General features: G+C 40.4%; 1 pseudogene; it reads right to left on the bottom strand.

Moving 5' to 3' along the window:
* Positions 1–35,682: 35,682 nt before the first annotated feature.
* Positions 35,683–84,760, bottom strand: LOC115844957 (nitric oxide synthase-interacting protein pseudogene; annotated as a pseudogene).
* Positions 84,761–141,351: the final 56,591 nt, after the last annotated feature.

A 141,351-nucleotide genomic window follows, 5' to 3' on the forward strand; every position in this document is an offset into this window, starting at 1 on the left:
TCAGGACCTCCTCTCTAAGTCTTCCTCCACCTCCACCCCTAGGGGTCTTTCCCTCAGCCGGACTCTTGCTGTTCTCACTGCTGTTTCACCCACTGGCACTGAGGTTTGATGTTGCTGGCAGTCAGTATCATTAGTGGGGAGCTTCCATGTCTCTCCGGTTAGATCAAGGAGACCACGGTCCATTTCCTGCCACTGTGTTGGTCACCTCAGGGCATGCTACTGAGACGGATGCTACGTAGCTCTAACAGCTGAAAAAACAGTCTTGCGTCCAAGTCACACATGTAGAAATCCCTGGGTCCATCCTACTGATGTTTCCTGATATCTTTTAGTCTTAATGCTGACCTCCCAACAGAAGAGCTCTGTATTTTCAAGCCCGGCTGCTTGTCGCAGATCCCCTCTGATAGAACATCAAAGAAACTGTAGCATGTCTCTCTTTGAGTCAACTACAATAGTGGAATTTTCTTTTTTTTTCTTCTCTCAGTGCTACAGTTGTTCAAACAAACACTGGTTATTGACGATGCAGGTGCTCCAGCTTCATTCCCTTCTGTGTGCTTTAATTTGCCTCCTTTCTGGGTCATGTTGTTGGTCTCCTTCTGGGTGTCACTGGACACAGGACCATGTGGGTGGTCTTGTGTTTCCTTCCTGGATTCTGCAAAGATTATTGTTTTTAGTTGTTTTGCTCTTGCTGCTCTCTGAATACATCCATAATCATGTCTACTCTATTATCCTCTGATTTAAGAACTTAGGTGCAGGATCTGGAGCCAAGATGAAGTGGGAAGAGAAACCAGATTCTTTTCCTATTTTTTTAGCTAAAAACTTTGCAGGAGAAAAGCATGGTGTCTTCAATTTCAGCTGTTAGGTAGGATAACAGAGTGGAAGATGGATTAGAATAGATTTTATTCTGTGCTTTGCTACCACCTCGCCAAATGACCTTGAACCAGTCATCTCAACTTTTGTGGACACTATTTTTTTCATCTAAAAAATAGAACGATTTCATAAAGTGGACCAATTCTAAGGCCCTTTCTGGCTCTAACATTCTGGAGAGACATGGTACACAAACCTCAAAGGCTTAAGGAATGTATCTGTTCTAGTCCAGTGGGGGATTTGAACATGACTAATATACGGATCATTAGAAACTGGAAAGTCACAAGGTGATGCCTTTCATTTTCCCCTCTGAAAATGACTCTCATCCATGGGGTTCCTATGTGCAATGATGTTACATAAGGCAAGTAAAAGAGGTAACAGCAGGAGAGACAAAAAGTACTTCATAGAGTAAGCAAAAATCATTAAAATTTTCACAATGTTAGGTAGACATTATTATTTTTGGAGAACAACACTCGAATGACCTTTAGCGTGCTTAAAATGAATCACTTTACAAAAAGCACAAACACTTTTTAAAATGTAACTTTGGACAGAGTACACAAATTAAAATAACGGTATCAAAAACCACCGTCGCATGGTCCGATCCTCTAAAATGGACTTTAGGAATCTCTGAGCAATTTACTAGGATTCTAAATGTTCATCCAATGAGCCTAGCTATGTTTCTACAGATTCGAATGTTGCACTGAGAACAGCTGCTCAAAGATGAGTTCCCTCTGTCAGTCTCCACAGTTTTTCAAGGTCAAGTTACCTGTGAAGCTATTTGCATCCTCACTCCTTAAAAGTGTGCTATGAAATAAACCAGCAGGATGTACTGGGCGGAAACTGATTCCCAGAACACATATGGATAAGCAAGTCAAACATTAAACATTTTATTTGAAAGAGAAAAAAAGCAAAGAAAGATGTACCAATACACATCGTTCAAGGAATAGGAGTTTCTACTAAAAGACAAAAGTTGCGCAGCAGCAGTTATGACTCTTAATGGCATTTTGTCACATGGGAAGACATATCCTACCAGATATCTTGCAGGGAAAACTTTCAAGAGAGGTCATACCTAATCTATCCCATATACTTGAAAATGGCCAAATCTGAAACTCAACAAGTTGTTTTAGAGATGAGGGAACAGGGCCACAGAAGTTAGGTGCCATCGTTCATGGCCATCTGGAGTCAACATTTTATTCACTAAGCCCCTGGCTGAAGCACTCTATCCTTTACTGCAGGACTTCTTGCTAAAAACCCCATGCCATCAAATGTCCCCCTGTTCTAATCACAAAGTGGTCTGCAATGTTAGCCACCTACTCCTTAAGTTTTCCTTGAGGCCAGATTATCACCAGCCGGGACGTCTGTATAAGGACCTTCCCCACACTTGAAGTGGTGTATTAATTAAGTCAACCGCAGGCCAAGTTCTTTAACGTTTTCTCTCTTGGGATTACTTCTCTGCCCTGGATGAGCATCTGCTCTGCACCTCTCGGGCTAGGCAGTCCTGGATGTGCTATGGAGTCCTTCACCTCCATTCCTAACCCACCTGCTACCTGCCACCTAAACTACTGGAGGGAGCTGAGACAGAATACTGGTTGGTTGACTAGTCCTAAGTGTAGGATACAGCAATTTTACCCCACCTACTAGAAGTGGGGAACTTCTCTCATTGCTCACATGGCAAACCTTGTTTGCTTTTTTTTCATGTGTGCACATATCGTAATGGTACAGTCTGCTGGTTCTAGTTCAGTGTCTATAATAGATAGTTGATGCCACCTGCAAAGCCCACTTAAATCTACAAAGTAAATTACTCTTTTACTCACATTTATGCACCTAAACCAATGTGCTGGTTCTTTTTATTTTTTAAATTTATTTTATCAAAGTATAGTTGATTTACAATGTTGTGTTAATTTCTACCGTACAGCAAAGTGATTCAGTTACATATATATATATATATATATATATACACACACACACACACACACATATTCTTTTCCATTATGGTTTATCACAGGATATTGAATATAGTTCCCTGTGCTATACCGTAGGACCTTGTAAGACTCTGTCTTTTCTGTACTACATTTACTATTTTAGATCATAAAGAATGCTTCCCAATTTTTTTCATTAAAGTAATATAACACTGATTTACAAACTGAAAAAGACAATAGTTATAGGGCAACTGATTTTCTTCACACAACCACGTACCCAGCCATGAGCAGAGGGCAATGTGCTGGTTCTGGACGGAGAAAGAAAGACTTAGTGAGCGCTTACTTATCACTTATCATCAGCTGGTAGAGTGTGTACACATGGAGGTGGCTGTGCGCTGAGTTACACACTCGCTCTACGGTGGTTCCCTGTCATGGGCTCTACTTGTGGAAGTCATGGGTTCCTCACATCAGTGTGCTTATTCAGAAGCACCTTACATAGAACTTCAGAACCAGGAGAGAGCCAAGTGATAATCTGGTCCAGCACCAGACTGGCTGGGGCTGGGGCGCTGGACCATACGAGGATTGGTACATGACTTTGGTCTCAGGTACATCATGTTCTTCTGAATTAGTTGAGACTATTTGATTTCAAGTAACTGGAAACCACTTAAGCTAGTGTAAAGTAAAAATGGGAATTTACCATAAAGATAGGGGAAAGGGGACTCATAGAGGCAAAGGAAAACAGCTGAGCCTCAGGAGCTGGAACTGGGAAAGTGCAAAGTGACAGGAACCCAGGAAACCCTTGGTGCCTCTCACACCTCTGCTTTGTTCTGTTCATTTGTCTATATCTGTAGACTGGCTCTCTTAGCAGATAATCACATGGCAGAAAGGATCTGGATTAGATCCACAGGGGTAACTTCTATTCTCCATCCCCATGAAAAGGATTCTCATTAATCCACCTTGCGTTAGATGCTGTGTTAATTACATCATTGGCCCCAATTCTTTACTGCCCTTTCAAAGAATTATATTTCTACAATCACTGCATGGTCTCTTGGTGAACAGAAGGCAGTGAGAAAACTCTTATAGGATGCTGGAAGAATGGCAACCCGTGTTATGTACTGGTAAATATTTTGTGAAACTATTGCCTGTGGCAGTCTGGAAAACAGAGTATTCTTGACTTGGGTTAGTCAGTTTTAAAGCAGAATTTGAAAACGTGAGCTGGTTGCTACTAGCCTTTTTTGATAAGGTAGTACAAGAAAGGGATGGGCTCAGGGAAGAAAGTTTGCCAACAGATTCAGATAGATATAGAGAGCCCAGGGATTCTGGGACTCTCAGGGTTGAAAATGAAACTGCTTCTAACCATTTCAAGGTGTGGCCATTAAAGCACAGCCTTAGGACCGAGACCAGATCCAGAGCACAGCCACTAAGACAAAATCTCAGAGCAAACAAATGTCGCAGTCTTTGTTAACTCTTCTGAAAAGGCAGTCTTTGTTAACTCTTCTGAAACTCTTCTATTACCGAGTAGATCCTTTTACCCAGACAAAAGTGTTGTTAGAAATACTAGGGATGTGGTCCCACCTAAGCCCAGGCGGCAGATGCTCCTGGTGCCCCACCCAGACTCCCTTCACCAGGTTGATGCCCTCATCCCCCAGCTGCCGCTAGTGGCTCTCACCTGCCATCTCTTCCACATGATGACCCCTAGCTGACTAGAACTGTCCCAACCTCCTGCTGGCTTATGGCCTTTGTCTCTTCATTCAGTGGCCTTTTCACAAAGGATTTCCAATGACTGCAAACTTAAAACAAGAAGGCAGAGTTTAAAATGGAAACCCAGAGCAGCTCTAGAAGTTAACTCATCAGTGAGGGTGTGGAACAGTGACTCTGCTTTATATATTTACTTAATATGTGAGATCCCAGGAAGACAATCCCACAGCATTTAAGCAACTTTCCTCCATGTGATGTAGATAAAAATAATACCCGAGTCACAGGCAGCATCCTTTTTTTTCCATTTTCCCTGATAATTCTGCTGAAGTTTAAAAGAGAATAGGAAAATGCGGAATATTATATAGACCACATCACAAAGCCATCTCACAAAGCCTCAGTGACTGTAACAAAAGGCAACTGATATGAATAGTAAGAAAAGGGAATCATTATTACCCAGAATATCTTTTTTTTTAACATCTTCATTGGAGTATAATTGCTTTACAATGGTGTGTTAGTTTCTGCTTTATAACAAAGTGAATCAGTTATACATATACATATGTTCCCATATCTCTTCCCTCTTGCATCTCCCTCCCTCCCACCCTCCCTATCCCACCCCTCTAGGTGGTCACAAACCACCTAGCTGACCTCCCTGTGCTATGCGGCTGCTTCCCACTACCTATCTATTTTACGTTTGGTAGTGTATATATGTCCATGCCACTCTCTCACTTTGTCACAGCTTACCCTTCCCCCTCCCCATATCCTCAAGTCCATTCTCTAGTAGGTCTGTGTCTTTATTCCTGTCTTACCCCTAGGTTCTTCATGACCTTTTTTTTTTCTTCTTAGATTCCATATATATGTGTTAGCATACGGTATTTGTTTTTCTCTTTCTGACTTACTTCACACTGTATGACAGACTCTAGGTCCATCCACCTCACTACAAATAACTCAATTTCGTTTTTTTTATGGCTGAGTAATATTCCATTGTATACATGTGCCACATCTTCTTTATCCATTCATCTGTCAATGGACACTTAGGTTGCTTCCATGTCCTGGCTATTGTAAATACAGCTGCAATGAACATTTTGGTACATGACTCTTTGAATTATGGTTTTCTCAGGGTATATGCCCAGTCGTGGGATTGCTGGGTCGTATGGTAGTTCTGTTTCATCTCACACTGGTCAGAATGGCCATCATCAAAAAATCTAGAAACAGTAAATGCTGGAGAGGGTGTGGAGAAAAGGGAACTCTCTTGCACTGTTGGTGGGAATGTAAACTGATACAGCCACTATGGAGAACAGTATGGAGGTTCCTTAAAAAACTACCAGAATATCTTGACAGGTGAATGTGGTTGACCTTCTGATGCAGAGTCCTGAAAATTGCAAAAGGGGAAACAGTCTCCCGAAAAAATGTGCTGCTCTGTTCAATGTAAAGCAGTGGTTCTCTTTAGCTCTGACTGTGTCAAAGGTTCTGTGGCTCTGTCACCACTCTTCTCCTAGTATCAACTGATGTGGAGAAAAGCCACTGCTCCCAGGAACCCACTGAGCAAGGACTGTCCAGGGCCTTCTCAATCTGGCCCCCTGTCTAAGCTCTCTAGCCTCCTTTCTCACGACACTTCCTCTCCCTAGGAACCACTTTCACTCCTATCTTGGTTCACTTCTAAATGGGCAATGAATGCATATATCATGCCATTCATTCATCTCCTCTCTGGTTAAATCATTCTTTAGGTCCAAAGATACCTAATTTAGAGGAGGGAGGTGAGGGGATGAGTGAATAGCTGAGGGTAATTAAGAGGTACAAACTTCTAGTTGCAAAATAAATGAGTCATAGGGATGAAACGTACAGTGTGGGGAATACAGTCAATAATTATGTAATATCTTTGTATGGTGACGAAAGCAGCCACTTATACGATAAATAAGTACTAGGGATGTAATGTAATACAACATGATTAATATAAGTAACACTGCTATATGTTGTATATGAAAGTTGTTACGAGAATAAGTCCTAAAGTTCTCATTACAAGGAAAAAATACTTTTTCTTTTTCTTTTCTTTTGTATCTATATGAAATGACAAATGTTCATTAAACTTACTGCGGTAATCATTTGATGATGTATGTAAGTCAAATCATTATGTTGAACACCTTAAACTTATACAGTACTGTATGTCAATTATGTATCAATAAAACTGGAAGAAGGAAAACAACAGAGATACCTAACTTCATTCTTTAAGTGGAGCAGAGAGGTCCTTCCTCCAAGCTCCGTCAGAATGTTGCATACAGCTTTTTTGATGACTTTGCACTGCATATAGGATAAAATCCAAAGTCTCTTCCATGGCTTGCAGTGTCCTGAATAATCTACTTTGATTCCTTTTTATGCATCACCTCGTGTCTCACAAGTCTGTAGCCACACTGGCTTCTTCTAATTCCTCAAAAGCAGGGAAGCCATAGGGCCTTTGTCTATTCTGTTCTTTCAACCCAGAACAGGTTTCTCCCTACTGCTCATTTGTCCAATTTCTACTCGTCCCTCTGATGGCTTAATGACACTTAAAAGCAGCTTTGCAGAGTGGTTAGTAGTGTGTGCTGCACAGGCAGAATGTCTGGATTCCCATCTGATTTCTACCACTTATAATATTTGAAACTGGGAAATCTGCTTAACCTCTCCAGGTTCTGGTTGCCTCATCTGTATCATAGGAATAATAATGGTAAGTACCTCAGAGGGTTGTTAAAAGGCTTAAACAGATAACCAAGGGAGCCTGGAATAATGGCAGTGGTGGCATTCTTTTGTCATTTCGCCAAGTACACCTGTAAAATTAAGCAGAGCAATTAGGTAGGAAAAACTCCAACTCCCCCAAGTTTATAGTCAACAGCTACAAAAAAGCTAGTTGACCAAGTATCTTCATAAACAGTAAGTATGAGTAAGTGGCGCCAAACCACCACCAACTCCAAGACCTGAACTGTATTCACAACTGCGCCGGGGAAAGCAAAGGAAAGCAGTGGGGCATCTGACATATGCCACAATCTCCCAAACAAGCAGACAGGTGTTCACTGGAAGCTTGAGGGCCAACCTGAGAACAACTGGTGAGACCAGGACTTTTTCAGGCTCTGCCAGCCTGTGTGCAAGTGGTGAGCTCTCAAGGGCCTGGCATTCAGGGCCCCACGAACTCTCAAAGCTAACCAGACAGAATTCCTTCTAAGACCACACCCCACAGTGACTTACTGCCGGGAATAAGATCCAAAGTGAGCAGCACGGGGTTAACAGAGGCAAGGAGGAAAAAAGTCCAGATGCAAGGAGGGGAGACCAGAGCGCGATTTTCAGTAAGGAAGGCAACATATTGTGAACATTTCACAAAAACAGCAGAAGAGGGAGCTCTAGAGCCATGAAGTTAGGAAGGAAAACAACCAATTCCATATAAAAATGAATGACAAAAAGATTGAGATCAAATTTCATATACAGGTGTTAAAATAAAAAGGGAATAAGGAGCAGAATAAGATTCCTACAGTTAAAGCACGCCAGAGGAGTATGTTTATTACAAAGCTAATGGGAACATATTCTCAGGTGTAGAGACAAAACGGAGGAGGAGCTCATCAGTACGGCAACGGCACCTGCTAGAGAAGGCTCTGGGGAAGGGATGGTGGAGGAAGTTGTGGGCGTCTTCTAATCCTCTCCCTTGTGGAGAACCAGGCAGAGCCAGTGGGTGCCATGTCAGCCAGAGGCTTAGTTCCAAAAAGCTAACTGGGGCAGTGGTTACCAGCCGAGAGAATCCGGAGCAGAAGGCACGATCTTGCATGGATAAAGGAACCGAGAATCTAGACCAGAGCAAAGAGGGGAAGAGCCCAGCAGAGTCCCACAGGGTGAGAAATCAAGCGGAGTTACAGCAGCAGGAAGTGATGTGGGAAGGTGTTCACAAATGGCTCCGGAGCCTGCCCAGCGACCACTTAATGGTCAATGTGTAGGCAGCCTACAGGCGCATCAAGCTGGTTTAAAGTTAGAGTGGGTAACAACATCCACGGATGGACGGGTGCCGAAAAAGGAGGAAAGATATTTTGGAGCAGAGCAATACCACCAGCATAGCAGAGGCTTGGGATTTGGAACGTGTAAGGTCTCTGCCCGTTAAATCCACTCTCTGACAACCATCTTCCATGCTTCCATCTCGCCTACTTGGGATCTCCCATGTGACCAATCACATAACCTCATTGTTACTTTCAGTCCTCTTACGCTATCACGTTTGCCCTATTCTCAGCGCTCCAGGGTCCTTTTTACCCTTCTCGCTCAGTCAGGCTCCATGGTTCTACAAGCTCACTCACTTGCAAACACTGATGTCATCCCCTTCCTCCACTATCCTCAAGTAGCAACCCTGGCCCTGGTAAACCAATCTATAGATCAATAATGGCACAATATCATTTTCCAGCTCTGACCTTCCCTAGCAATTCCATGTCTAAAAGCCTTGAAATTTAACTTACCGAAACAGCATCGATTTCCCTCACTTCCCTACTCCTATCAATCTTCCTCATGTCAGTAAACAGTGCTGCATTTACTGGTTACTCAAGTCAAAAGCTAGTTTTCTTTCCCTCAAACACCACATTCAATCTATGAATACGTCGTTGGTACCTTCTTCCCAAACATACACTGAATCCATTTACACCTCTGCACCTCCACTAAATACCTCTGGTACAACTCACTATATATCCTCATCACAATAGTGTTCCAACGAATCTCCCTGCTTCTAATGTTGCCTTCTACCTCTATCCATTTCCACCCAGTGGCTGGAGTAATCATTTACAATATGAATCCACTCCACTGCCTAAAACCCACAGTGTTTTCTGAATGCCCTTAGACTAAAATCCTGAATTAAGCTTTCATGGGCCTGGTTTATTTGACTCTCTAACCTACTCAGCCCTCCTGCCCACTATACCCTAGCCACACTGGTCTTCTTTAGGTAGCCAGAAACTGTCAAGCTTGTGATCTGAGGCCTTCAGGACAAAGGAGAAATGCAGGGGTGGTGCATGGTACTGGGGAGTCTCTAGTAGGGAGGCCTGACCTTGTCTTGAGAGGCAGGGAGGATTTCCCTGAAGGAGTGACATTTGTCCTGGGATATAAAGGCTAATCTGGACTATTAACTATGTGAAGAGTGGCAGAAGAGAGCTCCATATAGAAGAGCATGTGCAAAGGCCCTGGGACTGATGAGATGGTGGTATGTTTGAGGAGAGAGACAAATATCACAAGTGGATATAAGTTGACCTGGGCAGAGGCTGGATCCTTCAGTGTCTATAGGTCACATCAAGAGTGCTTTGCCTGGGGCCCAGCCTACTCATAAGCCTGGCTATTACTAAAATCTCACTCTTAGCAATTCATTCTTTCAGACTTAGGGCTTGGTCTCAGTTAAAATGTAAAAACACAGAGGAGAAGAAATTCCACTGATATCTTGGTGGAAATGATGTCTCTGTGAGCAGGTTGTATTAGGGGAGGAGTGGATGCTTTTTCTTCTGGGAGTCCTGAACGAAAGAACAAAGAATACTGGTGGGATACTTCTCACTTCAGTCCATAAAGGTCCTTACAGTATGCCTCAGTGGGAGCAGGAGAGGGAAATATCTCCCAGCTGCTCCTATTGGCCAAAGCCTTCCTCCTCTCCAGAGGGCCTGACAGGACCTGTGTGGTCTGAAGAACCAGCTGGAGCGCAGGCCAGTGGGACATGAACGTCTGTGGAGCTGCTCTGGTGTCTGGGTTTTTCCATTTCCATAAATTACAGGGACAGGAAGCAGATACCTCTTAGAACTCCTGGGCATTTGAAAATGAGAATAACATTAGATTTGGGTCAAGTCTGCCAGACCGCTGAGCAATTCTAGGCATATTACGGTTCTAGGTTTCCACTTCCTCTTGCTCCCTGTGATTCTTTAGTGAGTAAAGAATTCACTTTCATTCTTCTTCTGTGGCGACTTCTGTCCTTCACTTGCTCTCCTGTTTTCCCTTCAGTCTCCCTCTTGCCCTTTCCTCTTATTTTGCAAGCGGATTAGATAAGCCAATGCTCATCATATGTCTCTGTATCCTCAGCTTGACCACCAGCCTTCAATCTCCAGATCTCATTTCTGGCCGCACATAGAAGACTTGATTCCTGCGTGCTTCCCCGTCACCTGCAGGAACAGCTGAGAGCTTGTCCCTTTAAGATAGATCTGATGAAGTGTAGACCCCTCTTCCTCTCCTATTTTCCCCTATATGAACCTATTTTCCAAACCCTGCCTTGTTTATAGGTCTTAAAGCCTCAGAGACAATGACAAAATTCCTGTCTGTGCCCTAAAAGCCAGTGGCAGAGAAAGGCAGTGCCAGGTGTCCTTGGCCCAGACCCTTCATTTCAGCGTGATGGACTGACAGGAGTTCGGAGATCAACGGCTCACCTGAATAGGCAGGATGTGTTTTCTAGTGATTGATCTCCTCCTCCATAAATTATGGATTTGCATCTCTGCTGAGGCCCGTGACTTACTGAGAAGCCCTTTAAGCAGTAAATCCCCTCTCTCTCCATTCTCTGGGCAGCAATGACATTGCTCAAGCCACAGAGAAATACAGGGCTGCCCTTTGCAAGGCACTTTCTTAAAAAGCAAACTTTCACTTGCTAAGGCCTCAGCAGGGAGACTTTTGGGAGAAGATCAGCAACTTTAGTCTGGGCAGCCTCACTTCCCTCAGTTCTCTTAGCAAGGAGGCCCGGCTGGGAGCAGGGCACAGATCTGTATGAATCAAAATGGATAGCTTTGGGGTTGTTGTTATTATTATCTGGGGGCAAAAGAAAATCTATTTGTGGGCTGATAGATACAGGAGAGTAGGTATCAGAGGGAAAGGAATGCCTCCCGCCTCAACCCCCCCCCCCCAGAGAAGGGACCGTGGAAGAGAAGGCCAGGAAGGTCCCCCCTGTGCCATCCACCAGAGCAATCTGCCTATTTCCCCACAAAGATCCATAGGGTCAGCCTCATTCATTTCTCTTATCAAGTCAACCTCTCCACCGGGCCAGTCCAGATTTCATACCAAAGATGTGAAGACACCCAATAATTTGATTTAAAATCTCCCATGAGTGGATGACCAGATCTCACACTGGTGCACACTCCCTCTACCGCTCTCCACGCCACACCCCTCGAAGCCCATCACTTCCTCTCTCACTATTCCAATCTTCATCCTCCACAGAGGCCACCTTCCCTTTTCTCTACCACTGGCCTTCTCTATGTTCTATCCCCGACTCACGCCTCATTTCCTTTATTCAGCTGCATAAATTTTGAAAGTGGACCCTATTTTTCCACTTCTTCCCATTCTTATCTATTCTCTATTAGTGTTCTTATACAAGTAAATGAGATTTTTCTACAGAGGAGATACGAAGATACCACTCAATGAAGTCAGGAAGTTCATGAGGAAACAGTCTTAGGTTTAAAGAATTAATTCACCACCAGGGGCTCTAGGAGTATGACTCTTTTCCAGGACAGAAGATCAACTAGAACCTTGAAGGAGATGTTCCCAGAAATTATTGTCCAAAGCAAGTGAATCCACTTAACTCAAGGGGTTAGACTGTAGTGGATGCTACGGTGCACCCCAGCCCTGTCCACTCCCACATTTAGGCCTGAGAGAGTCGTTCTCCCAGTTGCTGACGTTGTTGGCAGCCGAAGCTCTCAGCTGAGCTGCTCTCTGAGAACTGCCCTTAGCTAAAGAGAGCTACCTCACCCAAGTTCACACTCCCTCCCTGTGGGAATCAGCTGAGGACACTGTCGTGACAGTATCATGGTTCAATCCCTCCTTCTTCATAATTCTACTTGTTTTTCCCTATAGGTTATGTCTTGATAACATCCTCCAATAAATCTCCTGGATGCAAATCTGCATCTCAGAGCCTATCACCTGAGGAACCTAACCCATGACCTATAATATCTATGAAAGCATCCCTGAGTTTTCACAACATTGCTTGGTCCCTCTTATCTCCTCTGTTACTCCTTGACAAGACCTGCTTACTGCCCTCACAGCATTCTCTTATATCCTCAAAGGGCAATGTTCTTTCAGGGTTCTCCTCTTCAGTTCAATGTTAAGCTCACCTCTCACTTCTTGCTCTTTATCTTAATTATGTGACTGCTCAGTGGTTGCAAAAATAAATCACACACATCGATTACACTTTGGCTCTGCATCTGTGAAGAATGGTCACCAGTATCCCCGAGTGCCCTTGTTGGGAAACGTGATAGATCATACACTGGTCACTAGGAAATGTTACTCTGCTCTAGTTTCCTCATTATGTTGGCAGTGAGCTTATTTTCATTGGACATGTTAAAGCAGAGACAAAGAAGGAAGGGGAAAGAGAACAAATATTTATTAGCTACCTGCTGTGCGTTCACTAGCCTAGGACTTCCCCCCACACAACCTTATTTACAAAGTGCCATTAAGCCCATTTACAAGTGAAGATTTTGAGGCTCAAGGAGGTTAAGAAATTCCCGGGACCTCCCTGGTGGCACAGTGGTTGGGAATCCGCCTGCCAATGCAGGAGACACGGGTTTGATCCCTGGTCCGGGAAGATACCACATGCCACAGAGCAACTAAGCCTGTGAGCTACAACTACTGGGCCTGTGCTCCAGAGCCCGCGAGCCACAACTACTGAGCCCTTGCACCACAGCTACTGAAGCCCAAACGCCTGGAGCCCGTGCTCCACAACAAGAGAAGCCACCGCAATGAGAAGCCTGCGCACCTCAACAACGAGTAGCCCCCGCTCGCCACAACTACAGAAAGCTCACGTGCAGCAACGGAGACCCAACACAGCCAAAAAAGTAAATAAATAAATAAATAAATAGGGCTTCCCTGGTGGAGCAGTGGTTAAGAATCCACCTGCCAATGCAGGGGACACGGGTTCGAGCCCTGGTCCGGGAAGATCCCACATGCCGTGGAGCAACTAAGCCCGTGCGCCACAACTACTGAGCCTGCACTCTAGAGCCTGTGAGCCACAACTACTGAGCCCACGCACCTAGAGCCCGTGCTGTACAGGAGAATCCACCGCAGTGTGAAGCCCGCACACCAGGACGAAGAGTAGACCCCGCTCACCGGAACTAGAGAAAGCCTGCACGTAGCAACGGAGACCCAATGCAGCCAAAATAAATAAATAAAATAATAAACTAAAAAAAGAAATTCCCAAGTAACATACTAAGAAAATGGAGGATTTAAAACTCCAACTAGAATTTACTTGGCTCTAAATCCCACGCTTTTTCTCTTAAAACATACTTTTATCCAGAAGTATAAGGTGAATCGTTTGTGTGTGTCTCTTTTACAAGAAAGTGACACCTCAGTGGATGATTTATGCATGAGGGTGGCTGCATGGCTGTGTGGACAAATGATAAAGAGTGATGATTCTGGCGTCAAATTGCCTGGACTAGTTGTGTATCGCTGGGTGAATTCCTTAATTCCTTTATGTCTCACTTTCCCCAACTGTAAAAAACAAATAATGTCAATAGTAATACCTAAGTCATGGGGTTACTTTAAGCAATCTGAGATAGAGAATCAGGACAGGGGGCCTGGTACATCATTAGCAGTCAATAAATGTAAGCTGTTTTAAAAGTTATTAATAAGTGAAGATTGGACTTAATGAGTGGTTCAAAATTTGGAGTGTGCACTTACATCCCTTGGCACTAAAACAAATTATCCAGGCCCCAACTACAGAGAGTCTGAGAGAGTACATCTTAGATTCAGCCCCAGCATTTGTATTTTAAAAGAAAGAGTCTTCCCAGATGGGTCTACTACAAGTCAGTGGGTAAGGACAATTCAATCAGCAGAACAATACGTTTCCTTATATTTCTGAGATTCTGCGATTCTAAAGGTGAGTATGGGCTGTTTAGAGAAAACATGTAGATCATTCATTCTCAATAGATGTGATATTGCTCTCGTGGGGGCAAAAATTGATTCTTGCCAGAGCGGGATGGTGGAAAAAACCTTACTCTTTTACTATATATACACACACACACACACACACACACACACACACACACACATACACACACACACACACACACACACTACATAAACAGATGCATAGTATACCTATGATATTAAAATTTCATTGGAGGAGGGTGATTAGGAAAAATTGTCTAAAAGGGCTCTTTTGAGGGATAATAATAAAAAACAGTTTGAGAAACACTGTTGTAAAGGAGTGGGTTTGATTTTAAGGTTAAAGCAAAGACACAGATTTCCCACCTGCCTCTGAGTTTGACTAATTCATACAGATGCCACTACTGAGTTGTGAGTAGGAAAAACGGAGTTAACTGGTAGTTCAGAGATCAAGAAAAAGAACCTTAAGAAATCTGAAGACATCTGTGGGCTAAGGTTTAAAGCAGACCTTTCATATTTAAGAGTTGTTTGGTTTTTCTTTGTCTTGTTTGTTTTTTAAGCCTGATAATTCTTTTACTCTTTTGGTAACCTGACTGCTCTCTGTGTGACCTAGAAAGTGGTAGTGGACATAGGAGACAAACAGAAATACTATTTGAGAAATACTCAAAAGCAGAGAAAATAGTATTTCCTCTGAGGCCTTGCATTAGAGTTTGCAGAAGTAAGCTGCAGAGCAGTTGGGCATAAATGATGTAGGAAATGCTCATTAATCACGACTTGACTGCCTATTTCTCAAGCAGCTTAGTGACAATATAGTTGGAATTTTCTTTTTCCACCAAAATCTCTCACATTAAGCATCCTGAATGAGACTTTACGGGCATCTCTCCTGTCGATTTACTGCTTTTCCTGCAAGAACATCTTCCTCCTTAAATGCTGGGCGGAGGGAACTTAGGCTGTGAACAGGTGTGCCTGCTTGTCAAGGATCATAGCAAAGACAAAGACTCAAAGGCCAGATGTGCTGCTCTCTGGAAACCATTTCTGTCAGACTATGCTTCGTGTCAGCATATGAACTTTGAATTTTCATACTGCTCATATTTATTCTAGAAAGAATCGTTCCATTCCTCTCACCCCACTTCTAAAATAAATACATACACAAATAGATACATCACCTTTAATGAAGTAAAAAGTAAATAATAAATGGAAAAATACTTGCAACTTCCATAAGAGGAAATAGTTACTATTATTAATATTAATAAAAATTACAAATGTTCAAAAATATGTACTCATGTCACAAATAAAGAAATGCCAAGACCCATAAAATTGTTCTAAATGTCACTCTTCACTAATAATTTAAGATTTAAAAATTAAAATGTATTCATCTACTTATTTCCTCAGAAAATTAAAATAGAATTACTATGCAATCTAGCAATTCCACTTCTCGGAGTATACCCAAAAGAAATGAAAGCAGGGACTTAAACAGATATATGTATGCCCAAGTTCATAGCAGTGTTATTTACCACAGCCAAAATGTAAAAGCAACCAAGTGTCCCTGGTTGGATGAACGGATAAACAAAACGTGGTAAATGCTTACAACAGATTGCACACATTAAACATGTGTAGTTCTTTGTATATTAACAATACTAAATAAATACATAGGGGACTCATATAAACCAAAAGCCAAAAACCCAAATAATCCAATTAAAAATGAGCAAAGTGAATAGACACTTTCCCAAAGAAGACATACAAATGACCAATAGTTTTATGAGAAAGTGCTTAACATCACTAATCATTAGGGAAATTCAAATCAAAACCCAATGAGATATTGCCTCACACCTGTCAGAATGGTTATCACCAAAAAGACATGAAATAACAAATGCGGGAGAGGATGTGGAAAAAAAGGAACCCCTATACACTGATGGTGGGAATGTAAATTGGTGCAACCCGTATGGAAAACAGTATGGTGGTGTTTCAAAAAAGTTAAAAAAAACTACCATATGATCCAGCAATTCTACTTTTGAAAATATATCCAAAGGAATCGTAATCACATCTTGAAGAGATATCTGCACCTCCTTGTTCAGTGCAGCATTACTCAGAATAGCCAAGACACAGAGGCAACCTACATGTCCATCAATGAATGGCTGAATGGCTGAATGAATAAAGAAAATATGGTATATATGTACAATGGAATGTGCTTCAGCCTTAAAAATGAAGGAAATCTTGCCATTTGGGACAAGATGATTGAATCTGGACAGGGGTACATTATGCTAAGTGAAATAAGCTATACACAGAAGGAAAAATGCTACGGGATACCATCATGAAGATTCTAATATAGTCAAACTCATAGAAGCAGAGAACAGAATGGACTGCCAGGGGCTGGAAGACGGGGTAGGTGGGGAAGTATTAGTTAAAGGGTACAAAGTTTCAGGTATACAAGATGAATAAGTCCTAGAGAGTGATGGTACAGCATAGAGGCTACAGTTAACAATACTGTATTGTATACTTAACATTTTTCTAAGAATATGGTTCTCATGTTAAACATTCTTTTTACACACTAAAAATAATAAAGAGAACAGGAGAAAAAAAGAGAAATAGGTCTCCAACTTCAGCTATTAAATCATGAAACGTTAAAAAAAGCACACTAACCTTTTGAGTTTTCTCAAATACAGAAAAAATTTAAATCTTTTTCAGCTTGTTTCTTATGTTTTCTATCTAGCAGTGCCCAAAGGTATGGCTAACCTAAAATATAATAGTAATAAACGGAAAAGCAAAGTATATGAGGCAAACAATAAAACTTACCTTGAAAGACATTTCAGAACAGAATTTTTCAGTAAACAGTAGGGTCATCTGCTCTAAGAGAAGAAGCAACGCTAGTACACAAAGGGACAAATGCAGTTTAATAGACACCATCTAGCAATACCTGGTGTGAGAAGACTTACATCTCTGGTTAAAGAATTATGGGATGAGATAAAAAGTAAATGTGATTCTTTCATAACAACATCCATAGCCACATTTTATGAGTAACTAGCATTTGTGAAAACCTGAACCTACCTCTACAGTAAATGGAAACAACCAGATAATTCATACCTCCCCTGGAGCGCTACACTCCATGCTGTGCGTGTTAATTCCAGCAGATCCGGAATCAGGTTGAGCTGTTTTGCATGACACTGACCACTGATCAAGGCATGAAGCATGCTGATTAAGAGTGTTGCTTTGTCAAAGGAAGCTACAAACAAGACGACAAAACAACCCTCAGAATGGGAGAAAATATTTGTAAACGAATCAACAGACAAAGGATTAATCTCCAAACTATATAAACAACTCGTGCAGCTCAATATTAAAAAAACAAATAACCCAATCCAAAAATGGGCAGAAGACCTAAACAGACATTTCTCCAAAGAAGACATACAGGGCCAAGAAGCACATGAAAAGCTACTCAACACCACTAATTATTAGAGAAATGCAAATCAAAACTACAATGAGGTATCACCTCACACCAGTTAGAATGGGTATCATCAGAATATCTACAAACAACAAATGCTGGAGAGGGTGTGGAGAAAAGGGAACCCTCTTGCACTGTTGGTGGGAAAGTAAATTGATACAGCCACTATGGAGAACAGTGTGGAGGTTCTTTAAAAAACTAAAAACGAATTACCATATGACCCAGCAATCCCACTACTGGGCATATACCCATAATTCAAAAACACACATGTACCCCAATGTTCATTGCAGCACTATTTACAATAGCCAGGTCACGGAAGCAACCTAAATGCCCATCAACAGACGAATGGATAAAGAAGATGTGGTACATATATACAATGGAATATTACTCAGCCATGAAAAGGAACGAAATTGGGTCATTTGTAGAGACGTGGATGGATCTAGAGACTGTCGTACAGAGTGAAGTCAGTCAGAAAGAGAAAAACAAATATCATATATTAATGCATACATGTGGAACCCAGAAAAATGGTACAGATGAACCGGTTTACAGGGCAGAAATTGAGACACAGATGTAGAGAACAAACGTACAGACACCAAGGGGGGAAAGCGGCGGCGGGACCGGTGGTGGTGGTGTGATGAATCGGGAGATTGGGATTGACATGTAAACACTAATATGTATAAAATGGATGACTAATAAGAACCTGCTGTATAAAAAAATAAATAAAATAAAATTCAAAACTTCAAAACAACAAAAAAAAGAATAGTGTTGCTTTGTAATCCTGGGTCTGAGGAGTTTCAGGGCTGGGTGCCAGCACTCTTTACACATAACAGTGAGACTGACAACTTGCATCTGGTCTCAGTGAGACTCCTGGAGGGCTCTGCTGTTGAGGCTGGTCACTTAACAGAAGGATGCCTACATGACCAGGAAAATATAAAAATGTCCAGCTGAGACAGCATTTTGGACCCCCTGGTTCCAAGGTGTTCTCTGCACACATCAGTGGTTCCTGATCTTTTTGAGAACGTCTACTCTGCCAGGGCCTTACAGTAGGGGCAAAGGCAGCTTTCACCTGGGCGCTCCAGATCCCCTGCTGTGAGATAGCCTTTGGCTGTGATGCACAGCCTTATTTAATGCCCTTGCTATACTGAGTATGCATTATCTGTAATGAACTGTGGGTTTGTAAGCATCGTCATTTGGGGTCCTGTGAGTCTTCTTTAGCAATCCAACCCTGTGTAACTACCACCATCATGCAAAATCACACACAGTAACACACTGAAGTTTCTTAATGTAAATTTAAAAGCCTGAAAAATCTTTTACAGTTTCTTCAAATATACAAACCAGAGGTTTAGAAAAATTTATTAGTTATACTTTGGTTCAGAATTCTGTATTACTTACTAGCTATTCCAATAAATAATATGAAGAACCAGATTAAAATTATACTCTATCAAAAAAATGGAAGGAAATTCTGATATGCTATAACGTGGATGAACCTTAAAGACGTTATGCTAAGTGAAATAAGCCAGTCACAAAAAGACAAAGAAGGCTTGATTCTGTTTATATGGGGTAACTAATGTAGTCAAATTCACGGAGACAGAAAGTAGAATGGTGGTTGCTAGGGACTGAGGGGAAGGGGAATGAGGAGTTAGTGTCTCATAGGTATGAAGTTTCAGTTAGGAAGATGAAAAAAGTTCTGGACGTTGACGGTGGTTAGGTTGCAATACAATGTGAATGTCCTTAAGACCTCTGAACTGTACGCTTAAAAATAGTTGAAATGGTAAATTTTATTTTATGTATATTTTACCACAATTTAAAAAATGTTTTCACTTATATTAGCAAAGTGGCTTTTTTTCCGCCAATGATTACACACTGTGAGTTTGCTAACGTATTTAAAAAATTTTTTTAATTGAAGTATAGTTGATTTACAATGTGTCAATGTACTTTTGATAGGACAATAAGTTGGTACAATCTTTTGAGAAAGCAATTTGTTGGTATGTTTCAATGATCTTAAAAATGTATATATATCTCTTTGACCCAATTTTCCCTCCTAGGAGATTATCATGGTTATACTCAAAGACTGTTCTATTAAGAAATGCATTGAAGCATTGTTTGTATTTTTTTTTTAAAGCAAACAGTCTGAAGTTTCCAAAATTCATTAAGCAAATAATGATGCATTTCTACTATGGGACACTAAACAAGCATTAACATTACTTATGTGAATATTTAAAGGTATAGAAAAAAGTCGCTAGGACATAAATTAGTAAAAAAGTCTACATACAATTATGAAACTATAATAAACTCCATTTGTTTTGTTAAAAAGCAGCTGGTTAGCTAGCTAGAAAAAATATTACTATCTACCATTATCTATTGTTACATATGCACATATAGAAAGATTTATAAGAGAATATATTATCCTTTTGTGGCAGGATTATGGTTCATTTTTATTTTCATCTGACAGCTTTTTCCCCCATGTAGTTTCTAAACATTCTGCCCTATATATCTATTCTCTTGCTAATCATAAGCAAGTAATAAGAGTTGTTAAACATACAAAGTATTTTTCCAGGCCATTTTTCCTAGCCTGTGTTTCCTAATCTCTTTCTTTTGTCCAGGTGAAAGCAAAGCAGAGTCAAGGTTTAGTCTGGGATAAACAGAGGCATTGGAAAAAGCTTTCGAGGATACTCTGGACCAACCACTGACTGTTCTTGGCAGAACAGAAATGTGGCTCTTGTAAGGTACTCGGATGGGAAGCAAGATGGTGGAGGGAAACACTACTGCCTGGGGCACTGGAAAACTTCTCTCCCTCTAATTTTATCAGTGACTCAAGAGGGACCCTTGAAAGTCACTTCACAATTTGGGACCTCATGGTTCTCATTATAAAACAAATTTGGGTCTTTTAGGCCTTCAAGCTTAATTGCTTTGCAATTTAATGTTGTGTATTGTTCGAGGTTGATTTGTGTCCAGACTGTGAAAGGATTAAGCCCTGCCTTTTGCAAGCAGTTTGGAATGTTGTTGCTTCTTTTTTCTTAAACATATTTATCTAAAATATTATAACTGTTATATATCATTACATAGATAAAGAACCAAAAATATATACGTGGTCAGACAGAGGAGCAAGTCTGGCCAGCTTTTAGGAAGAGAAACATTAGAGACTGTCATCACGGAAAAAGTAACAGAGGAGTGTTTCATGTAAGGAAGGGTCAAAACGTCAAATGCCACTAAAATGTCAAGTAAGGTAAGGATAAAGATCTATCCACTGATCTTGATGACAAGGTAATGAGGCAAGTCAGACTCTTCTATTAATCTATTTAAATTATTTAAAAATAATCCTCACACTTTGTTTAAAATTATGACAGTCAGCCATCTCCTGAGAATTAGGGAACACTTTTTCCCCTTCTGAGTAGGAAGACTTTTCATGATTTCAGAATCAAAGATTCCTGAGATGTGGCTTCAAGTAAGTACAACATATTTATCAATTAACTCTACAATGGAGAAACCTAGCCAGCGCCAGACCAAGTGACAAAAGTTCACATCTCTCGTTACAGGGCTCATGGATATGATGTCCCTGATATGTGACTCTTGATATGATGCACTGAGACGAGCACAGCATCATTTCGGTGTGATTCCTGCTTAAAATGCAAAAATCACGACGGAACAGTAGAAAAAACTGAAGGACCTTCTACAAAGTAATTAGCTTCAACTCAAAAAATATTGAGGTCATGTAAGGCAAGGAAAGACTGAGGAACTCTTACACACTGAGACACCAAAGGATATGACATGACATTTAAATGCAATGCATGATCCTAGTTTATACACCAAGCCTCTGAATTATATTATCGTAATTATTTATAAATCTTGACTAGGAATACATAATTATTTTCTGATATAAAGAGAAAATATACTCTCAGCAGCAAATACCCACATTGCTTTTCATATTGAAATTTTGCCCACCCTTCCCTAAAAGATGCATCCTACAGATTCTACCAACGTTATGCTGGTTTATATTGGTTTACCTCCTATAAACATGTAGTTTGGGAAGAGTGGGCTGTTTTAAAAGGCTTTGATTATTATGTAATCATGGGAATTAAGATTTTGGGAGTCCTTTTCCCCCTTTATTTGTATACTGGGGACAGAAACCGATTTTAAAAATGATTAAAGTCCATTGGAAGAAATATAATAGTAGTGTTATTATTTACAGTGGTAATAGCGACTATTGACTTGCTTAATATAAACTAGGCACTGTACAAAGTACTTTGCATACATTATCTTATACAGTTTTCAAAATTCCATCAGTTAGTTATTAGGCCCTAGATTTATATATGAAGATTATAAACTCAGAGTGGTTGAATGATTCTTAAAATCACAAAACTATTAAGGTGACAGAGCTGAGACTGAACTCCAGCCCTTCTGTTACAGATGAATCAGGGGAAGGCCATGGAACTGACACCATGCTCTGTTCCCTGAGCATCAACATCATTGAAGGCCCCTCTGTAGCTCCTCATATATTAGCACTTGCCATAAAAATCCAAATTCTGATGGTAGCGCAAAGAATGGCCAAGCAAACCATCATCTCTTCCTTCTATTACACTTGTTTGGCTGCACTCACCCTTGCCTTTTCCATTGTCTCTCTGCTTATGTAGTTTACGGAACTATTTCAGACTATATTTCATTGGTAAGAAAGATCTGAACGACTCCACTGGTGCTGGATAGTAAGAAGCACAGTGAGAACAAAAGGTAAGATTCCGAGCACATTTCTGTCCTGATGTTTCTAGACGGTAAAACCACAACATGACATTTATGAATCTCATCTCACACTGAATTTTATTCTCATATAGAGGAGAGAGAAAGAGGTGATCTAAAAGTCAAGAACAGGACTCTAAATAAGATGCCAGTGTCAGCAATTTGGGCAGAGATGTAATTGGCACTGCTGCCTCCTAATTCATGGCCAAGCAGCCAGACACTGAGAACCCTCGAGGAGGCCACCAAACTGAGAAAGCAAGCTAAGGCTGATGAATGGTCTAGTAGAATAACGGCAAATAATCTTCTTGGCTCTTTGCTGAGTGAGCCAATGGAGACGTATTTTGTCATCACAGTAGTTTGCAGCTGTAATGTGGATATCTTCACAGTTTTCTGTACCCCTAGAAATATCCTTGTACTTTTTGGACACCTTTGCAGTGGGGCGTGTCAAGGGAGAAGAGGGGATCTAGATGTCATTCCCAAGGATGACTTATGCTTAAAAGTTTAATTTCCAATGCTAGGTTTCTCTAACATAAATCATACTGTTCTGGGGAGAGAACTAGTTATATACTCTTTTCAAATATGTTTTCCCAACTAATGATCTTACGTGGCTTAAAGTTATACTGACAGAAAAACAACTGCAGTTGTTTTTAAACTAATGATGCAATTCATGGATAATTTCCTCTAAATACCTCAGAGATGTGAATGAACGAATCATATATCATTGCAGGAAGCAATTTCTGTCAATGGATTCTACCTGATGGAACCTCAATGCATATCAGATTGGGTAAAAACTTTCAATTGAAATAAGATTCTGAAACTGGCTCTGGAGCAAAACCCAAACCCTGAGAGGAAACAGCTGTGAATATATTTAGAACTTTCCACTTTCCAGGAGCTCTTGTGTTACCAACATCTATTTTCTGTGCACAGCAACATATTTTGTGAAGGAATCTAATGACATAGGTGGCTTCAACAATTCTTTCCAAGTTGAAAGAATGTGGGTTGGCTTTCTTACTGGGTCACCATCCTGCAATGTCTTAACTATATTCCCCCAGAGGTTTCTTTCTTTCTGATCTATGTATGTCACAGACATACGCATGTTCATCAGGAAACTAAGGCACCTTGACAAACCCAACAGCAGCTCCTGGGAAGTTGTAATCAGAAGGGATGCCTCCCAGGCCTAGAAAGGTTTAAAAATAATGTAATACCTTTTGCTTTTTGCTTCTAGTTCTATCATGCTAATACTCTTGGGGGGGGGTGTGTGTGCGAGAGAGAGAGAGAGAGAGAGAGAGAGAGAGAGAGAGAGAGAGAGAGAGAGAGAGAGAGAGAGAGAGAGAGAGAGGACTTTTTCTGCCAACCTGGGGCAGATCTTCAGGGGAAATCCTATTCATCTTTGTTTGCCCAAGTGTTCCTTGTGCTTTTCTTGTTTCTAGGTCTCTTCTAGGAGAGGAATAACCAAAAAACCTTTTGTGAGTATCTTGCTACTCAAGGAATACAAATGAATTACGCAAAATCAAGCACCTAATCTACATGGATTGGGCTCTAGTACAAGTCTTCTAATGCTCCCTAATGTAGTGGCTACAGAATTGTACGTGGCCTCATGCTGCTGTCATCATCACAGTTACTCTGTCCCTCCAAAGAGACCACAGGCACCTTATGGACACAGAGGTGCTTCAGGGTCACCCCGTCCCCTACACAGCATTGAGTACACTAATGGTTTATGTTTGATGCCCTGCAGAATGGCTTTGTTCAATACAGACTTATGACAGATGAAAGGGGTTACAGATGACATAGTAACTTAATTCTCTGATTCAGGTTTTGGGGAGATTTGGAACATAGACTCAGCCTGTAACATGGAACCATAGCTTGTGGTGAGAAATCATAAAATCTGGGCTCTGGTCTCTTCTCTGACACTTAACTGGTTAGACGCTCTTTGATGACCTCATCGACTGAAAGGGGGACAATGCCTGTTCAAATGCCCCAACTGGCTGTTGTAAGGATGTAAGAGATGAGGATGTAAACACTGTTCAGTGCCACACAAATGCCTAAGCATCACTGTTGACATGATGCTGTGTTTTCTGGGGCTCCAGAAAACCACAGGGAATAATTACATGGTACAGGAAAGCAAAGAAAAGAGACAGTAAAGGTAGGAGGCAGTGAAAGGATTGATGGGCACCTGCTTTTCCATAAATCTGTAAGGAGATTTTTTTTAAAAAGGCCTTGAAATAACCAAAATCCTTCTACAAATACCTGTTTGTCAACTACTATAATTCAGGCACTTTCACATGTTCCATCAATCAGGATAATAAAGATAAGATCCACCATTTACTAAAATCTCATTATGTACCAGTGCCCCACAGCAAGAAATGTATTAGGTGTAATCACCACTGAGTAAGGTTGGTATTGTTATTCCCATCTTTCAAATGATGAAATTAAGGCTCAAAGAAGTTAAGTAACTGTCCTATGGCCATCCAGCTAATGAGGGATAAAAAGAGAAAAAGTCACAAGGGATCAGCACGTGCTTCTGTTACATCTTGGCTGTCGTCCTGTTCTGGTGGCTTTATGTTCTATGTGAGCAGGGGTCATTTCCACATTGCACCGTTTGGTTCTTTACAGCATGTGGCGCTATGGGTATCAGTTCAGAGGTCCTGCTGGTGCAGCTGATGGTGTGTCAGATCAGGGCAGGGTCTGACCCTGTAGCTAGTTCTCTGAAAGACACATGGCTTGTGATGGTGCTAACCCTGGTAAAAATAGTAAGTTCAAGATCAACATCACATTTCATCCAATTCCCAGAGACTGTAAACCACAGATGGCAAGGTGACTGGGTCCAGGAGAACCAAGACAAACACAGGCGGATCTTAGCAATCCAGACAGGAGAATCTGAAGTCTGGAGATCAGTGCATTGGGAAAATAAGTACGGCTTGGTCAACAGGGGGCACTCAAGCTAAATCCAGAGCCATCTTGAGAGGCTGCTGAACCAGCCCTATGATTACCTCTTGCTGGGTAGAATGAGGCAGTCAGGGGCCTCTAGGTGACCGCCTATCCCTGATTGGGACAAAGCTGGACCCACAAAAGGCCCTCACACGGAGGAGAAGTCGAGTTAGGTACACAGGTGGCAGGCATTTCTATGACTGCGTGGGGTCTCTCGGACTCCAGAGAGTTTTATACTCCAGAGCAATTCAGACATCAGTACCAGTGCTCAGGCCTAAAGGAACCAATGGAAGGATAAATGAAAGACTTGTTTCCAATGTGAGTGATGGGATGCCAGGGCTTTTATGGTGACACCAAAGATTGCCTATAGACATATGGTCCAGGCCCAGGAAAGATCTTTTATCTTCTTTCCTCCTATCGTTAAAAATAAACAAATGAACAAACCAACCCAAGCTGCACTCCAGTGATTCATTCCACCTTACATTTCAAGGCAAGTTAAAGCCCTTGCTTTTGTATTCTGTGCTTGATACGTTTCATGTTTCTTGCACTCACTGCTCTGATTTCTTTGCAGAACAGATGTCACCTTGACAGAGGATAGACATCATCTTTATAAAGTATTTCTGAACAAGGGAGACTCACGGCTAATGACTCCTGCATACAGCAGGCAGCTATGCCCCTCTCATCCTGCTCAGAAGGGAAAACACCAATCCTCATTTTTTATGGCCGCTGGCTGCCCATGAATGAAAGGCCAACTGATTTCAGAATCATCCCTAAACTTCAAACCCAAATGAAAGTTTGAGAGCCACTGCCTCTGTGAGCTACTGTCAATGACTTAGCACTGCTATGTACGCTGACGCTGACGGGAGATTGGAAGCTCTGTGCTGGGGGAATAAGGGGAGCCAGTTTCCTGCTCCAGCTCTTTCACAAACTGTGGGATGTTGCTGTTTAACCCATCTGGGTTTCTGTGTCCTCATCTGCACGATGTGAGGCTTAGAGTTAATCCTCCTGCAACAGGCTGTAAAGCTATAAAGTATAAATTAACACACATGTGCATATTTTCAAAGCATTCAGAATCACAGATGTTGAAAATATTAGTAATGTTTAGCCACCATTTTTTTGTTCCAGATGTCTAAGAGGTATTTAATGAAAGAGTCATATTTTTTCTACCATAAACTACTTCTGGGCTTTCCACATGCCATTTAATGACAATGGACATCTTTGGAATTATGACTCAATATGTACGTATATCATTCCTTATTTAGTTTACTGGTATTACTGTCATCAGCGTCACACAGGTTGTAAGAAAAAAACACTGCAGGTTATTTTTCTTTCCTTGGAATTGACAGAACACTGCCCCATCTTCCCGCCTTGCTCGGTTTCTGGTATCGTGTAATGTCTGGTACACCCCCCACCCAGTTCCCCACAAATGGTTGTAACAAGGACAATGCATTCCTTGGTTCTTTTGTGAGCGAGAGCACAGAAGAGGGCTGTAGTCTGAACCAATATGTTCTGATATTAAGTAGTCTTGGGGAAAAATAGCTTCAAACTGCTCTTCAAACACAAGGCATTAGAATGACTGATGAATGTACCCCTATCATTGTTACACTTCTACGCCAAGAATCATGACACTTATGTTGAAAGAGAAGCACAACACAGCACAAATCACCCTTAGTGCAGAATTTGTTTGAAACAGCTCAGGCGCCTGAGTGGGACCACTTGCCAGGATGATGGCTATCACTGCATCCTGGGAAGAAGAGCCAGGAGTCCAATGTGAGCTTTGTGTCCTGTGACCATGGAGCTAGGTTTGCTTTCCTCTCATGATCACCCTCATCTTTAGCCACATGCCTGGGAGGCAGGTTCTGTGTGTACTTTTGGCCCAAGGCGTATCTTCCTTTTCGACTCAGACTCCTTCACTGTAAAAGGAAGGAGTCTCACACTGTGGTCTAAGTTTCTCTGTGTGTCTCTTTATCCTGACGAGACCTTTGAGGTCAGTGACTATCCTTTTTACTTTTCTCATTTTCCTCTTTGACTTTAAAGGGGTGCCTGGCACAAAGTAGATGCTCATAAATACATACTGAATGAATGAACATACGGATGGAAGGATGAGTGAGTAAATCTTACTCTTACTTTTTCAATTAAAATTTTTAAAAACTGCATAAAAGATTGGATATACAAAAAAGTATAAAGACTAATACGATGAACTGTATTATCATAGTGATTCACCTATGAATGTCTCATGCTTCTACCTATTCGAATCTTCCCCTCATCCCCCATCTCTTCTCAGGGAGGTTACTGAACTTGTTCATCATTCCTGTTTTTACTCTTTATATCTTTAATACATATATATGGATGCCTAACAAAAAACTACAGTATTTTTTTGTCTGCTTTGAAAATTTATAAAATATTGTCATACTGTATTCTTCTGAAACTTGCATTTATAATCAAAAGTATATTCGTGAGACAAATGCATGTTGATACATACCCTTCTGGTCCAGGCATCTTCTCTGTTGTGCAAATGTATCATAAGTTAGGTATCCATTCTCGTGTTGATGGAATTACAAACAATGCTGCTAGCAACAACCTTACCCGTGTGCTGTGGGCACCTGTGGGCAGGATTCTATACTGCACAAGCCGAGGAGAGGAACTGCTGGGTCACAAGGGATGCATATCCTCAACTTTACCAGGACTGCTGGATAATGATCCAAAGCAGTTGTACCAATTTACATTCTCATAAATCCGCATTTATAAGACATCAGTTTTCTAACACTAATGCTTGTCTTTTTAGGCGCTGACTTCTGCTGGAGAATATGCTTTGTTGCCAAGCCTGCCTGAGGGCCACCTCTGAAATAGGCTGATTCAAGGGCTGGTATTCTGTCCCACAGTGGTCAGAGTGATTCCCATTCCTCTGCTGTTGTTTCATAAGCTGAGGCCGCTGTGCTGCCTCAGTGTCTGAAGTATCGGAGTTCCTTCCTCCTAACCCTCAACTGTGTACACCCTATATTCATTGGAAACTCAGGTTACATGAAAATAAAAGGTTGCTTTTAATGGTAAAGAAAAGGTTACCTTCATCTAAATGTGATCTGTGTTCACAGGACTGATGGCCATCCCTTTTCCACACTCCTGGCGTCCCCAAGTCCTGACACCCTTTAAGTCTCATTACATTGCGTTGTGGGATCATAGAACCATAGGGTAACAATGTTGCTGCTGGAATTCCGTGGTTTTGGTAACAGTAGGTTTCACCTTAATGCCTCCTACTTCAACTTATTAAATATAATGCTTCAGAATAGGGGGTGTTAAAACAAATCAGACTATGTAGTATTCAGATCATATTTCAAAAGGAAAATCTGTGATAGGTGACCATGTAAATGATGATTTGCTGTCCAAACTATCCTATCATGATTTGGAGCCGAGGTTTTTTTTTTTTCCTTTCTAATAGTCACTTATCTCTTCAAATGAGAAGAAGACTCATAGGGGGTTTAAACACTTTAAAAAACATTTTTCTATGTTTATACTTGACCTTTTCTTCCAATTAGGATTTAAAGTGCCTAGTGTATTTTTTGGTTTGTTGGTTTCTAATGTAAGCTTTCTTCTTGAAGGATAAAGTACATATAGAAAGTGCACCAAGAGTAAGCTTACAGACTGATGATGTTTCACGAAGTAAACGCTTTCTTGGAACAGCAGTCAGGTCAAGATTACCAGAACCTCAAACCTCCCCCCCTCATGCTCTCTTTCAGTCATTACACCTCCTACTCCCAGGGTAATCACTATTCATTTATTTTTTTTCTCCAATAGACGTAACATATCCCCTAAACCAAACTGCTCCGTTTACCGATGAGTTCAGCGAGAGCCAGAGAGATAAAATGACTCACCCGAGGTCACACAAAGAGGAAGTGAAGAACTGGGGCTGGAACTCTTGGCCCGATCCACTATCCATTCTGTCATGATTCGCTCTGACTGTTCTTATTTTCTCTTTTACTGAAATGTGGCAAGAAATACTGGGACCCACGTTCTCTGTGCACTGCAGAGGCTGTAGGTCCTCTACCCACATTGTGTTCCCTCCTCTACTAGCATCTTTCTACTCCTAAGGCTTTTTGCTTTTCAGCAAAAATAAACAAACGGGACTTAATCGAACTTATAAGCTTTTGCGCAGCAAAGGAAACCATAAACGAAACGAAAAGATAACCTACAGACTAGAAGAAAACATTTGCAAATGATGCAATGGACAGGAAAAGGGCTTAATTTCCAAGATATACAAACGGCTCCTACAATTTAATAACAAGAAACTAAACAACCCAATAGAAAAATGGGCAGAAGACCTAAACAGACATTTTTCCAAAGAAGACATACAGATGGACAATAGGCACATGAAAAGATGTTCATCATTGCTGATTATTAGAGAAATGCAAACCAAAACCACAATGTACCACCTCACACCTGTCAGAATGGCCATTAAAAAGTCTACAAATAATAAATGCTGGAGAGGGTGTGGAGAAAAGGGAACCTTCTTATGCTGTTGGTGGGCATGTAAATTGGTACAGCCACTATGGAAAACAGTATGGAGGTTCCTCAAAAAACCAAAAATAGAGTTACCATATGATCCTGCAATCCCACTCCTGAGCATATATCCAGACAAAACTATAATTTGAAAAGATACATGCACCCCCATGTTCATAGTAACACTATTTACAATAGCCAAGACATGGAAACAACCTAAATGTCCATCGACAGAGGAATGGATAAAGAAGGTGTGAGATATATATATATATATATATATATATATATATATATATACACACACACAATGGAATATCACTCAGCCATTAAAAAGAATTAAATAATGCCATTTGTAGCAACATGAATGGACCTAGAGATTATCATACTAAGCGAAGTCAGGAAGAGAAAGACAAATACCATATGATATCACTTATATGTGGAATCTAAAATATGACACAAATGAACATATCTACAGAACAAAAACAGACTCACAGATATAGAAAACAGACTTGTGGTTGCCAAGGGGGAGGGTGTCTGGGGCAGGGAAGTATTGGGAGTTTGGGATTAGCAGATGCAAACTATTTTACATAGGATGGATAAACAACAAGGTCCTATTGTATAGCACAGGGAAATATATTCAATATGCTATAATAAACAATAATGGAAAAGAATATGAAAAAGAACATATATCTATAACTGAGTCACTTCACTATACAGCAGAAAGTGAACACAACATTGTAAATCAACTATAATTCAATAAAATTTTTTAAAAGACTTTTTGTTTCTCACACAAGGGGAGTGGACCCTTGTACACATGTGTAAGTTTCAGGACTCTATGAATGAAGGTAGGATTTGAAAAACAATGCAAGTAGTGTTTACTAGCCAGCACTCTTCTGATAGAAACAACCAATTATTCAGCGTATTAGCTACCTTTGTCCTCTTTCTAAGGGAGAAAGCAATGACAACAGACAGGTTCACATCAGTAATGTAACCCAACACTTAAAAACTGGTCACCTTCAACACACACTAATTTCTACATCCAAACTGAAAGCCCTTTCCATCACAACATTCCCTGAACATTCTGATTAACTGAGGTTTCTGAGTGGTGTGGAGCAGCAGATAAACTGTGCAATGTGCAGACAGATATTCAGTCTTATTCCCGGTTTGCCTGTGTACGAGCAGTGTGGCCTTGGCCAAGTCACCTTGGCTCTCTAAGCCTGTTTCTCTTTTGTAAAACAGAGAATAAGATTACCATAGCGTTTGTGATAATGTATACAAATCATTTAGCACAGTGTCTGGCACCCAAAGAGCTCTTAACAGATGGTAACTGACTCCTACTCTAATCTTAACTAGGGGTCAGCATTCTCCATTTTAGCATCTATCTCGCTGATGACAGTATTATTTGGTGTTGGGTTGACAATAATGGTCCTTCAAAAGTGTATGGCAAGGACTTACCAGGTGGCGCAGTGGTTAAGAACCCGCCTGCAGGGGTTCAGAGGTTCGAGCCCTGGTCTGGGAAGATCCCACATGCCGCGGAGCAACTAAGCCCGTGCGCCACAACTACTAAGCCTGCGCTCTAGAGCTTGCGAGCCACAACTACTGAGCCTGCGTGCCACAACTACTGAAGCCTAAGTGCCTAGATCCTGTGCTCCACAACAAGAGAAGCCACTGCAATGAGAAGCCCGCTCACTGCAACGAGCACAACTAAAGTCCACGCGCAGCTACAAAGACCCAACGCAGCCAAAAAATAAATACATAAATAAAATTTATAAAAATAAAAAATTATATGGCAAGGACCATTTCTCATATTCAGGAGAAGCCTCAGCTGAACTTTCACATAAAGAAGAAAGATTATGTGTGGCTTCCTAAAAAGGTTCTGCACTCAATTCCAATTGGAATTCTCTGAACACCAGCTGGGTGTCCTACAGTCCAACTCAATTCTGACACTGTCTACCAGAAGATAGTAACAGATTCCACAATTTGAAGATTCAGTCCTATAAGACTGCTCTCCGACCCTACCCCATTTCAGATGCCAATCCCATCTGAAGATAATTACCAGATAAAATAATAAATATGATAAAGGGAGAACAGAGGATGGTGCCTAATGTAATTTGGGGAGTGGGAGACTGAAGAGGTGGTTGTGGGAGACTTTTCAGAAAAAAATGATATAAATCTGAGGCTTGAGGATAAGTAAGAGTAAGGCAAGAGAAAATGGATGCGATATGTAAATAAACAAGGTGAAGGCAGGAAGGGAGAAGAGAAAAAGGGAGAGAGAAGGAGAAAGAGAGAAAGACAGAGAGAGAGGGAGGGAGAGAAGGAGAGAGAGATCTTGAGGTGGCATAGGAGGGAGGGAGGGAGGGGGAGAGAGAGAGAGACAGAGAGACAGAGAGACAGAGAGACAGAGAGGCAGAGAGAGAGAGAGAGAGACAGAGAGACAGAGAGACAGAGAGACAGAGAGACAGAGAGAGAGAGAGAGAGAGAGAGAGAGAGAGAGAGAGGCAGAGAGAGAGAGAGAGAGGCAGAATCTCTACCCAGGGCTTTTCTCTTGTATCCTAATTAGTCTGGGGGAGGTAGTAGGGTATCCCAAGGGGACATAGGGGTTTGAAGATTATTTGCAAATCTTCTAAAGAATGTCAAGCCTGTTCCTACTAGGGAAGATAGCCCTGGGTCTGACTCTGCCTGAGCCATAAGAAAGAAAAATTCTAGAGTGGTGAGGAGTGTCAAGCTAAGCCTTGAAGACTGTCCACAGGACCAAAAATCACGTCGAATTTTAATGCATGATTTAGGAGACAGAATGGGTCCCCAGAAATTTGCGGAGTCGACCAGTTAACCAAGTGGACCTTTGGTTACCTGTACCAGAGTGTGAACTAAGAATGCCGCCTGCCACATCAGTAAACAATGGATGTGGCAGCCATCAAGCCACCACATTACAGCCGCCCTGAAGGGGAGCCCTGAGGGAACTCAGGATGGAAACGGAATGCCTGCCATCAAGCAGCCAACTGATGCAGCCACTCCCAACAGTGCACCCTGAGGAGACTCAGGATGTGAAAACACAGGCTACTGCCCCCAGATAGCTGAGGTGCATATCAAAGGAATGATTTCCATGAGTCCAGACTTTGCAGTTTCCCATGCATAGAAAAGCACTAATTTCATTAATTTGAGATGTCTGGTTTTCTTTAATTAGCAGTAATCTTCCGATGTTCCGACTACCTGGTCTTTGTTGCAAAAACTCCTATATATCCTGGCCCGCCCCTTGCCTCTTCAGAGCAGTCCCTCAGAGGGATCTGAGAGTCCTGTCTCCTCAGAATGTCCACTGAATAAAACATAGCTCTCAACTTTTAGGTTGCGCATTTTTTTTTTTCAGTCTACAAGAGTTGCTACCTAATTAGTGCCCAGGGCACTGTTCATAAGGTGCCCTGGAAAGCCCAGGTCCCAATTCATGATTCCAGCACGTCCTCCAGCAAAGCTCTCATTACCCATGGAAGCCAGTTGCGGGAGAATACAGAGTATTTGATAATCAGACTTTCACTGAATCAGTAGTGGCTGACTAAAACATCCTATACCTGTCTAGCGAGTTAGCTACAAAACATACATTTCAGGTGTTGCCCTAGAGAGGCAGAGGGAAATCTTTCAGCGGGGGTGGGTGGGGATTTGCCACACAGGCACTTACTTCAACTCCCAGCCACTGGGACTGAAAATGAGCCTCTTGTTTAGAGACACCTATTCTTTAATGATCATCCATCGGTACACAGATATGCACGTGCACACGCAGTGCACTTATGTGAAACACACACACACGTGCACATGCACATGCACACACACCCTCCACAGGAAACCAGGGCCTCACTCACAGATGCTCATTAATCCTTCTCATTTCATAGTGACAAATTCTCTCGATTTCTGTCAGGGAGATCAGGTCTAAAGTTACATACTTGAGCTTTTCAGCCCAATTTGTTTTCTTTCCAACCCTTAGATAATTATTTGAAAGAAAATTATAACACACATTAGGTAAATAATTGATTTTCTAGGCAAATTTCAGACCTGAAGCATTTTTTTGAAGCATTTTTAAGTTGGGAAGTTTAAGAAAGTAACTGTGGTATTAGGGAAACATTCTCACTAGTCATTAATCATTTTTTCTTAGAACACATAAAATTGATTTAAAAAGAGGAACATAAAAAAGAGGTTATTAAGAATTTTACTGGGTCAAATGAACGTTTCAAGTTTTCTTTGAGAAGAATAAAGAGACCCTAATAGGACTTGTTTCATGTGCCTTCATGTTCATTTTAAACAGGGGCAGATAATGAATTTGGGGAAAAGCCTCATCTGGTTGGAATCTCACTAACACCCCTTGTGCTTGGACTGCCTTGCAACAATAAACAGGTGACTTGTATTCACATCAAAGTGTGAGAAGCAGTGTTTTCTATCAGGATGACTTGGCTCACACCGTTCCCACTAGCTGCAGGTGACCCCCACCCATCCCTGCCTGTGGAGTTCTACACGCTTCATAACAAAATGAAGCCTTCTTTGATTAACCATGTCCCTTTTCTGAAGCACGTATTTGCAAACCATTTGGGTAGCACTGAGCGAAGGGTGATCATGCCTGTGCCTGTCGTATCCCCTCTCCCACAGGAGAGGTGGTAGAGTGCAGCGGTTGGTCTCCTGAGCACTGAATCCAGATTGCTGGGGTTCAAAGCGCAGCAACTCCAATCACTACGTAGTGACCTTGAGCAAGTTACTTAAACTCTCTGTGTCTCAGTTTCCTCATATGTATAGTGATGATAATAATAGCATTCTCCTCTTTTTTTTTAAATTGAAGTAGAGTTGATTTACAATGTTGTGTTAGTTTCAGGTGTACAGCAAAGTGGTTCAGTTAGATATATACTTTTTCAGATTTTTTTTCCATTATAGGTTATCATAAGATGTTGAATATAGTTCCCTGTGCTATACAGTAAATCCATGTTGCTTATCTACTTTAGGTATAATAGTTTGCATCTGTTAACTCCATACTCCTAATTGATCCCTTGACCCCTCCCTTTCCCTTCTGAACCATAAGTTTGTTTCCTATGTCTGTGAGTCTGTTTCTAAGTAAGTTCATTGGCATTATTTTTTAGATTCCACATATAAGTGATATCATGTATTTGTCTTCTTCTGACTTACTTCACTTACTATGATAATCTCTAGGTCCATCCATGTTGGTGCAAATGACAATATTTCATTCTTTTTTTATGGCTGAGTAATATTGCACTATCTATCTATCTATCTATCATCTATCTATTCCACATCTTCTTAAACTAATTGTCTGTTGATGGGCACTTGGGTTGTTTCTACTTCTTGGCTATTGTAAACAGCGCTGCTGTGAATACTGGGGTGCATATATCTTTTTGAGCAAGAGTTTTCAGCTTTTCTGGATATATGCCCAGGAGTTGAATTGCTGGATCATACGGTAGTTCTACTTTTAGTTTTCTGAGGAACCTCCATACTGTTCTCCATAGTGGCTGCACCAATTTACAGTGTAGGAGGGTTCCCGTTTCTCCACACTCTCTCCAGCATTTATTATTTGTAAACTTTTTGAATAGCATCCACCTCTTGGGCTGCTAATGAGGATCTATTAACAAATACATACAGGATACTTACAACAGTGCCCAGCAACCCTGGCACTCAAGAAATGGCAGTTTGGTATTATTGAGGGCAGAAAGTACGTTATTCCCCTTAAAATCCCAGCTAGCACCCGATACAGTACCTGGCATACAACATGTGCTCAGCTAACAAAATGGAGGATGTGCTCACCAGCTACCGTAGTGGCCTGGACTTCTCCACCTGCAGCTTCACTCCGGAGCCGCTGCAGCACGATGATGCCGCGGTCCGGGAGCTTCTCCGGTTCACGGGGTCCACGTGGTCCTTGCGAACCGGCTTCTCCACGCGTTCCAGAGTGCCCACGGCTCCAGGGGACCGCAGCCCGGCGCTCGGCGAAGCGCTCCTCAGGCTCGCGGGTCCTGGCGCACAGGCAGTGCTTGCTGCACGTGACGAGCCGCACGCGGTTCACCGAGCTGTGGAGCGGCCTGAAGCACACGGGCATCAGGAGGGACGTGCAGACATGCGCAGCGCTTCCCGAACGCGGGCCAGGTCACGACGCGCGACGGCTTCTCCTGATTCGTGGCCGTCTCCTCAGGGGTCAGCGGCGGGATCCAGACGCTAGGCAGCGCTTTGTCCTTGTCCTTGCGTGCAGGGCCCGTACTGGGCCCCGTGGGGCATCGCTTGGGTCGTTCCCCGAGGCGGCCTTGGGCGTGAAGGGGTCGAGGGGCCGGCTCTCCGTGGCCGCCTACTTCTCCAGGAAGCCCCCCGCCGGGTCCTGCGCTGCCGCCCTCTGCAGCTCCTTGTGTTTCTCACGCCCGGCGCCCCGCTGCTTCTCGTAGGCCTTCACCTGCGGCGCAGTCTCCTTCTTCTTTTAGTTCTTACGTTATCTTCACCAATGATCGACAAGACCGCGCATTCTATTGGCCCCAGCTGGGCCCCATCCCTTTTGGAAGTTGTTAGTGGGTGTCTGTGTTGGAGAAACTTCCACTTATTACACGGTAGATGTTATCTTCTGGGGAAAGAAAACTAAGACAACAACAACAAAGTGGGTTTATTTAGCTCCTGCGCCTGGGAGCCAACATTTTAAATCTTCTACATGTGGGCACATCAGTTCAGCAGTAGTTGAACAAAGCCATTCAATCCTCTGGTTCTTTAACTAACTGGCATGTTATTACCGTCTTGTCTCCTGATCAACCCTGAGGTCCTTTGAAATACCCACACATGGAATGAAATGTGCATTTTAAGTTATCTTTTCATCCATGGGGTTTACGACTGCACCCAACACCATAATCCTGACATGGGGAATTATATCAGAAGGAGAGCAAATAATTTCACTCTCTTCCCCTTTCCCTGTGGGAAAGACTATTTTTCCATCTGCTGAACTGAGGACTTCGGGTCAGGAGCCAATCACTCAAGGCGCTGTAGGGGTAGAACAGTCTGCACAGATTTTCCTACAGATCACATGGCCCAGCAACTCTTCTACTTCCTGTCCTGGAATTGAGACACAGCTGTGCCTGGAGACGGCTGAAAAGTGCTGATGCCCTGCTTGAAAATTGTGAACATCCATATGGATAAATCTTTATTAAACTTACTCTATTATTATTACTAGTCAATAGTGTTTATTTTATGTAAAGTGCTTAGAACAGTGTCTGGCACAAGATAAAGACTTATGTATTGGCTAGTCTCTCTCTATATTATACAACTACTTGGTATGTACTTCATTCTTTTTAAACATTCCATGTTTATGATAACTTTTCTTTTGCTCTTTATTTTCTTCTCAAAACCCTTTCTGAGGAGGGGAGAAAGAAGATACTGGCTCCATGTGTTTAAGGAGAAAACTGAGGCTCAGGTATTTGTGGAATGTGGAGCATAATTGCAGAAACTGGTTTTCTGACTTTGAGGCTAGCACTTTCCATCAATCAATCCTCTCCCAAGGGCTGGATGGATAGGGGACTGGATGGATCCAATGATTAATGTTCCTATTTTTCCGAGAATGGTGTTTTCCTGAACTGAGGAAATAGCATGTCCATAACAGAGCAGGGAATCAACCACTTGGAGGCAAAACCTTCCCTCTCAAAAATGCTAATGCTAATTCCATGCTAATAATGATGCTAATGATAATAAATCCAATGCATTAGAGCAACAAACATGAACGCTGAAAGTCAGTTTGCTCCAAATCAGAGTCTCAGGTGGGAGGTCTAACTACACATTTATGGCACATGGGGGAGTCCTCGGTGGGTCACATTCGTGATGGAAGTGGTGGCAGAGGCCCTACGTGGCTGAGCTGCTGATCTGACAACATCCACTTATGTTTTGTACACAAGTCTTCATATCAGTTGTTCCTAGAATATTTCAGAAACCTTCAGAGGTATAATCTAGTTTTACAAAACATTATTTTGTGGACACCAGAGGCAGTTTGGTTGCCACACATTTAATGGACAAAAATCCTGATGGGCTCGGGTGAAGTTTATCTTTCATGATTTACTATGGCTATTACTACTGCTACCATTTCCACAACAGTGATTCCAGTGGTTTGCAAGGATGTAGCACTGTTGTGTTTAAAAGCTTCTTTGTCTGACCACTGACCTGCGTTCTGTTTGCACAACAGCATTATGCACTAAGACATCTGGCCTCTTGCAGCTGTGGCGGTGAGGCTACTGGGGTTAAGTGATTTGGCTGCACGGTGGATTGGTGAGACAGCACGGACTCCCAGTTCACTCTTTTCCCCCTAGACTATGAGGATCAAGTGACCAGGATGTGGGAACACTGTGGCAGCATGCTGGGTTCAGGAGGGGCATGCCACTGCAAGCCTGGCGGTGTACATCTTGGCCCCAGACTGATTCCTTTTTGCTGTGGGATCTTAATCAAGTTACTTTGCCCCCTGGATTTTAGATTAGTTCTCTGAAAAGTGATCAGGACGGATAAAGCATCTTTAAGTTGCACCCCCTCCTCTTGTCTTATCACTCTTAGGCTCAGAAGAAACACGCTGAGAGTGCCGGCGCATGCATCTTCCTTTGCCTAGCCAGTACAGAGCAGAGATTTAGAAAAATGAAGGAAGAATGGAAAGAAAGCCAGAATGCCTAGTGAAACCACCCCCAATGACGTAGCTTCACCCACTTCCAAGTCCCCCGGAGGTGTTTCTTAGGAATCCAGATGTATCTGTGTTGCAGAGAAGCATGGCTGCCGATCAGCCAGTCATGTTTGGTTGGAGGCCACAAGAAACAATGGTACAGATCTTGGAGAGCATCTGGTCGAAAGCCCAGATAACGAACCTGAGGCTCAGAGGGCAAGAGAGTTTCCCAAGGTCACATGGTAAAACAGAGACAGAGCTGGTGACTATCCCCTGCCCTTCTAGGATGGATGACATGTTTCCAATGAAGTTCAGTCTTGGTCTACTACCAGGTCTTACCTTCATGAGAGCAGGACCCGGGCTGTCTTTCTCACTCCCATATCCCCAGTCTCCAGCACAGGGCCCAGCACAGGTGGGTGCTCAAGAAATAGCTGTTGAATTGTTGAATAGATGAATGAACTGATGAAAAAAATGGCTGAACAGAAGGAGGAAAAATTTAGATCATTCTTCTCATTACATGGGCACAGACGGCCTACACTTCAGTCCCTGTCCCAGCCTCTTTACATAGACTTGGATGTTGAAGTGATCCAAGCAAAAGAGTCTGGCTAGGTCTATACAGGTCCATTCTTGTCATTTAAAAACAAGCTCACAAGACTGTGAATGTTCCACACTATTAGAAACCTCGTTCTCATAACATAAAGACAATCAACTTCTGAGTGAAGTAAGTCAGACAGAGAAAGAGAAATATCATATGCTATCGCTTATATGCAGAATCTAAAAAGAAATGATACAAATGAACGTATTTACAAAACAGAAACGGACTCCCAGACCTAGAGAATGAACTTATGGTTAAGGGTGGAGGGAAGGGATAGTTAGGGAGTTTGGGATTGACATGTACACACTGCTATATTTAAAAAGGATAATCAACAAGGACCTAGTATATAGCACAGGGAACTCTGCTCAATGTTATGTGGCAGCCTGGATGGGAGGGGAGTCTGGGGGAGAATGTATACAAGTATATGTATGGCTGAGTTGCTTTGCTGTGCGCCTGCTGTGCACAACATTGTTAACTGGCTATACTCCAATATAAACTAAAAAGTTAAAAAAAAAAGACAATCACCTTCTGGGGTACTGGGCCAGGCCAAGACAAGCCTGTCCAAGTGGGCAGAAATAAAGCCCAACTTTAATATATGATTTGGTTAGGAGTCAGGGCTGGCCTCGGAAATGTTGTAAAATTGAAAATCTGGTCTTTGGTTACTGTTTCCCCAACCAACAGCATAGTAGTGCCCAGCATTCTAGATATTTCCATCGTGGTGCCTGGAAGTGCAATTTATGATTTGAACATATCCTTCATCAAAACTCCCATGGCCTCAATGCTTTATTCTCAGCTATTGGAGAAGATATGTATGTTTCCACTGAGTCATTAATAGCTGATCAAAGTTCCCTATTTCATCTCTCTGAGGGGTATTTGCCTTTAACATTTAGAAGTTTCAGGCTCTTTTCTGACATAGAAATTTCAGAGGAATATTTTAGTCATGCAGGTGGGAGAAGGTTCATATCACATAGACATTTCTTATCTTTCATGGCAAACTGCTCTGTATACACACACATATGCACACGTATACATAAACATGCATATACAAATACAGGCAGAGTAATACTTCAAAGGAAACAGGAACCCCAGCCTTAAAGCCTAATAAATCCTGTTTCATCTTACTTATATTGGTCATTTCTGACTCATTTGCACCAGGAAGATCAGGTCTCTCAGCCCAATTCCTATAAATAAAATATTTTATTTCCCGACGGATCTCAGACTTTTTAAGCTGTTAGTAAGTAATAAAATAGTTGTTTAATTAGGAATGTATTTATCACTACTAAATAATTGTTATATTTACATCATGTAAAAATGGCTTTTTAAAGATGCAAATAAAAAGATGTTGTTAAGAATTTACTGAATCAAATGAAAGTTTTAAGTTTTATTGGAGAGGAATAAAGACCCCTAATTGGAATTGGTTTTATGGGCCTCTAGGAGCATTAGAAATAGGGGCAGGAGATGAATTTGAGGGAAATGCAATCTGGCTGGATTCTCGCTAACTGCCCTCGTGCAGCTCTAGGTTGGATCTGGGCTAACACAAAGCCAGTGCCTGTCCTGCCTCCTCTGCTTCTTCCCACGTCACCCCCAGCTTCAGCTTGTTCATGATGGTTTGCATATCCCCATCTCCATGACAACTCTAGTCAAAGTCATTCTTGTCTCCTGCTTGGGCTAGTCCTGCAGCCTCCTAGCCAGTTCCCACACCTGCTCTTGCACCTCCAACCTGTTATCCACATTGTGGTTACATCAGAGGAAGAGCTCTTCTAAGGCCTTTCAATGACTGCTGTAATTCTTAGGATAAAATCCCGTGTCATTACCATGGCAGTGAGTTGGACATGGCCAATGATTCATCTCCCACTTTGCTGAGAACAGTTTGTCTTCCTTGGTTAATGTCCATGCCCAGAGTCCATGGCAGGGGAAAACCACGGTGAGCCACCAATCTCCCTCCCAGAAACATCAATGGAAAAGCTTAATACATTTAGAGTAACAGAGCCAATAGTCAAAGGTCAGTGTGTGTCAAGTCAGTATTTCCAGGTGAATGTTAATTCCATTACATGGTACTTATAACACAGGATGGTACTCACATAGCGAGCCAGGTTAGTGATGAAAATGAGGGCAGATGCTCTCCATGGATGACCTGATGTTCTTCTGAAAACACTTGTTTTATATTTTATATATAAATGATCTAATTAGTTTGAAATATTCCTGGATCTGTTAAAATTGTCACTTGGTTCTGCAAAAACATGTTACTATGAATAGTGAGGTGAGGTGAGGTGATCTCAAATCAAGCAATATATCATGTAGATGCCACCTATTAAACAAAGACAATTTTTTTAAAGTCTTTACTGAATTTGTTACAATATGGCTTCTGTTTTATGTTTTGGCTTTTTGGACTGGAGGCATGTGGGACCTTAGCTCCCCGGGATTGAACGCACACCCCCTGCATTGGAAGGCGAAGCCTTTTAACCGCTGGACCACCAGGGAAGTCCCAAACAAAGAAAATTTTACGCCTTTACTGCAAACGATATTTCATGATTTACTATTGCTATTGCTACTATTGTTGTCAATAACAATGATTTTTTAAATGTGGATATAGCACTTTATAGATGAAAAGAATCCTTGCATACATTAGATTCATACAACTGTACTACATATAGGTTAGATTGAGAGTCAACAATTTTTTTTCTGCAAAGGGCCAAATAGTAAATATTTTCGCCTGTGGATCATATGGTCTCTGTTAACTGTTACTCAACTCTTCCATTATAGGCATTTACAATAGGTAAATAAACGGGTATGCCAGTAAAACTTTATTTACCAAAACAAGTGTGTACTAGATTTGGCCTGTGGGCTGTAGTTTGCTGAACTCTGAGTTAGATCATGCAGAATTAACATCTTTCCTCCTGCAGCTGTGAAGCCTGAGGCCAAAGGGTTAAATGATTTTTCCAAGGCCATAGAAGGAATTAGTGAAAGAACAAGGATGTGACCCCATGCCATCTAGCTCCCAGTCTGTCTTCCCTCTACTGAACTGTGATGACCAACTTACAAGTAGAGTGTAACCCTGGGGCACCACGCTGTGTATCAGAAAGGGTACATCACTAGAAGTCTACAGATCTGGGCCCTGGCCCTAATTGGCTTCTAGTTAGATATGTGACCTTAATCAAGTCACTTCACCTTCTTTAGCTTCAGTCGATTCATCTAAAGAATGAGGAGATTGGTTGAGGAATCTTCCCTCTGGCTTTAAAATGCTGTATTTTTAAGATGAGGGATGGGGAAGAAATATTTTACTGTGAAGTATTTGAATTGATCATTTGTTACAAATTTTGCAGTATTTATTTACACAGAAGTCATTAACCAACCAGCAAATATTTACTGGGCCTGTTATGCTGTGAAAAGATGGAAAAAATATCTGACATAGTCTTTGTATTTAAATAATTAATAGTTGTGAAGAAAAGCAATTCCTAGCATTTATAGAAAATGAGTAAATAATCAGTGTAAGAAGCATTGCTCAGAAGGCATGGTAAGTTCCTTTGGGTTTCTGAAGACAGACGTCAGTGAGAGCAGCAGCTCTCAGAGAAAACCGCATGGAAGGGCTAGACAATGCTCTGGGATTAGAGGATGGGCAGTGGGGTGGCAGTGAAGAGAAGCATTCCAAGAGGCAGGTGTGAAAACCTATGTACACAAGTTGCTCATGTGGGTTGCAGCAAGTCAACGGGTTTGATTAGGCTAGATGGTGTACATCGGGGAAGGTAGGAATTATTGATTTTGCATCACTTTTTTTATTAGTTGGAATATAGCACCATTAAAAAAATACACAGCACAAAAACCTTAGCTTTGCCATTTGTTACAGAAAAGGTTTTGCTCCAATTAGTGCTCATCTGGGAGGTTTGCCTAGATTTCATCCTATTTTGAGGCTCATCATGAGGCACCTCTTGGGGAACAGCTGAAAATTCACGATCATTCACTCAGGTCTCTTATCTCAAATCCCCAGAAGAAAACTAGCCATTCCAGCTTCCTACTGGGTGGTGTGATGAGGGGAGGGCTTCATTCCTTCCATCCCTGAAGACCTGAAGTTAGGAAAGAGGCCCTTTTCTTCAATCTCTTCAAGCTCTTTTTCTCAGAGAGGCAATTTAGATGAGGGTATTTTGGTAATTAAAGCCAATTCTCTTCAACAACCAAAGGTACTTGGATTGCAGTGTGTGAGGTTGGCTGTTTCTTAACCAATGTGTTTCACCACAGGTTCTCTAACCTGGATGTCCCCTATTTTTCCCCACCAGGCTTCTGAGATGACCCACAGAGAGTCAACTGGAAACCTTTGAGAGTAAAACCCTGGGACACGTGTGCTACGTCCATTTAGTCAACACATTATACAGCTAAAGGGATGCTCTCCAACGGTGGAGCTAACATTTGTGGAGCCCTTCTAAAGACGAATTATTGTCCTAGGTTTTATTTTTCAAACGTTATGAGAAATCGCATCCAATCCTCCTAATAGTCTTATATTTCTGTCATTGTATAGATGAGGAAGGAGGCTGAGCCTCACTAAGGCTAAGTTGCTCGTGTTTGACAAGCTGCATAGCACGGGTTTGAAAAAGGGCAGTTTGATTCCCAGGATTTCATGATTCACTAAGTTAATTCAAAATTGAGCTGGAAACCATCATGTTTTGACACACTTAGGTTAACAAGCTTAACCTTAAGATAGGTAGACAGGCAGACAAACATATCCTCAAGGTTGTGGATGCATTCCTAGTTGCCATGGAGATAATACCAAGCGTGAGAGACGTATTGGAGGAGAGGGATGGAATATATCATAGAGTTATCACTCAGGCTCAGAAAACAAAGGCTTTACTGATTGTGTCAAGGTATACTTGGTCCTCTCTCCCTCTACACACAGGGCAATTGGAGACAGCACGGAAAAACTGGAGCCCCAGTGAAGCCCCCCCCCCAATGCCATGGTCTCACCCAGCCTCTACACCCCTTCGGATGTGTTCCTCAAAATTTCACGTGGGTCATGGTTATTAGTCTTCAGGTTATATGTGTTTAGGGTCCTGAAGCTGGAAGACTTCTACCAGGGCCCCAAAAGTCCCTCCAATTGAAAAGGCTCTGTATATGCTGAGATGAATTGGAAGTTACCATTAGAAGAAACAAGAAAAGTGTAACTTCCAGAAAATGATCAAACGGAAACACTCTTCAATGTACTGAGACTTGTATTCAATACAGAGTTAAAAATTAGGTCATGGGAGCAGTGTTTATGGACAAGTTGTTGATCTCTATAATCCTCAGTTGCCTCATACATAAAATGAGAATGTAAAGATCTACCTCTTTTTGTTTGTTTGTTTTGTTTTGTTGGTGAGGATCAACTAAGAAAATGTTTACCATGGGGCCCTTTGGCACGTACTTAATTGCAGCTATTGTACATGCATAGGTAGCTTGGCATGTATTGAATTGTAGGTGGTAGTTGTTGCTAGGAACCAGTAAAGTGTAGCAGTTACAATACCTATGACTCATACTAGCTGTGAGATCTTAACCAAGTTAAACTCTGTGCCTCAGTTTTCAAATCTGTAAAATGGAGTTCACAATATTACCCATTGTGTGGTACTTAAGGAAATTAGGCAGCATGTGTAAAGTCCTTGGACAGTGCCTGCCATGCGGTGAGCACTCAGTCAACTTAATTGCCACTACTATCATCATCACATCAAAAATGCACTTCCCTTATGAATGAGCTTCAGCCCAAAGACTAAGGTCTTTGCAACAACAAAATCTTTTATTTAAGTTTTTTTTTTTTTTTTTTTTTTATGGTACGCGGGCCTTTCGCTGTTGCGGCCTCTCCCGCTGCGGAGCACAGGCTCCGGACGCGCAGGCTCAGCGGCCATGGCTCACGGGCCCAGCCGCTCCGCGGCATGTGGGATCTTCCTGGATCGGAGCATGAACCCGTGTCCCCTGCATCAGCAGGCGGACTCTCAACCACTGCGCCACCAGGGAAGCCCTATTTAAGTTTTAAAGTAAAAGATAAGACTACTGCTGGATAGGAAAGGTCTCTTTACCAAATAAAGGTCACAGTATCCTCCTAAACCATACCAGTGCTGATGCTGACTCTGGTCTCCAATTACTGGGAGTGCCAGTAATTTATTGGCTGCCCCCTTCTCTCTGATGCCCTATGTTAATGATGCCGACTGAAGCAATCACACAAAACTCGCAGGGTGAGAGGGCTCTCTGGTTATGGCATCTCATGCATTTGCTGTATTAGCCTTTTAACAAATATGTAGACGTTCCTAAATCATTAACTCTTTCTAAAGTGATATTTGATGGCAAAAGTAATCTCTGTGTGGAGTATTAAGTGACTTTTAAGAAAAAAGCTGAATAATTTGACAGTGTTAAAATTATGCTGTCGGGGCTTCCCTGGTGGCGCAGTGGTTGAGAGTCCGCCTGCCGATGCAGGGGACACGGGTTCGTGCCCCGGTCCGGGAAGATCCCACATGCCGCGGAGCGGCTGGGCCCGTGAGCCATGGCCGCTGAGCCTGCGCGTCGGGAGCCTGTGCTCCGCAACAGGAGAGGCCGCAACAGTGAGAGGCCCGCGTACCGCAAAAAAAGAAAAAAAAAATTATGCTGTCAAAGATTCCATTTTCTCGGAGCCATCTTTATCCTGGCTTCAATTGCACAGACTATCATCATGATGGTAAGATTTATTTTTCCTCAAATTGCAACATGGTAGCCAGTTTTATAGGGAGTGGAGCTATGGTGCCCACTTTTCAGAAAGGTGCAAGATACATGGCATCACTAAATTAGGCGATGATGTCCCTGATTAGGAGAAGCCTTGAAACAAAGAGATCAGAGAACACAGGCTTTGTGGATCCCTGTTTAGATGGTAAACAATATTTAATAACCAGTGATTCATTTATTGGCAGGAAGACAGAAAGATCTCTTGTTGCAGGGAATGGGAGTTTGACCTCTCTTGTGCAATTTTCTGCATTTTGCATTCTCATGCATTAAATATAGAGCATGCATTATTCACCCTTGAAAGCTGTTTCAAGGACTGTGTGTAGTTTCTCCTTATAACCTCAGGAATTTCACACATAGTTCTTTAGAGACAGATAATGATCTAGTGCTTAGGATCAGGAGGTGGAGTCGGTCTTGGCTTTTCTCCTTCAAACTGATACTTGTGTGCTGTAAGGCAGTGTGATCAATCTGCATTTAGTGGGCTTCCCAGATGTTCATTTGTGTTCGATATCATGCATTGAATGATTTTAAAGAGTGCTTGTTTTGTGCTAGGTCCTGGGGGCCATACTCAGGAAACATAAGATATGTCTCAGCTATTACAAGGGTATTGGAGAATTAAGACTTGTATATATGAAAACTTGGAGGACAAAACAAAACTCTGTACTATCAGGTGTGAATGGAATATAATTAGATGAATCAGCGAGTAGCCAGCAGAGATGAGCTACTAAGAGTGCAGACTTCAGCATGAGCAAATTTAGGCCTGAATCTCAGCTCCACCACTAACTAGCTGTATGACCTTGGTAGCTATGAGAGGCGATACGAAGGATAGCAAACCTCGTCTGATGTTCAGGAAAGGCCTCCATAGGGAAGTGACATTTCAGTTGAAATGTCAAGGTTAAATAGGGATTTTGCTTTTACAAATGATGCTGCATGCCTTATTTCTCATGTTGTGAGTATATCTTGGCTGTTTCTTTATATTTACTCTAGTGATTTTTGGCTAATACCATTTATTCCTTATTATGAACTATGGTGAAATCAGTACATTTCAGCTTCCTCTCAACTTGCCTCTTTCTCATGCACTTCCTGATTATAGTGATTATATGAGTTTTCTTAGTGCTTACCTGTAAACATTTAAGTATTTTATATGGTTGGGTGACCATAATTGTCTATGGGTCTCTTGTGTTTCTGCAGGACTTGTATCAACTTCTGTTGGGGACAATCTTTTCAATAATATTTATATAGCAAAGGACCTTGAAATATATAATGTCACCCTCCAAGGCAGGGGAAAGATTTGTTTGCTGCCCAAGATAATAAAGATAATGTCTCCTATGGGGCAAAGTTTGGGCAGGTTTTCTAACAGACCCCTTATAAAAGGTTGGGGTTTCCTAAACTCTGGTTCCTCAGCTATGATGCAGACCCACTGTGTGCACAGCATCAATTCAGGCTGCTCTGAATTGTCCCCATAGGGCTTGGGGGACGAGGGGAATTGATGTGAGCATGAGGTTCATGCTGCTTTGCCTCTGACCCAGGAGTCCCGGACTTTCTGTAAGCATCACTGGAACCGCGGCAGAATAACTTGTTAGCTTGCAAGCAAAGTAAAAGCTCACTCTTCACAGTTCTTGACATAGAATTCTATTACTTGATTTACCTGCTGTGAAGGTGCTTATGCTACTTTCCATATTTTTCTCCCAACTTTGTCCTATCATTTCCACTTTGTCAGGGCTTGTAAAACATTTACACTCTGTTCTGTAACTATAATCCCCACGTTTATTTTAGGTTTATCCTCTCACTTAACCAGATTAAGTTTAGCCATAGGTTCTCTATTCAGCTCTTAATTGGCTGGAATTTGCCCTTGAGAATCTTCTAGAAAGTCACCTTCTAGAAAGACTCATGGGGATTATATTCCCAGAGTTCTTGCATGCTCGAAGATGTTTATGGCCTTTATACTAGAATGCTAATTTGGCTGGAAGTAAAAGTTTTGGTCCCGTTCTTTCTTTCCATGAAGACTTTTAGGCTTTGCTCTGTTCTTTTCTAGATTGACTCTCACCGGGGAAGAGTCTGAGGTGGGTCGATTTATTTAATTATTTTGCCTGGTTGCACAGAGAATTCTTAATATTTGAAATCCAGTATTTTGTTTGAATTTCATTTTTATAATTGGCACATGAGTTGTGTCAGCTTAAGGTGTACAATGTGTTGATTTGATGCATTTATAAATTGCAGTATAATTACCATGGTAGCATTAGCTAGCACCTCCATCACATCACATAATCATTATTTCCTTTTTGTGGTGAGGATAATTAAGACCTGATCTCTTACCAACTCTGAAGTTTCTAATACAGTAGGGTTGACTGTAATCACTATGCTGTGCATTACATCTCCAGAACTTATTTACCTACTAGTTGCAAGTTTGAACCCTCAAAGAGCATCTCCCCAGTTCCTCCCACCCTCAGCCCCTGGTAACAACCATTTTACTCTCTGTTTTTATGAGTTCAGCTTTTTAAGGTTCCACATATAAGGGATATTACACAGTATGTATTTATCTTTCTCTGTCTGACCTCTCACTTAGCATAATGCCCTCAAGGTCCATCCCTGTTGTCACAAATGGCAGGATTTTCTTCTTTCTCACGGCTGAATATATTCATTGTGTATACACATATATACATATATATATACACACACACACACATATATATATGTGTATATATGTATGTATATATATATACACACACACATACCACATCTTCTTTATCCATTTATACCTTGGCAGACACTTGTTAGAATTTCATTTTGGCGATGACCATGAATTTCATTTTGACGATGACCATTCTCAAAATTTCCAGAGACATGGTATGACTTTTTGATCTATATATGCAATGCTTCTTTTGTTTCTGAAAAAATTCGTGTACACACACATCTATATCTATTTAAATATTATTTGTATGTCAGTGTAAGAATAATTTCAATGATTCTGTATTCTTCAGGAACACTAATTTTAAATATATTGGATTTATTTAATCTTTGTTTTTTTATTTTGTTCTTATCCTTTTAATTTTGTGTGTGTGTGTATTTCTATTTACATTTGCTTATTTTTTTCTTAAGCCTAATGCTCACATTTTTAGTGAACTTTCAGCCACGTCTCGTCTCCTTTGTGCTGCTCCGAACCTGACCTACATTTCTGTAATGTGTGCTATTTCTCTTCCACTTCTCTCCTGAGAGCAGTATTTCAATTCTTCCTGTGGTCTCATCTTCCCTGAGCCCTTTTAGCTCTCTGCTCTGAGTTTTTGTTTTATTGAACAATTGCTTGAGTTTTATTTTAAATAAATTCCAGGCAATATGCTTATTAAAATAATTCTAAATTTGATCCATGGTAACATTTATCTGGTGAGTGAACTTCCATCTTCTACTTGTGTCTTCCTTTCCCTGTCTTCCCTTTATTCTTTCCTTTTGATATATTTTTATAGATACTTTCTGGGTTGACATTTATTTATATTATTCAACTTTGAAAGGGATGAGTTCTCCCTGGATTTTCTATTGGTAGGAATTTTATGTGATGGAGGAGCCAGGCAGTGTTATGGGTTAGCTGAACTGTCCACGGTTCACAGTGTGTTTTCTTAAGACCCAGAGTTGTGAGTATAAGTTGGCTCTGCTTCCACTTCTCCCAGGACAATAGAGATAAGTTGCTGAAGGATGTCACCAATGCTTCCTCTATCTTCTCTGTCTCACCAAGAGAATCCTTCTTGTAAATATTGCACATTGGTGTGATACTTCACTCAGCCTCCCAACCCTGCTCCTTTCTGACACTTAACTGGGTCCAAGGATGCTGCTGACTCCTACTGGAGCACAACATTCTCAGTATTCCCAGCAAGGAATTATTGGTTTTCTGCTAGGGTGTGGCATGTGTTCCAGAGAACCTTGCTCTGCCAGTTTTCTGTGCTGTGTGGCTGTAAGCGTTCTCTCTCCACATACCTCCCTTGCTCCTGTTTAACTGTAACTGCTTTGGTGGCTGTTTCTCATATATTGTGGTTCAGCGGTCCAGATGTCATTGAGCTTGTCAGTGTTAGAGCTTGCATTTCTTGTTCTTCTTATTGTTCTGAGTTGATTTCTGAGAGGAGAAGGGGCAATGTTAGTAGATATCCAACAATCAATATTGATTACATTGATTACAATCCAACCTTTGTCAGATTCTGTTAGCCATTCAAGGTACTAAGATTATGCAACTCAGGTTGTGCTAGACGTCCCTTTACTTCTCTCTCCAGCACGCACATTTTCTGATCCTAGGATTAACTGTGGAAATCCTAAAATTTTAGAAAGGGGCATTCTAGCTTATTCCAAATGGCGGGGGAACCTTCTTGAGTCGGGCACTGAACTGAGGAAAGGTAGGCGATGGGAATCAATGCTACCCACCTATCCCATATGACAGCTCAGATTTACAAACGTGAGTGAACATTCTTAAGAAATAATGTCTATTACCCAGTGTGGAGCTTTATGCTTTGGCCTCAGTTAAAACCATTCCCATATTCCTGTGAAGTCAGGCCAGCTGCTAGTTGCCAGGATGTTGCCTCTTATCCCCAAATCTACAACTGGAAGGAAGCACCAGTCAACACCACCATTATTTTTTGAGTGCCTCTTTTGTGCTGAACACTTAATTTCCATATTTAATATCTATAACAATCCTGGGTGGTAGATACTGTAAGGCAACTGGGGCTCAGAAAGCATCAGCCATCTTCTCAAAGATGAGAAGCCGGTAAATGGGATAAGTAGAATTCGAATCCACATCTGGCTGACTCCACAGTCCTGGTCCTTTCTGGCACTCTATGTGGCTTACTAAGAAAGGTCAAGGAGGTCACCCTCACCACCCAATGGTAGCTCCATTTGCAAGGTCATCGTACACTTTTATGTTTCCCAGAGACACCGAGTGGTCCCCAAAATAAGTCAGACTTAGTGAACATGGTTTTCTAATTAAAAAAGACATTTGTTTTAATGAGGAGGACATAACTCTTTAACAGAGAGTGCACAGCCTAAGGCCAAAAATCATAGCTGAAAGGCAGAAAGGAGAAGACATCAATTTCTCTTTTTTTTCCCAAACAAAGGATCTCATGTATTTATTATGGAATCAAACTACTAGCAAAGAAGTAGCTTGGTTCCATATCTCTTCTTGGAACTGTACCTGATTTTATTATGAGTTTCATCTGAATCCATTTGAGAATGGGACAATTATGCTTTTGTTTCTTGGCCAGGAATTGCTTGATCCTGAAAGTCCAGTAGAAGACGTGACCAGGAAGGGAGTCAATTGCACACATCACAATGGCAGAAAAAGTGTGAGAAGGTACCAATTTCTAAATTTCTTTTTTGTTGTTGTTGTTGTTCATTGGCTTTCATTCACAAATATAGAACATAGTCTAGCAATTCCTTTCTTTTCCAGTTATTTTACATTCGTGTTCCATTCTCTAATAGCCTATAAGCTACCTGAGTGCTAGGACAATACCCATCATCTCTATTACCACAAAGTATGGCACAGACTGAACACATTACAATCATTTCAACCAGTTCATCAAATGAACACATTGGTGGTAGCATGTCTTTCTGAAAGGGTGGCAGGATTTGAAGTTAGATAGGTCTGAGTTTACTCCATCATTTCTCTGTCATTTACTAACTGGGTGTCATATATTTTTTGTATTTTATTTTATTTTTTATTATTTAAAGCGGTCATTTTTTATTTATAAATTTGTGATAATGTATATTTGAAGTAAAATATAACACAAATTGGGTCTAACATAGTGACTGACTTAAGAGCAGGTATTCAGATGCATATGACACAAGCAACGTTTTTCATGTCAAGTTCAGGAATTACAAAAAGGTGTTAAGAATTCTACCACTTGTATTTTGCTCTATTGTAATACAGCTATTACTAATTATGGTATATTAAAAATGGTCACTTTCAGCATAGATTGAGTAACAGGGGCTGGATGTACCCTGAAACAACAACAAAAAGACTGAACACAAATTTAAAGCAGCAGTTTTCAACATACTGGACATTGGACATTGGACAATGAAGAAGAGTGATCCCTGAGAGACAGGAAACAAATAAGATGAGTCCTATGATGGACTCAAGTTATTGCCTGGAGAGAGTCTCCAGGCATTGTAGGCAGAGGAGACCCCCAGGTAGGGCACTGTGGTCTCCCTGAATTGAGAAGATGAAGTTGAGAAACAAGGAGGGCCAAGGTGACTAGAGTTTGCAGAGCAGAGAGCTTGGTTAGAGAGAGCATCACAGAGAAAGAACTCCAGAGAGTTCTGTAGGGATCTGTAGAGTCCCCTGGCTTCTTCACCTGAGCGCCAATCAGCATGTGTGTGTAAAGAAACTACTAGAGGCCAGGGCAAAAGGTATCCAAAAGGATTAAAGGTAATAATGTCCAGAGGTCACACAGAGCCAGGAATAGTTCTTGCTCTCATTAGTCAAATGGAAAAACATCATAATTTATAGGGCACTGGTTAGAATACTCAAGAGATTTTCCCCCCGGCAGCAGGACAAAATTAGCCCCAGACTATACATTGCCCAGGTCCTACCTAGCAAAGATTAACAGCAAGATCCAAAAGACTCAAACTGTTTCCAAGTAATGTAAATGTATCTCAGAACAAAGCTCAGGAATATTTATAGGAATACAAAACTATCTAGCACCCAGCAAGGGGAAACTCACAAGGTCAGAATCCAGCCAAACATTACTAGATATGCAAAGGAGCATGAAAATAAAATTTATAGTGAGGAGAAAAATCTATCTATCAAAACTGACTTAGAAATGATTAGATGACAGAATTAGCAGTCAAGATCATTAAAACAATTACTGTAACTGTACTCCACAAGAAGCTGGAGAAAAGGTTAATCATGTTAAGTAGTGATGTGAAAGATATAAAAAGATGTAAATCAAGTTTCTAGAGATGAAAACTACAATGTCTGAGACGAAAAATACATTGGGTGGGATTAACAGTGGATCATCCGCTTCAGAAATAATGATTCGTAAACTGGAAGACATAGGAAAGTATTCAAAATAAAACACAGAGAAGAGTGCAAAAGCAAATAAACAGCACGTGAGGGAGCTGTGGGATAACTTCAAGTGGCAGAAAATACATGTAATTGGATTCTTCGAAACGGGGAGAAATGGACAAAAAATATTTGAAGAAATAATGACTAAAATTTTTCCAAATTTGATAAAAACTGTAAATCAACAGATACAAGTTCAATAAACCCCAAGCACAAACGATATGAAGAAAACAATACAACGGCACATTAGAATCATATTTCTCAAAAACAATGACAAAAAGAAAAATCTTAAAAGCAGCTAGAGGATTAACAAAGTGGGTATACAGGGAATGTACCTCAAGATAATTAAGGCCATATACAATAAGGCCGCATCTAACATCGTATTCAATGGTGAAAAGCTGAAAGCTTTTCCTCTAAGATCAGGAACAAGACAAAGATGCCTGCTCTCATTACTTGTATTTGACAGAGTATTGGAAATACTAGCCAGAGAAAATAGGGAAGAAAAAAAAAAAGAAATGTTAGAATTAATAAATGAATTCAGTAAAATTGCAGGATACAAAATCAATATACAAAGATCTGTTGCATTTTTATGCACTGATTGTGAACTATGAGAAAGAGAAACTAAGAAAACAATCCCATTTACAATTGTATCAAAAAGAATAAAATATGTAGGAATAAATTTAACAAGGATGTGAAAGATCTATACACTGAAAACTATTAGACATTGATGAAAGAAATTGAAGACAGAAATAAAAGGAAAGATATTCTGTGCTCATAGATTGGAAGAATTAATATTGTTAAAACGTCCACACCAACCACAGAAATCTATAGATTCAATGCAATCCTCATCAAAATTCCAATGGCAGGGACTTCCCTGGTGCTCCAGTGGTTAAGAATCCACCTTGCAATGCAGGGGATGTCGGTTCGATCCCTGCTGGGGGAACTAAGATCCCATATGTTGCAGGGCAACTAAGCCCACGTGCCATAACTAGAGAGTCCATGTGCCACAACTACAGAGCCCACGAGCTGTGGATCCTGCACACCACAACTAGAGAGAAGCCCACACACTGCAACGAAGAGCCCGTGCGCCGCAATGAAAGATCCTGTGTGCTGCAACTAAGACCCAATGCAGCCAAAACAAAACTATATATATATATATATATATATATATATATATATATATATATAAAATTCCAATGGCATTTTTCAAAGAAATGGAACAAACAAGCCTAAAACTTGTATGGAACTACAAAAGACTCCAAATAGCTCCAGCAATCTTGAGAAAGAAGAGGAAAGCTAGAGACATCATGTTTCCTGATTTCAAACTATATTGCAGCTATAGTAATGAAAACAGTATGGTACTGGCATAAAACAGACACATAGATCAATAGAACATAACAAAAAGCCCAGAAATGACCCACACATATGTGGTCAATTGATTTATGACAAAGGAGCCAAGAATATACAATGGGGAACGGACAGTCTTTTCAATAAATGGTGTTGGGAAAAACTGGACACCACATGCAAAAGAATGAAACTAGACCCCTCTTACACCACACACAAAAATTAACTCAAAATGGATTAAAGACTTGAATCTAAGACCTGAAACTATAAAACTCCTGGAAGAAAACATAGGCAGTAATATCCTTGACATTGGTCTTGGCAATGCTTTTTTTCGATTTGACACCAAAATCAAAGGCAACAAAAGCAAAAGTAAACAAGCAGGACTACATCAAACTAAAAAGCTCCTGCACAGCAAAGGAAACCATCCACAGAATGAAACGGCAACCTACTGAATGGGGGAAAATATTTGCAAATCATATATCTGATAATGGGTTAACATCCAAAATATATAAAGAACTCATACAAGTCAATAGTGAAAAAACAAACAATCCAATTTAAAAATGGGCAGAGGATCTGGATAGATATTTTCCCAAAGAAAACATACAAATTGCTAATAGGTGCAAGAAAAGGTGTTCCATGCTAATCATTAGGGAAATGCAAATCAAAACCACAATGAGATATTATCTTGTACCTGTTAGAATGATTATTATCAAAAAGACAAGAGATGATAAGAATTGGTGAGGATGTGGAAAAAAGGGAACACTTGTGCACTGTTGGTGGAAATGTGAATTAGTACAGCCACTATAGAAAATAGTATGGAAGTTCCTCAAAAAATTAAAAACAGAACTACCATATGATCCAGCGATTCCACTTCTGGGTATATATCCAAAGGAAATAATATCACTATATCAAAGAGATATCTGCAACCTCCCTCATGTTCATTGCAGCATTATTTATAATTGCCCAGACATGGAAATCACTTAAGTATCCATCAATAGATGAATGGATAAAGAAAATGTGGTATATATATACAGCGAATATTATTCAGCCATAAAAAAGAAGGAAACCCTGACATTTGGGACAACATAGATGTACCTTGAGTGTATTATTCTAAGTGAAATAAGTCACAAAGAAAGGCAAATACTGTATGATCTCACTTATATGCATAATCTAAAAGAACTGAACTCAAAGAAGCAGAGAACAGACTGATGGTTGCCAGTGGCAGAGGGTGGGGAAAATGAATGAAGATGAACTCACAAAGTTGTAACTATGTGAGGTGATGGATGTGTTAACTAACCTTATCGTGGGAATCATTTTACTATATATACATATATCAAATTATTATGTTGTACACCTTAAACTTACAGAATGTTGTATATCAATTACATCTCGATGAAATTGGAAAAGAGGGTGTGGGGGGGTGAAGATTTGAATAGACACTTCACCAAAGAGAATATATTGATGTAAAGTATGGACATTAAAAGATGCTCAATATCATTAGTCATTAGGGAAATGTACATTAAAACCACTGTGAGATACCACCTAGTAGAACAGCTAAAATAAAAAATACTGACTATATCAAGTGCTGCTGAGGATGCGGGGGATGGGAAGTCTCAGGCACTGCTGTTGGTAATGTACACATACTTTGGAAAATAGTTTGGCAGCTTCTTAATAAATTAAATGTATTCCTATCATAGGATCCGTGCCACTCCTAGGTATGAAAGCATCTAACCATACAACCACTTGCATATACGCAATTTTATTTGTAATGCCTCCAAACTGGAAACCTAAGATAGACACCTAAGTGTCTATCAACAGATGAATGGATAAAAAACTTTGTTAAAGTCCTATAATGGAATAGTCAGCAATAAAAAGGAATGAACTATTGATGCATACCACAACACGGATGAATCTCCAAACAATTACACCAAAGGAAAGAAGTCACAGAAAAAGAGTATATTCCTTATAATTCCATCTACAAGAAATTCTCGAAAATGCAAATATAGCCATAGGAAGCTGATCAGTGGTTACCTAGGGGAAGGATGCAGGGGACACATGAGCAGGAGAGAGAATTACAAAGGGGCACCAGAGAGTTTCTGGGTGATGGATATGCTCACTATCTTGATCATGTTGATGGTTTTCATGGGTGTATGCATATGTCAAAACATTTTGAATGCTATAATTTAAATATGTACAGTGTATGCCTTATTATATTTCAATTATGCTGTTAAAATAAAAAAGAACAAAATGGGAAATAGGGGGCCCCAAAGTATTCTCCATTGCAGTTTTACCAGTGATAAAGTTGGCCCAGAAATCAATTTCATGTTCATTTGTTTTTAACTTTCTGTTATCAGTTGACTAGAACTGAGGGGAGAGGATGGGTGTGTGATTAGTGCAGCTAAAACTTCAAGACGGTTTACTGGATATTTCAACTTCACAATGATTGTGGCACAAACTGTGTTTTCTATTCTTTAAACAGCATGGACCATCTTTAAAACTGTCTGCTCTGTCACTAGAGGTTTACAAAGTTCAGGCAATTTCTAGGTAGGAAGGCCAATGCGAATGGCAGTGTTAATTCTGGAGAGGAGTAGAGGATTCACCTAGTCCAAACTCTTCATTTTGTAGATGTGAAACTCAGAAAAAGTTATTTTACCTTTCTGGTTCTGAGTCATGTAGTTCATTTGTAGCCACGTGTGGGAAAAAGTCCAGATCTCTTTATTTCTCATCCAGTCCCTGACACAATTGTTAAAAGCCCTGTTCTCATGAGTCAGAGGCACCCGGATTTAAAATCTGTCTCTAAAACTTGAAGTTAGCTTTGTGACCTTAGTCATCCTTCTAATTTCTATTTTGAGGATTTATAAACTGAAGTTCAGAGCAGTTGGTTTCTTTGAACAGCTCATGAGATTGCTGTAATGACCCAATGAGACCATCTGGCAAAGCCCTTGGCACAGTGCATGGGACACACTCTGTGGCACTTGATAAATGGGTTCTACTATCAATATTATGATTATTAGTTTATTCTTATCACTCCTGTGGCATTAGCTGCCCCTTTTTAGTCTAATATGCATAAATGACCTGCCTTTAAAGTTCCCTTCTTGTATTCCTTCCCAGGTACACTCAGGGGCCTGTTTTCTCAGCCTGATTTCCATGTCTGAGCCACATTTGTTCCCTTTATAAAGTCTCTCCCATTTGCGCCCCCAGCATTAGTTTCCGAGCTTCTGCACTTCCCGGGGCACGAGTTGCGAGTTTTGCTCATTAGATGCTAAATTATTGCCACCAAAAAGTGACAAAAGACAGTTTGCAACTTTTTACCACCATTAAAGCTCATTCATTAAAGCAAAAAGGAGCTATAGAGACATCTGGTTTGTGAGATCACAAGGAATATATGTCTGCTTCAGGCACTTTATTTGAGTGGCAGAATTCAGTGAGTTAATGCTTCAAAAAGGAGACAGCTTCAGTTATTAAGTTTAGTATTTAGGAACACAGATCTATCACCATCGCTTGCCATGTCAAACAGTGGATTTGTTACTTGCCAATGTACCTACGTTAGCAGAAACACTTGCTCATACTGAAACCTTACCCAAAGCAGCAATTTTCTTAATAAAGAAACAGGCTGTCAAACGTTTTCTTCTCATCCTTAGAACCCTTCCAAATAGCTTCCTGACTGTGGGCCATGGCCTTCCTGAGGCCTTATTTTCGTGGGGTGATTTGACAAATGCAGTGTGTTCAACTGTATTTCAGAGCCAGAGTGGATACTCTGAGCTGAGCCCTAGGGATCCCCCTGTGACACTTGAGGTCTGAGTGCATTTGCTTTTTGTGAAGCAGGGAAGATAGAGGTAGAGATCTTAGACTGTCAGAGCCAAAGCAAAGCTGTGCATTGTAGCAGGAAAATCATCCAGGTACCCACCCCGCTTCTTCAGAGCCAAAGCTCTCTAGATAATTTTCTCTACTTCCTCACCTCACCCTCACTTTTCTTCCCACTCCCACTGGGCGACTGTCCCTTCACTCTAATAGTTCTCACTAATGTAATCAATGATCTCCATGTTACGGATCAAATGATTTTTTTTCAGTCTTCCTCTTACTTTACCCATCAGTGGAATTTTCCACAATTGATCAATTCCTGCCCTGGGGGATCAGATCCATTCACTGATCAATCCTTTAAGTGGAGGTATCAGTTAGAAGGAGCTTGGGCCCAGGCAATTGGCAGCACTCAATTACCTCAATCTAATTTCCAAAATTCCCTCCATCAGCAGTGGTAAATGCCCTAGGGTGCACAGTTTACCTGACTGAGCTTCATATTAGGAACCTGTTTGGATAGAAGAAGCAGCTTGTGTTCTTTTGGGGCTGCAGAGATACAGAAAGTGCACAGCTGGTGACACTCTGCGATGCCCAGAGCTTGCCCTGGTTGCTCTCTGGATTGAGGCACCCCTGGAGTCTGTTGCCTCCTTCTTTTGAATCCTTCATAGAAACACATACTTTATAAGCACTTGCATATCTATCCTTTCACCTGAACCCTCAGGTCAATCCTATGCAATAAAGAGAGCTGGTATAATCCTACTTACACATCTTAGATGCATGGAGAAGGGATGCCCGAGTCCCTAACATGGCTTAGGCAGGGGCAGTATAGTGAGGTGCTTTCTGGACCTCTGGAATCAAACTCCTTGGCTTCAAATCTCAATTTTGTCACTTAAAGTTGTATAACAATGGGTAAGAAACACTTCTGAGACTCGATTTCTTTAACTTTAAAGTGAAGATGTTGATATTGGCAGAGTCTACCTTGTAGCCTTGTTTAGCAGACTAAATGAGAAAAAGTAAGAAAACTTTTGGCAGCATGCTTAGCAAATGTTAGCTGTTAATATTCCTTGCAGACTAGGAAAAAGAATCTAGACCTTCAGACATTGAATTTGAGGCTCTTCCCTTTGTGTTACATTGCCACAGGCACGCTGGTTCACATGCCTTCTTTGTCCCCAGTTCCTGGAATGTCACAAACTTAGGGTCTTATGGGGACCACTGATGAGGATTGTCTCATGCAGCTGCTGACGAGCACTAGATAAGCCACTGAACTTCTCAGCCTCCTGCCCCAATTGAATGAAGGTAATCACATTTCATGCTTTACTAGATAAATCAATGGCCATCGGATTCCAGCTGATCTCCTTTTTACATGCTGTTGAGAGCCTTGAACAGTTTGGCTACACAAATTGTGGCTTTACTTCTGTTGAATCATCAAACTGGAAGTTTTATCAGTGCCAGAAACTTAGGCCAATCAATCACCCCCAGAGGCAGAAGCATTCACATGTGGCATAACTCATTCTTTGAGATAATGCTTCCTGATGTCTGAGGATCCCCTTGGATAGAATTGGAAAGCTTTTCTGGAAGCCTTTCTCAGAATTTGGTCCTTGGCTCACCTGCCTCAGAATAAGGTGGGGCAATTTTACAAAGGCAGATTGCTGAATCTATCAAAAATCTACTGAAATACAATCTCTTGAGGTAGTGCCCAGAAGTCTTCCTTTTAACAAGCACCCTTGATACACTGAAGTTTGAGGACTACTGAACAGATGGATCCAGAAATCAAGGTTTGGAGAAATATGACAACTTGAGAACTGTTGTAGAGTTGGGAGAAGAATTGGGGTCATTTCAGCAACAGGTATTAGTATGAATCAGGTATCATGGCAGATACTAAATAATGGGTCCAGCCCTTTAGGAGTAGGCAATTTAGACCCATTTTCTTATAAAAATATGAGAAATATATAGGAAAACAAGTAATTGCGTGATTAAGTATTAATATGGGTCCTGGTGACAAATGCAGTAAGGTTTCAGGAAATAGGCGACTAGTAGAGAAAAGAACGATCTTGGAAAGAGGTGATACGATTGAGAAGGAGGTAATATGTCCCAAATTTTAATAATGGCTGGGAATAAAAAGAGAATCTTCTTGTTTGAGGGCAATATGGGTAAATGTGAGGAAATGGTAACAAAAATGGTTTAGCGGTGTTTGATGCAGAATCGAATGGATGAACTTGGGATTAAGAATTTACAATTTTGTGTTGCTGCTTCTAAGAAGAATCAAGGCAAGACTGAGATCTTAAGTCTCATAGCTGCACTCTGTCTTAGGTAAAGATTTCTTGATTTCTCTTCAGGGGCACCCAAGTCTTTCTAGGTTGGTGTCGTTTACTGGACGTTTGGCAGTTGAGTCTCTTCTTCCCATCAAAGGCTTTGGCCTGGGAGTGTGTGGACTGGCTCTACTTTAGCAGAAGAAGATGATAAAGTGAGCTAATACGAAATGCAGCATTTGCGAGAACAACTAAACTCTGTACAAAGAGAAGGAAGAAGTGAAAAGGAGAGAAGACAAAAGCCAGAGATCTACCTGCCTCCATCGACGTTTCTCCCGTTCTCTGGGAAAACAAGTCGTACCTCTGCAGTCATCCACACATGCAGCAGGATTCACCCATGAAACTTAGCTTCCTGAAATACTTCCATTGAAATGGGAACTGGTGGCCTCATTCACTTTAAATAAGAATAAAACTTAGAATCACATTCTTTTTCCTGGTTGCATTGAATTATTGAATTGGATTGCTCTTATGCTAAACCCCAGACACTTGGAAAATCCATGCAAGATTGATTTGTGCTCTTTGTTCTCTCCACCTTGGAACATTAAAAAAATAAAGTTTGCACTTCCTCTTTGTATTTTCTAACCAGATCAATATTGTTCATTTGTACTTCTCAGGGATGGCACTAGATGGCAAGGTAACACCACAGGCAGGTAGACACAGAGATTTAGCCTGCAAAGAATGTGCTTGGAAGTCTCCGTGGAAGATGCCCGTGGCAAGTGGAGGCATGTGCTATATGTGAGAGTCTCCTGGTGGCTGTATTGTAGCAAGGCCAAACATTCCAGCTAGCGGAAGGCACAAAAGCATCTGTCCCAGGTATGGGTGTGAGAATCCTGATTGGTTCTAGCTTTACACCGAAACTGTAACCCAGTAAGTTCATGTATGTGCTGAGCATAGTGAACCCTTGTTCTTTTTTTTTTAGTTCCCCAGCTTTCATTTTTCCTTCTTTTGGTAAAGAATCTCTCCATTTGCCTCTAGAGATCCCAAGCGGCCCTACTCTCCAAGAGTGTGTTTTGGATGAAGCTGACCTCACCTCCTGCTCCAGACGTGGGCATGTGACCTTAGACTGGAGCCAATCAGCACACTCTGTTCCCTTGGCCACAAAAAAAGTGAATGCAGGGATAGTTACAGAACCAAAGTGAACCACTGAGGACTAATCTTAGGACTTGACTGAGGTGACCAGGAGGGAGACGTGCTACTTCTTTTCTCCTGAAATAAACAGATGCTGCCTGGAACTCTCACAGCCATGACAAGATAAGAAAGGGGCCACCACGGAGAAGAGAGACTGCAAGGTTGTCATCTGAGTCTAGAGTCAAGCCATATGGTGAGATAAATATTACCATTACGCTTGGAGTTTTTATTTTCATAAGAAAATAAAGTCTTATTGTGCTTAAGCCATCTGTGGTTGGGTTGCATGCCGAGTTCTTATAAGTCAAGAGCATTTGCTTCTTTTGACATTAATCAACCACTTTAGAAATACTATCCCTATGTTTTATATTGATTCTCAGTGGTCATTATAATTACAAATTAGTTCTAAGCTCTTTTAAGCTCCCTCAGATTCTTCTCTAGCTAATGTGCTATTAATAAACACTTAGAGACATGAGGAAAGCTGCCCATTTAAAGAACCTCACAGTTAAATCCCATCTTATTAAATCAGGGCATCCTCTTGTAAATTATTAACTACACTCTAACATAACAGCTTTGTAGTTTCTGTTTTCCATCTGCTTGAGCAGGTACCCATCCTAAGACTTGTCCATGTCTGAACTTTGGCTGGTGGCTCTCCAGTCTCCCAGCCATCAGTCACCCTCTGAAGGAACTATGGAATGCTACTTACTTATTGAAACATATAACACCCATTTCCCTAATCCTCAGTGCTCCTTGCAGAATTTCAACCTTTAGGTATCAGATTGATTTTTCATGTCAAACCATGTCAAAGAGGCTCTATGTTTGTGAATCTCAAGGCCACAGCCATAAACCAGATTATAAAATGGGAAAAAGAAATGCTCACAATGATGACGTCCTTTTCTTCCTCTGGTGAAATGTAATTATGGTGAGTGCTCCATAAATGTTAGGGATTTGTAGCCACTTTCTAGACATTGTTGCCTTTTGAAGTTTGTGTCACAGAAGCCAACGGGGGGATGAAAGGATTTAAAAAGAAAGAACTCATAAGTCCTGTCTTAATGAGGTGTCACCTCACACCAATTAGAATGGGCATCATCAGAAAATCTGCAAACAATAAATGCTGGAGAGGGTGTGGAGAAAAGGGAACCCTCTTGCACTGTTGGTGGGAATGTAAATTGGTACAGCCACTATGGAGAACAGTATGGAGGTTCCTTAAAAAACTAAAAATAGAATTATCATATGACCCAGCAATCCCACTACTGGACACATACCCAGAGAAAACCATAATTCAAAAAGACACACATCATTCAAAAAGACACCTCAATGTTCATTGCAGCACTATTTACAATAGCCAGGTCATGGAAGCAATCTAAATGCCCATCGACAAAAGGAATGGATAAAGAAGATGTGGTACATATATACAATGGAATATTACTCAGTCATAAAAGGAACAAAATTGGGTCATGTGCAGAGACGTGGATGAATCTAGAGACTGTCATACAGAATGAAGTAAGTCAGAAGGAGAAAAACAAATATCGTATATTAACGCATATATGTGGAACCCAGAAAAATGGTACAGATGAACTGGTTTGCAGGGCAGAAATTGAGACACAGATGTAGAGAACACACGTATGGACACCAAGGGGAAAGCGGCGGGGGGGTGGGGGTGCGGGGGTGGGTGGAGGTGCTGTGATGCATTGGGAGATTGGGATTGACATGTATACACGGATGTGTATAAAATGGATGACTAATAAGAACCTGCTGTATAAAATAATAAATAAAATTAAAAAAAAAAAGTCCTGTCTTATGCTGCAGAGGGGACCAGCCACAATAGAACTGTAAAGTGTCCTCAGAATTTGGCAAACTGGAGGTCACAAGTGGCCTCTCCAAGAGCTGGCTCAGGAATGTGGCCAAGGCTTGATTAAAAAGGGGAGGGGTAAGAAGGAGGCAATGTGGGTGACTCATGAAGTTTTGTTCGTAGGAGGAGGGAGGTGAGGTGCTCACTGGAGAAGGATGTAAATACCTGGAGAGAAATTTCTTTGCTTTAAATTTCTGAATAGAAGTAGTTTGGACTTATGTATAGGCCAAGAGTCAAGAAAGATACTTGATAATAAAGGGATTATGAAGATGAAAAAGAAAACATGAAGAGATGCCTGTCAGGCAGGGATAAAGAAGAATGACCAGAGGAAGGCTCCAAGGAAGAATGAACAGGGTAAATCAATTTATGAGAAGTTTGTGCTGAGTGGACACCAGGGAGAGCAGAAGAGGACCAGAAGGCCATGAAAACACAGAACTTAGTTATAATTGAGATACGGGCAGCCATCAAAAGTTTGGCAGGACATCAAGAGTCCAAGTAACAAAAGACAAGTAGACAAGTTGAACTTTATCAAAATTAAAAACATTTGTGAAGCAAAAGATATTATCAAGGAGCTGAAAAAATACCCTACAGAATGGGAGAAAATATTTGCAAATCATGTATCTGTTAAAGGTCTAATTATTCAGAATATGTAAAGACCTCTTAACAACAGAAAGATAAATAATCCAGTTTAAAAATGGTCAAAGGACCTGAATAAATATTCTCTAAGGAAGATATACAAATGGACAACAAGCACATGGAAAGATGCTCAGCATCATTAGTCATTAGGGAAATGCAAATAGAAACCATGAGATACCACTTCATGTCTAGTAGGATGGCCGTCATCATCATCATCATCACCAAAAGATGAAAAATAGTGAGTGTTGGTAAGGCTGTGGAGAAAGTGTAAAATGGTGCAGCCACTGGGAAAAAAACCAGTTCGGCATGTCCTCAATAAATTAAACATTATCATATGTTTAACAGAACTATCACATGATCTAGCAATTCCACCCCTAGGTATACACCCCAAATAATTGAAAACAGGAACTCAAACAAATTCTTGTGCATGAATGTTTATAGCAGCAATATTCAGAATAGCCAAAAAAGTGAAAACAACCCAATTGTCCATCAATGAAAGACCAAATAAACAAAATGTGGTATATATCATCATTGGAATATGTATTACTCACTATGAAAAGGAATGAAGTACTGATACATACTACAGTGTTGATGAACTTGTAAACATTATGTTCAGTGAAAGAAGCCAGATACAAAGGGTCACATGATTCCATTTATGTGAACAACCCAGAATAGGTGAATTCATAGAGACAGAAAGCAGATTGGTGGTTGTCAGGGGTTGTGGGGAAAGAGGGAGGAACGAGGCGTGATTACTTAATGGGTATGGGATTTCTTTGGGGGTGAGGAAATGTTCTGGACCTTGATAGAGGTAATAGTTACACAACATTGTTCTAAATATCACCGAATTTTTCTCTTTAAAACAGTGAATTTTATGTTATGTGAATTTCACCTCAATAAAAGGGTTTGTGAAGTCAGTGCTCCTGAATCCTTCACGTTTCCAGCATCCACCACCTCCAGGGATGGAAAACTTTTGGTGCAGCTCCCACTTCCTGCTGTAGTCGGCTGGGCTGTGGTTTCCTTCTTCATTCCCTTTGCTTTCCACATTTTGGGGATGCCTAATGGTTTCTCATCCATGGAGGTCCCCTTTTTCTTATATTCAAGAATTGTAATTTTCTTCAATATAATTTCAGGGATGGTTAGGGACTTGGAACAGAAGAGAGAGGCTGTAGCCTATGTTTATTTTTTTTGGATTGAATAAAAAAATCTCAAATGCCATCCTCAAATGGCTCCATCTCTTTTAGCTCAAACCCCTTTCTAAGAAGATGATTTTACTCAGGATTTGCTTCTAAAATGACTTAACTGCTTTCTCATAAAGTGCCTTGCGTATTAAAGGTTTTTGGTAATTTCCCCCACTGCTAGAAAGAGGCTCTCATCTTTTTATCATGAACCAATGTCCTGATTAACCAGCTCCTTTGAAATGGGGTTCCTAAGGGATGCACTTTCAAATAAACCAGAGATAACTGAGCAGAAAAGAAATGAGACATAATGAATTATAGATGCAAGTGAGTTCCATAAAATAGTTACCTGTAATGAAGTGGAATTTGATGCTATCTGAACATAAAGAATCAAGCTTAGTTCACCACTACATCCAGATTTTCTTTAGCATGCCACAATTTTGAATTTTTATTGAACGGTCCCACCATTGGGAATGAATAGGGACCTACACATGTTTTTTCTACTTGTCTCTCTAGTGCGGTCTTCCAAATACTGATCTTCTAAATGGAGTTGTAAGAGTTACTTGGCATTATTGCCTCTTGGAGTTATGCCTACAGTACTCAGTTTTGGCCACTTGCTTGCAACCCTACAGGTGCATGTTTAGGAATAATCACAGCAATCCTATAGGTTTTTCTGGATGAGGTAGTGCATGGAAAGTGCCTAGACAGGATTCAATCAAATTAACTGTGAGGCTGGTGTGAAGGAGCACATTATGCAGCTACTGAGGGTCCCTACCTGACTACTGGCATCCACGCCTCAGTTAGAGTTGGTTCCCTGCACTCTGGAGCCCATACAGCACAGGGGTTAAGAGCTCTGGACTGAGACTGCCTGACATGGATCACCAGCCACACCCTCCCTAGGTATGTAATCATGGGCATATCACTTAACTTCTCTGTATCTGTTTCCTCTTCTGTAAAAGGGAGATAATAGTGCCTACTTCATAAGAGTGTTGTGAAAATTCCAAAGAAAAACACATGTAAAAGCGTGTAGAATAATGCCTGGCTCATATATATGTTTAATACTATGATTAGTTCTGAGATGGTGGGTTTGCAAATTCTCTAATTATCTCTCTCAAGAATATCAAGACTGAACCATATTCCACATACTTCAATGTCAGCATAGTAGCAACAGCACTCTTCCAGACACCAGGCTCCATGAAATTTGATCTCTATTTTGGGATATAAACTTTTACTTGCCCCTTGGTCTCTTTTGAAAGATACAGGAATAGGAAACATCTGGCATGTTTACTGATACTCTTCCTTCCTATACCCATGGCCGTCATTGCTGATCAACCTAAGTACTCTCTCCAACTGACCCCAGACCAGACCTCAGAGCTATTCTCAACACGGAGCTTGGACAGCACTGTTAACTAGAGTGAGCTCATAAGAGGTAACCTATTGGCAATCTTTATTCTAGAAACTTAATCCAATACTATTACTACCCTTCAGGAAGGAAATTGAATCGAGGAGGGGGCTAAGGCAATCAGGAAGAGGACAAAGAATGACTGATGTTCCCTGTGTCATCTGCTAAGTCATTCCCTGTCATGAACACTCATTCTTCATTACCCCCAGCATGATGATTTGCAAGAACGTAAAATGAGCTAATTTTGAAAATCTGTCAATGCAAAATCTCAAATAATAAAATATCCAGATTTATACAGGAGCTGCTATAAAAATGACGGTAGAATTTATCTGTGCAACTGGGTTGGGGGGGTGAGGGGTGGGTGCTGCAGAGAGTGTCAGTTGCTTTATGTGTGGAGAAATATATTCTGTATTCCAGTTACAGGAAGGCTGATAAACTCAATGCAGAGGTTATAGAGAGAAAAGATTTATTAATTGATGCATGATTTACTTTCATAGCATTGTAGTCTGGGTCACGAGATTTGTGCATGAACTTTTATTAGGAACATTCTTTTTTTTTTTTTTTTTTGCAGTACGCGGGCCTCTCACTGTTGTGGCCTCACCCGTTGCGGAGCACAGGCTCCGACGTGCAGGCTCATCGGCCATGGCTCACGGGCCTAGCGGCTCCGCGGCATGTGGGATCTTCCCGGACCGGGGCACGAACCCGTGTCCCCTGCATCAGCAGGCGGACTCTCAACCACTGCACCACCAGGGAAGCCCAAAAGCAAAAATAAACAAGTGGGATTACATCAAACAAAAAAGATTTGCACAGCAAATCTTTGAAACCATCAACACAATGAAAAGGCAATTTACCAAATGGAAGGAAATATTTGCAAATCATATATCTGATAAGGGGTTAATATCCAAAATACACAAAGAGCTCACACAACTCTATAGCAAAATCCCCAAACGATCCAGTTATAAAACAGGCAGAAGATCTGAATAGACATTTTCCCAAAGAAGACATAAAGATGGCCAAGAGGTACATGAAAAGGGGCTCAAAATCACAAATCATCAGGGATACGCAAACCAAAACACAATAAGATATCACTTCATACCTGTTAGAATGGCTATTATCCAAAAGACAAGTGATAACAAGTGTTAATGAGGTTGTGGAGAAAAGGGAACCCTTATGCACTACTGGTGGGAATGTAAATTGTTGCACCCACTATGGAAAACAGTATGGAAACTCCTCAAAAAATTAAAAATAGAACTATCATATGATCCAGCAATTCCACTTCTGGGTATTTATTCAAAGGAAATGAAGACATTAACTCAAAAATAGATATGCCCTGGGCTTCGCTGGTGGCGCAGTGGTTGAGAGTCCGCCTGCCGATGCAGGGGACACGGGTTCGTGCCCCGGTACGGGAGGATCCCACATGCCGTGGAGTGGCTGGGCCCGTGGGCCATGGCTGCTGAGCCTGCGCGTCCGGAGCCTGTGCTCCGCAGCGGGAGAGGCCACAACGGTGAGAGGCCCGTGTACCGCAAAAAAAAAAAGATATGCCCTGCCCCCGCAATGTTCATTGCAGCATTATTTACAATGGCCAAGACGTGGAAGCAACCTAAGTGTTCATCAGTAGGTGAATGGATAAAGAAAAGGTGATTTTATATATATACATAAAATTCATCCATAATAAAGAATGAAATCTTGCATTTGTGACAATGTGGATGAACCCTGAGGTGATTATGCTAAATAAAATAAGCCAGATAAAGACAAATACCATATAATCTCATTTATATGTGAAATCTAAAAACAAAGCAAAACAAAAAAACTGAACTCATAGATACAGAGAACAGATTGGTGGTTACCAGGGGTGATGGGTGGGTAAAATGGGTGAAAACGGTCAAAAGGTACAAACATCCAGTTATAAAATAAATAAGTCATGGGGATGTAATGTACAGCTTGGTAACTACAGTTAATATTACTGAATTGTATATTTGAAAGTTGTTAAGAGAATAGATCTTAAAAGTTCTCATCACAAGAAAAAAATTGTGGGACTTCCCTGGTGATCCAGTGGTAAAGAATCTGCCTTCCAATGCAGGGGACGGGGGTTTGATCCCTGGTCGGGGAAATAAGATCCCACATGCTGCAGGGCAACTAAGCCCGCACGTCACAACTACTGAGCTCGCGCGCCTTAACAAGAGAGCTTGTGTGCTGCAAACTACAGAGCCCACGTGCCCTGGAACCTGCGCGCCACAACTACAGAGAGAAAACCTGCACTCCACAACTAGAGAGAAGCCCGCACACCACAGCAAAAGATCCCGCATGCCGCAATGAAGACCCCATGTGCCGCAACTAAGACCCAACGCAGCCAAAAAAAAAAAAAAAAAGAAAAAAATAGTTTATGTGTGGTGATGCATGTTAACTAGATTTATTGTGGTGATCATTTCACAATATATACAAGTATTGAATCGTTATGTTATACAACTGAAACTAATATAATGTTATATGTCAATCATATCTCTAAAAACAAACAAACAAGTCAAGGCACTTTACGTAGCATCTGATTTGGGTGCCAGCATCTGAGTTGATATTTTCCTCCTAGACTGACATGCCATCACCTTGAACTTTCTCTGCCAAAGTCAAGAGTGGGCATGAGATGGTCAAGTGTTTTCCCTTGGCTACCTTCCATAATCCATTCCACTTTCAGATTATGCCTCTTTTTCCTGACTGAACATTATGACTAATCCTTAAAACAGCATCAAGATAGGTGTTATTATTTCTCTTTTACAGATGGGACTATTGAAGCTCACAGAAGATCATGTAATGGGACAAATACCAAATACTGTATAAGTGGTAGAGTTGGAATTTTAACCTTAGATTGTCTGGCTCAGTTTAAAGCTCAGTCACTCTTGGGTCATTTGCTTCCTTATGCCCAATGAAGCTGAAGATGGGTTTGCTTCTTCCACACTGGGGAAAACTGCTCCCTCATCTCAGTCCTTGTGACTCCAGATCTATACTCTCTCTTATATTTTTGACTTTCAATGGAGTGTGATAAAGTGGGGTGGGCTGGCTCAGCCCTGTGATGCTCTGGAGAATGGGTGGTTAGATGCACTGATACATGAAAGGAAAAGGCAAGAAAGAGGAAGCCAGCACTGCCAAATAGTGCCAAAACAGACCAGAGAATTCATGGAAAAGGCAAGTAACCTCCAGCTTCCCAGACACGTCCCTGACTTTGAGGAGGACTATGACAGGTGGACTTGGAGGAATACCTCCTCCCAGCTTCCATACTTTCCCATCCCTGGGCTGCAGGTTGATGTTCTGTGGTGCCTCTTCCTTGTCCTTTCCCCTTCAAGTCTGTAGATGTGTACTCAACCCTGATTTCACTGGACACCTTCCATCTTGCAGGGAGGTTGAGTTATGCACGCACGTGCTCTAAGTCTCCCTGTTGTCTCGCCTCTCCATGGCCCATTCATTCCCGTTCTTGACAGCTCTCATTAGCTCCCTCTTCCTTCCTCATTATGGCCAGAAGAAGAAGGAAATTACCGGTTCCAGTCTGTGTCTTTCTCTAAAGCACATGCCTCAAAACCCTATAATCTGTGAAGAGAAGAAATCTTGTGATTTCATTGGAGGAAATTTCATCCTAATCGAGAATCTTTCTGAGCAGATCTTTTATTACCCTTTTGAAAGTTTCATCTGGCCAGAAGACTTCCTTGCTGCCGGCCTATCACCTTCTCAGTGCATGGCTCAGACCTCAGCAACTTTTAAGGACCACTGTTTATTCTTCACAACAGCCGTTCATATTCTGTCACCTCCACTGTGTTTACTCCCTTCCAGACTCTTGAACTGGCCCAGGTGGTCCTGGTGTCTATGCCTTTCTCAGGAACCCATTCCAGCCAAACTGAAAGAGCTTTGGTAGCCCCCTCTAAGTTCTCTCCATGCTTCTATGCCTACTGGGGGGCAGAGATGACCACTGACAGGGACCCCACCATTGTACTCAATCTTTCCCATCCGGGTGATTTCTGAAAAAAGCTTAACAAAGTCTATGAGAGTATTCTCAACTCAGTCCAGAATACAATAAAAAAGTCCTAGCTACAATAAAGAGTTTTACTAGAAATCTTATTTATGTTTTTATGGTTTCTGAAACTCTTCTTTAATTACTGCCTACACAGAGCTCAAGATCTGTCAGGAATGATAAAGAATCATTCTCATTATTACCTTAAATTTACTTCCCTTCCATCCAATACATTAACCTTTATTGCTATAAGTTATGGCTGTCGGGAGCCAGAGCTAAAGAATAAACTTTACTTTCATTCAAGATGTGAAGGCAGGCAAGTCACGGCTTTCTGGGTGAGGGCAGGATGAGTAGCGGAGAGTGTGTCATTTGGTGGATACATAAAAAATGCACTATATTCTTCTTAGAAGATAATTATCTAGGAGTCATTTGCCTAGTTCAGTTAGAAGACTTTCTGAGGTGGGAAATGGGGGGAGAGAAAAGAGAAAAGAGAGAAAGATGGATTGGCTGACAAATGGACTAATTAAGTGATAAGATACAGAAGAAATGAGAGGGTTATAGACCAGGAAGACAGCAGCTCTCTCGAAAGCAGCAGGACGTGAAATGTCGCCTAAAAAAGAAATCATAAAACAGATGGTTCAAGTTAAATAAATGATGTTTGGTTCTTGAAAAGTGCATTTCTTCCTACTTTCTAACACACTCAAATGTGTCTAAATAAGAAAAAAATGGAACAGCACTTATTTCAGATGCTTAATAATAAATATTAGTCTTTTACTGCTTTATCTTTGGTTCAGAGATCTCAAAGTCCTTTTCTCAGCTTTGTTAGAACTTTGCAAGTTCTCCTTTATGGCGGTAAAGGCATAACTTTTTTTATTGATTGGACAGTGGAAAATCATAGGAGTTATCCCTCAAAAACTGATGCAGGAACAAGGGACTACTTCCCAGCAATTTCTCCAGTCCCTCTGCTGCAGGACCCCTGCCCAAGACTTCTCGTTCCACATCTTATTCCATCCATTCTTCCATTCTGTGTTAATCAGGATTGTGTTGGTTATAAGTATAAAGAAACCTAAGTCAAACTAATTTAATCAAAGCAAGCAAGCAAACCAAACTGGGAAGCCCAACTACTGCCTTCAGGTCAGTTTCCGTCCAGGCATTCTAACAACACCATCAGGACTGTCATCTCTGAACACTGATATATGAGCCTTGCTTAGGTTCTTCTCTGCTGTGCTCTGTCTCCTGCCAGTAGCAAGCTGATCTCCAGAGCTATGGCCCTAAATCGTCCTCAGAACTCACGATCTCCCAGAAAGAAGACCCACGTTAGTCTCTAGGAAGAATTCTGTTTGGCTAACTGGCATGTATTCTCACTCATTTCTCAGGTATGAATGGTGAGCCCCTTGACTGGTTACTGAACATGAATCACATGGAGAGTTGGACTAAGGTTTCCATTAGGAAGAAACAGACCACAAATATAATAGATGCCAGCTACACATTCAATTCTGTACAAAGTTCCCACAGATTCAGACACTTTGGTTTCCATCTTACCTTCCTAACATCCATGTTGGATAGAAAGCGCTAACTGGAAAATTTGCAGCGTGGATGTTTCTGTTTCCCACATTAAGTTTCTGTTCTTAAGTTGTTCCCCTGATGAAAGCCCACCCCTTGGCTTGCTCTCCTTCCTGATGCCCTCTCACTGCTCTCTTCTTAACCTTCCACAACAGTTTACATCACCCAACCTGATGCTTAATAGTAGCCATCCTTGTGGTCTTTTCTGAAATTTCATTTGTGTTAGTCTCAGTTTCCCAACCAGACTGTAAAGAACCATAAGGAACACATCTGGCTTTATGTACTGCCCATCCTACCTCACCTGGCACACAGTGCATACCCAATACTAGGACTGAATATTCAGAATTATATACATTTTGTGCCCATTGTATAGTTCAGTCATTTGTAAAATGAAGATGATAATGTCAACCACATAGGGCTCATATGAAGAATAAGATGGTATCTTTGAGATGCTTACTACATAGTAAGTATCCAATAATGCATCTATTATTTACCCACATATGTATGCAATACATAATGGATATACATACATATGCACATATGTATGTATAATTTAGATGATAAATTTCCTGAGGACAGAGCCCGTGTTTCTTCTTTTTTCTTTCTTGTTATGCCAGAGGTAGCATAGCACAGACACTCAATACGAGTCTGTGACCATCTGATTCTAACACTCAGGTTCTTATTTTGCCATCTCCCAGTGATGTCATGTTAATGAAAACAACTGATGCTGTCAATGTGCCCTTTCAGAATTTCCTTCTTGTCATAGGGAAACATCTGAAAGCACAAAACACACACATATGCAAGTAGCTGAGCACATGTGGATTCTTCACAGAAATCCTCCATATGCTTCTGGCCTATGAAGTCTTTGTAAACAGGCACAAAGGGTTGGAGTGGGAAAAGGGAGTGGTGGGGAGTCCAGTATCCTCTGGCAACACTCTGGTGAATAATTCTCCCCTCTTCCCTCTGGGTGGTGCTTGGAAAAATGACCATCTCCGGTTTTGTTAGAGAAATGCAACAAAAGCTAATACATCTCATTTCATTTTTAGTTTTCAAACTAAGGACATCAGCACATTTGTAATTAGGCTTTTAGTTATGCGTAACTCTGGTTATGTATTTTCCTGCTTTTATGAGTCACTGGGGCATTCATAGTCTGGCAAATCCATAAGAATTCAATTTAACAAAATAAAAACATTTATAGCATAGACAAGGAGGACAGAGCCAGTAGCTTCTTAATGAAAAAGATTTAAAACAAACGAGCACCCAAAGGAAACAGCAGGATTGAAATTGAAGACAGAAACCTTGGAGTGGGAATGTTATTGCTCACAGGCCTCTGGGCATATTCTCCTGGGGTGAGGGTGAGAGATCCTGGTTTGCTTTCAATGAGAACTGAAGATGTATACGGATGGCAGCACAAGTCAGAGAATAGAAAACCAAGTTCCTGTAGGACCTCTGGATCTCATTAAGGGCCTTGAGAAACTCCAAACAATTTATTGCTCTTTTGGTGCCCATATGGGAGTGACTATAGCACCATGGTAAAGATCATTCATTGGCTTTGAATCAGACAGACCTGAGGCTGACACCTGGTTCTATCATCTCTTAGCTTCTAAGAGTCAGTTTTACCATCTACACAAATCCAGGTGATAGTAATATTCTCACACTGACTTCTCTGACTCATAGATGAGAGTGTCTGATCAGCATTCTGCAGCATGTCTGGCACTGAGTGAGCACTCAATATGCTGGTGATGATGATAATGCCAAATATTGCACCTGCAATATGGCCCGCCCCTCAGATATATTTTTGGGAAAAGTACATTTCATAGGTCCTCTAAAATCTGGAAAACAAATTTTATAATGGATGCTAAAACCAGCTACCCAACCAACCAACAAACCACAACTCATAAGGAACTGTATGTAGGCATGGAATCCTATGATTAACCATTAGAATTTAATTTTTCTGGTGTGACACTGGGCCACAGAACTAGAATGCAGCAAAGTCTAGATTAGTTCTCACAACTCTATACCCCTAGTTCAGTTGTCTTGGAAGGGCATAACTCCATAACTGTTTACTTCCCCCCCCCAAACACTGCTACAAACCCACTGAGAGACCTTCTTAACAGAGTTGTCCCCCTAAGAACACAAGTAGAGCCAGTCCCGACAGAAATAGCTGATAGGAAAAGAGACCAGCTATACACTAACAGGTGATGAGCTGTCCAGCAGGCTCTCTGTCCTGCGTAAAGAGCGAGGACCTCTTAGCTTCACATTCCCTGTAAGGCTATAGGCCCTACAGTTTTATTTCTGAGTTGTTTCTGAACCAGGCAAGATATTTTATGGGCTACTAAATACTTTATACATCAAAGTTTATAAGAAAATTTCAGTACATACCATTTAAAAAATTCACCTTCTCAAGGGAAAGCTCCTCTCTACTGAAGAATACTAGATAAAAGAAATAGAAGAAATTATGAAATTAGAAAATCACCATCTTGCAATTATCAATATAATAATTATTCAGCCAAGAATCACCAAATGCTGCCAAAACAATTACGTGGAAGTATATTGGGAAACAGGAGTTCACATAATCTCAGTGTACCAGCTCACAGATTACTCACCAATTTCAAAGGGAGAAATTCTTACAATAAAGAATTCTGGCCAACATAAATTTAAATAAGTGATCAAACTTGACATCATCTAATAGTGAAATAAATTGACATTATGTAATTTTTTTTTTTTTAGTGGACGTCATATAACTCTTGATGTGATGATGCCAATGCTATGAAAGACGAAAAAAGATGGGGGAATTCTAGATTAAAAAGATAAAGAATGATGACCAAATTCTTTTTTAGATAGTTTGTTACTAGTGTGTGGTAACATAAGCGATTTTTATATGTTGATTTTGTATCCTGCAACTTTACAGAATTTGTTTATTAGTTGTAACAATACCAGTTTTTTGGTGGAGTCTTAAGAGTTTTTAATATGTAAGATCATATCATCTGCAAACAGAAACAGTTTTCTTCTTCCTCCCTGATTTGTATGCTTTTTCTTCCCTCCCTCCCTCCTTTTTTTTCCCCTAATTGCTGTGCCTAGAACTTCCAGTACGATGTTGAATAAAAGTGGTGAGAGTGGACACCCTTGTCTCGTGATTTTAGAGGAAAAGCTTTTAGCTTTTCACTGTTGAACTTGCTGTTAGCTGTGGGCTTGTCATATACGGCCTTTATTATGTTGAGGTACATTCCCTCTATACCCAGTTTGTTGAGATTTTTATCATGAAAGGATTTTGTATTTTGTCAAATGCTCTTACTGTATCTATTGAAATGATCATAAGATTTTTACCTTCACTCTCTTAATGTGGTGTATCACATTTACTGATTTGCAGATGTTGAATCATTCTTGCACCGCAGGGATAAATCTCACTTGATCATGGTGTATGATATCTTTAAAGTGCTGTGGAATATAGTTTGCTATTTTCTGTTGAGATATTTTGCACTAATGTTTGTTAAGATTTTGGCCTGTAATTTTCTTTTCTCATAATGTCCTTGTCTAACTTTGGTATGAGGGTAATGGTGGCCTTGTAAAAAGAGTTTCAAAATGTCACCTCTTTGTTAATTTTTTGGAAAAGTTTGAATAGGTTTGGTGTGAATTTTTCCTTAAATGTTTGGTAGATTTACCCATGAAACCCATTTGCTCCTGGACTTTCCTTTGTTGGGAGGTTTTTGATTACTAATTCAGTGTCTTTACTTATTATTGGTCTGTTCAGTTTTTCTATTTCTTCATGATTCAGTGTTGGTAGGGTGTATGCTTCTAAAAATTTATTTATTTCTTCTAAGTTTTCAAGTTTGTTGGTGTATAATTGTTCATAGTAGTGTTTCACGAACCTTTGCACAACTAGGGTACTAGTTGTAGTGTCTTCTATTTCATTTCTGACTTTGAGTCTTATCATTTTTATTCTAGGTCTACTTAAAGGCTTGTCAATTTTGTTTATCTTTTCAAAAATCAGCTCTTAGTTTTGCTGATTATTTCTATTTTTTCTGACCTCTATTTATTTCTGCTCTGATCTTTTTATTTCCTTCATTCTGTTAATTTTGGGCTTAGTTTGTTACATTTATAGTTCCTTATGTGTATAGTTAGGTTGTTTGAGAACTTTCTTCTTTCCTAATGTAGGCATTTATTGCTATAAACTTCCCTTTTAGAATTGCTCTTGCTGTATCCCTTAAGATTTGGTATGCTGTGTTTCCATTTGTCTCAAGATATTTTTTGTTTTCCCTTTTAATTTCTCTTTGACCCAATGTTTGTCCAAGAGTATGTTGTTTAATTTCCACGTTTTTTGGTGAATTTTCCAGCTTTTCTGACTGTGGTCAGAAAAGATACATAATAGAACTTCAATATTCTTGAATTTGTTGAAACTTGTTTTATGGCCTACTATATGATCTATTCTGGAGAATGATCCATGTGTACTTGGGAAGACTGAATATTCTGCTGCAGTTGGATGGAATATTCTATATAGGTTTTTTATGTCTATTTTGGTCTAGAGTGTTACTCAGGTCATTTGAGAAAGCAGAAACGAGATGAGCCTTATCCTAGGTCAAAGAATAATTGTTCTTGTGTACTTTTATATGGTAAGTAATGTAATTTGCAGAATTAACATGTAAGGTTTAAATTATTCCCAACGGATTGTATCTTTTTTGAGGCATCTATTTGAATACAAAATGTCACATATTGATATGACGGTTACTAAGCTAATGAGTAAGGCTAGCCTACTTCTCAACATCCACCTCACAACAAAAGACCATACTGCCCAGTGAGCATGGGGAGCTCTGTTCTTCCAGCATTTATAGATTTCAAATGATTACAGAATGAGAGTCAGAGATTGTGGTGATGATGAACTGACAATGCCTGTCTGCAATCTTGTGTTCAGAGGGATTCTGAGCTCATACCTATAGAAGAATTCTGTGACTAATTAATGGTAATTGAAAACATCAGCACACATGCCTTGTAAATACTTAAAACAGTAGGAGGGAGATTTTCTTAACCCTTAAATAAAGGCTGCATTAAGGGGATTTTGGGGAATGTGATCCCAGGATGCAACTGTGAGGGCAAAGACAGTGAATAGGGAATGAAGGAAAAGCAATACAAGAGTGCACTGTTGAGTTGCCTATTGCTACTGGTGACTAGCACTTTATTCCAGGGTACCTTCTGGGGAGCCTTACAAAATGTACCACACAATTATTTGCCTAGGGAATAAAAGAAGGAAATATTTATGCAAAGTTTCCCTCCCCTGTCAGTCAAGGGAAGCTCCACAGACATTAACTCCTCTGCATTTCCAAATTGCATACCTGAATGCTGAGCGGGTCCTGGAGATATCAGTGGCCAGCTTCAGAGGAGCCCCAGGGCAGGAGGCAAGAGCAGGTCTTGAGGTGAAGCGATGTCAGGCTGTCCCTGTGCAAAGCTGATCAAAGTCACCACAGCAGTGACTAGAAGCAGAGGTGGGACTAGAAGGAGATGAAATCACGCTTAAAAGGTGTAAAGAATAGTTACTTTTTTTTTGGCCGCTCCACACGGCTTGTGGGATCTTACTTCCCAGACGAGGGATTGAACCCAAGCCCTCGGCAGTGAAAGCACAGAGCCCTAACCACTGGACAGCCAGGGAACTCCCCAATACAGTTACTCTATGTCCACTCTGTTGGGTCTTATTCTCATAATGGCATATGCTCAGTGGCTGAACAAAACTCCATAGAATCTCACCCATTTAAGGGAGAATACATTCAAGCTATGATCTTCTCAGAAACCATATTGCCTGGACCCACATCTAAGCAGTTACTTCAGATGTAAATTTGTTTGCTAAACACAGCGAATCATGCTGCCCAGACTTTGAACACAGCTGCTATAGAGGCAACAACTTCAATGAAAAAAACTACAGTGCAATATACTAATAAAAGGAGGAATTCTCATCAGTCACCATACAATATTAGCCTGCCCCATATTATTATTTCTGTGAAGATTAATACTTCTCACAAACTTTTGAGAAATACACCAACACTAATGAAGCATAAAATTGATAAGTATTAAGAAATTTAGGTGCTCTACGGTGGAGTACCTCTTTTTGTCCATGTTTTGTGAGGAGCTTGCCAAGTTTTAGACTTTTTTTTTTATTTTGAGAGACATCAATTTTTTTCTTTGATAGTAATAATAATTTACACTTGTGGGCTTCCGTGGTGGCGCAGTGGTTGAGAGTCTGCCTGCCAATGCAGGGGACACGGGATCGTGTCCCGGTCCGGGAGGATCCCATGTGCCGCGGAGCGGCTGGGCCCGTGAGCCATGGCCGCTGGGCCTGCGCATCCAGAGCCTGTGCTCCGTCCACAACGGGAGAGGCCGCGGCAGTGAGAGGCCCGCGTACCGCAAAAAAAAAAAAAAAAAGTTTACACTTGTATCATTAGAATGTTTTAAAACTTTTATTAATCAACACATCATAAAGCATAAAGTGATTTCTGTATCCACTTCAATCATTCATTGCAGCTTGCTTTGGAAAGGAAAACAGCTGTTTTCTGCTAACTATAAATTTAACTTAAGGTTAGGAGATCCACGAGCCATGGTGATTATAGGGGCAAGATTTAGAGATAGATGGAGCTGGTAAGGTTGCCATCTCTTCCTTGACATGATTAAGATTATGGCCACAAGCAGCAGAACACATATGAATACATCAGGGATTTTGACATCATGGCAGAATGCACGTCTGATGCTGGCAACCTGCTGTGCTGCCTCCAGGGCACAGGCAGTGGGTGTCCTCATCAAATACGCGGGAGGCCTCTACAGGCAGTCACTTCAACACTTGCCCTTCCCAGTGGTGCACAGACATTGGCCAAACAGGTGGGCCAGGCTGAACAACAGAGCTTAAGACAAAGCTGATGAAGTTTCAGCCATTTTTCTTTATGAGCCTTACCCAGGTTCTCAGTTCATTAGTCTCCTTAATAATTAACTCAGAATGTTCTACCTTTCCTTCACACAGAATTGATGGATTCATATTCTAAGTGTGCCAGAGACAGGGAAGAGACAACATTTACAATATCATAGCACTGAGCTGGTCAGATGCTGACTGATGTGGGCTGTAATGGAACGTCATCTGAGATGATTTTCTAAGGGTCGTACAGTATGAAGGAGAGAGAATACTATGGAGAAAGGGACGCTGATGAGCTGGTCGACTAACCAGAATTAAAAATAGCTCTGGAGAAGGATGTACACATTGTGCATCAAGAAGAAAACTGAGCTTTAAGCCCCTATCGCTACCCGGAAATTTTGGGAATGGTGGCTCCAGCTGTCCTGTGAAATGGAGTGAGTGCTAGTGCTAAGGACCCAGGACTGAAAACTCAGGGGAAAGAAGTGGAGCGAAAGAATCAAAGGGATAAAACTAATCCGACAGGAATGGAAAACATGTGCTATTCTCACCTTCCACTCATAGCAGACATCACTAATCTCTTATGATTCCTTCCCTGATGAGCACTGAGATATCCTAAAACTCTCATTAACCCACCCTTTTAGGTAGTTGAATCATCCCATTTTTTTTTTTTGAAGAAATCAATGTGTCATCCTTGATCTATGACCATATCTAGTGTTATTCTAAACATCTCAAATATCCGAATCTATGAGAAGTTAAGAACAGATAGTTTGCATAAACTACCAAGAATCTTTCTCTTTCTTCATAGCTGTAACTTAAATTACTTATTTATAATATTCTATCTTGTGCTTTTCCTTTTCATGTAATACTACTACTACCTTAGATGTATATGGTTTTTATTATTTACAAAATACTCTCCAATGTTAATTTGTCTGATTCTAAAGCAATTATCAACATAAGGTAGACAAGGCAAGCACTATTATTTCCATTCTAAGATTAAGAATGCCAAAAACAAAATGTAGGGCTCAGAGAAGGAAAGTGATTTCTTAATTTCATATATTTAGGAGCTGACGGGGCTAAGATGAGAATTCAGATCTTCAACCAGAGTGCTTGCCATTTGTCCATTATATACATAGAGGAATCTGTCCATGATTAATTTTAAGAAGGTCAATTGTTAAAATAAATGTTTGGAAACCATGAGAGTAAATTGTACCCAACGTCCTTTGATGACTAGCACTCAGAGCTTCTGTGGCCAAGGCTAGAGAGAGCCATGTCAGTTTTGCTGAGGTCTTGAGCATGTTCTATTTGGAGTTGAAAGCTGTCCTATCCTGTCCTGCAATTTTATCCCTAAAATTAACAATATCTCCCAAGTACAGTATCAGAAGCAATGTGGATATTCCGCAATAATGTATCATTATTTTATGATCCGCCAGGTATTTGTTTTATGTGCTGACACAAGAGCATTTGATCACTCTCTTAGGTGTCTTATGGGGAATGGCTATAAATGATAATATGCATCTGGGGGTTACCTGGCCTTGCTATAACCGTGGGAACACGTTTCATGAAATCATGGCCTGTGAGCAAGCATTCTGTATCACTGAAAGGCACCACATTGCTGATGGTCACACTGCTGGGTCTCAGTCCAGGAAGAACCCGGGGTTAAAATTTATAAGTTGCAGTCTGTCCTCAGAGTCACAGTTTACTCCTCAAATTGTTTGTTTAAATTTCTTGGCAGATGAAAACAACACAAAAAGTTTTTCTTACAAGAGGCAAAATATTCCAGGAGAAAAAAAAAGTCTTAAAATTTAATGGAGAAAAAAAAAAAATTAATGGAGGAGGGGCTAAGGGAAATAGTGCAGTGAGTCCTTCTGGGATGATTAACGTGGGTTCCCTTAGACTGTCATGGCAGAAACAGTCATGCTGAGACGGGTCTTTGCTTATCAAAGTTTCCTGAGACTTGATTATTCAACAAGTATTTACTGAGCACCTGCCTTGTGCCTGGCTCTGTGCTAGACACTTTGTACAAATGATCTGGAGATCTTCACAACCACACTATGAAACAGTCACTCTGGGTGGCTCAGATTAGTCCTTCCACAAGACAATCGCTTTGAGACATCACAAACATTTTTCCTTGTTTATTAATTTATTTATAGAATACCACTCTCTCTCCAAAATGCAAAATAAATCTGAAGTCAGTATAATATTGTGAAAAGAGTTCACACAGGACACACTGTCTGCCCCTAGGGCTGCTGACTGTCTCTTGCTGGTACAAGAAGTCATCATCTACCAACGCTGAGACTACTGCCTATTTCTACTGCTCTCTAAGAGCTTCTGCTCATATGCTTCTGTTCTGTCCTTCAACAGTGAACTTAGCTTATGGTGTTCTTTTTTTTTTTTCAATTTTTTCCTACTACCTGCAGATCTTCAACTAAATGAGGCATGTGGGACTCTCAGCTGACCCATCTGAAAATGGTTTTGTGTGATCTGAGACCATTGCATCATTGATTTGTTTATTCAGCCATGCATTTGACAACAGATGGCTAACTGAGCACCTATATCCGTGGAGTGTGGGGTGGGCAGCAGAGATAAGGCACTGAGAGAGGCACAGCCTTGACCTTAAAGACCTTGTAGTCTAGAGGGGGAGACAGATAAACAAATGGGCAATTACTATATAATATGGTAAGAGCTCCAATGGGATAAATGTGGGGTTCTTTGCGAGTGCCTTAGGGGGATGCTCCAGGGAGGTCATCCAACTGCAGTTTTTCCAAACACTCTATATTGCACTTAATATGTGCCGGGAAGCCTGTATAAGAAACTCTTGGAATTTTTTTAAAAATAGAGATTCCAAGATCTAAATGAATCTCTGGGGTTAGGGCTGAGTAATCTGCATTTTCACAAAGTACTCCAGGTGATTCTTATGCACAATGAAGTGCGAGAAACCGACTTAGATCAATTGACTAGTTCAATGCTTGTTCCTTCTCCAACATCTAAGTAATAACCAGAAACCCATATCAGAAGGTAGCAGCAAGAGTGTTGTCATAGAGATAAACTTGACTCAAATGTAAATCATTGACCTTTTGTAAAAGTATTGTTAGTCACAAATTACTTGCAACCCACCTATTAACTGGTCAGTAGATAGGAGGTTGTGTAGTCTAGTGGTTAACGTTCAGGCTCTGGGTAGCTTTGGGCAAGTTATCTGTGCCTTAGTTTCCTCATTGGGAAAACAGGAAGATGATAAGATTCCTTGCGTATAGGGCTGCTGCTATGAGGACTAAATAAATTTATCTGCATAAAGTATTTAGAAGAGTCCCTGGTATAGCCACTCTACACCTAATCTGGACTCGGCCATCATTCTAGATCAGTTCCCATCAGTTCCCATCCCTTTCCTTGCAGATAGCTGCCCTCTTGTCTTTTCTTGGGGGGTGGGGGCTGGTTGGGAATACTGAATGGTGAATTTTGTCCTAAAAAAGTACATGAGATGAAAGGATAATCTTCATCTGAGGAAGTCCCCTGCAAGCAATTTGTTTCTTGGAGTGTTGCCTCATCTTTGCTTTATACAGTGTAAGAGGCAGAATAATGGCACCCAAAGATGATCCCGCCTTAATCTCCAGAACATGGGAATGTTACCTTGCATGGCAAGTGGGAGTTTTCCAGATGTAATTAAGTGAAGGACCTTGAGATGGGGAGAGTATCCTGGATTATCCAGGTAAACTCGATGTAATCACATGAGTCCTTATAAGTGGGGAATGTTTCCAAGCTTAGGTCAGATGGAGATGTAACACTGCTAGCTCTGAAGATGGCAGAAGGGATTTTGAGCCAAGAAATGAGGGCAGCTTATAGGAGCTGGAAAAGGCAAAAAAATGGATCCTTACCTAGAACCTCCAGAAGGGAGTGAAGTCCTGCCAACATGTGGATTTTAGACCTGTGAGATCCATTTCAGAATTCTGATTTACAGAACTGCAAGATAATAAATTTGCATTGTTTAAGCCACTGGGTTTGTGGTAATTTGTTACAGGGGCAAGAGAAAACTAATACCTATAATCTTTAGACATCTGCTTTTTCCTTAGAATAATATGTATTTGATCTTTCAATTTTATCTTTTATACCCAGAAAATAATTCCTTCACATTTTAGGGGCACACTCCCTAGTCCTTCAAAATGAAGTCACTGGAAGTGATGATTGGCTTTAAATTTAAGAATCTGAAGGCTGATATTTAATTTCAGCAGATCATCCATCCTCCAGGGTGCTGTGTACAAATCAGAATTTCTCCTGCTGTTCTCTACATCACGCCCCCGACTTCTTCGTATTTAATCATATTTATCTCTCTTCCCTTAACTTTTAGAAATTTGTATCTGTGGAACTTTCATCAGGTAATTTCTTGAAGACTCTTGTTCTTGTTAAACTCCCTGTTATTTCATAGATTCTTCTGATAATGTGCCTGGAAATACGGCCTGTGTAATCGGCAATTACATCATATGCCACACCACTCTAAAACTTCATAAAATTATAGTGCAGTTAAATGAACCTAAAATAAATAATGCAAGTGGACTATTTAAAGACCCTGACTAAGAGATTTTTGCATGTATTTTAAAAATATGCCATTACTTTAAACTTTGGTTACATAGTGAAGATAATTTTAAAGCTATGATTAAAAATATATTTAAATTAAAATGTAGTTAAAAGGCAGAACAGAATCACTTATAAAAATCTCATCTGGCTCGAAAACCCCAGTGGAAGTAAATGTCTTCTGCACACTTAGATATGGTTTATGGCATCTATATTGTGCAGGAGGAACAATAACAAAGTTCGCAGCTCAATGAGAACACCGAAATTGATTTAAGCTTCTTTTCACTGGAGCATACATTTATGACAGCCACCATCAGCAAGAAAGAGCTTAATTTTCTAACTTAGTTAAACATTCACAAAGCTGTTTGCCTTCTCCTCCAAGGAGACTTCCCAGTAGTTTGTATTGACCACAACATGTTTTTCCTTGGTAGTTTGAAGCCACTGGAAATTGCTAATCCTGGGGGTGGAAGGGCTGAGGATTATTTGAAGTGAAAGAAAATAAGTCCCGATGAAAATTTTCAGTGAGACGTGGTCGTCAGAAATGTTGATGGGATCTATAAAAGAATGAACTCCATTCTCTGCTTTATTCTTTTTTTTTTTTTTTGTGGTACGCGGGCCTCTCACCGTTGTGGCCTCTCCCGTTGCGGAGCACAGGCTCTGGACGCGCAGCCCCAGTGGCCATGGCTCACGGGCCCAGCCGCTCCACGGCATGTGGGATCTTCCCGGACCGGGGCATGAACCCGTGTCCCCTGCATCGGCAGGCGGACTCTCAACCACTGTACCACCAGGGAAGCCCTCTGCTTTATTCTTTGGTGCTCTTCTAACCTCATCTGGAGTATTAATTTCAGGCCACCCTTGATGAGGGGCTGAGATGTGTCCAAGTGTACTCAGAAGACAGGACAGGGATATCTCTATAGCATCCACGTAAGGAACAGTGGGAGGCATTAGGCTATTTCACCTCAAGAAGAAAGATCTGGTGGAATATGGTGACCGGATTCAAACATCTGAAGGATGGCATGCAGAGAAAGAATTGGACTTATTTCTGTCTTTCTGAAAGGGGTAGATGTGGGGCCGGTGGATAGGAGTTACATTGAGGTTGATCTAAGTTCTTTATGAGGAAGACATTTATCAGAACTCCCTGAAGATGAAGATGATGTGTTCTCCATCCCTAGAGGTGCTCAAGCACAGCCAAGAAACTTATAACCGTGTCAGCACCTCTAACTTACTTTGCTCCCCATCATACCCTCTGCCAGATGGAGTGAGATGGGGCATCTACTGCTGCTGAGAAGGAGTTCAGGTCTCTGTCTCCAGAGACTGAAACCCAAAAGGTGCATGGGACAATTAGGTGGCTCTAGGCCAGAAATGACAACTCTATGCCACCATGCTCTCCTACTGCCCATGGAAGATATTCTAAATGATTACAGGGCTCTCTTCTGTTGCATAAGTATAACCTCAGCATCCTTCTCAACACAATATGCTGCCATTATTAGAACTGGTACACAGATGAAATCTATTTGTCATCCCTGCTTTAGGACAGACTTGGTGTGCTATTTATTATCCGTTTAGTTCCAAACAGCTCTCCGTGCTCTTCTTTGTGATAGATGATTCTGTAAGTTATGTTTCTGCTTTGCCAGCTGGACCACCGTTAGTCTAGATGGGCACTGCAAGGCTGGAGGAAGAACGGGCTTTCTCTTTCCTTCATGTTTTCTGTGGCTTCCTGCTGCCTTTCTGTAGTAGCAGCTGAATCTAGTTGGCAGGTTTTCCAACACTCTCAGAAACAGCCTTGTGGTATCTCCCTCAGGAACAATAGTGCCTTCCAGCCCATCCTGCCTCCTCAGAGGTCTGAATTTTTCAACTGCATAGGCCTCTCCTCCAGCTTTTCCTTTTATTCCAACCCTTTTCCTTTTATTCCCCATCACTAGGGGTGGTAGCTCTTCCTACAATTGCCACTTCTATGATACTTGTCTCTTTCTGCCTTTTTTGTTACCTTCAACTTTTTATCTAATTAAAAATTCTTCAATTTCCCTGTTTAAATACCTGATATGATTTTTGTCCCTTGACTGTACCCTTTTGATACATCTCCTATCCTATCTCCATACATCTCCTATCCTATTGTCCATCTTCTGACATTCTCTTCTTCTCTCACTGGTGACCCTGTGACCCTGCTAATTCTTGTCTACATTCTAGCTAATGAATGGCGTTTAGAACTGGGCATCACAGGTGGCTGTATAAGTTGTGAAAAACTCTAGGGGGTGCCACTTACATTTGTAATCAACACTGATCTACACGTTCTGAAAATTTTCTAGCAGTTGAGGAACAGAAGGCATTTTATTTTATTTTTTTCAGAAGGCATTTTAAAATGTACACTAAGCTAGTGATGTTTTAGCCTGTAATGGATTAAGGGGTAATTGTATTTAATTTTTGATATGATTATAGACAATTTGAGTGGTCAGGGACTTTTACATCATCCAGCCTCATTTTTTAAAAATTGAAGTATAGTTGATTTACAATATTATATTAGTTTCAGGTGTACAGCATAGTGATTCTAAATAATACTACAACTGAATATATGTGCAAACCAGAAACAGACTTAGACAGATATAGAAAACAAACTTGTGGTTACCAAAGGGGGAAGGAAAGGGGGGGAAGGACAAATTAGGGGTACGGGATGAACAGATATAAACTAATATGTATAAAATAGATAAGCAACAAGGATATACTGTATAGCACAGGGAATACCCTCATTTAAAGATAGGAGGTTTAAGTCTCAGAAATGACAATAGAAATGACACTGGGCCTCTGGGTAAACTTGGAATCGGAATTAGGACTTGAGGCATCAGACTCAGATAGCAAAGCTACAGGACAGAAATAACAGAACAGAAATTCTCCCTTTAACGTAGAGGCCAGTCCTAAGGGAGGTCCCAACAAAGCATTGTAGCTCTGCGGCCTCCCTGAGTCCTCTCTTGCATCCTTTGGCTGGAAAGGTTAATAATGAGACCAGACTGTTGGTAGGAGAGAGAGAGAGGGAGACAGCTGTCTTAGAAAGAAGGCTCCAGAAGATATTGTGGGTACTGCTGATAGAATGGGACTTACAAACACCTTGGTCATTAAAATGCCCTTTTGAGAGTGTTAGAAAGATAAGAAAAATGACAGAGAGAGGTAGGCTCCTACAGGCTAGATACAGAGCATGTCAGTTCATGACTTGATGAGTTTTATGGTGAATAAAACTGTTAACGGCTGCATGTGATATCAATGTCCTAAATAGTATAATACAGTAAAATGCAGTATAAAGTTAATACAGGGCTTCCCTGGTGGCGCAGCGGTTGGGGGTCCGCCTGCCGATGCAGGGGACACGGGTTCGTGCCCCGGTCCGGGAAGATCCCACGTGCCGCAGAGCGGCTGGGCCCGTGAGCCGTGGCCGCTGAGCCTGTGTGTCGGAGCCTGTGCGAGGCCACAACAGTGAGAGGCCCGTGTACCACAAAAAAAAAAAAAAAAAAAAAAGGTTAATACAGAAATTATAAAACGACTATAAATTTCAACAAGAAACTTTATGGATGAAAAAGTCTGTAGAAAATGAGATGCAAAATTCAGCAATGGAAATGTTGTTGAGGAATAACCAAAAGCATCACAAATCAAGGCGTTTGTGAAAATGAGGTAGAAAATGAGTCTCGAGCTCTGCAGCCAGAACCAGGTTTCAGTGTCCAACTGGTCCCCCTGCTCCATGGAGAGATTCTCATGCATAATTCACCCTGTAGGTCAGGGTGTGAGTTAATTAAGAATACAGAAGCCTCTAACAAAGCTTGTAAATATTATTGAAATTATTCCTTCTAATAAAAGATGCAATTGCTGGCATTTTGAATCCTGATGGTTTGTTTGGGTGGCTGAAATCTCTCAATATTTTTTGTTGCTTTACTCTAGAGACTGGCTAGAATCTTCCATGTGCATATATATACACATAGATTTCTCATTTTCTGAGGTGTAACTGATCATTCCAGGGCAGTGGTTCTCAGCTGGGGATAACTTTGGCCCCTGACCCCCGCCCCCCAGTCCTGGACACTTGGCAATGTCTGGAGGTATTTTTAGTTGTCACAACGGGCGTGGGGAGCTGCTGGCATCTAACTGGTAAAGGCCAAGGATGCTGCTTAACATCCTGCATTATTGCACAGACAACCTCTTCCACCCCTAGCATTACCTGGCTCCAAACGTCAAGAGTGAGAAACTCCGTTCTGGTTAACCGTGCATTTTCTTAATTTATTACCATTCTCTGTCACATTCAGGAGGCAGAAAACATGAGTATTTTCACATAGGTTGTGAGCTAAATTTGCCCTTACACATTGTACTGAAGTAGGAGAAACCCAGGATCTTGAGAGTAAATATCCAAACTTCTGATTACTTAGAATCAGGAGGCCAAAATAAAGTTCTAAGAGAGGTTATAAAGACAGAGAACAAGAGCAAGGAGCATAACACCCTTACCCAATATAAACTTGGGTGGAAGTCCTCTAATGGGGACCCTCCACTTAATTCCTGGAGCAAAAGGTGCTGCTTTTCTTTTCTCGCAGGTCTTGGAGAATGACCAGGTCTCTGAAACGGCCTTGGAACTGTTATCGATCTTTTAAGTGTGTGCCTCTTTCCCCCAGCTAGGTTAGAAACCCCTTGAGGACAAGGATTCCACTCACCATCTCTCCAGTTCCTAGTCTACATGGTGCCTTGAATTTGGTAAGTTCTCAATAAACAGCTGTTGTAAACTGTGAGGCAAGTGAAACAGAACACATCTTCTTTAGTGAATTCTGACTCATCCAACAAAAACTCTAGTGATTTGGGAGCTGTAAAAAAAAAAGGAAATAAATGTTAGTTATTTAATATCTTTTCATATATTTCATTAAAAACACAGTCATAAAATAAGAAGTAAATCATTTATTTGGATTATAAGCAACCTATTGCAAACAAAATGTATTCTAAGGTGAGGCTGTTCCTTCTTTGAGCAGGCTGCTGGCTAGAGAAGTCAGGCTTTGATTTCTCCTTTCTCTGTCACAAATATTGAAAATTTTGTAAAAAAAAAAAACAACCAAAACACACAACCAGATTAACAATTTATAAAAAATGAGCTGAATATTTTCTTTTTTTATTTCCCAGCTAGGCAGCACTGCCGTCTTACTTTAACATCAATCTTAACCTTATTTTATGTTGTGTACTTCCTGTTCTAAAGCAAAACTGATTTTATTCTATGTAAACCACTGAGCAGTCATCACTAAAATAAGACTGTTTCTGAACCTTTCCCTTAGAAAAAAATCAATGTTAATAAAACCACAGTGTCCTGTTACAGTTTAAGATTATTGTCCACATGGAAAGTTTTAGACAATAAAATAGTCCATTCAATTTTGTAACACAGGTTAGAGTGAGGATTCTTTTCTATGATAATTTTGTAAAATAAGTATTATGAAGAGCAGCTTGAAAAGAGGGCTGCATTACTTCCTGTCACATAAACCCTCTAATGAATAGACAATAATAGCTTCCCTTGAAGGACTACCTGGTAATTTTTTGGGGTACACAAAACTACTGTAAAATGGAACAAAGTTATGGGAATAATTGTAATTTTTTTCTCCTGCACATTTTATAGAAACTTCTTTATAGATCATATTTGCTTTTAAATAAAATTGCAAAATAATTATATTTTGCTTACGCCCAATGAACTTCTGAACCTTAGAAGTGTTCCACAACAAATGTCCAGTTATAAGATAAATAAGTACTAAAGATGTAATGTACAACATGGTTAATATAATGAGCACTGCTCTATGTCATATCTGAAAGTTGTTATAGAGTAAATCCTAAGAGCTCTCATCACAAGGAGAATTTTTTTCTTTTATTTTGTACCTATGGGAGATGATGGATGTTCACTGAACTTACTGTGGTCATCATTTCATGATGTATCTAAGTCAGATCATTAGGCTGTACACCTTAAACTTATGCAGTGCTGTATGTCAATTATATCTTAACAAAACTGGAAGAAAAAAGTGTTCCACATACCACACAGCAATAGATGGATAGATGGCATTTGTCATTCACTTTTCATCAAATATTTATTAAGTCCACACTACGTGCTAGGCACTGTTCTGAATGTTGTTTACCTTTACAGTCATGTTTATTTTTATAACCTATTTTAAACCAAATGAAAGTCAGTCTATTCCCCAAGCTGGCTGATGGTACCTTTAATTAGTCCTCAACCATAAAATAAGATCATACTCTTTTGCATGTTTATAACATATCATAAATGACTAGTTTTTATAATTCCTGCTTTACCACAAAAATTCTGAAATCTAGTGGAAAAGATGACCTGTAGATACTGAGTAAAATGTAACATTTGTCCTTAATGTTAGTAAGTAAATGAGTGTTCTTTAACCAAATAAGATCAGTATCCTGGATCCGTCTGAAGTGAATTTATTCAGTTTGTTTCTGAATACATTTCTGTCTGGTCACAATAAATTTATCACAATATAGTAGTTTCCATGCATTGCTATTTGGAGTTTATTTTGTCAAAATTTACCGTCTCAAAATTGTACTTTGTAAAAGTCAACGTACACAATCTAGGATTTATCTTTATTTGGAGTTCATCTCTCCTTCTCTGTGGCTCCAGCACACTTGGGCTGAATAATACCATTATTTTTCTTGTAGAGTGTGTGTGTGTGTGTGTGCACGTGTGTGTGGTGTACACAGAAACATACAGTAGTTAGGATCATGGTCTGGAGTAAGGCAGCCCTATGTTTGAATCCATCACTTCCAGGGTGATATTCAGCAAGTTACTGAATTTCTCTGGACCTCACCTTTCACATGATGGGTTTAAAAATCTACTCTGTAGCGTTATTGTGAGGATTAAAAAGAATACATTTTAAGCACCTTTTACAAAATGGTCCCTCAGTAAATAGTAGGTATTTTTATCCTTCAATTAGAAATGTTTTATAGCCTAAGCTTTGTGGCAGTTTTTGGCAGGGGAGGAGGGATAGTGTGGAGGAGGGGTTCTTATGAACCCCTCCTCTTATGAACCCAGAGCATCCACGGTGAATATATATAGAATTGAACCCCTTGGCTCAATTTCTGTGTAAGGAATCCTTCAGTATTCTCCATATCAGAAATAATCCCAATTTGTTTTCAAATTGCTGATGAATATAGAAAACACGCCCCCACTCAAGACCACTCCTTTCCAGAACACACTCAAATCCAATGTCCCACACCGACATTTCATTTTTCATGTCTTTTCCTGGGGAGAAGGCATTCCAACTATTTGAATAGCATGCATACAGGTTCAGCATTTAGACTTCATTTTCACAATTCATTAATGACAGAATAAGAGTATTAAAATGTCAACAATAAAACCAGTTGCTTGCCTTAATTTTTAAATTATACAAAGTTACACACATCATTCTATGTCTTTAAAACATTACCATTCTTAAAGTTTAAAAAAAGGATTATCCAGTATTGACTCAGTATAAGGTTTGAAGCATACTAATCTGTCTTCATTAATTAAGATGAGGCATTTTGTAATAAGCTATTTGTTTTCCAAACCCAAGTCTGACACACCCTCATTTTATGTCTGACATGTGATGGAGCTCCTGGCAAGATGCAGCCCGGCCAGTGGGATGCTCAGGCACCTGTGGAGAACAACCCACTTCTACATTCCACTACTTTGCCTTTCATCTGGCTATGTTGTCAGAAAAAAGTCATTCTTTAAATTATATCATTTTACTAAAGAAAATTATCTTTTGCCTTGAAAAGTTATCAATCTAATGAGCCCAACTGTGTGTCCCAAAAGGTGCCCCATAGCTTCTAGGGGATTCGTAGAAAGGTATCAGATGGATAATGGGGACAGGCGAGCGACACAAATGCCGAAATTTAAAAAACATACATTCTTTCACAAACTGAACATAAACTGATGTGCCATTTTTAAAGACAGATTTCACACACAGGAACTGGTGTCATGGTGTCATTTTTGAACTTATTCGGAGGAAGATAACTTTTTCATTATAGCGTTTTCTTGAAGATTTAAGCACATTGCAAAACTATATTTAGATTCATGCCAAGAAGGAAAATAGCTACTATCTTTCAGCCAATCTCTGAGAATCACGAATACAATCTGCAAGGAATGATTTTTAAGCAGAAAGTAAATAAATCAGAACTCAAAGCCATAATTTGAATAAATAACTAATATTGCTTTAATGTATTCTTTAGCTTTCTGTGCTCTGGTGGAGACAGCCAAGAATGAGAAGTAGTGCTTTCCAGTGTTTCTATCTTACCCATGCCCCACCTCGACAGCTATCTACAGGCAAGTCACTGCCTGACTCAAAAAAGTGGGGACGCAGTGTCGCTCACCTTGGTCCTGATAGCATTTATTTTAAAATAGGGCGGGAGAGCTGGGCTAGAATTACCCAACACCTATTAACTTCCAGGTTTGTGCTTTTCCCAACATTTATGTCTAAAATAGTACAGGAGAGTAGTTAATACCTTGAGCTTTGAGGACAGGAAGACTTAGGTGATAATGACAGCTCTGGCCTTCACTGGCAGTGTAACCTTGAACAAGGAGCTTAATTTTTCTGAGCCTCGGTCCCTTCATCTATCAAATGTGAATAAAACACATTTGATAGATGAAAGGACTGAGGACCCGCCTTGCAGGGCAGTTGTAAAACAAAATCTACAGGGTATAGAATTTGGTAGGTGGCCACGAGGTAGGTGGTCACAAATACTTGTTATTACTAGTGCCGGGACCCCATTTCAAGGACATACGGGTGGCTGTTGGCGGGGCCAGCCAGACTAATGAAACTTATAAGGCTTTACTGAGATCATGGTGCCCTGTATAAAAATGTGAAGTCAGGCTTCTTTAACCACTTACTAGCTGTGTGACTTTAGGCAAGTCACTTAACCTTTCTGTGCTTTAGTTTCTGCAACTTTAAAATGTGAATTATAATCTTGTTCACTTTATGGGACTGTACTCAGGATTAAATGAGTTTATATTTCTAAAGTGCTTAGTATAATATCTGCATGTATTAAGTCATATGAGTGTAATTGTTTGTATTTGTTATGGAAGTCAGGTCATTGGTTGATATCTTTAGTCTAGTACCAGAATGGACCTTCTGAACATGGCTTCTGTAAGAAAGAGGGAAAAAAAAGCTCTTCACTACTATACAATCACCCTTAGTCAAATCTTCTCTAGTCTATGTAAGGATTCACATTATATAGTAAGAGAGTATTAACTCAGAGACATCTTTTCTGCGAGGTTTCCTTCTCGATACTTCTTGGAGCTCTCGGCACCTGTGACCCATGAACCTGTAGGATTTGGGCCCTAGCAGGCAAATGGGTCTTTAGGTCCCTCCTTCATGTCCATGAGCCTTCAGTCAGACAATTATCTATGCTGACAAATCCATACCTCCACTGGAGCAATGCAAAACATTTTAAGAAAAAGAATGCAGGCAATCATCAAATGACTCATTTTAAGGGATTAGGAAATACTAGAAAGAAAGTTTTGTGACAGGTCTTAGCCCAGAGGAACTAGGGACTTTAAAACTCTGTAAATTAAGTGAGGAACCTAGAATACATTCTCAATCTTGAGTTAAGACACTCTCTAGCCATAGTTCCTTCCCTTGCCTTTCTTTCCCCTTTAGCTTTGCTGAATATTCACTATGACCTGATTTCTCTCTATACTGGGCAGTGGGGCACTAGCTAGTATATTTTCTCCCAGGCTTTCTCTTCCCTAAAAGTCAGGCTGTCTGAGTGTGAGCAGCCTCCTGTGACCAGAGTCAGGCTTAGAAGCCACAGAGACAGCATATCTTCCAGGCTGGAGCCAATAAGCTTCCTTCTGAGACCACCAACATTTTCTACCAAGCTGGAGATTTTCCATAGTCAGGTCAATTTCAAGTAACAGTCAATGTTTTCCAGATTTTCAATATTTTGAATGTACACTTAGCTAGATAATATATTCCTCTTAGACTTTGGTATTGATCTCTCTCTATATATATACATATATATACATATACATATATATAGAAAAAATCATATCCTTTGATTCAGAAAGTCTAGTTCTAAGAACACATAAAAGGAAATAATTGGACAAGTGTAAGGAGAAATACACATTCAGAGATGTTCATTGCAGTGCTGTTCACAGTAGCAAGAAGGCAAGGAAAATAACTTCTACAATATTTAAAAGAGGAAAGGTGTATCTATTTAGAAGGACCGGGCTTCCCTGGTGGCGCAATGGTTAAGAATCTGCCTGCCAACGCAGTGGACACGGGTTCGAGCCCTGATTCGGGAGGATCCCACATGCTGCGGAGCCACTATGCTCGCGTGCCACAATTACTGAGCCTGCGCTCTAGAGCCTGTGCTCAGCAACAAGAGAAGCCACTGCGATGAGAAGCCCGCGCACTGCGATGAGAAGCCTGCACACCGCAACGAAGAGTAGCCCCCGCTCGCCGCAACTGGAGAAAGCCCGTGTGCAGCAACAGACACCCAAGCCAAACATAAAATAAAAAATAAATAAATAAACTAGAAGGACCATGGTATTATCCGTGATAATCTTAGCAAAAGCTAACTCCTGTTGACGGCATATCCAGCGCCAGGTACTGTGCTAAGCTCTTTACAGGTCAACACACTTAATCCTCACAACTGCCCTATCAAGTAGGCATTATGATTTGATTGTTATCAATTCACAGAAGAATACACTGAGGTTCAGAAAGATGGTCTGCTCAAAGCCAAGCAGGTTCAAAGTGGGGAAGCCAAGATTTGAACCCTGATCAGCCTACCTCCAGAGACAGAGTCGTTAACTTACCCTAACAGCTTCTGCAAGAGTCCCTGGGCAGCTCGAAAGAGTTTCCACTGCCCCAGAAACAACTGCCTCCAGTGCAGAAGCACTGACGAAGGTTACTTTAAAAGAATCAAAATGTATAACCACCGTAGAGCAACCAAGTGTAGGGAAGAAATACATGGGCAATAAGGCCCTGGCATGGCCATTTTGTTGATGGCTGCTGAAAGCAGTGATCAGAGAAATAACCCTGGGAGCAATGCCGTTGGCAAAGCGAGAAGTAATTAAGACTGGAACTACGGGAGAGAAGAGTACAGTGTTTCCAAGCTTACAACAAAGAAGAATGCATTTCACATAAAACGGGACTTGAACGTTTCTGACTCCAGAGACTGTGCTCTATAGAGGTGGCTGGACAGCCCGCAAGTCCCAAGATAAGACCCATTGTGTGAGTGTACACTTTTCAGTTAAAATGGGTCAACAAAAACCATATTGTGAAGAAACATTATTACTAAGAACTCTACTTTTGTTTTTAATAGTTGGCAAGCCTTTACACATAGGTATACTAGCAATTAGAAAAATATCCTTTGTTAGATCGTATGCTCTGCCTTAGCTCAGGCTGCTATAACAAAATACCACAGACTGAGTGCCTTACACAGCAGACATTCATTTCTGACGTTCTGGAGGCTAGGAAGTCCAAGATCAAGGTGCCAGCCAATTCAGTTCCTGGTGAACGCTCTCTCTCTGGCTAGCAGGCAGCACCTTCTATGTTTTAAATGGCAGAAGAGAGAGAAAGAGAGCTGGCAAGCTCTCTGGTCTCTTCTTAGGAGGGTACAAATCCTACCATGAAGACTCCACCCTCATGACTTTATCTAAAGCTAATTACCTACTGAAGGCCCCATCTCCTTATACAATCACTTTGGGATCTGGACTTCAGTATGTGAATTTGGGGGGACACAAATATTCAGTCCATACCATCCTCCATTTTTGGTTGGGAGATATAGTTTTGTAACTTTGTGACTTGGGTTTGTCAACCTTCTTATTCTAAGAATTAAAACAAATACGAAGGTTTCTAAATCACTGAACATCTGCTATTAAAATTTACCCAGTGCTCTATGTACATTACCTGATAGAAACTCAAAGAATTCTTAATAATAATCATAGTCATAAGCATAATCATAATAGTAAGACTTTTATTTGGAAATGTTTGCTTGGCTCTGTGATAATCACTTTCTATATATTCTGTTAAGAAGTTCTCAGATAACCTTAGGAAATGGCTAATTTATTTCCCCTTTCTGGAACAGAAAACTTGCTTAGAGAGGTTAAATAAACTGCACAATGAAACTAGCTATTAAAAATTTGAGCAGAGACTGAAACCCTGGTCTACCTGACTCTGGAGCCCCTGTGTCTAATCACTTTACTGCACTGCCTTCTCATGCTGCTCAAAGGACAAGGGGAGACATTTGTAAATATATTATGGTAATAATAACTAAGGACAAGTGCCAAAAAAAAAGCAAGAGGGTGTTCCATTAGTTCTCCTAGGGTTTTGGTCTCTTATTTTGAAAGAGAAATTGCAGATGTTGTCAAGTTATAATCTGTTGTCTAGGAAGCAGTATAGAGCATGAGGGTTAGGTCTTGCCTCTGAAAAAACCAGATGAATCCTGGAGGATGATGGACCACAGTGGACCACAGTGGACCACAGTAAACCAAACTAAGTAAAAGTCCCAGATGCAGCGGTTATGATATCTTTGCTAGAGCAAACTAACAGAGCCCTAGCTACATGTTAGTAGGTGACCATTAATATAGAGAATGCATAGAGATTAGGAAGGACCATACATTCCTCAGGACTTTAAGGACAGTGTTAATCTCTGCCATTCCTTCCATGATGGGATACAGCTTTTGATTTACTATTTTGGCTGGGGCAGGCGTGGAGTTTTAGAGGCTTCTACCTGGTCTTCCTCACTGTCTTGAGCTCGGCTACTCTTTAAGCCCTATGCCTGATCCTTTGCCCTTTCTGCCCTCAGGTTGTAGGAGAGGAGTTTCTTTACGTGTTGCCAAGAAGGCCCTCTGGCTTTTACATGTCCCCTTTTTGTCTTTAGTTGTTTCTTTTCTCTTCTCATATTTATTGTCCCCATCAACAGCTCTCCAGACCCAAAGTCCTTATAATTACTATTTCCTATGAAACTTTCAAATGTGTGAGACACTGCACCCACCAGTGCACTCCTGTCAAGTGTGCTTAACAATTACTGCACCTACATGTCAGGGGCTTTCATTGCTCTGCCTACCACCAGTGAGGGGGTCCTCATTGCTACCCTGCTGGTCTGTTAGTAATCCAGCACCAGCATTTCATTTTGGAATCTGCCCACTTGGATCATTTCCGGTTGCAACTGTTGTAGGTTAGGTGACCCAGGATATAGATGTTAAAATTCTCAGATTTGCATGCAATAGCACTATTGGGGAATGCTTTCAGGAACGATACCTGGGATGGGAGAGGGAAGCAAGATTGCACAGGGAGGGAAGTTGCATTGTACAATGAAATCATATAGAGTACTGATTCTATAAGGATCTCTGAAACTGGTTGTCCTTTCAGAGCTGTTCCTCTTTGAAGCAAGGAGGCTGGCTTTTACTTCCGTCCCCCAGTAAATAGTCGTTGCATGAGAGCTGTCCCTGGGGAGGGAACGTGACCTTGATGAGGCAGCTCACTTTGGCCTAGATCAATTACTGGAGGGTCATCAGTCACCCACACCAAGTCCTGATACTAGTAAATACTAAAAACGATGATGAGCACTGTCTTTTTTCTTGAAGATCTGCCCAATCCTGACATATGGAATTTGCCAGGTAACTGAGTGAGTATAGCCTGGGAGGTGAATAGTATGGGATTTGGGTATGAATAAAGGTCAAGGAGCACTGAGTTTGTGCAGGAACTGGGCTGAAATAATTGCAATGATGTCTGACCTGCATTATTTGCTTCTGCAATTACAGCCAAGAATTCCACGGGAGACTTGACTATCCTGATCTCTCCTCCACAGCACAGTGTGTTCTTCTCTTTCCTCCAAGAGTTCAACTCTCCTAAGGCTTCAAATAACTTCTACCTAAATGCAAGAAAACGCTGTGCCCATCAGTAAAATTTTTAGTGAAGTGGCAAAAGCGAATTTATTAGATGCATCTTCCCTTTGTTTGGAATTAAATGAACAACCCAGGACTTTCTTTGCTTGTGGACAGGTTGCTAATACAGTATTTGAGCTAAAATCAGTCATCTGCTTAGTTAATCATGGTAAATCATGATCGTCACTTATCCTCAGGGAGGGATGTCGTTAACATCTCAGGTCAGAGCAAATTCAAGTGCAAGCAGATGGCACCTTTGTCCTCCCAAAAACAAAATGTTCCCAATGTAGAGCCAATAAACTCTACTTAAAAATGAGATTTTAAAGCTATTCCGATAGACAGTTTGGCAAAACCTTTCATTCCCAGGTAAAGCAGGGCAATTATGGTACTCTAAAGGTTTATAAAACATAATGACTTCTTTGCAAAGAACTCCTGGAGCAAAGTTCTCAAGATTCTGATGCTAGGATTTTTATTTGGTCTTTTCTAATGGGAGGCCTGCTGGGCTCTTTAATGAATTAGCTCAGGTAAACTCCTTGCTGATTTTCCAGTCTCTGCCCTGTAAAAGTAAGTTTGAATCAACTAACTCTGGGACATTTTTACATGGAGCCTGAAAAATTGAATATTGCAAAAGCCAACTTCCACAAACCCCATAGGCTTTTCTTTCCCTACGAACAATATTGAAGTGAATGAGAGCATTTGGAGTGAAACAGATTAAACGTTCTTTCATGTTGGAAGCCCAGGAAGATTTATAAGCATATGTCTGAGTGTCTCCATGGACACATTATGATTTAATATTTTATATTTTGCTTTTCCAATAGACTTCTTTGAATTTTTCATTGGGATGGGTGAACACAGCGCATTTACTGATGGGATTTTAAGGGGATTAAAACTGGCCTCAAGGAGGCCAAGGAGATGTGGCTTTGGAACTGCACAGTATTATGCAGGGGCTAGTTATTTTAAAGACAAGGTCTGATGCCTTTATGAGTTATAATTAAGAAGAGAGAACAAACATATATCCTGATAGGACAAATATATACACACATGAAATGATAACCGTAATTTAAGGTAATTTAAGATGTGTCTGAAGAAGTGTACCATTATTTGTTCTCTAAGAAATAAGACAGGCACAATTCCTGTGAGTTGAGGTAGTCAGGGGAGTCTACGTGGAACAAATGTACTCTAAAGAACAGGTGGGATTCAAACCGGCAGACAGGAGGCTGCCTGTGCTTTGTTGTGGAGCTCCTGGGTCCTGCAGTGCAACCTGAATTTACAGTATACCTGGTTTACAGTCTCAAATGGTGTCTTGACCAATGTATGTGCAGTGATGAGGATAGAAGGACTGCTAGAAGTGAAAAATAAAAACAGGACTCCTTTCAGAAAATGACAGTCATCTATATCATTAAGGAAGCTGAAATGCAGTTGAGGTGAGGGTGAGGATGTACACACGAGAAGAGGTGGGTGCTGGAGAAATGGAGCCCTGAAATGGAACCAAGGTTGTCCTCTGGGTACCAAGTCCTGCACTCTAACTCCAGAGAGCTCCCCTCCCCACCTGCACTTTCTCTTAAAGACTGTTTCTGACTCTTGATTTTGTTGACTCACCAGGCTGTGGTCCAGTGATTCTGCTCTCCCTCCTCTCTCAGGAGTGCACCTACCCATTCTGAATAGTGACGGATTTGCTGAGCTATTTAGCCAGGCATTTGCATGCACGTAGCAAGCCAAAGCTGCCTTGACAGAACTGTTGTATTAAAGTGAGTTTCCCTACTACCAAATGTAATAGAAATAAATTAGGGGCTGGAATCAGGTCTCATGGCCAGGAACTGAGTGTGATTTTCGTTAGGTGGTTTTACTGAACATGCGGAGTTCCTCTGTAACAACCGACTGATTCACATTAAGACTGCATCCAAATCCCTCCAGTTCACAATCCTCCAATTACAGACAGAGGTGCTTTTCTATTGCTAGTTTATTGGTGTGACACTGCAATCTTTCTTTTAGGAAACCCACAATCTGTATACCTGATAAGCAGATCCAAAACTCCTTGGGTTTTTTTCCACTCTCAGTAATGTTCTTCCCTGAAGAGGCCTTGGCCTTGGCAGTCACTTGCCCAGAGACCCAAATAATTGAATAAATATGTACTTTAAAGAGAAGCTATGTCTCAAAGAAAAACTGTAAACTAAATCACTACTTAGAAATAGGATCATATATCATAGGTTTGTGCATTTCCCTTTTTGACTGAATTCAATAAAATTGGCATAAAAATTCAACAAAAAGTTAAGTTTTAAACTCAAGGCAAGTGGGCTTCTCAGGGACTGAGAGCCCAGAATTTGCACACGTGGTACTTCTGAGAATCTTCAAGTGAGTGGCCGTTTTCTTTACACAGTGATTGGCAGGAGACAGAGATGTCATCTGTGCATGACATAGCCAGAGATGGAGATTGGTGTGACTAACTTTCCTGGGTGGCCCTCGTAAGCAAAGCAACTCTCTTTCCCCAGAGTTCCCCACCTGAGTCTACAAAGTCCATACTTATAACCAAACGACATATTCTAGGCCCCTAACTAAAGATATGTAAGAAAAAATTATGTAACCAGGATGTTAGTAAGAGCCCCTTGACCACGGATATCTAGGTAGATGGCTTTGAACATGTGCCCTCCCTTAAAAAGCACATATAACAACAATGAGAAGACAAGTCAGAGACTGAGAGAAAATATTTGCAAAAGACATCTGATAAAGGACTGTTATTCAAAATATACAAAGAGCTCTTAAAACTCAACAATAAGAAAACAAACCTATGATTTAAAAAATGGGCCAAAGACCTTAACAGATACCTCACCAAAGAAGATATACAGATGGGAAATAAACATGTGAAAAGATGCTCCACATCATATGCCATCATATGTCATCAGAGAAATGCAAATTAAAATGAGATACCACTACACAAATCTGGAACACTGACAACAACAAATGCTGGTGAGGAAGTGGAGCAATGGGAACCCTCATTCATTGCTGGTGGGAATGCAGCCACTTTGGAAGACAGGTTGGTGATTCATAAAATGAAATGTACTCTTCCCATATCATCCAGCAGTCATGCTCCTTGGTATTTATCCCTCAAAGTTGAAAACTTACATCCACACAAAAACCTGCACATGGGTGTTTATAGCAGCTTTATTAATAACTGCCAAAATTTGAAAGCAACCAAGATGTCCTTTAGTATGTGAACGGATAAATAAACTATGGTACATCCAGACAATAGAATATTATTCAGGGCTAAAATAATGAACTATCAAGCCATGAAAAGACATGGAAGCCACTTAGTGCATATTACTAAGTGAAAGAGCCAATCTGAAAATGCTACACACTACAGGGTTCCAACTATGTGACACTCTGGAAAAGGTAAAACTATGGAGACAGTAAAAAGATCAGCTGTTGTTACGGGTTAGTGGGGAGGGAAGGATAAATAGGCAGAGCACAGGGGATTTTTAGCTCAGTAAAAATACTCTGTATAATACCATAGCGTTGGATACGTGTCATTATACATTTGTCCAAACACACAATGTATAACACCAGGAGTGGACTGTAATGTAAACTATGGATGTCACTGCACATCATCAACTGTAACAAAGGTACCACTCTGGTGCGGGATGTTGATAATGGGGGAGGCTATGCATGCGTGGGGACAGCATGCATACAGGAAATCTCTATACCTTCCCTTCAATTTTGCTATGAATCTAAAACTGCTATAAAAAATACAGTCTTAATAAAAACCAACCAACCATCCAAACAAAAAACACATACACAATTCCATGGCTTGTGGGAGTCCAAAGCCCTTCTCGCTATTTCTGAGAACCCCCCAGGGACTGACAGTCTTGTGGCCTCCTCTATGTCTTGGGCTCCAGATTTGCCATTCGATACTCTTGTTCCTCACACTGACGCAGACTTAACGTTCAGCCCCTTCATTGATTTCTCGTCCACCTCCCACCCACACTTACAACTCCCATGAAACATGCATGGCTTCATAGAGTGGGTGTCACTTCGACATCCACATCACAGAGCAAACAAGGTGGACGATTTCTCCTCTCCAAAGAACTTTTTGGCAACTTCATCGCTCAGGACCCAGCCCCATATCCATTTTCTCCTCTGATTTCTTCTCTTGTTCATCCTCTTCCTGCCTGTGTCCAGGCAGAGGCACATGGGCCTTTTCTTTGAAATCCTTGATGGCATCTGATTCCCAGGTCCCTGAGTCCCACTTGGCACCAAACACTTGATTTTCCAGGTATGTCTTTCCCTCCCTAAATGGAATCCTGGTTCCTGGTAGAAAAAACATGCTCCCCCATGTTTTACTCCAGCATTGCTGCAGAGAGGGGGTGAGGAGCCACCTCACAGCCCCTGTGATGATTCCGAATTGGATTTGCCACCTTGCCTCACCCCTGACTGAAGGAAGGACTTGCCTCAGCAGAGGCAAGCAAGTCCCGAGTTGTGCTATTGCCTCGTCACACGGCAGCCGGGACCTGATCCACGAGGAACCGCAACTTTAGAGTCTCATGAATCAATGGCAGCGCCTACCTTCCATTCAAAGAGCCACCGGCGTCATCAGCGGTAAATGGCCACACACTGCAGTAACTGGCTGCTCTTCTTCACACACGGAGAGACAATAGGGATGTGTGAAAACAGGCCGTGCACAGACGGAGCAGAACAGACGTTCCTGGAACAGATGCAAATGAGCAGAAAGGCATATTCAAACTGTTGAAATCCAGGGATCTGGGCACTCAAATACCTTACCAGCATTTCGAGTCTAGGTCCAGTTGGTTACTTACTTGCCAGGTGACCTCAGGTAAATGGCTGAACTGTCCTTTCTTTGTGCAATGAGGCCCGTGTTACCAGTTCCACATTCACTGAAAGTACTTAACACTGTGCTTAGCATAGTAAGTGCTCCAGAAACGGTGGCTATCTCAGAGACAATTCCCATGGAAAAGGAGCTGGTGCAAAGTCAAGCCCCTGATTTTGCTAAAGTACTGTTAGTGGATATTTGTCTTGTGCAGTTTTGCCCTTCATGCACAGCAGCCCATCTTTAACCTCATTTACAGCAAAGCAAGTTGTAGTCCAGCAGCACCCCAAACCTACCATTCCATGACACTAACCCTCTTTCTTGCTTTCTTCTTTGAAACATATTGAAAGCAAAATAAAATGGGCTCAGATTTTCTATTCTTTATCTATCTGCAGCCAGTGCCATTTCTTTCCTTTATATTTTGCTTACAAACAGTATTTTCTTCTTTCTGGACTCTTCACCAGGCAGTCAACCTGAAGCCTGCTGAGAGGAGAACATGGCAACCAGAATATCAACATGCCCCAACCAGAAATCCTGGATGGGGAGTGTTAGTGCCGGAAGCAGACTGCCAATTGTCCTAAAAAATCACAGCACAGTGCCCAAATTTCAATATGCTGGTGTCCAGACTACATCCTGTATATTGCCTAGAAATGACTCCAAAATCCTTTTCACACCGTAAGTCCTTATGCCCGGTGTGGAGAATACTGTCACTAAATTTACCCATGAACTAGTCCTACCAACACATCTCATAGAAGCCTGGGTCCCCACAAAACAGTAACTGACATCTGTGTAGCCCACTCACCACACCATGGAGGAGATCAAGGGCATTGAACTCATGCCCCACCAGAGAGATGTGTGTCATGGACATGCCAGTCCTCTTCCCACACACAATCATGAGTGCAAATGTCCTGCTCTAAGGAAAGCTTCTGTCTCAAACTACCAAGACTATGGCACTGAGAAATAGTGTATTCAGATGACACAGAATTTCTTCTCTCTACAAAAGACTGCTGCTTTTTCCTCAAAATAAAATTTCCTTATATTTATTAAAGATCATAAGAAAATGCAATATAACTATTTGACTCTACAGCCATGTAACATTAACATACAGATAATAATGTATTTAGGCATATTATGTGTTAAACTCCTTGAGAAGTGCTTTGCAGGAAATGTTTCATTTACTATCCCAATCCCATGAGATAAGGGCTCTTATTAGCCCCATATTTCAGATGTGGAAGCTGATTCCTGGAAGAGTTTAGATAAATCGTCCAAAACCAGGCAGGTAAAGATCTGGCATTTGAACCTAGATCTGTCTGAGGACAGTATCTAAGCCCTTAGCATTGCATAAAATTCAGTTTACTTTGGATTTTTCAAAGACACAGCTTTTGAATAAAGGCGGCCACTGGACAGATAGTGAAGGATACACCAGCCTAGGGATGTATGGATGGAGGGTGTAGAGCAGATGTATGAGCTATAGTGATGCTGTTTAGAAAGCAAGTAGCACTTCACTCTCTATAAATCCTTGTTAGCATATAATACTTAACGATAGGACAAATTTCTAAGATTCAGCTGAGAAAATAGTCAGCAGTCAATAAATATATGCTATTTGATGAGTTGATTCAGCGTGTCCCCTACCTCCCCTCACCCCTTCCCACTCTAACAGGGGGAACCTATGAGAATACATAATAGTCCAGCTGTTAATCTTGAGAATAAAGACCTCTCTTATAATTCAATGGATGAAGATTTTCAAAATTTAAGCACACTCATACACACACGAGTACAAACACGCTGGGGAAATCTGAAAAATCAGTCAATAAATAATTGAATAAGACTGATGTTAGTATCCTGGTTGTGATATCATGCTACAGTTCTGCACATCACCACTGGGGAGACTAGGCAAAGTATACAAGAATCTCTGTACTATTTCTGACATCTACATGTGAATCTACAATTATTTCAATAAAAGTTTCAGTTAAAACATTTTTAATGACAGCACTGGAGGTTGGCTCAGATCTCTCTCTGTCAGCTCTATGGCACTGCAAGTTTGCACAGAGTCTGAAATGGGTGTAATAAACTTTATTAGACATCGGCAAGCTGGATGATAGTTTGCCATATATATTTGTTGATGGGAAACACCCAGATTACTAAACTGGACTTCATCTATCCGAAAAAGGAACTTCCCAACCATTAATAGCCCCTGTCTAAAGGCAACTAACCGTCCTCTGCTGCACCCACCTCCTGGCGCCTACAGCCTCCAACCACACAGGCTCACCCATTCTTCCCTCCTGGGGTTCCATTCAGGGCATATACGTTGTGCGTGGGCTGTTTTTATTTTTGCTTTTTATGACATGCTACCCTAATGAATAACGTATTTATTTATTATAAGAAACAGCTGGACAGATGGATGACTTGCAGATTTTTGCACTCAGTGTGTTACCTGTAATTGAAAAATAATTAGATGATCCATCTGCTCCCTGTCACACATGCCTCAATTTTCTTCACTATCTGTGATATATGAGTCATCGGCATTTTTTTGTACTAATTACTCACTAAGAAAAACTCTTTAGAGAAACTGATTGACCTTGCAGTATAATTTTGCCAACACTTAACATACTGTTGTTCTTTAATATATTTGTCTATGATGAACTTTATTCTTATTAATAATTTTCATTTTATCATGCCAACACTATTGAGATTTCTCTTTATCTGAATTTTATAGACACTGCTGAAATAAGATATCATATAATAGGTGGAACAATTACCTAATATATTATCCCTGTAGTAATTCTTGATAAGAAGGCAAAAAGTTCACACAGGTTACATCTGTCTGCTAATTTTATTCAGAGGTAAAGGCTGCAATAGACAACCACCTTTGGAACCAATTAAATATAATTCTACCATTTTCTCTCCACGACTTGTGTTAATTATCCCACCATGAGATAACACATGTCATTGCAGAAAAAATCTTATTTTTTATCTTTCAAGAATTTTTATTTTAATCCTTTCCTACTCAGGAATATTTGGCTTTTCTTCAGTCGCTCAATCCAGGACAATACTTGCATCACTATGGGAGAGGGAGGGATAACATTTTTTAAGAAAATCCTTATTGACTATGCTTTTAAAAAAATACACAAGACATCTATTTTTGCTGTTAAAAATATAAGATATAGATTTAAAAAATCACTACACTCATCACCTAGAGATAAACATCACTAACACTTTGTTTTTCCTACCAGACTTTAAAAATATGCATTACACCAATGCAGTGTCATGCATTTTAAACCAGTGCAACATCATAATGCTGTTTATTTTTTACTTATTGTTTTCTCAATTAACACTATGTGGAGCAAGCATCTCTCCATGTCAAAAAACATAGATAGGGACCTCCCTGGTGGCGCAGGGGTTAAGAATCCGCCTGCCAATGCAGGGGACATGGGTTCGAGCCCTGGTCTGAGAAGATCTCACGTGCCGCGGAGCCACTAAGTCCGTGCGCCACAACTACTGAGCCTGCGTTCTAGAGCCCGTGAGACACAACTACCGAGCCCATGCGCCACAACTACTGAAGCCCGCGTGCCTAGAGCCCGTGCTCTGCAGCAAGAGAAGCCAACGCAATGAGACTCCCGCGCACCACAATGAAGCATAGCCTCCGCTTGCCACAACTAGAGAAAGCCCGCGCACAGCAACAAAGACCCAACACAGCCAAAAATAAATAAATAAATTCGAAAAAAAAAAAGAGATGCACTCGTCTCTAAAACAAACAAACAAAAAACCCATAGATCATCACTGTCATTTCTAGAGGCAGCATATCCATTTATTTAACCAGCCTATATGTCTGACATCTAAGTTATTCCAGTATTGCCTGTACTTTTTTATTTTTATTTTTTTGGTACGCGGGCCTCTCAGTGTTGTGGCCTCTCCCGTTGCGGAGCACAGGCTCTGGACGCACAGGCTCAGAGGCCATGGCTCACGGACCCAGCCGCTCCGCGGCATGAGGGATCTTCCCAGACCGGGGCACGAACCCGTGTCCCCTGCATCAGCAGGCGGACTCTCAACCACTGCGCCACCAGGGAAGACCTTGCCTGTACTATTGATTCATGCTTAGTTTCTTTCTGATAGCTTCCCTGAAGCCTAGAGGGCAGATATGTCTGAGTAGGTCTGAGAGGCTCACCTGTAATGAGCCTCTGGGGCAAAATTATTTTCTCCATTTCTAGAAGTCACTTCATTTTGCATAGGAAAACAGGAGAAGCCTGAGATTTAGCTAAGGCTTATGATTTTCTAGCTCGAGCTCATTTTCCTTCTCTCCGCTCCCTGTGTTGGGGCTCTGGTCCTGAGCCTTCCATCTCACAGTCATTCCTGTGATGGCAGCAGATGGCTCAGGAATTAAAGCAGCTCCCTCTCTTTCATGGTACATTTTCTGTTATTCGTGGCTGACTCAGCATATAGTGGAAAGTTTTAGGTACCCTGTTATTTCATGGCTTGGGTGAAAAACAAACAAAGGAAATCTTATAACAAAAAGAATTCCACCTTCTTCTTCTTCTCCTCCTCTCCTCCTTCTTCTTTTCATTGTGGTAAGAACATTTAGCCTGACATCTACCCTCTTAACAAAATTCTAAGTGTACATCACTAATGTTAACTGAGAGAGTCGTACAGCAGATCTTTAGAACTTATTCATCTTGCATAAATGAAACTTTATACATGTTGAATGACTCCCCATTCCTCCCCAAAGGACAAATGGAGAAAGAAAATGTGATATAATTATTTAATGGCCTATTATTCAGCCTAAAAAATAAGAAAGTTCTGCCATATGAGACAACATGAATACATCTTGAGGACATTATCCTAAGTGAGATAGACAGAAGGACAGATACTGTGTGGTTCCATTTCCTTGAGGCATCTAAAATCGTCCACTTTTGTCTTAAGAATATGATAGAATATCACATTGAAATTTTAAATCTCTCATTTCTGTCTTCCCTGTATCCCCTTAAGAATTCTTGCAAAGAAAAAAGAAAGGGCGAGGCTAGGTAGTTTGATTAAATTTCTCCACATTGAACGTTCATCTTGCAGTTAGAGGGTAGAGCAGACATGCCCACTCTCTGATGCCCCACCCAATCCCCCAGAAATGAGCCTGGAGACTCTCCATCCAGAAGGATGTGCTGGGCTCCCCACAGTTCCTCCACTTTCCCGCTGTCACTGCTTAATTGGTCCTGTATTGCAGCTGGCTTCCTGGACTAACACTGACCTTCCTCAGAAGGAATGTGAGAGTCTCAAATTCAACAGCTCACATGGGAACCTGAGCCTAGGCCTGACAGCCAACTTTGAAAATGAACTTTCCTTCTGGAACTGGGTACTTGGCTATGTTTTCAACAAGGTCCTTACTTTATAGCTCAATTCTGAGAACTGCTCTCTCAAAACCTGGCAGCCGCCAACAGGTAAGTGTGAGGTCCTGTCTTCTTCTCGTCTTGGTCTTATCTTCTTCTAGAATTTTCATCGTCTCTTGCCCTGGACCACCATGGCCTGTGTCTCTGTCTCCTGTTGCCCTGATCTACACACCCGGACTTAAATTCATCACAAATCTTCATCGATGTTCCTGATGACAACTGAAGTGTTTTCTCAAACTTTCTGGACATCAGGCTTCACTTGTCTGTTGCTGTAGAGTCCCTTCTTCTCTGAGGTTTCATCCACCAGTTATGGGGTAGAATAAAACCGAGATTAGGAGCCTTAGTTGTGAACCACAGGGCTTAGACAGCTCTGCCCTAACGGTATTCATCTGGGGTACATTTAACCAACAGCTCTGCTTTGCTGGCCTTGTCCCTGTTCTCAACATCACTTTCCCACTACCCTCCCATTGCCTGACTGCCTCCCAAACAAACTCCTTGGGTTCAAATCTTCCTCTCAGTGTCTGCTTCTGGGAAACACAACCAAGACAACCCCTCAGCTCAAATACATGTTTTCTGGATCTCCACTGTCTGCAGAGTAAAGCCCAAACCTCTTATTTCTTACAGCCCATTGTGAAGGGCCCCTAACCTTCATTTCTAACGGCCCTTTTCACCACACCCCTCAGGTGGCTACTGGTCAGAGCCAGATTAAGGCCCTGCTGTCCTCCGTCCACAATTTCCATTGTTTCTGCCCCAGAGCTAGCTCTCCTGTTTTCCTCTGGCCTGGGACACCCTGTAGCAGGACATGAGGAGCACAGAACCTAGAGGCAGAGAAGAGTAATAAAAAAGCCCATATTTAGAGCTATTTTTTACTTTTAGGAAGTAAACACAAGTTAGTACTATGGAAGTTAAATAATAATTTAGTCCCAGTTATTTTCTCTATCAAAGGTCAGAAGAGATTCCACTGTAGAACTTCATATATAACACAAGAAAAATAAAACATAACAAATGAGAAGACAAGGCATCACTTTGTCCTTAAAAGATTTCCACAAATGCCTGAGCCAGACTGTCTGCCAATTCACTGTGATGTTTATGAAACACATAATAGCTGAAAGGAATTCAGACTCTCACAAAGGAGTATTTTTGTCATCCAGACACACGTTTCCCCCAAGTTTCTTCTTTGCTTCCAGATTTAAGAATCTGTTCAGGGCACACATACAAAAAAAAAATAATCACCACGTTAAGAGGGTAATTTGGAAGGAGTTCCACGGAACAGCCTCTGCTGTATAACTGAAGAGATGCCTCTCATACATCCACATGGGGCTTCGGAACTCTTAGTGCGAGTCACTGCCAGTTTACGAGACAAGGCCTGGTAATGCTTCAAAGCAAAAGCTAGGATGAATTTTTCACCACAGAAATAAAGTGAGCTTACATTTTCCTCTCACTCCTGCATTTCCTCTTCCCTCTGCTTCTGGGAATCATGCTCCCTGGAAGCACATTACTTGGAGTTACTTGATCAGTCAGGCAATATGCATACGTTGTCTGAGGACCTACTGTGCACCCAGTGCTGAAGAGATAAGTACCGGAAGGGCCTGCTATCACGTAAAGATCAGGCTGGCAGGTCACATCTCAGGCCTCTGGGGGGACTTAAATTTCCTTGAGGGCCAGCAAGATGTTTTGAATCTTACTCTAGTGCTGCAAGGACTTCACAGAGAACAGTGTGCCATGTGCAAACTCTAAATCAAGACAAAGACTGACCGGGTGACTGATGTGCTCCCTCAGCTTAGATCAGACCAAAAACCTTTGCTGCACCTGGCTCCAGGAAAAGGTTTTTTCCTATGACTTCCTGGAAGGGCTTGGGATTAGGGCTGCTTTGGGTTACAAAAAAATTGCCTGGCTTTAATAATGAGCACATTTAATATCTTACATAGCAAGAAGTGCAGAGGTGGCTGGACCCAGGGTCCTTAAGCCACAGCTGCATCCCATCACCCTAGCTGGATGTTTCCACGCTTTCTACTCCTTGACATGTGGGCCTTGTTCATCAGGTTATTTCCCTCACGTTCACACGCTGATAGGACAGCATCTTTCCAAAAAGTCCGATTCTCTCTTCTCATGTGTTTCTTTTTAATAGCAGACACTTTTCTCAGGATACCCTCCCTCAAGCCTCTTTGATTCATGCTAAACCAACCCCTGGAAAGAAGGATTAGGTTATGTTGTTTGGCTGAAACTAACCAGTATAGGATCCCCAAGTCTTGTGTGGAGGGGATGAACACTCAAGACAGATTCTTGGGTTGGTAGACAACTGTGTTGATGATTCTTTGGGGGTCAGTCTTCTTACTTTTCCAACTGAGGCATAATACCTCGTCTCTAAATATGGGATGATTGGGAAATCTAATTCAAAGAGTATTACCATGCCTCTCTGGTTATTGAGCACTGCACCAGATGCCATAATGTGCAAAGAGATGACTGACACTCTCCTAGTCCTTAGGTTACTTATAATCTCATGGGGACACTAATATAATTCACATTATATAAGACAAAGTTTATTATTAGAAAAGCCATGTGAGAGTTTAAACTACTCTGGGCACTACTCTGAGTCAAGACTAGAACCAGCTCATCCCAGACTAGCCTTTTAAGTAGATCCCTGTTTCTCAGGGCAAGTGCAAGTCTGGGCCTGAAAGCCTGGAGCCAGGATTAAGATAAAGGGCTTGGCTGACCATTGGTCTGGCCACCGACTTTCATCAGTGGATTATTCTGGGGTAACTACTGCTGGTGATGTAGCACCTGCAACTCCAAGGAGGGAAATGAAGCAGCATTTATTGAGAGCCAGTTACAGGCCAGACTTTTTCATGCTTTACCTCATGCAATAAAATTCAAGAGCATCCAACAAGGTTTAAGGTGGTTGCTATTATTCCCAGAGTTGTAAATAAGGCAGTTGACATTCAGAAAAGTTAAGTAGCTCCCCTGAATTGCCATGAGATCATATCAAACTAGCTGTAGTCAAGATCAGAATCTCTCTTTTTGGGGCCTTGAGTTTTGTAGCTTTTATAGACAGACAGTGATCCAGGTCCCTACATGCAAGAATAGAAGTCTCCAGGCAAGAAGCATATTGGTGGTTAGCTGCAATGTCCTAAAATAATCAGCCAGAATGCTAAGAAGAACAGTGTACATGCTGATGGCTGTGAATTTGAATCATTTGTCTTAAGACAACTATTAGATCCCAAGAAGTGAATGTGGGGTTGGGGAGAGGGGTTCTAATGTGTTCCTATTTCTCTGCAGAGTTTACGCTTTAGTTTTTATATTAAACCCCTGCGATCTTTATTTTAGTAGTCCCTTCCCTCAAAGAACTTACATTCTAGCTGTGATCTGAGGGCAACTAATAAAAAGAAAGTGCAGTAAGAGAGTACAGCGGCTATGCTGAGGCAAGTACTATCCTGGAGTACACAGTGGGAGCATCTGACCTTAGGCAGTGGCCAAGGAGGCTTCTTAGAAGAAGGGAATGAACACATTCCACACATTCTTCATTGGAGAAGCAGAGAAAAGAGCCAAGGAAACTAGGGCGTGAAGGGAAATAGCCCTTGGAGAACGTCATCACTAAAGAATTCTCCTCTTTATCTGTCTCCTCTTTCTTTGCCTGTGGAGGTTGGATACCAAACTTGAAATTCTGAAATACTGTGGAATCCAGGACAGAGATATTCATACTCAGTAAGCAGGAAAGCAGCAGGGTACAAGTTAGCCCTTGGAAAAACAACATCTGAATCAACCACTCCATTCACTAGTCATTCCCCATCTATTCTAACTAATTGACTTTAAGTTGCACTTTTCACTTTAACATTTATTGTAAGCACAAAGTCATTACTGAAAATATGAGAATCTTGAAAAAAGAGAAAGAAAATAAAATTAAATGAAAACAGGGAGTAATACCTAAGTTAGAAGGAACTGAAAAATCTTCAGACTTGGCTGTGTAAAATTTAAAATCTTACTTCATTTAATTACAAGGCAGACTGGGAAAAATATTTCCAGTAAATATGTCAAAAGATTATTATACTTTTATCAGAAGAGCTCATACAAATAAATAAGACATTAATAAATAGAATGATTAAAAATTAGAAAGAGGATATTAAATTGTAAAATAACCATGTGAAAGAATGTTCAATTTTTTAAGAAATATTAATTAAAGCAATCAGGAGATATCACTGTCACCTGTCAAACTGGCCAAGACTATTTTAAAAATGAAAATGGCCAGTGTTGGCAAGGATGCAGCTGACACTCACACATGCTGAGAGTGTACCCCTCTTCAAGGAAGCTCTTAGACAATTTGAATCCAAGTGTTAAAAGTGTCCAAAGCCTTTAACGCGATTATCTGCTAATTTATTCGGAAAAAAAAAGCCCCCCAAGTGCAGGATAGTCCTTAAGCACAAGGAAATTTTCAGCCCAAATTTTCAAATATAGAAATTTGTTTAATAGAGAATACATAATAAATAACTTAAAAGTTGTTCTTATGGAGCATATGTTCTTTTTGTAATGTCAAAATAGTAACTAAATGCAAGAGGATATGAAAACATAAGGTGCCACACCAAGAGACTGCCTTGTCTTTAAGGAGCTTGCCAGCCAAGTGACTGGGGCAAACACACACGGACACAACACTGAGAGTAACACAAACACAAAGGGTTAACAGGGGAGGTGTGACAGAGTGAAAACACGTCACTTATGGGGATCCATTACGGAGGCAAATTAGATAGCTGGGATTAATCATGAATCTTCCTTTTCGCATTTATTTGTATTTTTAAATTGGAAAACGAATGCAAGTTTGTTGCAGAAAATACAGAGAAAGTAAAAATTACTTGTCATATTCCAGACCATAGTTAACCTCTTGGCAAGTTTCCTTCTTTTTTTTTTTCCAGCAAAGATGTCTAAGATTAGGAAGAATGAGATCTGAGAAAGAATTGCTGGATATTCTTGGGAGTAAAAGCAAGCAGGTCTTGTAAACGTACGGCACTCATTTAGACATTGTACTAGTGATACTCAAGGCCCAGTTTTTTCATCAGTGAAAGTAGGTGATAACAATAATGCCATTCTCATTAAAGGGTCATTTTGGGGATTAAATGACATAATGACATTAATTTGCTAGGGCTGACATAATAAAATACCAGACTGGGTGGCTTAAACAACAGAAATTTATTTTCACAGTTCCGGAGGCTAGAAGTCCAAGATCAAGATGTTGGGATGTTTATTTCTTTGAGGCCTCTCTCCTTGGCTTGTAGATGTCCACCTTGTTGCTATGTCCTCACACGGTCATCTTTTGGTCTGTGTTGTCTGTGACATAATCTATTCTCTTTAGAAGGACATCAATCATATTGGATTAGGGTCCACTTCATTTTACCTTAACTACCTCTTTTTTTTTTTTAACATCTTTATTGGAGTATAATTGCTTTACAATGTGGTGTTAGTTTCTGCGGTAACAAAGTGAATCAGATATATGTATACATATATCCCCATATCCCCTCCCTCTTGAGTCTCCCTCCCACCCTCCCTATCCCACCCCTCTAGGTGGTCACAAAGCACCGAGCTGATCTCCCTGTGCCATGCAGCTGCTTCCCACTAGCTATCTATTTTACATTTAGTAGTGCATATATGTCCATGCCACTCTCTCACTTCGTCCCAGCTTATCCTTCCTCCTCCCTGTGTCCTCAAGTCCATTCTCTACGTCTGTGTCTTTATTCCTGTCCTGCCCATAGGTTCTTCAGAACGATTTTCTTTTTCAGGTTCCATATATATGTGTTAGCATATGGTATTTGTTTTTCTCTTTCTGACTTACTTCACTCTGTATGACAGATTCTAGGTCCATCCACCTCACTACAAATAACTCAATTTCATTTCTTTTTATGGCTGAGCAATATTCCATTGTAAATATGTGCCACATCTTCTTTATCCATCCATTCATTTGTCAATGGACACTTAGGTTGCTTCCATGTCTTGGCTATTGTGAATAGTGCTGTAGTGAACATTGTGGTACATGACTCTTTTTGAATTATGGTTTCCTCAGGGTATATGCCCAGTAGTGGGATTGCTAGGTCATATGGTAGTTCTAGTTTTACTTTTTTAAGGAACCTCCATACTGTTCTCCATAGTGGCTGTATCAATTTACATTCCCAACAACAGCGCAAGAGGGTTCCCTTTTCTTCACACCCTCTCCAGAATTTATTGTTTGTAGATTTTTTGATGATGGCCATTCTGACCAGTGTGAGGTGATATCTCACTGTAGTTTTGATTGGCATTTCTCTAATGATTAGTGATGTTGAGCACCCTTTCATGTGTTTGTTGGCAATCTGTCTGTCTTCTTTGGAGAAATGTCTATTTAGGTCTTTTGCACATTTTTGGATTGGGTTGTTTGTTTTCCTGATATGAAGCTGCATGAGCTGCTTGTATATTTTGGAGATTAATCCGGCATCAGTTGCTTCATTTGCGAATATTTTCTCCCATTCTTAGGGTTGTTTTTTTGTCTTCTTTACAGTTTCCTTTGCTGTGCAAAAGCTTTTAAGTTTCATTAGGTCCCATTTGTTTATTTTTGTTTTTATTTCCATTTCTCTAGAAGGTGGGTCAAAAAGGATCTTGCTGTGATTTATGTCATAGAGTGTTCTGCCTATATTTTCCTCTAAGAGTTGTAGAGTGTCTGGCCTTACATTTACATCTTTAATCCATTTTGAGTTTATTTTTGTATGCAGTGTTAGGGAGGGTTCTAATTAAATTCTTTTACATATAGCTGTCCAGTTTTCCCAGAACCACTTATTGATGAGGCTGTCTTTTCTCCATTGTATACTCTTGCCTCCTTTATCAAAGATAAGGTGACCATATGCATGTGGGTTTACCTCTGGGCTTTTATCCTGTTCCATTGATGTATAGTTCTATTTTTGTGCCAGTCCATACTGTCTTGGTAACAGTAGCTTTGTAGTATAGTCTGAAGTCAGGGAGCCGGATTCCTCCAGTTCCATTTTTCTTTCTCAAGATTGTTTTGGCTATTTGGGGTCTTTTGTGTTTCCATACAAATTGTGAAATTTTTTGTTCTAGTTCTGTGAAAAATGCCAGTGGTAGTTTGATAGGGATTGCATTGAATCCATAGATTGCTTTGGGTAGTAGAGTCATTTTCACAATGTTGATTCTTCCAATCCAAGAACATGGTATATCTCTCCATCTGTTTATATCGTCTTTAATTTCTTTCATCAGTGTCTTACAGTTTTCTGCATACAGGTCTTTTGTCTCCTTGGGTACGTTTATTCCTAGCTATTTGATTCTATTTGTTGCAATGGTAAATGGGAGTGTTTCCTTAATTTCTGTTTCAGATTTTTCATCATTAGTGTATAGGAATGCAAGAAATTTCTGTGCATTAATTTTGTATCCTGCTACTTTACTGAATTCATTGATTAGCTCTAGTAGTTTTCTGGTAGCATCTTTAGGATTCTCTATGTATAGTATCATGTCATCTGCAAACAGTGACAGTTTTACTTCTTCTTTTCCAGTTTGGATTCCTTTTATTTCTTTTTCTTCTCTGATTGCTGTGACTAAAACTTCCAAAACTATGTTGAATAACAGTGGTGAGACTGGGCAACTTTGTCTTGCTCCTGATCTTAGAGGAAATGATTTCAGTTTTTCACCAGTGAGAATGATGTTGGTTGTGGGTCTGTCATATATGGCCTTTATTATGTTGAGGTAGGTTCCCTCTATGCCTCTTTTCTGGAGAGTTTTTAACATAAATGGCTGTTGACTTTTGTTGAAAGCTTTTTCTGCACCTGTTGAGATTATCATATGGTTTTTATCCTTCAATTTGTTAATATGGTGTATCACATTGATTGATTTGCATATATTGAAAAATCCTTGCATTCCTGGGATAAACCTCACTTGATCATGTGTATGATCCTTTTAACGTGTTGCTGGATTCTGTTTGTTACTATTTTCTTGAGGAGTTTTGCATCTATGTTCATCAGTGATATTGGCCTGTAGTTTTCTTTTTTGTGACATCTTTGTCTGGCTTTGGTATCAGGGTGATGGTGGTCTCCTAGAATGAGTTTGTGAGTGTTCTTCCCTCTGCTATATTTTGGAAGAGTTTGAGAAGGATAGGTGTTAGCTCTTTTCTAAATGTGTGGTAGAATTTCCCTGTGAAGCCATCTGGTCTTGGGCTTTTGTTTGTTGCAAAAATTTTTAATCACAGTTTCAATTTCAGTGCTTGTGATTGGTCTGTTTATATTTTCTATTTCTTCCTGGTTCAGTCTCAGAAGGTTGTGCTTTTCTAAGTATTTGTCTGTCTCTTCCAAATTGTCCATTTTATTTGCATAAAGTTGCTTGTAGTAATCTCTCATGAGCCTTTGTATTTCTGCAGTGTCAGTTGTTACTTCTCCTTTTTCATTTCTAATTCTATGGATTTGAGTCTTCTCCCTTTTTTTCTTGATGAGTCTGGCTAATGGTTTATCAATTTTGTTTATCTTCTCAAAGAACCAGCTTTTAGTTTTATTGATCTTTCCTATCGTTTCCTTCATTTCTTTTTCATTTATTTCTGATATGATCTTTATGAGTTCTTTCCTTCTGCTAACTTTGCAGTATTTTTGTTCTTCTTTCTCTAATTGCTTTAAGTGTAAGGTTAGGTTGTTTATTTGAAATGTTTCTTGTTTCCTGAGGTAGGATTGTATTGCTATAAACTTCCCTCTTAGAACTGCTTTTGCTGCATCCCATAGGTTTTGGGTCATCGTGTTTTCATTGTCATTTGTTTCTAGGTATTTTTTGATTTCCTCTTTGATTTCTTCAGTGATCTCTTGGTTTTTAAGTAATGTATTGTTTAGCCTCCATGTGTTTGTATTTTTTACAGTTTTTTTTCCTGTAATTGATATCTAGTCTCATAGTGTTTTGGTCAGAGAAGATACTTGATACGATTTCAGTTTTCTTAAATTTACCAAGGTTTGATTTGTGACCCAAGATATGATCTATCCTGGAGAATGTTCCTTGAGCACTTGAGAAGAAAGTGTCTTCTGTTGTTTTGGGATGGAATGTCCTATTAATATCAATTAAGTCCATCTGGTCTAATGTGTCATTTAAAGCTTGTGTTTCCTTATTTATTTTCATTTTCGATGATCTGTCCATTGGTGAAAGTGGGGTGTTACAGTTCCCTACTATGATTGTGTTACTGTTGATTTCCCCTTTTATGGGAAGCCTTTTCCTTCTGTATTGAGGTGCTCCTATGTTGGGTGCATACATATTTACAATTGTTATGTCTTCTTCTTGGTTTGATCCCTTGATCATTATGTATTGTCCTTCTTTGTCTCTTGTAATAGTCTTTATTTTAAAGTCTATTTTGTCTGATATGAGAATTGCTATTCCAGCTTTCTTTTGATTTCAGTTTGCATGGAATATCTTTTTCCATCTCTTCACTTTCAGCCTGTATGTGTCCCTAGGTCTGAAGTGGGTCTCCTGTAGACAGAATATATACAGGTCTTGATTTTGTATCCATCAGTCAGTCTATGTCTTTTGGTTGGAGCATTTAATCCTTTTACATTTAAGGTAATTATCGATATGTATGTTCCTATTACCATTTTCTTAATTATTTTGGGTTTGTTATTGGAGGCCTTTTCCTTCTCTTGTGTTTCCTGCCTAGAGAAGTTCCTTTAGCATTTGTTGTAAAGCTGGTTTGGTCGTGCTGAATTCTTATAGCTTTTGCTTGTTTGTAAAGGTTTTAATTTCTCCATTGAATCTGAATGAGATCCTTTCTGGGTAGAGTCATCTTGGTTATAGCTTTTTCCCATCATCACTTTAAATATGTCCTGCCATTCCCTTCTGGCTTGCAGAGCTTCTGCTGAAAGACCAGCTGTTATGGGGATTCCCTTGTATGTTATATGTTGCTTTTCCCTTGCTGCTTTTAACATGTTTTCTTTGCATTTAATTTTTGATAGTTTGATTAATATGTGTCTTGGTGTGTTTCTCCTTGGATTTATCCTGTATGGAACTCTCTGCACTTCCTGGACTTGACTGACTATTTCCTTTCCCATGTTAGGGAAGTTTTCAAGTATAATCTCTTCAAATATTTCACACCCTTTCTTTTTCTCTTCTTTTTCTGGGACCCCTATAATTCGTATGTTGGTGCCTTTAATGTTGTCCCAGAGGTCTCTGAGACTGTCCTCAATTCTTTTCATTCTTTTTTCTTTATTCTGCTCTGCAGTAGTTATTTCCACTATTTCATCTTCCATGTCACTTATCTGTTCTTCTGCCTCTGGTATTCTGCTATTGATTCCTTCTAGACAATTTTTAATTTCATTTATTGTGTTGTTCATCATTGTCTGTTTGCTCTTTAGTTCTTCTAGGTCCTAGTTAAATGTTTCTTGTATTTTCTCCATTCTGTTTCCAAAATTTTGGATCATCTTTACTATCATTACTCTGAATTGTTTTTCAGGTAGACTGCCTATTTCCTCTTCATTTGTTTGGTATGGTGGGTTTTTACCTTGCTCCTTCAACTGCTGCATATTTCTCTGTCTTCTCATTTTGTTTAACTTACTGTGTTTGGGGTCTCCTTTTCGCAGTCTGCAGCTTTGTAGTTCCTATTATTTTTGGTGTCTGACCCCAGTGCGTGAGGTTGGTTCAGTGGCTTGTGTAGGCTTCCTGGTGGAGGGGACTTGTGCCTGTGTTCTGGTGGGTGGGGCTGGATCTTGTCTTTCTGGTGGGCAGGTCCGCTTCTGGTGGTGTGTTTTGGAGTGTCTGTGAACTTAGCATGATTTTGGGCAGCCTCTCTGCCAATGGGTGGGGTTGTGTTCCTGTCTTGCTAATTTTATGGCATGGGGTGTCCAGCACTGGAGCTTGCTGGCCGTTGGGTGGAGTTGGATCTTAGTGTTGAGACAGAGATCTCTGGGAGAGCTCTCGCTGATTGATATTATGTGGGGCTGGGAGGTCTCTTGTGGTCTAGTGTCCTGAACTCGGCTCTCCCACCTCAGAGGCTCAGGCCTGACACCAGGCTGGAGCACCAAGACCCTGTCAGCCACATGGCTCAGAAGAAAAGGGAGGAAAAAAAGAAAGAAAAATAAACAAATAAAATTACTGAAATAAAAAATTAAAAAATAATAATTAAAAATAAGAGAGCAACCAAACCAATAAACAAATCCACCAATGATAACAAGTGCTTAAAACTAAACTAAGATAAACATAAAAATCAGAAACAGATGAGTCACAGACAGCAAACCCCAAGTCTACAGTTGCTCCCAACATCCACTGCCTCAATTTTGGGATGATTCGTTGTCTATTCAGGTATTCCACAGATGCAGGGAACATCAAGTTGATTGGGGGGATTTAATCCGCTGCTCCTGAGGCTGCATGGAGAAATTTCCCTTTCTCTTCTTTGTTCACACAGCTCCTGGGGTTCAGCTTTCATTTCGGCCCCACCTCTGCATGTAGGCCACCCTCCAGCATCTGTTTCCGCCCAGACAGGACAGAGTTAAAGCAGTGGCTGATTAGGGGGTTTTTGCTCATTCAGGGTTGGGGGAGGGAGGGGTATGGTAGTTATAATTTGAATGTGGGGTGAGCTTGTGGCGGCAGAGGGCAGCGTGATGTTGCAACAGCCTGAGGTGTGCTGCGTGTTCTCCCGGGGAAGTTGTCCCTGGATCACGGGACTCTGGCAATGGCGGGCTGTACAGGCTCCTGGGGGGTAGGGGGTGGATGGGTGTGGATAGTGACCTGTGTTTGCATACAGGATTCTTGGTGGCTGCAGCAGCAGCATTAGTGTTTCATGTTCGTCTCTGGGGTCCGAGCTAATAGCCACAGCTCGCGCTCGTCTCTGGAGTTCATTTAGGCAGCACTATGCCTTCTTTGGGCAGACAGGGAAGGAATCCCCTCTCCTTGTGCACCCCAAAACAATGGTCTCTTGCCTCTTAGGCAGGTCCAGTCTTTTTCCCGGACTCCCTCCTGGCTAGCTGTGGTGCACTAGCGCCCTCAGGCTTTGTTCACGCAGCCATCTCCAGTCCTCTCCCTGGGATCTGACCTCTGAAGCCTGAGCCTCAGCTCCCAGCCTCCACCTGCCCTGGCGGGTGAGCAGATAAGCCTCTCAGACTGGTGAATGCTGGTCGGCACTGATCCTCTGTGCAGGAATCTCTCCGCTTTGCCCTCTGCACCCCTGTTGCTGCGCTCTCCTCTGTGGCTCTGAAGCTTCTGCCCTGCCCATGCCCCATCTCCACCAGTGAGGGGCTTCCTAGTATGTGGAAACTTTTCCTCCTTCACAGCTCCCTCCCAGAGGTGCAGGTCCTGTCCCTATTCTTTTGTCTCTGTTTTTTCTTTTTTCTTTTGCCCTACCAACGTACGTGTGGATTTTCTTGGCTTTGGGGAAGTCTGAGGTCTTCTGCCAGCATTCAGTAGGTGTTCTGTAGGAGTTGTTCCACATGTAGATGTATTTCTGATGTATTTGTGGGGAGGAAGGTGATCTCCACAGCTTACTCCTCTGCCATCTTGAAGGTCCCCCTACCTTTACTACCTCTTTAAAGTTTTTTGTCCAAATACAGTCACATTCTGAAGTACTGGGGGTGAGGACTTCAACATATGAATGAATTTTGTGGTGATATGATTCAGCCTAGCCATTGTATATGCATTTATCCCATTTCCTGGCTTATACTAGGATTTTCAAATTGGGTATTATTTTTATTAGATAGATCCATGTTTTTCAACCATGTGGCATTTCATAGAATGTGTACAGAGGTTAATTTTCCTTTTTATAAGCAGCAAAATTCCTGCTGTGTGCACATCCTTTTACCTTTGGGAAACCTTGGATTGAACAAACTCATTTAATGTTAGAAACCACCTTTCAATTAACATCTATTAATTAGTGTCTAAAGAATTTATATATGGCAGAAAATTCTTGGGAAGTGTTGATCTGTACTAATAATACAGACCAAAAATTTTAGATTGAAAAAAATACATCTGCACTTGGCTATGATAAATGTTTAATTTCAACTTGGTTGCTGCTGGAGAAACTACACTGTAATGGAAAGGGAGCAATTATTGGCCTGCCCTGTTCCATTCCACTCCCCCAGCTCATCCACTTCCTCCCTCCCCTTTCCACTGTGAAGGAGTTGATCATCTATAAAATAGATGTTAAATAGATTTCCTAAAGAAGAGTTAGCATCTCTCTTTAAATCTACATATATATATATATGCCTTTCTTGCACTAGTCAAGCATAAATTTTCATTTTAATATCCTTCTTCTCTAGTCCCTGCTGATCAAAGGATTCTATTTCAGAGAGGTGGGAGGGGAGACTACTAATGAGATTATTTGAAAATTTCAATCATATTTAGAAATCCAACTCATTTCATAGACAAACAATAGGAATTACTGAATCTATCTCCTCACCTAATGCCCTCAGTCTCAGTTTATTTAGATAAATAAAGTAGAAACCTGATATTCTATTTCAATATACAAATAATCGTAGAGACCTAAATTAATTCACTGTGGGCTGTGTTTTATAATTATAAATTGTTTAACATTCAGTATTTTGTTGGTTTGAGGTTAAAGTCCAATTAAAAATTTTTTGCCTATCACTTTGGGCCATGTTAATTTGTTTGCATTTACCTTGGCATTAGCTCTCTAAAATCAGTTCGACTCAGGTGGGAATGGAACAGGCACAAACTCTGACTTTGCAGAACACTTGGGTGCTGGTATGGAGTGCGCCTGGCCTACAGGGGATGGGCTCTATTCTGAACACACCTGATCACTTGTCAAAGCAATTTGTGTTTAGAGTGTTTGAGTGGCTGCCTGTTGCCTTCAGTGAAAGTGTTGACATTTGTTTACTCTCTGAAATGCCTAATAAAAGAAATACAAACACTGCTCTTGTCCCTAGCACACTCTCCACCAAAGAGCAGTTCAGTCCTTGAAGTAGGCATGTTCTTACTCTCGTTTACAAACGCATCTACTTTAAACCACAGCTGATAGCTGTGTCTCTCATATCACCATTATCTTTCATCCCAGGTAAAGGCTTTCTCCCTACTTAAATAAGACAAACATGTTCCGACTTTACAGCTGGGAGCTACCTGACATTAAAAACCAATTGTAATGAGTTGCTTGTGGCTGATAAAGAAGTGGGGTAGGTCATCTTAGATGCTGAAATACATTAAAATTATAAAAAGGAGAAGGAGAGAGAAAGAGAGAGAGACAGACTGCCTGCCTGATGTCATTTGGGTCCCACGTTGTAGCACAGAGGGAGGGAAGATTCCAGCCCCCCCCACCAGTCACGGTTCCTGGACTGAGCTGGGCAGGGACTGTGCCTTAACCAGTGGGATGCGTGGGCCAAGAGAGGACAGAGCACCTACAACATCAAGACAATTTCATGCCTAGATTAATCTCCAAAATATACAAACAGCTCATACAACTCAACAACAAAAAAACAAACAACATAATGGAAAAATGGGCAGAACTAAATAGACATTTCTCCAAAGAAGACATACAGATGGCCAACAAGCACATGAAAAGCTGCTCAACATCACTAACTATTAGAGAAATGCAAATAAAACTACAATGAGATATCACCTCACACCATTCAGAATGGCTATCATCAGAAAGTCTATAAATAACAAATGCTGGAAAGGGTATGGAGAAAGGGAACCCTCCTGCACTGCTGGTGTGAATGCAAATTGGTGCAACCACTATGGAGAACAGAATGGACATTCCTTAAAAAACTAAGAATAGAACTACCATATGACCCAGCAGTCCCACTCCTCGGCATATATCCAGACAAAACTATAATTCAAAAAGATACATGTACCCCTATGTTCACAGCAGCACTATTCACGATAGCCAAGACATGGAAACAACTTAAATGTCCATCGACAGATGAATGGATAAGGAAGATGTGGTACGTATATACTATGGAATACTACTCAGCCATAAAAAAGAATGAAATAATGCCATTTGCAGCACCATGGATGGACCTAGAGATTATCATACTAAGTGAAGTAAGTCAGACAAAGACAAATATGATATCACTTACATGTGGAATCTAAAATATGACACAAATGAACTTATCTACAAAACAGAAACAGACTCACAGACATAGAGAACAAACTTCTGGTTGCCAAGGGGGTGGGTGGTGAGGGAGGGATGGACTGGGAGTCTGAGATTAGCAGATGCAAACTAATGGATAAACAACAAGGTCCTACTGTCTAGCACAGTGAACTGTATTCAATATCCTGTGCTAAAACATAATGGAAAAGAATACAAAAGAAGAATGTATATATATACATATATATATATATATATAACTGAATCACTTTGCTGTACAGCAGAAATTAACACAACATTGTAAGTCAACTATATTTCAATTAAAAAAATAAAGACAATTTCATGCCCAAGACATTTGACACTATGAATTATTGATCCTCATTTCACTTATTCAGTGAATACAATTCAGTGTCTACATTGTGGCAGTGCTGGGATAGAGTCAGCCATATAAGAATGCTGATGCCATAAACCTGATGCGAGAGAGAGAGAATGAATAGACAGAAGGTAGACTAAACCTGAGGATCTCAAATCAAAAGAGGCTGAAGGCATCTGAAATGACCTGATCTTTCTTTTCCCTACCATTACTCTAGACAAAGAAGGTGGTTTTTTCCCAAGAAAGAGAGGATCAGATAATTTTAAAAAGTTTTCCCTACCCCTGGATGCTCACTCTTCCCTTCTATCTCTCTCCCTCTCCTCTTATATACTAGAACAATAATTCCTAGACATTTGGATTACATGACGGTAAAGTTAAAAAAACATAATTTCAGGCATCTATCTAGAATTGCCAACTTCTTTTTGCTATGGTTTTATGCATATGACTATGTGTACATATATATGTATACATTACCATCTATTTTATATATTATAGATAGTGATATACATTACCATCTACTCCTAACATTAGCTAACGTTTGAGGGTTTAATATGTGACTGATTCTTTATATTGAATCTGCACAACACTTACGGTATAGATACTGTTAATATTCCCTTTTTACAGATAATGCAGTGGAAGCTCAAAGAGGCTAAGAACACTGCCCAGTCAGACCCAGCTAGTGGGTGGTAGAGCCAGAGACTGGACTTCTGACCATTCAACACTTGGACTCTCAATACCACCATTCCCTTTTTTTTTTTTTTTAACTTTTTAAAAATTTCCAGTTTTAAGTTCTAATTCTTTTTATTTTATTTTTTGACCACGCTGTGTGGCATGTGGGATCTTAGTTCCTCGACCAGGGATCAAACCTGTGCCCCTTGCATTGGAAGCGCTGAGTCTTAACCACTGACCTGCCAGGGAAGTCCCCCACCATTCCCTTTAAAGCAGAGAAAACCCTTGCAAAACTACTCATCACTAAAAATATGGGAAAGACATGATTTCAGAAATTTTAAAGTTATCTTTATGAAAAACTCACTTGCTCTTATTTTTCTTATTTCACTGTGGACTGGAGAAAGCTTTGTTAAAGGCTTGCCCAGGCCCATTGAATTGCACTTAGGAATCCTGGTTCCAAGTCTTCAGCAAGAGAGGAGCTTTTAATCCACATTCTAGGTGACTCCCTAGAGAGTTTAGATCAAGAGTATAAGCGTGTTAGCCATTTTAAGGACAATCATGATTCATTTTATGAAATGACCTTCAAATGCATTTACAAAATACCTCAGTTTTAATTCCCCCAGTGGGTGCATGGAATTAGGAAACTGGGAAATGTTCCTCAGGTGAGAAAGGTCGTTAGCACAGAGGTCAAAGCCTTCAAGGGTATGGAATCCCCAGAAATAAACCACAAAAATTTACTAGCTTGGGCAATGCTACACCTTCCCCGCACCTTGGAGAGAAAGTCTTTCCAAGAATTCTTAATTGTTTCTATAACCCCAAAGAGCTTAAAAAATCAATGCTCTAGGTTCAGTCACTGAGTTATGCTCTTGAGTGAGCTGCTTGATTATCTAGTGCCTCAGTTTTTCCATTTGTCAAATCAGAATAATTTAATTCCCATCTGACATACCTTCAAAGGGGTGAGTGTTAGATGAGACAAAGTATGTGTATTCCCTCCACCTTTTTCCCCTTCTGAGAGAGCTTCTGTAATTTAGTTTGCAGATTCATGGGCATTCTTTTGGACCAACTCCATTTCCCTGTGTCATGACATATTCTCTTCTGATTCCTTATACGTTTTCCCCTTCTCAAATGTTTAGTATTCTATACTCACTACTTCCTGCAAATTGTTATTTCTGTTTGCTCCCCAAAGCCAATAAAATTTTAAATTAAGCATAAATGAAAACAGTAACTATTGCATTTCTGCCAATCAACATATGGATGGGAGATGAAGGGAGCAAGTGAACACCCGAAATGACACACGATCACTTCCAGGTCGATTAGGAGACTGCGGCAGGGGTTTTAATCAGAGCCGCTCTCAGGGAGACAGACAATCCTAGGTGGCTGATTGGGGCACGCCTTCCAACATCAAAAAATTTCTACTTCTTAGAAATTCCAAATGGTACGATTTGTCCCTCAAAGAGGGAGAGCTGGGAACCCAGGAGGCCCTGAGGTACCTGCTGTCTTTCTTGCTTTCTCCCAATTCTGCTGACTCATGGGAGGAGCATCATATATATACGCATCACAGGAACATGCAGAGGTCAGATGGCTCTGAGGAGCAATGCATAGGGAATGTTCAGTAACATTACTCTCTTGACTGTGGCCCAGTCTCCTCGGTGAATTTCTTAAGAAGCCTCACAATCAGGTATCATGTAAGAAGAACAATAGCCTCTTGGGGAGTGAGGCTTCTTTCAGTGGCCTCAGTAACCAGCACCTTCTGAAACCTTTATACCAGAGTAACTTCACCCTCTTTTCTGGTAACAGGGGAAGATTTAGCCAAGAAGGCCACGATACAATGAAGGGAATAAAGGAGGGAGTCATCAGATTTCCTGGAAACATAAGAAGGACCTAGGAAAAAGCACACAGCTCCCCATCCTTAGCACAGGCCATGCAATTACATCTTCTTCCTTGAGGACTATTTTGTAGATGGGGAGAAAGAGTTCCCTAAAAACTGTGTAAACAGGCACAGAGGCAAAACAGATATTCGAAATGAATGGGATCTCAGAAGATCAGAATTAAATCAGGCATCACATACTCTTTAGCCCAATCCCTGCCTCACACTCAGATTTCTACTCTAACCCTACGTGTCAGAAATGCTGGAACATCCCTGGTGATGGAAAGCTTACTGCTTCCATGACTGGACAGGTCCAACCATCACGTAGTTATGCTCCTACTCAAACACTTATTAAAACTACTTTATTAGGGGCTTCCCTGGTGGTGCAGTAGTTGAGAGTCCGCCTGCGGATGCAGGGGACACAGGTTCGTGCCCCGGTCCGGGAAGATCCCGCATGCCGCGGAGCGGCTGGGCCCGTGAGCCATGGCCGCTGAGCCTGCGCGTCCGGAGCCTGTGCTCCGCAACGGGAGAGGCCACAACAGTGAGAGGCCCGTGTACCGCAAGAAAAACAAACAAACAAAAAACAAACTACTTTATTAGGCAGTGGAAACAGTAGTGAATTAAAAAAAAATGTGATCCCAACTTCAGGGACCTTAGAACTGAGTGGAAGATAAAATGAAACCAGCAACTACAATATTGGATTCTTCCTTATTGAACTCTCATGCCTGCAGATACCACTCAAAAGTGATAAGTCTAATCCATCGCCGTTAGGACAAATCCATCCGGTATTTGAAGACGATGATCGTAATTCCTTTGAAGAACTAAAAATGCTCATCTTCCTGCCTCTCCCTTCCTCCCTCTCTAAGGTGAATTAGGTAAACCTCATAAGTTAGCATAAGTAACAAACTGTACCCTTCAATGTATGCTTTGCCAGGATATTATAGATTATATAAATAAAGGCAAGCCAGCCAATACTTGGTTTCCCTTTTTGCCTTCTGAAAGTAAAACAAAACTGAATTTGTGAAGAAAAGAGGGTGAAGATACTCTTGTAGAAAGGCTTCTTACCTCACCTAGTCTTATTTGGCTCCCTCTTCCATATCTCCCCTCAGGCACTTATTATACTTTTCATATCCTCAAACTTTTCAGTAAGAAACATAAAATCTAACCAAAAATCCTAAAAAAATTAAATGGAACCTATTTTTTTTCACACGCAAAATGGATTTTAGTTTTGCCTTATGAAGGTCTTATGTTTCATTATTATTAAAAATATCATGAATATTTTGCCTGCTGGGAGCACAGTTTTTCTTCCTATTTTTCAATCTTCCTCAAAATCCCTTATTGTATATTTTATGAGTTACAGCAGATCTTAGTTGTTGCTTTTTTTTTTTTTTAACATCTTTATTGGGGTATAATTGCTCTACAATTAGTTGCTGCTTTTTAAAATTACAAACTCTAAAGCCTATGTTGGCATTCTGCTAATGGTCTTTGCATATACGTGTTGTTGAGCGTTTACAGAGAAAAATGTAATAAGAGAAACATTTGTGCGATGAATATATACTTGTAATATACTTGTGTGACTTTTATAAACAAAAATAGGACTATGTTGAGCAAGCAAGCTGAGTTTCTCTAGATGTCAATTTCCTGAGAACTTCTTCCAACTTGAGTGGCTTAGATCACAGGCTAATTTATTATCCTCTCACTTTATTATCATCTCACTTTTCCTCTCCCCTTGACAATTTTGGGAAATCTATAATTAGGGACATGTACAGAGCTGAAAGCTGCACTGGGTGCCTTGAAGCCTCTTGTTTTCTCCTTGCCTTGCCTGCTAGGGTACTGTGAGCTTCCTGAGCTTTCGTGGTGTGTCTGCAGTATGAACCGTTCCCCTTGCAGTTGGGAAGAGTTGAAGGTGTTCATGGGAAATGGAGCAAAACTGTTGTGAGAAGTAGTTGATTGGGGAACTTTGGGATTTCAGGAATGAACTTTTAAAGAGTTTTTTTTTTTTTTTTTTCAAAAAGACATTTCTAGAAAGACTAAAGAGGGTGATTATGAAAATTAAATGGTATAAGGCCTAGGAAGTGCTTAGCACAGGGTCTGGGCACCTGAAAAGTGCTCAATAAATTATTATTATTATTGTTATTATTATTAAGTTGCAGGCACACTCATCTTGTATGTGATTCATTGTAAACCCCTCAAAGGGATTTGGGAAACAACTTTTTAAAGGGGGCTTTAATTGCTTCAGGAAAGTTGCAGGAAAGGACACCTTATATGGCCTGCATCTAGGATCTAGGACCAACAACAAAGCCCAAAACCAAATAAAGGTGGCCCAAGGTGAGCTGGTGATGCTGTTGGCAGTACAAAGGAGTATGAGTTCCACGAGGATCTGACCACTCCCTGTCTGCTGTATCTTGAGACAGTCCTGCTCAAAAGTGAACTTTGGAGGCCAATAAGCCTCGTGACCTCTCCAAATCGATTTGGTTTTGGTCTCCCCCAAATAGGTCACCATAGAGAAACTGATGCATCTCTATGGGGGTCAGAGCAGTGGACATTCAGGGTCAAGAGGGAGAGCTAAAACTTAGTTCTAACAATGTTTGTGTCTTTATTTTTCCCTTGCCCCTCAGGACCGCACCCCAGTGCCATGGTTTATCTGAGTAAAGGCGTTCACTCTCTCACCATCCCCAGCCCCACCCATGCATACACCAAATGTGGCATTCATGTGGTGCTGCACTCATGTGTAACCTGGCTCTTTCTAGCAAAGCTGGAATGGAGCAAGTATTTTTTTTACTTCTGCCTCTCACTCCTTCCATTGCCCTCTTCATTCCCCCTGGTGCTACTTTTCGAGGCCTTAACCCTGTTCTTTCACTTTTCCCTGGACCCCCCACTAGGTGGTGTCACCTGGGCAACTCAACTGAACTACTGTATATTTTATTTCTTTTAGGACAATCCCTCTGCCAAGACAGTGTTGCCTCAAATTCTGGAATCGAAGGTGATTTTTATTTTATACAAAGACAAAAGCAAATATTCACTGAACATTTATTGTATACTGGACATGGTTCTTGATGTTTTGTATGTGTTTATATCATTTAATTCTCATACAAACCTGATGCTTATTTAATATAATTTAATATAAATATATTTAATAAACATAAATATTAATATTTAATATAACAATTATTTAATATTACCCCTCATTGCAGGAAGTATTGACATAAAGGCTATTCCTACTCATGAAAGGTGGAATACAAGTTTAATTTTCAGCCTTCTTCTAGATTCTGTAAAGATACTGAGACAAGTGCCCATCAACAGACGATTGGCTACACACACACACACACACACACACACAGGAATATTACTCAGCCATTAAAAAGAATTAAATATTGCTATTTGCAACAATGTGGATGGATCTAGAGAATATTATGTTAGTGAAATAAGTCAGATAGGGAAAGACAAATACTATATGATACCACTTATATGTGGAATCTGAAAAATAATATAAATCAATCTATACACAAAACAGAAACAAACTCACAGCCAAAGAAAACAAACTTATGGTTACCAAAGCGGGTGGGGGGAGGGACAAATGAGGAGTATGGGATTAGCAAAATATTGTAAATCAACTCTACTTCAATGAGAAAAAAGAGGTCCTGAGCCACTTACTAGTCCAGGATACTGAACCATTGTGATAGTTGCTCTCCCCTCTAATTTTTTTTTCCTGAAATGCCTACAGTCCATCAGAATGGACTATGGTTACTTGACTCGTTGCATTTCTATCTAAACAGATGAAGGGTGAGAAGCAGACAAAAGAGAAGCAACACCTTAAAGATATGCCTTGCCTATAACGTGGAGGCCAAGCTGGAGACAAGTAGGAAATCAAAGCAGTAATTAGGCCAATACAATATGAAAGTAAGAGGTGTGGGGCAGCTGACTCTGAACATGTGTTTTGAGCCCAACAGGAGTCTAAACGTCAAAGTTGGTTACAGCAAAGCCTGTTTAGCAGCAGCTCTTGCTACAGAGAATGATGTGAAAAGATCAGGTGAACACCCACCAGACATCACAGCTACATCTGCTCACACAGATGGCAACACCATCAGCGGCATCATCCTTAAACAGGAAGGCAGTGACAAGACAGGAAGGCCAGTGACAAGTGCATCACAAACTAGTATCATAAGAAGAGACCAATGGCTCTCTTAAATCCAGAGCAGAGAAAAATAAGGAGCAAGTTTACTAGTCACATTTTTATTGGTCAAAATCAATCCTTTTTATTGATTGATTGTCTATTATTAATTAAAGCTGCAAGTTTGTATTATTGAATTAAAATATGTGCATGTTCCCACATTTGTGTATTAATCTTATGCATTTTATCATTTCATAGCAGGAGCCCACTTAGGTTATATTTCTGTAATTAACTCAAACATAAGGTGAATGAATTACCCTTCACAGCAGAAGTCAAAGCAGACTGTTCGTTCATGAATTTACTCAATGTTTTCACCTCCTCAGTTTATCAGTTTACTGAATGTTCTACCCTTGTATAGATATTAGCTACTGTTTCATCATTAGCTATAACATTTTTGTGAGTCAAAGACCAGTGTTGAACAGGATAATCTATTTTTGAATCAAACTGTTGAAAGTAACTCAAATTGTCCATCCCTAGAAAATAAAAATGAAGTAAATCTGATGGACACGCTTAGATCTATTCTATATCCTTCTTAAGTAGCATTCAAAGTGCTTCAGGCAATGCTCACACTCAAGCCCACTGGTGCTTCTCTTTGAACAGTATTTTCAAAAGCAAAGGCTCCTGTTGCATTGCGAGCTGGAACTGCTTTGAAGCACAAACAATGCATTTCACTATCTTATATAACAGCTGTTATCTCCCCTCTTTGTGGAGATGTATTTCTTTTCAGAGGCAAACACAAGGACATCTCCTTAGTTGAGTATTAGCAGTAATCGAAGTGCAGAGGATCACAGAAATCTTGATAAGTACAACACCTTGTTCCCGAGGACCCTGTAGACTGTCACCTCGCCAGGCTTTCTCCTTAGCGTTGTTGTCACATATTCTATGAGTGAAGCTTCTCATATGCCTTCACTCCCATCAGGCAAGTATTGCCTAGGTGTAGTGCTGATGACTGAATTCTGGTTTACATGCAAACACAAGGAGTCAATGTCATTGGATAGTGAGGCTGTGATGAGGTTAACTTCAACCACCATCCCTGAGGACACTCTAGTCCCACCTTCACTGAGTTCACTGCCAGCAGGACCCCCACTGCTTTGCATACAAATATAATACCACACTATTTCTGTGGGACAGAAATCCCAGAAAGATATGAAGTAATTTCTGCCTGTCTATAAGCCTTCCCACTGGACAATGCAAAAGTGTGTAAAATTATATTTCTATTTCCTTGCCTTTCCATTTTAAGGATGAAATTTATATTCACCATCAGAGAGAGAAGAAAAACTTCCAGAACAAAAACAAATCGACCTTTTCTTCTTTTTCCTTTTCACAGCTTCATGGCATACATAAAAACTAAGCCCTAGGTTATAATATAACTTCCTGGCTTTCACTGCACTTAGGAATGTTTTTCAGAATTTATACTTCTTAATATACTAAGATGGTAGTACTACCCTCTGATGGATACCAACCTGGCATATGAAACCACTGTGATGTTTGTTCTCCCCTTTAATTTCCTATAATGTCTACAGTTCATTTTCAGGGCCATAATCTTATAATGTGCTCATTGTTCAAACAGCTATCTTCCAAGATCACATTTTCAAGGTAACAGTATTACTCAGAGGAGTTATTTAATTAGGGCACAGGGCAGTATCTCAACTCCTGTAGCTGTTTCTGTTAAGTTTCCTCAAGCTTTGCTTCCAGTTATGCACATTCATTCTGAGAGTTCACCATGAGCTGAGAAAATCGAGACAAGGTGGGCCAGAATTTGGAACTATTTGTTGTAGTTAACTTGCCATGTTGTGCAACCATTCCCATAAATCAGTTTTAGAACAGTTCCATCACCCCAGTAAGATCACTAATGCACATCTACAATTAATTCCCATTCCGACACCCACTCCCTAGGCAACCACTAAGCTACTTTCTGTCTCTCATAGCTTTGCCTTTTCTGGATATTTCATATAAATGGAATCATACAATATGCATTCGTTGTGTTTGATTTCTTTCACTGAGCATCATGTTTCTGAAGTTCATCCGTGTCATAACATGTATTTGTAGCTCATTCCTTTAATTGCTAAATACTATTCCATTGTATGGACATATGACATTTTGTCTACCTGTTTGCTAATTGATGGACATTTTGGTTGTTTCCAATGTTTGGTGATTATGAATAATGCTAAGAACATTTGTTTACAAGTCTTTGTGAGGACACAGGTTTTCATTTTTCTTGGATAGATATGGCACTTTTTAAAAAACGGCTTTATTGCATTATAATTGACATATAATAAACTGAATATAATTAAAGTATACAATTTAATCTGTTTTGACATATGTATACACCTGTCAAGACATCACCACAACCAAGGTAATGAACATATCCTTTAACCCCAAACAATCCTTCATGTTGCTTTGTATCTTGCTTTCTGTCCTTTTAGATTAGTTTTCATTTTCTAGATTTTATGTCAGTGGAATTATAAAGCATGTGCTATTTTTTTTGTCTTACTTCCTTTACTCAGCATAATTATTTTCTCATTTTTCCATATTGCAGTGTTTATCAATAGCTCATTTCTTTCTTTCTTTCTTTCTTCTTTTTTTTTTTTTTTGCGGTACGTGGGCCTCTCACTGCCATGGCCTATCCCGTTGCGAAGCACAGGCTCCAGATGCGCAGGCCCAGCGGCCATGGCTCACGGGCCCAGCCGCTCCGCAGCATGTGGGATCCCCCCGGACCGGGGCACGAACCCGCGTCCCCCGCATCGGCAGGCAGACTCTCAACCACTGCGCCACCAGGGAAGCCCTCATTTCTTTTTTTTAAATTGCTGAGTAATAGTTTATCTGCATATACCTCAGTTTATCATTCATCTGTTGATGGGTATTTAGGTTGTTTCCATTTTTTTGCTATTACTACAAACAAAGCTGCCTTGAACATGTACATTTGTAGGAACATACGCTTTTTTTCTTTTGGGTAAAGTCTCAGGAATGGAACAGCTTCATGACACTGTGAGCATATGATTAACTCTGCAGGAAATTGCCAAATCGTCTTCCAAAGCGGTTGTTGCATTTTACATTCTCACTAGCAGGTGCACTGAGGATTTCTGTTCCTCCAGATTCTTGACACCTTGATGTGGTCAGTCTTTTTAATTTTAGACATTCTAATATGTGTGAAGTGAGACTGCACTGTGATTTTAATTTGCATTTCCCTAATGACCAATGATGTCGAATATCTTTTCATGTGCATATTTGTCATCTGTGTGTCTTCTGTGGTGAAGCACCTGTTAAAACTTTTTTACCATTTAAAAAAATGAGGTTGTTTGCTTTCTGCATATTGAATTTTGAGAGTTCTTTATAAATTCTAGATACAAGTCCCTTATCAGATATATGCTTTGCAAATATTTTCTTCCATATGTGGCTTGTCATTCCATGAATCAAAAGAAAGTTGGAACATCTATATTAATATCAGACAAAATAGATTTCACAGCAAAGAATATTACCAGGGATAAAGAAGTTCATTTCATAATGGTAATAGGGTCAATTTATCAAGAGGACATAGCAATTCTAAACATTTATGCAGCTAATAACAGAGATTCAAAATACATGAAGCAAAAATTGCTAGAATGGCAAGGAGAAATAGGCACAATGGTATTTGGAGATTTTAATACCCCATCTCAGTAATTCATAGAATAAAATGGCAGAAAATCATGAAGGATATAGTAGACTTGACTGACAGCACCAACCTACTTCACCTGAATTTTTGTGTTCTCCCCAGATTTATATATTGAAGCCCTAAGCCCCAATATGATGATATTTGGAGGTGGGGCCTTTGGGAGGTAATTAGGTTTAGATGAGGTCATGAGAGTAGGGCCCCCGTGATGCAATCAGCGTTGTTATTGAAAAAAAGGAAGAGAAACTAGGGCTCTCTCTCTTTCTCTGCCACGTGAGGACACAGTGAGAAGGCAGCTATCGACAAGACAAGAAAAAGGTTCTCACCAGGAACTGAATTCGGGCACCTTGATCTTGGTCTTCCCAGACTCCAGAATGGTGAGAAATCAAAGTCTGTTGTTCAAGCCACCCAGTCTGTGCTATTTTATTATGGTGTACTAAGCTATAACAAAAGCAGACTAAGATAGTCCAATTCCCAATTCAGCTGTGAATTTGCTAAAGTATAACAATGACTCTCTTGGTTGCAGGTGGAGAAAGTAAAGACTTGAATTATCTTAAGTGAAAAGAGAAACTTATTTAAAGAAAATACTAGGTATATGGATAGGGACTTGAGTTACACAGATGTATGCATTTGCCAAAACTCACTGAATGCTACACTTAAAGTCTGTGCATCTTACTATATGTAAATTTTACCTCAATAAGTAAACAATAATTGAACTCTGCTTAATGATATGTATGCTAAAGTGTTCAGGGTTTTAGTGAAGTGATGTTTGCAACTTAAGCTAAAATGCATGAAAAATAAGATGATTTTATGGATAAGGGATGGATAGATAGATATGTGATAAGGCAAATACAGCAAAATGTTCACTGTAGAATCTAGGTGGTAGATACGAGTGTTCACTGTAAAATTATTTCAACATTTATATATGTGAACATTTCCATCAGAAAATGTTGGGTCAAGAACCCAAGAACAAGGCTATGGCTGGACCTCTATAATAATAGAAATATCGGGATGTTCTTCCTCTCTCATTTATTTCCCTCTTTGGGTCATCTCAGCCTCTTATCTCTCTATGGCAGAGTAGCTTCCTCTATGTGGCCAAAAACACGACCACCAAGATCTCCCCAGATGTACATCTTATGGATTCAGTACCAGAGAGAGACTGGCCAAATATTCCTCCTGTTTCCAAATCCAAATATCCATGAGGAAAGACTCATTGACCCAGCTTGGGTCAGGCACTCATTTTTGGGCCAATCAATGTGGCCAGGAGGACAGGGCTGTATGAATAAATGGTATCTGTTTAGAAAATATGAGATAAATGACAGAGTTTAAGGGTGTGGAGAGAGAGAGCCTTCAACAATAGGCTTTTTCTGGAAGAAGGTAGTCTGGAATCAGACCAAACAACAGGTGCCAATTCCAGCAACATAAAAATGAGAAGGACCCACATCACTGACATCATTGAGTTTACCTCCAAGCAAAGAAAAAATAAAAAAGAGTAGCAAACTACATACACTCAGCCAAAGTCGTCAACAAAATTTGTTCCTGCAGTTATCTCCCTCAAGCCCAATCTGAACAGTGTTCTGATTTTTTTTCCTGACACATAAATAAGGTTCTAGGCATTAAGTAATATGTTAATGAAAGGTCTCAAGATGAAAGCTCAAATCCAAAGTGTAGAATATGTGACAGTGCTTTTTGCTGTGAAAAGCACTGAACTAATAATGAGTAAGGACACAGTTACTCCAACCTCTGCTTAGGGAAGTCTCAAAAAAAAAAAAAAAAAAAGAAGTTCAGAAGATGTATATAGAGACACATTCTTTCCAGAAGGTGGTGGAAATATTTGCTTAATACAAATTTCCAAATCTGTGGCTTGCCAACTAATACTTATTAATTAACACCAACTGAATGATGATTAATTTGAATTTGTGAAAAGTAAGGATCACATAGTATGTGAATTACGTGGTATAATTAAAAGGCAAAACACTGATTAACAAAGTGTTATCAGAAAATGTCCCATTGAGAGCACCTTCTTTAGTGAAAGAATCTTGAAAACTTTTCATTTTAAGATATATGTGTTTTCGACGTGCTTTTGTTGAACTGAATCTCCACACGAGTTGCTGACATCTTAGTAATACTTTCAGTCTAAAAGTCCATTCTCATTTAGCTGTCTGGACCTCATGAGGTAAGCAGGTTTCAAGGCTTGCCAGACAGAGATTGGGAGCCCACTGAGTGGCAGGAGGAACTAAAATCAATATACTAAAAATCAATATACTTGATTTCTAATATAACAAGCAACTAGTAACCGCTGATTTAAATTGGACCAGTTCTTAATCACTAAATTTTAAGGGTTTTTTTGGTGTTTTTTTTGCCATAGGGCAAAAATTACATGGAAAAAACCCCTTCCTATTGTATTTAGGCTCTTAGGGATAATGGTTATGAGGGGCTGGGGGCAGGGAACACAGTGATCCCAACCTGCTGATTTTGGCTTAGTTCAACTCCAATATAAAATTCATAATTTTTTAATTTTTGACTGTTTCAATTGGAAAAGTGTCTATCTCTCTACCTATCTATCTTACAAACATACACACACAAACAGATATATTTAAGTAAATTATTATGTTTTGTTTTGTTTATCTAGCAAGAACAGATAACTAAACTGAGTTAAAGCTCCGCTCAGAATACTCCCTCCTTCCCTTCCATTTGCCCTGCTTCTGCAACAATGTTTTCGGAGTAAATTAGATTCACTGTATGTTTAAACCAATGTGTTTAACTGTTGGCTCTGCAGGTCCAATTAACTCCTCTACAATTTGGGTGAAAAGAGATTATTATATTATGTTTCTAGCCAATTAGGGTTGTTCTAGTTGAATACTCCCTCTTGTAAACTTAGTTAAAGTTAATAAAACATGGTACTGAAACATATTTCTTGGAAGCATAAGTCTGGAGGGGAAAAATGCTGAGTACAAAGTGTTTTGAAGGTATTTTATTATTATTTTTGCCATTATTATTATTATTACACACATGAAGTATCTTTAATGGGACACAACATGGTAAAGTTGAAGCACTGGGGACACAGCGTTGGGAAAGAACAGTCCAAACCCTAATGTCAGTTCTGTGGATGCTGAATCACAAACTCTTGGACTTCATACTCCCTAATCTGGGAAGTAGAAATAATAATCCTGTTGCCCTGAGGACCCAACGATACAGTGAATACAATGTGCTTTGAAAAGCATGAATTGTGAGTTAGAGATTATAAAATAGAGTTAAGATACTATGTGGTCTTTCTGAAAGTATTTTAAAATCTACAAGGAGATTTAGTCTTCTCAACATATATGTTCCCAAGGAAATATTTATAAGCAGAAGTTTTGTGAACAAAACCTGAGTTTAACTGAGCCAAAGGTATATAATCAGCCCTCTCCCTCCCCTGGTCTAATCATAACATAAGCGAAAACTGGGTTTGTAAAAGGCAAAGGCAAAGTAAAATCATTTCTGCAAAAGCAAATAGTTTTTCACAGTAGTTGGGATGGATCTTCAGTACAAGTAGAGGAGGATCTTTGAGAAAACTGCAGCCAAATGAGACAGGTCTGCTTTGAGCCACTATCTGTAGAAGGTCCAGTGAGCCCATAACTTTGAGCACCAGGATCAATCAAGAAGCCCCATGGATTGGGAGTTTGGGATTAGTAGATGCAAACTATTATATATAGAATGGATAAACAACAAGGTCCTACTGTATAGCACAAGGAACTGTAATAAATATCCTGTGATAAACCATAATGTAAAAGAATACAAAAAAATGTATATATATGTGTAACTGAATCACTTTGCTATACAGGAGAAATTAACACAACATTGTAAGTCAACTATACTTCAATGAAAAAAATAAAGGCAATTTCATGCCCAAGACATTTGACACTGAATTATTGACCCTCACTTCATTCATTCAGTGAAAATAATTCAGTGTCTACATTGTGATAGTGTTGGGAAAGAGTCAGCTAGACAAGAATGCTTACGCCATAAAGCTGATGCGAGAGAGAGAGAGAGAGAGAGAGAGAGAGAGAGAGAATAAATAGACACAAGGTAGACTAAACCTGAGGATCTCAAATCAAAAGAGGCTGAAGGCATCTGAAATGATCTGATCTTTATTTTCCCTACCATTACTCTAGACAAAGGAGGTGTTTTATTTCCCAAGAAAGAGAGGATCAGATAATTTTTAAAATTTGCTGTACAGCAGAAATTAACACAACATTGTAAATCAACTATATTTCAATAAAATAAGTTAAAAAAAAAGAAGGCCCAGACCTTGGCCAACAGTCCAAGGGCCAACAATTGTGATGGACAATCCTCCCAGCAACACTTCAAAGTAGATGCTATTATCCACAATTCTCAGATAAGGAATACATGCCAAGGATGCACTGCTGGAAAGTGAAGAAAAATAAGTTTGACCCAGGTTCTACCTGGGGAATCCAGAGTCTATGTTCTTTTGAACCCAAAAGTGGGCATTCTTCCTCAGAGGAGAGTCGGCCTTCCTCTGACTCTCTGGGGGGCTCGTTCCCCCTTTCCCACCCAGCCTTAACCCAAAGGCTGCTTCCTTGCCTGGGCTCTTGCTTTTGGAAAAGCATCCACAAGTTCTTGATCACAAGCTGCAAAGATCAAAATGTTCCATGAAGTCCCTTAAAAACCTAACAAAATTATGCAAGTCAATATGTAAAGCATTATATAATTTACTATTATTATTTCCTGAAATGTGATTTTTTTCCCTCAAAGTAATTACATGTTTATGAAGGAAATTCTTATGCTGTAATTTGGTCCAAAGAAAATCTAAAGAGTGTAATCAGTATACTGAGTGCTTAACGACTCCTCAAGTGACTTAAGAACACTACTTTAAATAATTCGCCAGATTGCAGTTCTCAAGAACATGCAAGGCTCTCTTGATGGTCTTCTTCAAGTGCCATCTGTGTCAGCAAAGCCACAGAACTCCAGCATTTGTGTGAGTCCTATCTCAGGCTTTCAGTTAAAGACCCAGCAGCAGATATGTAAAGTCTGACTTCCCCCTTTTATTATTTTTTTAACATCATTATTGGAGTATAATTGCTTTACAATGTTGTGTTAGGTTCTGCTGTATAACAAAGCGAAAAGGTTATGTGCATACATATATCCCCATACCATATGTTTATGGTTTTCTCAGAGTATATGCCCAGTAGTGGGATAGCTGGGTCATATGGTAGTTCTAGTTTTTAAGGACCTCCATACTGTTCTCCACAGTGGCTGTATCAATTTACATTCCCACCAACAGTGCAAGAGGGTTCCCTTTTCTCCACACCCTCTCCAGAATTTATTGTTTGCAGATTTTTTTACGATGGCCATTCTGACTGTTGTGAGGTGATACCTCACTGTAGTTTTGATTTGCATTGCTCTAATGGTTAGTGATGTTGAACATCCTTTCATGTGTTTGTTGGCAATCTGTATGTCTTCTTTGGAGAACTGTCTATTTAGGTCTTCTGCCCATTTTTGGATTGGGTTGTTTGTTTTTTGATATTGAGCTGCATGAGCTGCTTGTATATTTTGGAGATTAATCCTGTGTCAGTTGTTTCGTTTACAAATATTTTCTCCCATTCTTAGGGTTGTCATTTCATCTTGTTTATGGTTTCCTTTGCTGTGCAAAAGCTTTTAAGTTTCATTAGGTTCCATTTGTTTATTTTTGTTTTTATTTCCATTTCTCTAGGAGGTGGGTCAAAAAGGATCCTCCTGTGATTTATGTCATAGAGTGTTCTGCCTATGTTTTCCTCTAAGAGTTTTATAATGTCTGGCCTTACATTTATGTTTTTAATCCATTTTGAGTTTATGTTTGTGGATGGTGTTAGGGAGGGTTCTAATTTCATTCTTTTTCATGTAGCTGTACAGTTTTCCCAGCACCATTTATTGAAGAGGCTGTCTTTTCTCCATTGTACACTCTTGCCTCCTTTATCAAAAATAAGGTGACCATATGTGCGTGGGTTTATCTCTGGGCTTTCTATCCTGTTCCATTGATCTATATTTCTGTTTTTGTGCCAGTACCATACTGTCTTGATTACTGTAGCTTTGTAGTATAGTCTAAAGTCAGGGAGCCTGATTCCTCCAGCTCCTTTCTCAAGATTGTTTTGGCTATTCAGGTTCTTTTGTGTTTCCATACAAATTGTGAAATTTTTTGTTCTAGTTCTGTGAAAAATGCCATTGGTAGTTTGATAAGGATTGCACTGAATCTGTAGATTGCTTTGGGTAGTATGGTCATTTTCACAATGTTGATTCTTCCAATCCAAGAACATGGTATATCTCTCCGTCTGTTTGTATCATCTTTAATTTCTTTCATCAGTGTCTTATAGTTTTCTGCATACAGGTCTTTTGTCTCCTTAGGTAGGTTTATTCCTAATTATTTTATTCTTTCTGTTGCAATGGTAAATGGGAGTGTTTCCTTAATTTCTGTTTCAGATTTTTCATCATTAGTGTATAGGAATGCAAGAAATTTCTGTGCATTACTTTTGTATCCTGCAACTTTACTGAATTCATTGATTAGCTCTAGTAGTTTTCTGGTAGCATCTTTAGGATTCTCTATGTATAGTATCATGTCATCTGAAAAGAGTGACAGTTTTACTTCTTTTCCGATTTGGATTCCTTTTATTTCTTTTTCTTCTCTGATTGCTGTGGCTAAAACTTCCAAAACTATGTTGAAAAATAGTGGTGAGAGTCGGCAGCCTTGTCTTGTTCCTAATCTTAGAGGAAATGGTTTCAGTTTTTCACATTGAGGACTATGTTGGCTGTGGGTTTGCCATATATGGCCTTTATTATGTTGCGGTAGGTTCCCTCTATGCCTACTTTCTTCAGAGTTTTTATCATAAATGGCTGTTGACTTTTGTTGAAAGATTTTTCTGCACCTGTTGAGATTATCATATGGTTTTTATCCTTCAATTTGTTAATATGGTGTATTGCATTGATTGATTTGCATATACTGAAGAACCCTTGCATTCCTGGATAAACCGCACTTGATCATGGTGTATGATCCTTTTAATGTGCTGTTGGATTCTGGTTGCTAGTATTTTCTTGAGGATTTTTGCATCTATGTTCATCAGTGATATTGGCCCGTAGTTTTCTTTTTTTGTGATATCTTTGTCTGGCTTTGGTATCAGGGTGATGGTGGCCTCATAGAATGAGTTTGGGAGTGCCAGACTTCATAAGTATGTTTTATCTCATTTAATCATCACAATAACCTTGTTAGGTAGCTATTATTACCATCCCCATTTTCCTTTCTTTCTTGTTTTTGGGGGGGTTTTTTTGGATGAGAAAGATGGGGGTTACAACTGGTAAGTGATTTGACCAAAGCCATCTCCACATGGACAAGGTACTAAGATTTAAGCCCTAGTATGCCTTATTCTAAGTAGACCGAGTTAGAAAATGCGCATGCGAGTGTGTGTGGGTGTGTGCAAACACACACACTTACATATATTTATGACTATGTCTGTCTGTCTCTCTATTAAATATCATGAGTCCGTACTAATACCAATAATTCCAACCCTACGGCACAGGGTACATCCTAATCTTCCCTCTCTCCACATTCATAACTCTACCTTGTGCAACATTTGTGCAGAATAAATATAACGGTGTATATAAACAACCAGTGACTCATGTGAATTGGAGAAAGATGCCCCTTCCTCAAGGTGAGTAACTTGGCAAGTGGAGTGTGGCTGGCTTCTAGCTCCTATTCACCCTTCCGCTGGGCGTCTCTGTTTCATTACAGAACCAGAATAAGACAGGGTGGAAGTCCTGCAGAGTCAGCATGCAGTAAGTTGTAAATTATTTACACTTAAGGTCAAGTCTTTCAGGAAAACAGCATAGATATATCTAAAAAACTTATGACTAACATAATTTTTCCTTAGAGAATTTTTCACAACTAACAGGGTACTGGGATGAAAAAGAAAAGTGTCCCAAGGTTTTTTACTCCAATGGGAAAATCAATGCAATCCAGTGCATTGTCAATATCACCAATTATATCCCG

The sequence above is a fragment of the Globicephala melas genome, chromosome 16, assembly GCF_963455315.2.
Source record: "Globicephala melas chromosome 16, mGloMel1.2, whole genome shotgun sequence".
In the NCBI taxonomy this organism is placed as follows: domain Eukaryota; kingdom Metazoa; phylum Chordata; class Mammalia; order Artiodactyla; family Delphinidae; genus Globicephala; species Globicephala melas.